This window comes from Polypterus senegalus, chromosome 11 (assembly GCF_016835505.1).
Source record: "Polypterus senegalus isolate Bchr_013 chromosome 11, ASM1683550v1, whole genome shotgun sequence".
In the NCBI taxonomy this organism is placed as follows: domain Eukaryota; kingdom Metazoa; phylum Chordata; class Cladistia; order Polypteriformes; family Polypteridae; genus Polypterus; species Polypterus senegalus.
Window position 1 is genome coordinate 47582295 of NC_053164.1, and position 144179 is coordinate 47726473.

The 144179-nt window shown below is 38.3% G+C and overlaps 1 protein-coding gene across 3 annotated transcripts; it reads left to right on the forward strand.

Annotated features, from left to right (window-relative positions):
* Positions 1-7152: 7152 nt before the first annotated feature.
* On the forward strand, positions 7153-107166 carry tcf7l1a (transcription factor 7 like 1a). Of its 3 annotated transcripts, none has more exons than XM_039768541.1 (12): positions 7153-8248; positions 8397-8466; positions 8612-8739; positions 51932-52015; positions 91681-91813; positions 92383-92485; positions 94900-94983; positions 97690-97833; positions 100969-101128; positions 101722-101829; positions 102104-102158; positions 106565-107166. In XM_039768541.1, the coding sequence occupies exons 1-12, from the start codon at positions 8063-8065 to the stop codon at positions 107056-107058; spliced, it is 1749 nt and encodes a 582-aa protein (XP_039624475.1). In that variant the 5' UTR covers positions 7153-8062; the 3' UTR covers positions 107059-107166. The 3 variants fall into 3 exon arrangements, with proteins under 3 accessions (XP_039624475.1, XP_039624477.1, XP_039624476.1); XM_039768543.1 differs by lacking the exon at positions 106565-107166 and adding an exon at positions 104506-104540; XM_039768542.1 differs by lacking the exon at positions 51932-52015.
* Positions 107167-144179: the final 37013 nt, after the last annotated feature.

Genomic DNA, 144179 nt, shown 5'->3' on the forward strand with positions numbered 1-144179 from the left:
GGCTCAAGTATTCTCACTTTCTTGTTTTCCTTTAATGATTCATTAAATATTCTTTGGAAAATGTCATTACTGATCATGTTTTGTTTTCTTTTTCATGTATTTCTTTGTGAATATCATTTTGTTTATTCATTTTATATTATCGCATTATGCTGATTATGTAGGTTTAAAGTTTTGTGCATTTGTGGGTTACGCCAAATTGGAGGGCCCACCTGATGTTGCAGCTGGGGGCCGCTTCAAGTGTTATTTAAGATTTCAGCAGATAACATGATGGCTGCTGTGGCATTAGTGTCTACTTCTGTCTTTAGGCACCATTTGTAGGTATTTGGATTTTAGATTACAGCTATTGGAAGTACTAAGATTTAACTTTTATGGTTAAATAGTCTTTCTTTGTTTAAAGATTTGGAGTTTTGAAATAGTGGACTAATTTTGTTTACTTCTAGGCAAACCTTTTTTGAAATCCAAATATTACCAATGTTGTTTTTGTTATTTGGGCCAGAGGTTTGACAGTTCTTGTGTGGGCTTATAAAAGTAGTAAGAAGAAAAGAAGTATAAATATGATTTTGACGCATAAATAGGCAAATATCATGGAATGTATGCAAGATTTGTATATGGATATGATGACTGTAAGTTTTAAAAACATATTTGAGTAAATACTATGTACAATATTTTATATCATCTGCATCATCTCTAGGAATTATTCATTTTCTAATATAACTAAAAAAAGTACCCGATTCTAAAGTTTGAATAATATTTATCCATTCATTTCGTTTTATGCCCACACCCACACTCAAATACCATAATGACTGTTTCTACTCATGTGTATTCATTAACATGAGCACAGGTAGATAAATGACTTTGTCAATCAAAAACAACAGACTGACCTAAAGGCAGGTTTAGCTAAAATTATACTTATTTTAATTTTGAGTGACAGAGGATGGGATCCTCAAAAAACAAAAGTTTCATACCTCCTGAAGAGATGGTTAACACTTTAGAGACTTTCATGCATGACCACATATAACAAAAGGATACTTTATAAGAGTAGGGTCATTACAGACGTAGACTAGTAAAAATGTCCAAACTTAGAAAACTCCCACTAGTAAAGAACAGATTGTGAGGCGGCAGCTTTGCGAACAGAGACAGCACCTACCTGTTTTCTCTGACTTCTTAATTGCTTTCCCTTCATATTTCAGTAGTCCCTTCTATTTATTGACATGGTACTATACTAACTTGGTCTGCTAGCTTTGAAAGCTCAACCCATAAATGATCAAATCAGCCTGTAATCTAACTTTATGTGTCACTTTTTTCAGGATATTTCCTATTTTTGATGTTATTGTATTATAAACATGTTATAAAATGGGTAGATGAATGAGTTGGTCTTTTTGTTTTTGCTCTGCAGAGCATCTGATGGTAACACATGTTTTAATACTGTTAATTAAAGATAAACTGACAGCATGCTGGTGTGAGCATCAGTAGACTGTCTTGCTATATAACCAAAATATTTAATGAGTATTTAATGAAAAAGTCTCATCTAAATGTGTACAAATCATGCACAATTATTTTAGCCTACATTTTCATTGCTCTTGAGTCTGGATTCATTATAGAAGTCAGTCTTTTTACTTCTAATGTGACCTTCTATAGTTTCTGCTGGCTAATAAGACAAAGTCTCATTATTGTCAAACTACATGCTTCTCTAAGAATTCAGTTAGAGATCATATATATTCTTTCTCATGGGTGATTTTTAGACTATAACACCTGACTTATTAATTAAAATTAAATGCAAGATGTGCATTACCTTCTAGATAATGCTTGTGTTATGTTAAATATTTTCCTAATGCTGAATTGCACTAAGAGATTGAATTATCACTCCACTTTTGACCCTTAGCTATTTGAAATGCTGAGACATTCAGCTGATACAGCTGCAGATTTCCCTCTGCCCAATACCAGGCCAAGTATGCAGCCAATTGGCAAGTTTCCCCTCCCCAGCCAGGTGGCAAAGAGTAACATGGGGGTTGGAGGGGGAGGATTTTGATTTCAGACCTCATGAGGCATACCCCCACTGTGACTTAACAGTTGAGAGGAACCAAAAGAGGTGTGGAGAGAAAAGGATTCAACATCTGGAGAGAATGGCAACACTCCCAGTTCTATCTGATTTCCTCACCAGTTTCCAATTTTTTTTCCCTTAATTTGCTATATTTTCTAGGAAGCTTTAATATAAAAAAATGCAATAATACTACCTTATCTTTTCATTTTGCAGTGTTAACAAACAGCCAGTTCTGCCTTCTTATGTCTTGTGCAGTAACTGTCAGATGAGTTAAGAGAAGTGGAAGACTTTTTTAAATGACGTCATCAGTACAACTGCCATATGGTAAACAGATCTTGTGAGTGATGCATTTTAACAGTAAACCTCTTAAAAAATGTTCTTAGAATGTGGTATTGAAAAAAAACACCACATTCATACCCCCATCCTAAATTGGCCTATATAAATATCTGAACGTACTGATTCATTTTTTATACAAGAAATGCATCTGATTAATATTTTACACAAAAAATGCAAAGTTCTCCGTACAGGAAAAAGAGATATTAATTTATTTTGTACTAAATGTGCTCTGTGTTCTTTTTGGAATTTGATCTTCTGCAACTTGGAAGGCCATGTAGTCAAAATCAATGTGTGGTTTTCTTTAAAAGCAAAATGTAAAAGCCAAATCTAATTAGGTGAGTGGGCCATCACTTCGCTTGTTTATACTATGCTGTGAAAGCTCAAGCTGTCCTCAGGGTGCCACCAGTGGCAGACAGACTCAACTTGGTTTATCAATAATTGAAGAGTCAACTGTCCAATACATTGTGGCCATAAACATAACATTTGAAAAACTTTATATTCTAAGTTTTTGTTCTTGTAGAGTGTGGAGTACACTAAACAGGTCTTATTATTACAATTAACAATTACATTCTCCTGAGCAGGCATTCTTCACTGTCTTGTGAAAATCTTCACATCTTTGTATGTTTTTCATATTCTGCTGCCTACAATATAAAATATTTAAATTAAAATTGCATTCACTTATCAACACAACATACAATCCAATAAGAATGGGACAACTGTTTACAAATAGATCTTACATTTGGAGTAGAGTCACACAATGGGTCGAATGTGAGAACTGAACTGGCAGCCTTGGGGATTAAAGTGCAATGCCTTAGCAATACACCATAGCTTATTTCGGAAGAACATTAAGTTTGGAAAACAAGAGGAGTCCATTCAGTTCATTGACTTTCATAAAGATTCCCTGATCTGCATAAAATTATCCATAATTTTCATTTGAAAGAAGAGTTCCTGCCTATCTGTTTTAATGAAATCTTTAACTTGATTCAAGCTACAGGCAAATCATCTATGGACTGCACTCTTCAATCATGTCTGTTACACTGAATGTTTCTTTTATTCCTTGCCTGTCGACAAGGCAGAGGTGTGAAATACTAAATAAAATTAAATGACACATATAGTATATGATGGTTGAATTGAGCTAAACTGGATAGTACTGCTGTTTTCTCCTAATAATCTTGTTTCCACCTGCATTACAAAAGTAGCCAAGTTTGGATAACTGTGAATGTGTTCACAAGTTTGCCCTACATTGAACAGACATCCAATTCAGAGATAACTGCTTCTGCCTTGTGCTCAATATAACTGAGACAGTCCGCATGTCTCCGAGAACATGATGTGGAAAAAGCTTATTCAGAAAATGGGTGGATGGATGACTAATGTATAAATTAGGGTAGGTTAACTGTATAGTAGTTAGCAGCTACTGCCTCGCTGCCCAGATTAAACTTAGAATTTTTTTTAAGAAAAATTGAAGTTATATATTTTATCACAGTTATATCATGGTGCCAGAGAATGGCACATTGCATGTTGGTTTGGCATGCAAGAAGGAATCTCACTGTGCTCTAAACACATGACAATGCTATTATTACTACTGCAGCTATTGGGACCTGTGTCCTCTTTCTAGCTTGGCCACTGTCTCAGTGGAATTTGCATGCTCTCTCAAAACTCTGCAGTGGTTTTCTCTGGAGCCTTGCGTTTATTTCCACATGCCAAATATTTGCATGCTGGGATAACTAAGGAATCTAAACTGCTTCTATTTTAGCTAAAGTGAACATGCTTGTAGGCATGTGTCCTGTGGAGAAACTGGGTTAAAGAAATGTTTTTGAATCACATATAATATAGATGATTGCATTGGACTCCAGTTATATTCCTATCTGTGGTGCCTTCTGAATGGATTTCTCCATGTTTTCATGTTGTTCACATGAGTATTTACTATGGACTCAGATTTTTTCCACAATGAGCAAGTCTGTGTATGCGGCGACTTCTTGTAATGTCTTTTGCACCCAAATGTTGTGAGAAAGGCTTTGGGCAATCTGGTACTACAATTAAAAAAACAAAATTTCAGAAAACAGAGAGGTTATTTATGACACTACCTCAGAGTACTAGGAGCCCACTTTGAATCCTAGATGAGGATGTTTTCTTTATGGAGTTTTTTGTGTTATTTCTGTGTCTGCAACAGTATTCTTCATGAACACAGTTTAAAAATGTTTTGTTAAAGAAATGATTTAAAATTTTTAAACAAACAGGAAATAGTATGTTTAGTTAGGTCCCCACCACTCAGATTGTCTCTGTATCTGCACAGGTTCTGCTCAAGGCTGTGTACTTTTCCTGTCTACTCTGTTCCCTGTACACCAATGACTGCAGGTCCACTGATCCAACAGTAAAAAAGAAAAAAAAAATCACTATGTTCGCTGATGACCCAACCATGATTGGAGTGTTTACTAGTTTACCAGCTTATAGAAAAGAGGTGACACGTATTTGTCTTGGTCTGGAATGCAATACCACCAAGACAGTGGAAACGGTAATTGACTTTTGCAAAAAGCAGTTCCAACTTCTCCCTTTAGGAATTAATGATTCTACAGTCAATATGGTTTAATCCCTTAAATTTTTGAGCACAACTATCACAAACACTCAGATGGAACATTAACACCCCTTCCATCACTAAGAAGGCTGACAGTGGATTTAATTTTGTTACAGCAACTACAGAAAATGAACATTTACAGTCTGCCCTAGTACAAGGCCTAATTGAAAATGCGATCCCATTCTCCATTGCTGTCTGGTTTGGTTCAGTAATGGTCCATTCCGAAAATAAATTACAGCATGTTGTGAGGTCTGCTAAGAAAATAATGGGTTGTTCTCTTCCATCTGCTGCAGACCTGTATGCATCTAGTCACTAACCATGTCAAAAGGTTCACAACTGACTCATCTCACCGAGGTCATCACTCTTCTACAAACTCCCCTCTTGTAAATGCTTCTGGTCAATTCAAATTAAAACTAAAAGACACCTAAATAGTTTCTTTGTCAAAGCCAAAGTCTTCACAACCCATTAATTCCACCCATTTCCTAGCTTATGTATTTATGTGTTCTTTCATATATGAAAGTGAGTGTATGTGTACATGCATATATATACACAAGTGTGTGCATACTATAAACACATACTTTCATGTACATATCTAATTCAGCTCAAGGTAGAATCCGGCCCTGGACAAGAGGCCAATCCAACACCCAGGGTCGATTTAAATAAGCACTTAATGTAACCTGCATATCTTTAGAGACATTGTCTACTCCACACAGATATGGAAAGAAAATACAACCTCCACTTAGTCAACCAACAGACACAGGACTGTAACTCAGAACAACAGGCCTGCACTATTTTGCTGCTTGGTTAAAAACGTATATATAGACTAGTGAAACACACAAACCTATGACCTAAAATAAATGCTACAAAAGGCTAGATATAAATAACAGTAAATTCTCTGCCCATTGGTTACAAAAGTAACAACTTACACATCATTATAAATTTAAAACACGATTGTTCCATGTCTTAGGAGATTATTGAAAGATGGATTTACAGGGAAGATACTTTAATTACATGGTCTATCTGCCTACAAGTAAAGTGTCCACCTTGTTGCTACTACCTAATATTTTTAAACCATCCAGTTACCAGCAAGATTGTGGTTCTAGCATCATTAGTTTGCATGACAGATGGACAGACATTATCATTTTATATATCGTGAAAAGCACTTTACACAGACAGTGGGGAGTATCTTTAGCCACCACCAATATGTAGCATTCACCTGGAAGATGCAAATGCTGTCATTTGTGTGCCAGGACACTCATCAGACATTAGCTATTAAGTGGTGAGAGACACAGGCAGTTAGAGATAGGGGGTGATTATGCCTTGATGGGCAACTTAGCTAGGGTAATCCATCCTCATTATGAAGGATACTCCAGAATCTGTTACAACTACTGAAAGTCAAGGCTTTGCTTTTGCATCTCATCCGAAAGACAATACCAATTTTTACAGCACATTCTCCAGGTCAGTGATCTCAGTGCCACAGCGCATCGACAGGCATCACCTTTTGGATGAGACATAAAAGTTACAGCTTCCTGTTAGGCTCACCAACACTTTGTGCAGCAGCAACCAAAGCTTTTCCTGGTTGGGTATTTTTCTGAGACCCATCCAAATACTGGCCTGGGACAACCACGCTTGGGTTCAGGAGGATTACTTTTCCTGAAGTTGCTGGTGGTATGGCTGTAGTTTGCTAAATGAAAGCTTGTGGTCTGAACTAACATGACAGAGAGTGATACTATATGATTTTGCCATGGTAAACTATTCCTTGCATCCAGTGTTACTGAATTACACACAGTAATTAATGATGCAATTTCGTAAAATTAAATGTATTGATGGTTTTTTGTGCTCCGTCCAATACGGATTCCGATCTGGGAAAGATCCATTGTCCAAGAAAGAAAAAAAAATCATAAAATAAATGGACGATCTATGTAAAATACAATCTCAGTTGCAACAAAATGCAACAAAACTAGTTAGTTCAGGCACCCCCAGCAATACATTCCGTAAATGAGTGTGGACAGTTGCGTTTATCTTTGATTTCCTCCCCGGTGTCAAGGCAGACGCGAGCAGTCTGTTGACTATTTCCAGCCCGCTGTGAAAGTGCTCCAGGCCCCTTTAAGGATACCCCCCGTGGCGCCCTGTTGAAAAGGGTGTCGGTTTTCATGGTAAAACTCCTCCTTCTGTGTTCTAATCAAGCTAGCCCTCTCTCTGCTCAGACTCATGTCTCCGCACATTCCTCGGCGACTCTGAATGCATTCGGATCCGCGACTGCCCTTGTTTTCGCTTCGCTGCCATGCGGGTGCTGGGCTCTCGGTAGCAGCAGCAGCAGCCCCACATACCTGAACTGGACAGGTAGCTCCTGCAGGAAGAAACGCAACGAAACACAGGGTGGACAAAACTCCAAACCGGACGGGGCAAAAAGTACACGCTTGCATCCCAACACTGTTCCGTCCGCTTGTACATCGAGGAAGGAAGCGTAAGGCCACCCGAGGGATCAGTAAAGAAAAAAAAAAGAAAGAAGGAAAAAAAAAGTTTGTCGGAGAAGCTCCTCGTTTGTCTTGTCAGTCGCCTCCATGAGGACTCCGGATTAGACGCCGTATCTGTTGCTGCGGTCGCCTTAACTTTTCACGGCGTAGCTCTGTCGAGTGCAAGGAATGGTTTTAACGACTTTGCCAGCTTTAAAGGGCTCATTTTTTCCAAGTCTACCTCTTAATAAGCGACACCAGCGGAGTCCGGGAGAGGTGTTCACAGTTCAGCCAATGGAATAGAAGAACCGAGTTTGCACTGATGTCGCGTGTTCGTGCGGCTTTTTAACTTTTATACCGAGCAGATTCCACGCCTGCCTTCTTTTGGAATACTTTTATTTTAATATTTGCTACTAGGCTTTAATTTTGTTTTTATCTGGCAAGAAAACGAAAATGTCCCTCCGCGACAACAATTAACCCATCGGGAGCGGCGGCTCTGAGCGCAAGAGAACAGCTGCGAAAATCTTGCGGGGTGAAAGTTTGCACAGGACCGTCAGTCTCAGGATTGAAATCCAGTGTATATTTTTCGTGCTTTGGTGGGAATTTAACCCTTTTTTCGCCTCTTTTGGCGTTTCCTGGTGTTTCTACGGTGCTACAATGCCACAATTAAATGGAGGTGGGGGCGATGACTTGGGAGCCAACGACGAAATGATTTCCTTCAAGGATGAAGGAGAACAGGAGGACAAGATATCTGAAAATGTTTCGGCCGAACGAGACCTGGACGACGTGAAGTCGTCTTTGGTGAACGAATCGGAGAATAACAGCAGTTCGTCCGATTCAGAGGTAAAAACAAAATGAAAAAAGTGTTCTAAAGTTTGTGTTCTCATACTACATAGCAACTTTAATGATCGGAACTGTTACATGCCTCGGAGATCGTCGCACAAGATGGTGTTTTTTACCTGCTTTTCTGTGTGTTTTGTTGCTTTAACAGGTAGAGCGGAGACCCCGAGCGAGGCAAGACCCCGAAAGTTATGAAAAACCTAGGGACTACTTTAGCGAAGGTAAACAACCCGCACGTTGCGCTTCTAAATATGTGCATTTTACTTGGTGGATGTAGAGTGTTAATTGCTGCTGTTGCGTAATTTTGTCGCCTCTTTGTAAAGCATAATCTTTTTTTTTTCTTGTCCCATACCCTTCTTCCTAAAGCTTTACGAAGACAGCAAGATGGAGGTTTTTTTAAGAACCCCCCTTATCCTGGATATCCCTTCCTAATGATCCCGGATCTCTCAAACCCGTACCTTTCTAATGGGTCTCTGTCCCCAGGCGCCAGAACGGTAAGAAGTTGAACGATCGTATCCATACCACCGCCGCTGTTCCTCCACTACCACTACAGTGTTTGTATATACGGAGTACGCCAGTTCCCATGGAAAGTTCCCAGTAGTAAGACGCGCTTCTCTTGACAGAGCAAAAGCGCCATGTTCCCTTGAAGTGGCCTCTCGAGGTGAGTTCTTTGTTCACTTTGGGAAGTTACAGCCCCCTCCTTCTACCCCTGAGCTTCAACCCCGGGTATTTTTTTTACACTCCTTCAGCTTTTCCTTTCACACGCCCGCCCCGATCACCGTCTATCACGATACGTAAATGCGGACTGTTATGAGGAAAAACACAACAAAAAGTTTCCATATTAAGTTTTGACTCGCCGCCCCCCCTTAAAGATACAAACGTCTTGTTGTCAGCGAAGGATCTTCGGACATGTCAGTAAGAGCTGGCTCAAAATAAGCTGCTTTTAGAGTGCCAAATACTGCACTTTCTTCTTCTAACAAAATTGTACAGTAGATTTAATGCTGGAAGCGCAAGCGCATTGCTCTAGTGACATAATCATAAGACATATTTAACATATTTTGTTCGACTTTTGCACTTAAGATAAATCAGTATTCCTTGTATATAGCGTCAGTAGGCAGCATTACAGGGACCTTTATGGAGGCAACGGGATTGCAATACATTATCAGACAGAGAAGCTCGTGAGTAGAATAAAATTTAAATCTAGCACAAGTTCAAACAAGAAATGCAGTATTGACAGACACTAGGAGGAGCTTGGCAAGGGCATGACACCAAGAATAGAGAATAATGCATTGTGGAAGTGTGTCTCGGAGCACAGTCAGTTAACAGTTGTCATGACCTGATTTCAGGCAAAACTTAAATTCCTGTTGGCATTGTTATCGAGTCTGATACTTGCATTGAAAAGCCTCCACTAAAATAACTGGTTAGGCATGCAAGTCTGCAGTTGATGTTGGTATATTTTGTTGATGTTTGGTACAATTTAAATACCTTAACAGAAGTATCAAAGTACAGTACTGGAAAAGTGGTATTGATCGAGTGTTTAGGCGTTATTCATTTCCATTGGTGAGTCTGTATGTGTTGGCTACTGGGTTGGGGCAGAGGATTTTTCAAAAATTTTTTGAATGCACATGATTCTTGATACCCTTCCATTTTCTTAAATGATATACATCCTTTAATTTTGAATAATCATGTTTTTCATCAGTCTTCTCACACTAAAACTTCAAAACACATAAATAACAGAGTTTCAGTATCATAGGATTCTCTTGCCACTTTTAGCTCCATTTTCTTTTGGGTTGAGAGTTTGTTGCTGGGGTGTCTTTTAGGAGTTTATTTGTAATTTGTTTACAAATACTTGTAAAAATTACATAAGGTGATTGGGGAAATCTTGAGGGTTTTTATTGGAATAGCAATTCCTTTTCTTCCTCTTGGTTTTTCACATTCATACATTTATATGCATTTTTTGTTTGTTTTGGACATTCTTATTTATTTCTATTGTTGGCACAGTGGGTTAGCAGTGCTGCAGCCATATTGATCCAGGTTTGAATTTTGTCCCCAGTCACAGACACTTTGACTTGACTTAATAAAGGTGGATAAGTCTGGATATGTACCGTATGTATTCCCCTACCCTATACTTGATTAAGCAGCCTTCACAAGTATATCTATTCACTTCCAAAAAACTTTATTTTGACATCTCTTTGTATGAGAATAAGAAAGTGGAATAACTGACAAATATGAATCAATGAAATAAGTCTTGTTTAACTGAAGTTTGGTTTTGCATGTGCATTTATCTTAGCAGTGTTTAAAGTTATAACCAGTAATATCTCATTTTGTTTAAAAGTTATTTTCTTTTTAAATAGTCAAATCTGCTTTGTAATTGTAAAAACTCTGCATAATTATCCAAATTACCCTGTTGCTGGTTAAGAAACAGTGAGCATTTTATTTTGTAACTAGTTTTCTTGCCCTGGGCAAAATAAAGCAATTTGGAATCCCATTAGTCTTTGTCAAGCACGTTTTACCTTACCAGGTCAGTCCCACTGTTTAGGGGACATTGACAGACTAAATAATTAAAATTTACACCCCTGCTTCCCAAGAGTGCCTTACAAATTGAATTAGTCTTGTAAAACTCATTGTTAAAAATCAAAGCTGATGTATAGCACAGCATGCACGAAGCTCTTAAACTTTCAGGTTCATGTTATTTCTTAATAGCAGTCAGAATACATAATGTATTTAATATTTGTGCTCTGATAGAATCAGAGTGCTAGTATTTTTTAATGCATGTATTGTGCTTCTCGGGCCAGCATGGCAATTGTGAAGGTGGCTGATGCACAGTATATTAACAGCAAGTTTTGAAAACACGTTTTACTTGCGGAAATGTATCCTTTAAACCAAAAGTAAATGTCTGTTGTGTGTGTTGTCGTCTTTAGGAAAAACTCCTTGAGTTTCAGTGTTTCCTTATCTTAGTCCAAGGTGTTTAGAATTCAACACCAGTTAAGTGCAAATTGAAACATTCCAATATGCTTTTTTGATTGTCATTGTCTTCTCCCTTTTTTCCTTTATTTTATTATGGTTTCATGTATAAAACTAATTGCTTATAGTTAATGTTGGAACTTTCAGTTTTAATTTGAAATTTTATTTTATCGTATGTCTAAATGTTACTTATTATAAGGCAGGCTGTATGGCCTAGCTGCTCATGAGGAACATCGTTGTTGTTGGTTTTTTTTTTTTTTTAACCCCCTACTAGTAATGTACTGAGTGGTGCTTTGATTGTTTTTCCTCCGGTATAGAAAAGTGATCTATAAATCTGCTTATACCGTGTATACTTAACCCCATTGAAAACCATTACTGTGCTGTTCAACAAACCTAGTCCAGTGAAGCTGATAAATATATTTGTAGGTCCAGTGCAATTTTATATAAATTATATTCTGCGTACCCTGCTGAAAAATGTTTTTAAAGGTTGTTTTGCAAATATTTTTAGTTTTTTTACTTCTTAGAATTAAGTATGCAAGATGTACTTTTCATGAAGGCATGTAATAACTATCTTAAGGATAAAACAAGTAATCTCTTAAAATCTTTATTAACTTTGATCTTTAAAAGGATCAATAAAGAGACTATTTGAAATGCAGAGAGGAATTAAGGATAGTCTTCACTTTGCATTATGATGTCTGAGTTTGTCCTTGTGGAGCTGCATATCTTCTTAGTTGTACCACGAGTTGTCTTACAGAATCCACCTATTAAAATACTAGAGCAATTAGTTGACTGTGTGTGTGTTTTGTTTTAAGCTTTCATAGTATTTATTCTGCATGAATTCTTTTTTGGTTTCTTTGTTTTGGTGGTTTAATGGTTTGTGTTTTTTGTTTTGCTCCTCTCAATACCCACATTTTTGTAGGCTTTTAGTATGAACGTGTGCTATTTATTCCATATCCGTGTCCTCCTCAGCTTCCCACACTAGTGTTTCCAGGCAGGACATATGCTGTAACTGTTCAGTTTTGCTTGGCTGTCCTAACACATTTCAGGGATATCATCCAAGCTTTCTGAGCTTGTTTTAATTTGTGCATAGCTTTATTATTTCTGTAGTTTGAAAATCTGTCATGTCAGCAACAGGAGAAGAAATGTTTCATTGAATGTGTTATTTTTTTTTTTGGTTAGATTTGTTAATGGGAGAGTATCTATGACACTTCTGCAACATACGGTAGTCTGTGGACTATAAAACTGACGGGTGTTCTTTGCCTAGGTCCAGTATGAGACAAATCAAATTGCCTCTTGTTTGGTCCAACCATGAATGTGGAAAAAGTGTGCTGATCATAAGACAGTCTACCAATATCAACTGAAGGAAATGTGTCCCATTTACTTAGTAACCATGGTAGCTGTAGGAGGGCATGTGAGAGGATTACCGCTTTGCCACAAGTTTGGCCAGCTTATTTATAGTAGGAAAATGAAGGACCTGCTGTGGCTTAGCTAGCCAGTTCTGAAATATGTTCATTCATCCATGTTGTTTAATAAAAATAGTTGTTTTTTTTTTTCTTTCTTTCCCCGCTCTCCTCCCTTGGTGATTTCTGGAACTTGACTACATGCGAGTGTGTCGCATTTTCCCTGTTCAGTATATTGACAATCAATGCTGAAGGAACATTTAAATACTGTTGGTCGCTGCACAATTTTGGTGAAAATTACGTAGAACTTTGTAATAAGTTAATTTTCAAATCCATGTTACCAGACTTAACTAATAGTTGTTACTTAGTTTGCCACTGACCATTCTAACACAGGCAGCGTTAAAGTATTTCGTTGTTTATTTGCATTAGTTCACTTTGTTTTTGAAGTAAATTTTAAAGCAAAGATAATTTAAAAATAATTTTTTGGACATGTTAGGTCTAGTACGTTATGTTTATGTGGCTTAACAGATTCTCAATGATTTTGCAAGCAATATTTAATCTCCATAGTGGTATTAACAAGCCGCTTCTGTGGTTTTCTTAACACAAGTTTGTGTATTTTTGAGAGATGGTTGCAATGAGGAATTTGTCTTCTGAAGTTCAAGTGCAGAGAGTGGATGGCCATAAGTATTTGTTTGGGCTTGCTTATTCCAGGTATTACATTATTATGAGAATTTCACTACTTTATCAACTATATTGTTGTTTAATTGGTAGGAGCATTGCATTTTAATCTTGTAGCATTTAACATTGAAAGCACCTGACCATGGCATATTTATATCCTGTATGGTTGTATTAATGGACTTGTGTAGCAGTTGAAGAGTTGTGCTCAGTCCAGGGATGCCTGATGAATTACATTAGTTTTCTGTGATGCTGATCACATTTAAAACACTATCTCTAATGTGTTACTGATTTTAGTCTTGAGGTGAATGCTGTATCCAGAAGTTAATCTATTCCTTCTTTCTAATGTAATAAAGTAAAACTTTTTAAAGTATTACACACAGACATTACTGTCAAGTCTATTTTTACTTTGTAAACCATAAGGACATTCCTTCCTTCTATCTGGTACAAAGAGTGACGCATAGCTTAAATGTGTCTTTTTATGCAGTCCTTTGATCACATCTGACATTGAGGATCCCAGTATGGTAAAAAGGATAACTTAATGGTGGTTAGAACAAGACCAAAAGTAGTGGAGCATTTAGTTAAGGTAAAGAGTACCTTGCAGTGGTGCACTCTTTGAAATGTACAATCTGAAATAAAGACTCGCTGCTTACTAGACTGAGGTATAAGATCTACATAAGCTGGACAGCATAAAATTGAAACTGAAAACATTCTTTCATACAAATGTGGTGGGAGAAACAAGGTGGACATGATACTTTTGGATTTTCATCAACTTGTCAGTCCACAGTCATCTCTGGTTTTCCTCTGTTTTTACAAGCTAAATGGCTCGCTAACTTGCCAGTAACTAAATAGATGCAGGTTCTTCTTGCTGTAGCTATTATCTGCAAGTTAGGCAGCATGGACCAGCAACACAGGCTGAGTGAGCGACTTTGCATTACAGTATATGAAGCTGCACAAACAAATTAGTTAAATAATTTGCGCAGTATTAAAGTTGCCTTAGGTTCATTGGACTTGTCTGGAAACAAATACAACGAAAGACTAGCTTCTCAGATACAGGGATCACTTATGAGCAAATATAATAAAATGGTTTCTCTATTCCTCTCTGAGCGCATTCTTTGTGTGAAGCACATCAAGAAAATAGAACTGACATAGCCAATGTATTATTGTGGTGCTTAATATTATACAAATTTATTTCAATTTCACTATGAATTTTTTTTTTCATCGTATATATCGCTGATGCCAATGTAATCTTTAAAGTTTTAATGCTTGGATCATAACCTAGATATATGTCCCACAATATCTTGATGTGCTTAAGCTTTAGGTTGATTTCAGAATTCACAAGTCTTTTCTTCACAGTCCTAATTGCGTATACCAAAATCTTGTGAAGTTTGGAATAGTGGTTTGACTGCTGTTGGCATTAGCTTCAAGCTGTTTAAAAGCTGAATAGCTGGGATTCACGCAAAACCTAGTCAGCTTTTAAGACAATTGCAGCTTGTCCAATAAAATTTCATAAAAATCGGTCCATTTAATATTGAGTTATACATTGTTCTCTAAATGTTTACAAAGCACACATTGTCGAAACCATGGCAAGCAGTGGCAGGCAGAGAGGCAGTGTGGTGTAATGGTTATGGCTTTGGATTTCAAAACCTATGGTTGTGGGTTCAAAACCTGCTACTGATGTTGTGTGACCCTGAGCAAGTCACTTGATCTGCCTGTGCCCCAATTGGGAAAACCAAAAAGAATTCATAAATGTTGCAAGCTGCCTTAAATAAAGGCTTCAGCCAAATAAGTAAATTAAATATACTGTAATGAAATCCCTAAGTCAGTTTTCCTTTCATTAAAAATAATATTCTAGCTATATATGAAACGTGAAGAAAGTAAAAATGTAGTTAAAAATATTGCATATTTTAGTCGCACTAAGTCAAAAGTGCTTTTTTAAATTGAAACAATTTAAAGGAGAAGAAGTCTTTAGTGGTATTTGTATGTTGCATATGTTTTTGTAAATTCATACTGTATAGTGCACTCATTTATTATGTAGAAAGTCACATACTGGCCAATTTATTTTTTAATTTTCTCTTTAGTTGATGTGTCTGTCCTATTAATAAAATCATATTTTGGCCTAAAATAAAATTAGTCTTGCAGAATATTAGTGTTTTGTGACTTTCCCCAAGTCTGTGAAAATTGGACGGTATTAATGTGTGTTTTTTTTTTTTTAGTACTGCTTGCACATTGAGACACTAAAATTAGCTATTACACAAATTTTTGAATTCTCTCTGGAAATGGAAATAGGAATTGCCATTTGCTCATACAAGTTGATAAATGAAAGAAAATGGTTTTTGTAAAGCTGAGGATTTTGTAAATTGTGTATGAAACTTTATTTCTAGTTTAGCTTGTGGCTATAAATCCATACCTAGTGCTATACAAAGCCAGCCATGTTTCTTGGTGCTGGAAACATGGATGTGAGATAGTTGCATACATAACAGTGGCTAGTTCTAAGCTGTTTCTTTAGAAAAAGGATGAGGTACCCTGGTATTACTGTAAGGTCTCTCAGTGTTTTCATAAATTTCTTCTTTTACCCTTAAGAGTTGCTGAATTAATTCAATTTTTATATCATATAGCCAGCATAGTGGTGAAGTAATTTATCTGCCTGTCAAGCTCCTTGAAGGGGTACTAAGACCTGTCTGGTTATTGTTCAAGAAGTGTGTGAGAGCACCCCATGTTCATGAGAATGTTTCTCCCACTTCCCAAAAATGTGCATGACAGTTGTTTTTTTTTTTTTAGTGACTTTGCTGGCCTACTTGTGTGTAAATGTGTATCAGTATTGTGTTCAGTTTGGGTCAGTTTCTGACTTTGACCTTTCATTGTAGAGTGAAACTCTGGCATCTCACAGTGGTGATGAAGGAAGTGATGAATGTGTGTTCTGTTGTTGTGGGCTTCATTATTATTATTCTTATGGTGCCATTAATATCTTCCTGTAACTACTGTTCACTTCTAACAACTCCAATATTAAATCTTTATTGTGGTCAGTGCCTTTCATGATTCTGTTCTGGATTTATTCTGAGATTGAACATATGATGTAACCAATAAGCAACAATGAAATCTAGGCATTTATAAATTTACTTATTTCTAGGTCTGCTACTATCCACTGTTTTGTGCTAATTGATTAGTTGGACAGTTTTGTTTTTTTGGTTTTTCAAGCTTATAAAAAGTTGCCACATTGTGCAAAAGTGTGAGCATTCAAAAAGTGTTATTCCTTGCCCCATGTTCTTTTCTTTATAAGTTATGCAGTATAATTAAATTTGCCAGAAAAGGGTATAGCAACCAGTGTTACTGAGTTTAATGGTCTGGCTTAACTCTTTCAAGACTGTTGTCGAATGTCAAGAGGTAAAAGGCTGAAACTATTTTAAGCATCGATAAAACTTGCCCAGAGTGTATTGTTTGATTTTTATCTGGTAGATGGCAGTGAAAATCTTGAGGTGAACTGAATGTTGTGTATTTCATGCCTCCTTTTCCTGGCATCAAGTACCAACTTTCAAAACAAATACTTGGCCAAATGTTGCATATTGTTAATGAGTCATGATTCTACCCTGTCAGATAAGGACTTTTAGCTGCCAGTAGAAAGTGAAATTAAGAGTGAAGGCATCCCAGTTATGCTTATTGTGAGTTCTTTTGATTTTTCAACCTTTGCCCGTTTCTGCTCAAATCTCAAAATGTGATTAACATTGCCTTTGGTCAATGAAGTGATGTACATAATATATAAAGGGTTTGAATTTCACATATACTTGACAATAAATTTGACACAGATGAGATTACAGTGTGGGGTTTATATAAAAAGATTTGATCCAGTAAATTAAATAATTAAAGCCTCAGTTAATGAAGTTAATATTTTACAGGACTTTATTGTAAGAAGTTTCTTTATTGACTATTAAATGTACCTTAAGAGGAATAAGGGTACTGGTATATTGACCTCTGCTGCTGTGAAGTGGCAATATTGTTTATACTGCAGCCATGCCAAAACTGCTGTCTTCCTCCTCGCTTACCCTAATCTTACATGTTGCCTTCTCATTTACCTCCAGCACTACTTTCCTGCATATTCACACAACTGAATTGCCTCACGCTGATCACATGGGGTCAGAGTCACCACTATCTGCCTTATTTTTACCCAACTCCATGAGTGATCCAAGTCAAGATCCTTAAGGAGATGCGTCTGTGGCCACACACCCAGACCAATAGGTTTTAGCAGAAGGCAAGAATCTTGTGAGTGCTTGCAGATAAGCATTCTCGGTCTATACCAGCATGCTCAGCACTGGCTTCTTTTGTGGCTGGGTGCATACTATTCATCACGCTACGTGGTACAGCTACTCCATGTACAGAAGTTGCACATTGACCTTCAGAGCATTCTAGCTGACATGTACTTGAACTTGTGCATGCACCATAGTATGTTTTATGTCGCCTTTTTGTTATAAAGGAGTTCTGTTCTCTGAGAATTTTATGTGTGATCACCCTGCAGTTTGGCTGTTGAACTGTCTAGGAACTGTTCCAGTTTTGTGCTTTAATGGTTGCTGGGATAGGCTCTAGCATTCCCCCAACACTGCTGCGAGTAAGTTAGTTCAGAAAATGAATGAATGAATGAATAATAATATGGCTAATTCTTATGAAGAGTAATACAGTATTTAATAGAAAGATCAAATCAATTCAAATATCAGAAATCCCTGATTGTAAGGATACCTTTGTGAAATCAAACTTGCCTATTATAATATTTGAGATTGCATTAAAACAGTCTTTGTTTTCTTGTTTTTCAAGCTTCCTCACATTTGTGAACAGACATTGCTATTCGTTATGTCTGTGAAGCATTAAAGAATTGGCTGTTAAATTGGACTAAGTGCAGTAATTATTCTTAACTGGAGATGACATCTCAGTCAAAGCTATACTTTTGAAAAATGTTATATACTGTCAATACCTAATTCACGTTTTAGTAGTTGTGCTAATAAACAATACTGTGTCTTAAATCCCAATGAACACAGAAATTTAATGTTTAGTTTTCAGAAGTGTGCTGTTTTAGCAACTGTTACCTGTACATATCCATATATTATTATTATTATTATTATTTTATTTTTTTACTTTAATTACATCATGTAATGAATTATTACTGCGTTGCCCCTTTAAGCCATTATGAGCTAAGCCACATGAATATCTGGCCAATGTAAAGTTAGATGCAAGTGTGGTACCACATCCAAGGCTGAATATGGGATGGACACTAAATCCCAGTGATGCCAAACTGGATAAGCCAGTTAAAGTGGATGGACATCTATAAACCTGTTCATAACAATCCGGATGAATATAAAGCCTTTGTTTCTTTATCAGGCCTATGTATGATATTTTATTAAACGGTTAATGTTTTCGATTCCCTCAAAAAACAATGTAACACACTGAGGTAACTGATAATTGATTGGTCACATTGTTGATGTTTGAAGCACGTACAAATCATGCATTTTTATTTCTTAGTCAATTCATAATGGTGTAAGACTGGCAATGACAAGTGTTTTTGCTTTGAAAGGACGTCATGTTTTTTCACGTTCCTGAAACTATGCAGGATTTTTAAAAAATTGATGCAATACCCCACAGTTCTGCACTGCAGTTCATGCCCTGGTCTCTCAACTGATAACAAAATTCATTGACCACTATTAACGTTATGGATTATTACTTCTAAAGGCAATTACTTTTTGCAGTCCTGGTTGTTTTCACTTTTGACTGAGAGCATGTAATTTTTAGAAACTGGAGCTAAGATTAAGAAGTAGTAATCAAATATACAAATAAGAGTCCTAAAAATTGAATTCACAATGGGTTTATCTTTATATAGTGCATTTAACAGTACACACCTTTACTTTCATTTCTTTACAGTTCTAACAATAAAACAACATCTAAAGTAACTTTTATATGAAAATGTTGAATGTAAATCAAGTTGCAAGACTGCTTTAAGTAAACAACGGTAGTAGAATATGTCAAGTAGAGCAAGCAAGGACAGCCTTAAATTAAAGGGCATGGTCCTATTTTGGCAATCTAAATAAGCAGAGCATCTTCAGTCTTGAACAAAGAAGGCAATAGTAGATAGGAATCTAATGCAGATATTCATAGTTGACATGATTTTGATTTTAAAGGTAATTTGAGGTGGAATACATCCAGTTAAAATGTACTTTCAAATGAAAGGGAAGTGTATTTAAGATTATTGATTTTGGCAGTTTGGAAGATTCTTACCCTTTCATTCTTTTACCTGATACACCATGGGTCCTCTGAAGTTCTTGGGTAAATTTCTGACGAGTTGTTAAAAAGGGATGTGATTTTTAAACTATTTCATTGAACTTGACTCCTTTGTGTTTGTCTGGGTCAAATCTTGCAAAAATTTTAAACCCACTTTTGGCGAAGTGAATTTCTTCAAATTTTGCATACGTGTTCAGTATCGATGCAATTGCGTAACAAATTTTGCAGTAAATTAATGGTTTTATGCGATTCCAATTAACGCATACAACAATGTCTGAGAGAGAGTATAGTGAGATGCATGATCATACATGTGAGAGACGCATCAGATTGCCCCCACTTGCCTGTTCCAGTGAGTGGAATGGGTAAAATATGCATGCTGACTTGGTTTACTTTTGCAAAGGAGTACCGTTGATGATCACGGTGAAGTATTGCCGTAAGCTTGCCATTTTGTCTGTTTTTTTTTTTTTTTGTTGCAGCGATCGAGCGCTAATCCCATAAGAGCCTGAAGAGAAAAATAGATACCAAAATATAATTCTTTTCAGTTTTTCAACTAATTCTGTAGACAAGAAACATTAATACTTTTGAAGAAGCTTCCCCTTTATGAAAAACGATTAAAGACAAATCATTTGCAAACTACTCGGGACTAAAAAGTAAAAAATAAAATGTATAAAAAAAATGTTTTAAGTAAAATGATTTTATTTACTTTAGTTCTAAACAGGGCTGTGGAGTCAGGGTCGAGAAGTCGGAGACAATTTTGAGTACCTGGAGTCCGGGTCGGAGTCGGCAAAAATGTATCGACTCGGACTCTTAATAAATTTTAAATTGTAATGGGGGGGGGATACAGCAAGTTCAAATGCCCCATTTCACAAAAAGTCATAATTAAGTATTTCTCTGATGTAAGAATAAAGCCCAGTGCATAGTTGTGTTACTACTAGTGTGAAGTTCAGATGAGCTGTTGTACAACCTGACATTCACATATTGTAATCTGGATTATGGTACATTACAAAAAGTGTTATAATTTTATTTCAGATATAATGTGTTTAACAAGTTAATTTGTAGTGTAATGATGTAAGTGGAGGTGTGTGCTATGGCCTGATGTGTGTTCAGGGGTTCTTGTGTTTTGTTTAAACTGGCCAATATGGTAGAGAGTCGGCTTCCTAGCCAGTAGTTCTGTGGTTAAATAACATGTATGTTGCCTTCAGTCAATATGGAAAATGCATTTAACATATTAAATACAGAGGAGTCAGAGTCAGAAGGACCAGAAACTAAGGAGTCGGAAGATTTATCTACCGACTCCACAGCCCTGGTTTTAAATGCACTAAAAAGCAAAAAAAATTTCTTTCACCACAATTTCCATGGTTATATGTGACTAAATAAAATTCTGGGCCGCACGTAAATGAATTAATTTAGTCAATTAATAGAATAGCTATTTTTATCATAAAAATATATAAAAAAACAAAGACCAACATTGTAGATCCCCACCATGCTAAACAAGTTTCAAAAATTGTTTGAATCAATTAAATTATATGTGCACCATAATTTTATTTGGTCACATATAACCACGAAAATTGTGGTTAAAGAAAAAATTATTTTTTTGCTTTTTAGTGCATTTATAACTAAAGTAAATAAAATTGGTTTACTTAAAGTTTTTTTTTTTTCATATATTATAAATTGGCAGGTCATCAGATCTGCCTACGCAAGTGAGTGGATTAAAAATGTAATCTCAAAAATATATTTTAAAATCTTTGATCAGTGTACTGTAAATGTACTTTTAAATGTATGAAAGGTTAAACAAGGAGAATATGTTGAGGTTCATTTCAGGGCAGAAAGTAGCCATTGGTTTTGAAAACATGCCATTGCAGTTAACACATGTCCCAGGTATTAGTAGTTTAATGCAATATTTAAATTATAAATATGCGCACAGTGACTGGGTGGCACACAATTCCATCTACTTTAACTCAATCTGTGTATTATTAATTGGGTTGTTTGCCTATTTTAAAGAGCCTAGAAAGCATTTCTACCTTATCTGGGGCCATCTGTGTGGTCTGAGGTGGATTGCTCAATGAGTAGGAGGAGTTGTTTGGGATTTAAGAAGCTGAGACAATGCTGAAGTAAATAGTTCACTTGTATCCTAGATAAGTAGAGTACCTCCCTATGTAAACAAGGTAACAGTGTGTGAGGCAGACCATTTATTTTTAGATGCACTCTGTATTTATATATTGATAGCTCATTATGTTTGACTCTCTGGCTCCACCCATCTTTATTTATTTATTTGTTTATTTATTTTATTTATTTATTTATTTATTTAAATAAAACTTATTTACTCAGGAGTGTTGCAGGGGGGGGTCAGTCCCTACTGTTACAGTATTGTTATAAACATGGCCCCAGATGAGACTGCTGGGTAGACTTGTGCAATCAGCTCATCATCTTGTCGTTAGACTGTGAAAGGGAGCAAGATAAATTACCAAGAATCCAGATGAAGTTGGGGGAGAAAATGTAAACCTTTCACCAGAAGTCAGAGTAAAATATGCACATTCTGTAACAATTATTTGTAAACACATTTTCTCTCTCTCCCTCTCTCCTTTCCATAATAGTTGGAGGCACCTCTTTTTTTTTTTTTTTTTTCTGTCACCATAAGTAAGACTAGCTGAGTCCAGCACTAGAGAGCTCACCCCACCCCCTATTTGCCTGAATGGGCTGCACATTCTCCAAAGAAAACAAAACGCTCTTGTCTAGTTTCTCCATGTTCTCACATCTGGCTTCAACACAGCACACTTGGCTGAGCGTAAAGAGTTTGTGAGACACGTGCCCCTGTGTCTAAGGCATTGGAAGAGTGTGCACCTTTCAGAAAGATTTGAGTTTCCCTTCATACAGGTGTATGCATGCTTCTAAATAAACAGGGGTGTCCCTTTTGTCTCGGGTTAAGGCTGTAGGTGGAGGACCAAATCGTTTGCCTTCCTGATGAAGTAGCTATTTAAACACAGTGTTGATGATCATTGCTTTCTTTCCCCCACCTTTTTCAGTAGTATTTTTGTCCTTTGTTTAAATCTACCAGGCTTTTAACATGAGCCACCCACCCCTTCCCTTTTTCTGGTACTTTCAGTAGTTGCACATGATTATCCCCATTTCTTACCTTTCTGTATTGCTGTTTCTGGTCAGGGTTGTGGGCCAAACATATAACACTTAAGAGCATTTCCTCATCAACCCCACCCCAGCAACCCTTCCAACTGATGAAGTTAAAGAGAGCTAAAAATTAGCCTTCCACAGGCATCATTACTAGGTGCGTGAACTACCTAAACTGGTTGTTCTTGATCTACAGGCTATGCTTTCACAGAAATCCATTTCTGACCTTTTTGTTTAACAAGACTCCATTCTGAAATTCTAGCATAACAATGAGGATAATGTGTTCTTGGGCAGCATCACTGGTTTAATATTTTGTGACCTTTTTGCTTGCTATATTCGCTAACCTAAGTACTATATAGTACAGTTTCTAGATCTTCAGTCACGCCTAACTTTGTCTCAGATCTGGGTTATTCTGAGCTTGTACTTTTCATCCACATGCAACTTTGTTTTGCTTTGGGTATAAATGACCAAGCGTTCGGTTGTTTCTTTTTCTGAAATTATTCTCTGGACTATTAATGTGAGTGCTTTCAACATTCAAAATGACAATATCTGGAGTGCGTAAAGGATACAACAGACTTGAATAGTTGTAGGTAAGGGGATTGCTGCACAAAGAGGAATAGCTGACTGTATTTCGAGGCTTTTTGTTCATGAGTGAAGATAAAGATGATAGTGGTGGTTTTGCACATTTTATCCCAGACTGTCTTGTTCAAGCGGAAACACAGTCAATATACAGATATTTTGCTGGTTATAAGCTCTGGATAATGCTTGAATGGAGGTTATAGCCTAGGATCTTGGGGCCCACTTTTCTATGTTGTATAAATGCTACTGCTTCTCCAACAATGCCTTACAAGTTGTGAGCAGATGGGGAAAGGGAAACTGTGGATGCTCCCGATTTACCAGGCAAAGCACAATCAGAGAAGACACCTAACCTAGTAGGCTGAGTATGTTTCTTGCCTAGAAATCCCTAACAAGTACCTAGAGAACCTTGTCCATTCAACTTGGCATGTTGCCATCATGAACCTCACCAGATTTTTTTTATTTAATATTCATTGTCATTCAGAAAGTATTCAGACCCCTTTTTTATGTTGCAGACTTGCGTTAAAATCGTTTTAGATTTGTTTTTGATTTCAGCAAGCAACACGTAATTTTAATAAATTTGTACAAATTGCTAAAGTCTTTGTTTTTGTTTTGTTGTTATTAGATTACATCTTGCCTGAAGAAGGGGCCTGAGTTGCCTCGAACCTTGCATGTTGTAATCTTTTTAGTTAGCCAATAAAAGGTGTCATTTTGCTTGTTATTAGATGTTAAAAACTGAAATATCAAATTGACACACATTTTCACACCCTTTACTCTGTACTTAGTTTAATAATAACTTTGACTGCAATTTCAGCCTGGAGTCGTCCTTTGTTATGATGCAACAAGCTTTGCAAACTTAGATTTGGAGATTTTTCTGCTGTTCTTCTCTGCAGATCCTCTAAAGCTCTGTCAGATTTCACTGAGATTTTCCCCAGAGATATATTCAATTTGGATTCAAGTCTGGGTTATAGCTGGGCCGCTCAAGCACATTTTCAGAGTTGTCCCCAGGCCACTCCTGTCTTTCCTTCGATTTGTGCTTAGGATTATTTTCCTGTTTGGAGGTGAGCCTTTGGTCCAGTGTGAGGTCTAACGTACTCTGGAGCTCCAGAGCACATGCTTCTACCACCGTGCTTCACGGTTGGAATGATATTGCACAGGTGATGAATGCTACCTTGGTTTCCTCCAGATATAACACTTAAAGTCAGACAGTTCAGTCTTTACTTCATCAGACCAGAGAATATTATTTCTCAATGACCAACAGTCCCTTAGGTGCCTTTTTGGAAACTCCAATCAGACTTTCATATGTTATTCTTTTACTAGGTTCTGACCACTCTGCTAGAAAGCACATAATCATGCAATGTTACAGTGATGGCTGTTCTTAAGGAGGGTTCTTCCCTCTCCACACAGGTTCACTGGAGCTCAGCCAAAGTGACAATCGTGTTACTCCAAGACTCTTCTCTTTCAGTTGCTCAGTTTGGCTGGGTGGCCAGCTCTGTGAAGTATCATTGTTATACACTTCTTCTGTTTTTAAGAGTTATTGTGGCCACTGTGCTCTTTCACCAGGCCTGTGCATAACACAATCCTGTCCTGAGGCTCTTCAGGCAGTTCCTTCTGCTTCATGGAATACTAGTGTATTCCTTTCCTAATCCTGTCCAGCCAATTGAGTTAACAATATGGTGACTCCAGACAATGTATGGAAACATTTCAGTTTTGATCAGTAGAATGGGATACATCTGAGGTGCATTTCAAGTGTCAAAGCAAAGGGTCTGAATAATTCTCTCAATGCTATATTTGTGGGATTTTTTAAATATTTTTATTATTATTAATATAAAGTTGCAACATTTTTAAAGAACAGTTTTTGCTTTGACACTTTGGAGTGCTGAGTGTTGCTTGATTAGGGAAAATTGATTTTAAATGATTTTAGCATTAGGCCACAACATAACAAAATGTGAAAAAGTGATAGGAGCTGAAAACTTTCTGAATGCACTGTGTAAGTTCATATATGAACAAGCATCTTCAGTTGTGAGTGATAAAGAAGGTATTGTCAGTCTTCTGTTCCCACTTTTTCAATTCCCTATTTAAAAATAGGCTGAGTATTTTTTTTGTTTTTTGTTTTGGTTTTTTTTGTGATTTATGCATCTGGCACTGACTGCATCAATAACACTTATGGGAAAACCCCTCTTTTTACACTTTTCTTGGGGGCTCTTTTTGTTTAAGCTGATTCTATTTGTAGGTAGGGAAAAATAGCAATGTCACATAAGCTACTCATGGGCTCATTGGATGAGCTCACGTTCCATACTTGGCTTTACCAAAATCCCTGTCTTTTGTGCCAGTGTCTCTGCCCTGGCTTGTTCTATGTTTTAACTAGCATATTCTTGAAATAGGTTGCTATGGAAATGGCATGAGAATAACCTGTCCAATGAATAAAGGCAGGATATCTCCTTCTTGGGCCTGTGTGTGTGTGTGCTTATCCAAAAAAGACAGGAGGGGGTGTTGGTACATGGATTTGGGCTATATGTTGTCAGTGGAGTGGAATGTTATTTGTCAAAAAATGAAATTATGCTTTTCACATTTTTGTCCAGGTTTTCTTCGTCTGTGACCTATTAGTTTTCTTAGTTTTGTTTACTTCCTCCATACTTCATTCACAAAGCCTAGAAAAAATGGTGACATATATTTCTTGCCATGAGAGAAGATTCAAAGTTTCTAGGGAGTCTGACTTTTTGTTGTGTTAAAGAGCTAGCGCTTAGATGCTAAAAATATATTCAGTGAAACCTATTTAGTTATGACTTTTGATTTATTCATCTTTATCTTTCTCTGCATTCATGGTCTTAATAATAGAATTGGTAATACTATAGCCGTCGATCTTCTTGATAATATAGAAAATCTCAATAATGAATTTGTGGTGGTTCTTTAGTATCTGCAGGCCTTTAAAGGTCTCGGTGAATCCCACATTTGAGCTAGCTACTGAATCTGTAGTCTCTTGCAAAAGTGAGCATTTAATTCTAATCATTATCTTTACCTTTTTCTCACTTCCCAGAAAAATCTGTTGTTGGTCTTCCAAGCTACCTCTTTAAAAAGATTGTTTACCTCTTTTGTAAGTTGCTTTAAGTGTCTGCCAAGCAAATAAATATAAATGTAAAATATGTGTGTCTTTGCTTAGTTTTATTATTTGTGTGCAGAACTGAATCCTTGCCCAGTCACTGTACTGGACTGTTCATATGGAGTTTGAATGTCCTCCCACTGTCCGTATGATTTTATTTATTTTTTTTCTTTTTCTTTTCTAAAACTCTTTTGGTATTCTCATGACAGGCTGATTGACAATCCTAAATTGGTGTATAACGTGTCTAGGTATCAATTTGCTTCCCTGTGCCCAGTGTTGGCTACTGCCCTGCACCTCTTATTATCAAGAGAGTCCCCGAAATGTTTATGAAATGAAACGAGAAGGTTGGCTGGTTCTGTGAATATTTTTCATATACACTCTACACTCATTTCAGTTCAGCTTATGTAAATGACATCGTACAGGTCTGAATAGAGCTTGTTATATTTAATACATTTAAAAGCTACAGTATCTTGTTGTTCGTACTTTGCATTGGTAATTCATAGCATCATGTTTTAGAACTTCCCAGTAGGTCGTTTTGTTTTGAGATAGACAATCCTGCTAAAGAAAACTGTACAATGAAGAACTTGCTTTATGTGGGGTTGAAAACTATTTATGGAGATATAAAGCACAGCTCAATCAATAAATAAATTGCAAAGAGAAAAGTCATCTGTGGTTTGTGCATTAATCAGCAGAGTGTCTGTGTACCTGTTTAAAACCCTAGGTAGCAGTTCCTAAACCCTGCACCATTCTGTCATGCTAACCAGTTTTTGCTGTCTTTTTAGCAGAGGATCTAATTAAAGTGGATTGAAATAAGAGCTAGCTAAAATGAGAGGACCTCCACTAAGTCAAAAGTTCATGAGTATAAAATGCAAATTTATTTTTATTTTATGAGCATTGATAGAGTAATTCAGTAGTGGCCATCTATCAATGATGACTTTGAAAACTGCACTCCCGTAAATTGCATTCTGTGTATTGTACCTCAGGGTTAATTACAAAGTGTTTTCTATGTTTATAATAGTGACTATGATTTGAAATAGTTGATTGTGAGATTTCTTTAATCAGAAGTCTCGTTTATATGTCCCTCAATAATCCAGTTATACACAGAAACCTGGTTTCTAAAATGCCATGTTATTCCAGTTAGAGAAATCGGGTTATTGACCTCTTTGAAATCTAGTTAAGAGGTAGATTTCTCCATGAATAACCCTATTATGTGGCTGTGTAAACCCTTAACCAGGTTACTGTTGATGATTTTGCAGTCGGTACATTTCAATTGCACTCTGTCAACCTGCACAAGTATTTTTGCTTTGCACATGTCTGCAGTTGTGAGTAGAATTGTCCACCAAACACATTTCCAGAGGCAATGTCCAGGCTATCACATTATTCCTTCTCCTCGCTGAAATAATCTGTTTTTTAGTATATCAGAAATTGGTTAATTTATGTTGATGAGCTGAATGTACAGTGCTAAACTTGGCAACACAATGTCGAACAGTAGGGTAGCGTTTAAAGTAATGTGCGTTTACTTTGTCAGATTACTTTTTAATGTAACAAGTAATCAAACTCCATCATTATTTTAGCCTGCATTATTATTATTCCAGTAGTGCACTGGGTGTAAGAAGCAAAGCCAAGCATACTTATGAAATTCAAGAAAATTATCACTGGCGCCATGATTTACATGTTCACGGTGGCTGATGTTTAACTTTCAGATTTTAAGAAATGCTGTTTCTGTCTAAACTATCTTATTCATCTTATTCCGGTTATGTGTGTGCATGTAAATGCATGGAGTGTACTTGACCTGTCAGTGTATTTTCATCGCACATAGCTTTCAGATAAAGAAAAAGTTCATATGGTTCTTTGTCGTCAGCTACTTTGGAACTATTTTAAAATTAGGTTATTCATGCGAGTGTCCACCTTAGAATGGAAGCACTGCCATGACATACTTTGGTAAATGGTAGTCCGTTTACCATTGGCTGGACTGTTAAAGCTCTCTCACACAAGTGATTAATTATTTAGAAAACCTAGACAGTCATACATGTTCATTAATGACACATGGATAAAAGTCAGCCTGTCATTTTCTATCCCACTTAGCCCTGAACCGGTTCATGTGGGTCTGCTGGAGCCTATTCCAGCTAGCACTGGGCACAAGGTAGGAAAAAAAATCCTGGACAGGGTGGAAGTTTGTTGCAGACACTAGGGCCAATTTAGGATTGCTAGTTCACCTAAACTGCATGTCTTTGGACTTGGGAGGAAAGTGGAGCACCCAGAGAAATCCTGGGATGTGACCCTGATCTCCTTCCTGTGGTGTGGCAGCATTACCCTTTTTTTAAATTTGCAGAGTCCTGTCTGGTTGCTGACCTCCTTTTAGGTGCCTTTTTAAAATTGTGACAAGGATACAAAAATGGGTTATGTATACGAAACAGCCAGAGATTATTTGTAGATGAAGGCCACCTCCAAACCTGAACACACAGACCTTAATACGGCATGTTGTTGGCTTTGGGCAGTTGCTTCACAGAAAGTTCATCAGAACATTCAGATGGCAGTGGCAGTGAAATGGACGCCCAATAGGGGTTTTTTTTTGTTTTTTTTTCTCTCTCTTTTTTTTTGGAAAGGAATTGTAAAACAGTCCCTTAGGTTCAATGAAATTGCTCCTTAAGTAAACGATGATGTTTCTGTGGCAGCATTGTTCTCTTTACTAGGCTGAGCTCATTTTCATTAAGAAGGAAGTTTTGTTAATTAGCCAATTCATGCCAGACGTAGTTGTTGAAGGCCTGGCTAGTGTGTCTGTCGCTGACGTGAATATGTATGTGCAGTTCTATGTATTTTTCTTAACTGTTGTTCCAGCAGTAAAATAAGTGCTCCACTCCAGGCTAATAAAACTTGATTGTGTTTAAGGGCAGTTTGTTTGGGGTGGGGGGGTGGAGAGGTGGTCTTGGGGTTGGAAATCATCAGTCTGGCATTCTGAACAGCTGCTTTTAGTTAGAGTTGCAGAGCTGTGGCTTCCTGCGGCCAGTGAGTGAGCAGTGGGGGAGGGAATCTGGGAGTTATGTGTATGTGGGGGTGGTGGTAGTTAGTTGTGTGTTTTAGACAAATTAGAACAAAAAAAAATCTTCACCCCTGTGTTGTGTTCTGGAGCTTAAAGGCCAGATCCTCACTCCTTTTCCCATTTTTCTGAACTGCCTAAAACAAGCATCATTGCCTATTCCCTTGTCATTCTAGTCTAAGACCCCAGTTTTCTTGACCTGCGCTTTTTCCAAGTGTGAAAAGCGAGGGGTGTATTAAAATCAGAGTTAGCTTATTTTAGTTCCAGTGTTGAATTTTACAGGGCAGTTTGGGGTCTATGTGGAATTGGTGCCAAGTAGGCACAAAGCCCAGTGGAAGAAATCAATTTATAGGTAAGTTAATATAGGTCTTAACTTACTACTTTGGATGTAATGTGGAAAATTACAGTCAGCAGCTGAATTGTTCTCAGCATTGGGGTCATTTCGTTCTACACCCTGGTACATTATAAAACGAGTCAGAGCTTTGCAATATCCTAAACTTCTTATGCAAAAAAAATTGTTGTCAGCCCTGCACTATGGATACTACTCCTCCACATTACTGATACATGGAGAAATGTGTGCAAATTAAACAACTGCCTGGCTCTAGACCTCCGCTAAGAGCACCATTCTTTTCACTTACTACTGAAAAAAGAACAAAGCCTTAAATGTGTATGTGTTTAAGTGCAGTGGGTTGATAGTTGTTGCCCACCTCAAGATTCAGACTTAAATTTTTGGTGTTTTGTTTTCTCCTTAATTAGCACAATTGGAAATCCTTCATGTAGGACTGGGCTGTCCGGTTCTCATGTGAATTGAGTAGAGTGAAGGAGAAGGGGGGGTGCTTTTTATTTTTGCTAAAAGCAACTCTCGGCTAACCGCATTGCGCTTTCTGTGTCTGCGTTGGCAGGGTGCACGTTGGGGATGAATGGGGTCTTTGAGCCCCGGCAGGCGAGACTGAAAGGCAGGACAAAGAGCGAAAGAGCGCGGGATAGAGACTTAGAGTCACACAGCTGGGTGAAAGAATAAATTCAGCCCCATCCTAGACTCCCACTCCCTTCAGCCTCCCTTTTCTTTATTTTAAGTGAAGGAGAAAAACAGGGTGGGGGGGTATAAGGGGGTTGGGCTCATGACCAGAATGAGTTGTCTGAGAGAAGCTCTTTTTTTTTTTTTAAATATTGAAGCATGGAAATACTGGACTGATGTTCGTCAAGTATAAAGCAAAGCCTCTGCAAAGAAAATAGTTATATAGTATAGTATAGGCAGTTGCCCTTTTGGGATATTTTGAGGCACCCAGTTTTTAGCTAAGCAGCTACTCGCCATTAAATTAGATAATGCTGATGTTTCACATTTGTATTAAATTATGCTATATACTAGATACTCCTTTTGGTTTATTTTTCAGGTTACTTTCTTGAGGTTCAGTGGGCACTCGGTAGGGTAGTACTGCACTAGGTCTTACTCATTGAGGGGGGAAAAGAGATAAGAGAAGAAATCTATAATTACCCCATTATAGTCCAGACTCTTTGAGAGAGACCAACTAAAGACTGGGTCTATTCCTATTGTAATGGTTCTGTACTTTTCTACTACTTTTTATTGCTTTTAATGTTCATTGAACTTCTCTTGTATGTCTTACAGGGGATATTTTTCTGTTCAAATTCTTTTAAAGATTAATTCAGTAAGGTACACTTAAAATAGTAAATGTAACATTTCAGTCTGACATTTTAAGTACATTTTTGAGCATGTGTTTATTGGAACACAGCTCTGTTCATTTGCAAAAAAGTAAAGAGAATTTTAAAATAACTTGCCTACATAATGCATGTCTGAGAGGCACTTAGCCCATAATATTGAACTTGTTAACTTTTTTGGGTCTTCAGATATACATTTTTTTTGTTAGGCTCCAGCCCTGTTGGTAATGTCATTGTTTTCTGCTTTTAGGAATCATTGCCATTATTTTATGCAAGACTGAAAGTATCACTGAGAATTCATTATATATTAGTACCTGTTTGCCTTTTCTTTCATTTTAATGAAACTGATCAAGTGGTTTGCTTTTATTTGGAAGTCCTTTCTCGTGAGAGGTGTTTTTTTCCTTAATTTCCTTGTCCAAAACCCATATTGGTTAAAAATTAAAACCCAGTCTGTTTCATGCAGGGAATGAACTGCTGCTTGGGGGTTAATAGTTCTATTCTGTATAATTCTCATTTCTTCTCTCTGGTATCATCTTCCTTTACAGCACTAACTCTTGTTTATCCCACCCTACTCCCCTGGGGTCAGAAGGCTTAGGTCAGGACCTCCAGTGAAGGGATTCCAACTTTTTTTTTAATTTTTTTATTTATTAAAGTGGTGTCACCATGCAGATTTACCAATTCAATCACTTCTACCAATTTGACTGCCCTTAACTAACACTGGCTACTTGAGAACTGTGGAAACTTCTTTAGATTTGTGTGGTGCTGTGTGTAGTTTTTTTTTTTTTTTTTTTTAAATGTGAGGCACCGCCTTCGCCTTCTCTTAAGAATTTTTCACAGTCTCAAAACTAGGCACAGCCTAGCCCAGCTGTATTTCTCTCAATCTGGATCACATTAGTCCAGGCGCTGTGATTTATAAATTGCTTCTCAGGCTGTAAATCCCTGCAGTAATTGTGCACTCCCCCATTTCCCCCCCACAAACACCCACCCGCGCAAAGCTAATTGTTTGCAGGATAGCTAGGATTTGGGGTGTGGCAATGATTGATGGAAAGTTAATGGGGTATACAGGTACCAGTGTATATACACAAAATATATGTGTACCTATGTATTTTTTCTCTCTGTCTAAATCCACTCTTCACCTTAATGTGAAAATGGAAAAAGTATGACAAGAGCCTGCACATTTTGTGCTGGTCCCTGGCTGTCTCGCTTGCTGGCTCCCTGGGTCCAACTCTGCATTCCTCTGTACTCGCAGGGTAATTTTCTGGGGCCTCTATTAAGCTTGTGCTCTGGGAATCTGATATTTAGAGCACAGAACTCTTCGTCAAGTTTTTGTGGTTAGATAAATGCAGAGAAGGCTTTCCAAACTTGGGATAGTTGGGGGCTGGGGGTTTAGAGCAGTTGGAGAAATATCTTTGGTTTATGAGCATGTCTGTGTGTGCATGTGTTTACCGGCACAGTAAGTGACTATCTCTTGTGGACCCTTGTTAACCTAATCAAAAACAATCAGACTTTCTGCAAGTTATACCTTTTGTCCTCCATTTTCTTGGTATTGACATCTTTTGCAGTATGATTTAGCCTTTATATTGAATGCTTATTGATTTATAGTGGTGTTTTAACCATTGATCACAAATTTGTACAGAAAAAGGTGTGCAAAGAACTGGACACAGAAAGACACTCATTCCTGTGAAGAAAAAGTGGAAGGTTAGCACCTTCATTGGGCAAAGTCATGGATGCTGTTATTTTGGGGATGCAGAACAAGTATATGATATAGAGATCTAGATAGAGCTCTCTCTCGATATAGATATATCTATATCATTGAAATCCTCTTTCAAACAATAATACTCAACTTTAAAAACCTAGGAAGCAATAACAACTATTCTCCCCCCTCTGATTTATGGTTTATTCCTTGGTATCTCAGATTTAAATTCTTTGTAACTTTTTAGTCAAATGATCCTAGAAGGAGGATAGGTTTGAGAGCAATAATTAAGGCTGTTGAGGAAATGAAGAAGTAACATTAAGTACAGGATTTGGAAGAGTACAAGAATGGGATACATAAGGTTCTTTGTCTCTGATGCAAGGATGTGGCAGATGATATCAACAAATATAGGAATTATTCTAGGATTATGTTCAGTCAGTTCTGTAATAGTTTAACGGTTGCCTGATATCATTTTTGTAGATATCAGTGCACTAGTTGTTCACTCTCTTACTTTTATTCAGACTTGCCAATTTAAGCATTAAAACACTCTGCTCAGATTTATATGATTATCCTGGAGAAAAATAAATTATAAAAAGAGTTTTGCTTACAGTTGTGCAGTGAAGCAGAGATTATCACAACTAAAGCATGCATCATATGTTGGTGTTTTTAAAGTAACACCCAAAATGGCTACATTTGTACATCTCCAACTGCCTGTTTTGTGATGGACCGGGTTTCAGTGTCATTGTTGAAATAGACAGCTTTTTGTCTAGTGTGAGAGCAGGCAGTACCTTTTTGAATTTCAATAGGACCTGTTTGTAATGTTAACATTGGTAAATAAGACCATTTCATTATGCTGGACGCTGGTTTGTTTATTTTTCCATTAAGAAATGTGCACTGATCCAGTGAAATTGATTTCTGAATTGGAGAGAGAGAGAGAGAGAGAGAGAGAGTTCTTCCCCTGAAGTAGTTATATGCATTTGGACACCTCCAACAAGGTAATATCTTAGATAGCAGGAAGCATGCTCTGCATAAAAAACAAAAAAAGAAGAAAGCGTGTGGTGTTTATTTTGTAACGTGGGAATTGCATGATTTATTATTATTTTTTTTTAAACAATCTGGGCATGTATAGCCAAAATACAACAAATTATGGCATATTTATAAGTCTGAAACAATTGTTTGCAGTACATTTCTCAGATTGTGCCTAAACTTCTCATCTATTATATTATTTCCTGTCACTATACTGATCCATTCAACGGTGATAGTATAACTACAGTACAACAACAGGTTGTAATCTGTGGCAATTTGTGTTTGATATTTATGCTCTGAAAAGACTCATTCACTTTGTTAAAACTAGAGCATAAATGAAAACTCTTGTTTGGCATTTAATGCATGGTTAAGAGTGTTCTGGGAGTTAAACTCCAGTTTTTTATTTATTTATATATATATATATATATATATATAATATATGTGTCTGTCTGTCTGTCTGTCGATTTGGGTTTACAAAGATGTTGGCATGTAGGCTTCAATCGGTGTGTAATGCTTTACTGCATAGGCATTTTACTTTCAATTGCTAAGACTAAGTCTTAAACTTATGATAGTGTTATGACAATCTATTTAAAATAAACTGTACATTTTATCCTTTTTATATTGTCATGTTGCATTGATCAGTCATGAGCAGAGTGATGATGCAGAATCAGGTTTGTTATTGAAAGGGTGACAACTTATGTGTAGACAGATACTGTATTTGAGTGTACATCTGTGGCTCGCCTTTTTTGAATTCATTTGATTTTGAGTTTTACTAAAACATGGGGAAACATTGCATTCATTAATAATACTTCATTAATATTAGTATGGTGCATTTCCTTTGCTCCTGATGCTTATTAAGTATTCTATAGAACTCTCCTCCTGCTTGACTTGTATCATAACCATTAAATATTTTAGGTAAATGCTGGAAAAGATAGGCATTTTCAGGGCTGTACACAGAGCAAATTTGTTATTTTTGCTAACTTCAGACATCTAAAATTACTAGCTGCAATTTTCTGAAAAGATGGAAGCCGTTTAGGGTGATTTATTGACCCTGGAGTTGGGTGTTCTCTGGTGGATTCCTTTTTTATTTTGTGCATTTAATGAAGATTATGAACCATGTATATTAATTTGCGTGTTATGAGTGTGAAATTAATTTGGAAGTAGAGAATTGTTAAAGTTGTGTACATCATCTTTATTCAGATATTTACAGCGAACTGTATGACGATAATACCTGAATCTTAAAATCTGTGTTATTTTGGCAGGTTTGAAAAAATCCTCCCACAACCCCCCCACAAAATGATGTGATGATAAATTGTATAACTGAATAAGGGATACAGTCAGAAATCTTCCAATGAATGTTTCTAATGTCCAATGTATTTGTGTGCAGGTCTTTTTACTTTAGTTTTAGAGAAAAAAAAAGGGACTAGAACTTGTCAATTTGAAGTATTATAGGTTGTGTTAAAACAATTGTTATGATGGTGTTTTATTGTCTCTTTCAAAAAATCATTTACCTTTCTTGGGGAAAGTACTGTTTTTAAATTTAAATTCTCAGGAGAGTTAATTCATTGGACTTCCTCTATTGATGCTCATACAGGTTTCTTTACTTTTACTCTAAAAAGATTTGCCCACTAAAAATGGTATTTTGGATTAGGTGAATTTGATCATATCTGTAGCCCAAAGTTCCTAAAACTGTAATGTTGATTTGTGGCAGTCTGTGTGCATCATCTTCATTATTGGGTCGTTTTAACTTTGTCCACTTACTGGCTGGTTGTCCTGTCACTCTGAAAGCATGATGGACTATGCGAGCACGCTACCATAGCAAAATAGGGGAGTAAGGCAGCTTTGTCCTTTTGGCAATGATTCCTTTCTGCTATTTTTCACTCCTTAGTATTGTAGGATTGGCACTAAAATTTTGACTTTGGTATTGATAAAAGCATTTTCGGACCTCCGTAGCAGTACCAAAATGGTTTAAAAGCAAATAACAGATATCTCCACAACCCCTATCTTACTCCAGCCTCCCTTGTGTGCCACAAAATTATACAATGGGGACAAACTACCCATCACTTCTCTCATGATACACATGAAGTCCTGATAGCATTAGTAGTGGGGGGTAGTTACAGTTGCATCAAAGAGAGTAGTTTTGTGTACAAAAAATTTTTTTTTTTGTTTTACGATTGTAATAGTGAGTACCAAGGGAAGTGAAGGTGTTAGAGAGAGGAAACCTGATGTTTACGTCTAACCCGAAATGCTGGTACTGGACTGTTTAAGGGTTTTTTGGAACTTCTCCAGTACTGGTATACTGCACAACTCTATTCCAAAATATCATCAGAGCAAAACTAGATGCATTTACACTGGTAATTATTTTAATATTTAAATTCGCATAAAGAGATAATGTAGGGACAGAGTCTATTGTTTCTGAGAGCAGCGTTTTATGTCAGTTTTAATGTTGCTTGTATCAATTTCCCTTATTACAATATATTGTCTGTTGTATTTCATGAGGGCGGCACGGTGGCGCAGTGGTAGCACTGCTGCCTCGCAGTTAGGAGAACTGGGTTCGCTTCCCGGGTCCTCCCTGCGTGGAGTTTGCATGTTCTCCCTGTGTCTGTGTGGGTTTCCTCCCACAGTCCAAAGACATGCAGGTTAGGTGCATTGGCGATCTTAAATTGTCCCGTGTGTGTGCGCGCCCTGCCCGCGGTTTGTTTCCTGCTTTGCCCCTTGTGTTGGCTGGGATTGGCTCCAGCAGACCCCCCCGTGACCCTGTAGTTAGGATATAGTGGGTTGGATGATGGATGGATGTATTTCATGAATACATTTTATTTATTTATTTTTGCTTTGCTTTTAGTGAAGATATAAAAGTGGAGAATAAGAAAAAAAATATGTGGTGATAATAATCATTAGTTGACTGTTGACAGTGAAAGTAAGGTTTTGATGAGTGGTTGAGATGTTAACAGTGTACATCCAGATATATTAATGGAGAGTTATTTTAAGCAAACATGTAGGTACTCAAATGGATATTTAGTTGTGTACTAATAACCTTGCCAAACATGTAATTACGACCTGATAATATTTTATTTAACTTTAATTGGTTAGTATTAGGTCCAGGCTTTGGCCTTTTGTGTCCTTAATTTGAAGCAGATATTGTCTTGCTTAGACCAGGAGTGTCAAACTATGATCCTGTAGAGTGGCAGTGTTTACAGGTTTTCATTACAGCCACATTCATGATTATAAACCAATTACTACTGCCAATGGGACCAAATTTTCCTTTCCTTTAGCTGACTTGCTTTTTTAAGACTCCCATATTATTTCTTTATTGTTTTAACTGCTAGTTAATTAATTAAAAATGACATGCAAAGCTAGCCAGTAGATGACTTGCACTAATGTGTGTGTGTGTGTCACAATTTCTGTTGCAGTACAATGTTGGAAAAAGTAAATGTCTGGGAAATAATCATTTTTGATCCTCGGAACTTCTGCTCTCAAAAGGCAAAATCGTTTTGCAAAATGTTTGTGTGGCAGAACGTGAGCACAAAAAAGCCGTAAAATTAAAAAACTTATTCAATTATCTTCTAATTAAGAAATTAGTTGGAATAAAAATGGTGGCTTTCCAGGTGCAAAATTTGAGACCCCCAAGATGCATGTCATCTGTTGACTCATTTTTCATCTCATTATAGTTTTAACAGTAATGATAATGGACATATTATGTTCCATTTATGTTAATCAGTTGGGAACTACATTGTTTAATTTGCCTTTAAACAAATCTGTATCTTTAATTTGTAAAGTTGTAACTGCATTTTACCTGTCAGCTTGTTATAGTGATCTAAGCCTGCATTCAGTGGAGAGTGCTATACTAAAATAAACTTCAATGAAAAATTGAATTATTGCTTAGCTTCTACATAATGAAGAAATAAACAATAAAGGGTTCTGAGTCCCAAAAAGCAAGTCCGTTTCAATCAAGGCAAAGTAGCATCAGTAATTGATTATTAGTTAAGGAATTGGCAGGAATGAAAACTTGCAGCCACTGCGGCCCTCCAGGAATGAAGTGTGACACCCTGATTTTAGGCTATGGAAACCAGGTCGCTATCTATATTTAGTTTGCTTGTTATTCCCTTGACTGCAGAGGATTTTCTCTGAGCACCTCAGTTTTCCTTTTACATCCTAAAATAGTACAGCTCAGGTGATTCAAAACTTGTTCTATTTTGTTTAAACGTCAGGAATTGTGTCTCTCTCTCTTTTTCTATTTGCTACCATACCTGGCATGACTCTGGCCACCTTGAACCTGAAGTGAAGAAAGCAGATACAGACATTGGATAAATAACCTATAAAATAAATTGATAAATGGCTACAAAAAAATCCTTTTTTTTTCGTGAATAAAGCCTATGATGAAAATATAGAATTAGATTTTTTCCTCCATTAAATAATTATTTATACACAAGTTGCATGCATTAATGAACCAATCATAAACTTATGAGCCATGCAATTTCTTTATACTGAAGACCGGAATACAGATTTATATCTAAAAGTTCTTTTTAATGGGATGTAAAATAGGACACAAGCAACCATAAAGAGTTGGGACACCACCTTGGTGACACCATATAATTGAAAGGCTTAAAGGAAAAAAAAAAACACAACAGAACAATTGCAGCATCATCTTCACAGACTCAAGATCTTGACAGAAGTTGCTCAAGATGGCTGATTTCTGGGTTATGAGTTCATGAGGCAGGAAGTGGAGAGTCTAGGTAGATGGATACGGAAGTGACATCAGATCAAGTTGTCAATCTTCCATTCTACAGAAAGAGGAGAAGAGATCACATTAGTATACAGTGCCAGCCACTGGTCCAGAGGGTAATTACCATCACCAGAATCCTTAAGCTGTCTCCCATGCACAGGAGCGCGACAGGATTCATCCTTTGTATTTTGCTGAAATGACATCTGTGACCCATTTTCTGCACTTGCTTGTGACCATTTCCTATATTTTATTAAGGTTTTGTAATCCTATCTCAGTATGCCAAATGTTGGTCTCTTTATCGGTACTTTCTTAGTTTTACAACTAAGCAGATTGAAATGTCTCCATCAGCTTCAAAAATATTTGGAAGGATGGTGTGAAACTGGGGACAGATATTTATAATGTAGAGTGTGAACACATGTAGCAGTGTATGTAATGTGACAGAATCTGATTGCTATGCCAATCTCTTTCTTATTACTTTGTTCATTTTGCTCATTTTTACTTGCTGCTTGGTACAGAGAAGAGAGAGTTAATAGACTCCCTAGCCAAAGGTCCCTTTCAGCTGCATTGTTCTGTATTTGCCAGAAGATGATTTAGAGAACCTTGAGGCAGTGTGGGACGGAGTGGCTACTGACCCTTTCTTCCTGTGTAGATTTGTTCTCCTCCTTGCCGATAAGATTGCACTCTTTTTGTTTTTGGGATTCTTCAAACCAAACCCCCCGCCCCCACCTTTCCGCTGCTGACTACGCAACCAAAATCAATCAAAGTCTGTCTTTTCCTCAAAGTGGATTTTTTGCAAACCCAGAGGCCCCAGAGTATGACATTTTTAATTATTTGTTTATGGTATGAAATGAGTGCTCCTACTTTTGGACCTGTTGCTCTAGTTTCAAACAATGGATATGTATATGTTGATGCATAACAGTGTTAGGATATCCTAGTTTTACTATTTGAACTCCCATGCTTTTCTTAGATGGCCACTGACTAAGTATTAATTGAAAACTTTACTAAGTGCCTTATCAGTGCCCATTTTCATTTAAAAACTCATGATGCAACTTTAGTTGTGTTCTGTTGTGAAGTGCACCCTTCATCTTGTGTGATACAGGAGTTTTCAAAATCTGAATCACTGTGACACCATTAATGCATTTATGATATTTAGGTCATCCTTAGGCTGGAGTAAAACGACTGCTTTTCTTAATTTAACAAAGCAGACATTTTAAGTCTTCCATTCATTTCTGTTTTTATTAGTTACTTTTTTAAAAATCTATTAATTTTGTAGCATGATTTAACAAGAACTTTTTTCATTCTGATTCCTTAAAGTTCTGACTGAATTAATCATTTAAATTTTTTCAGATAGGTAACAGTTTTCATTGTGTAATTATGGACACTTAATGTAAAGTGTTACCCAGATATGTATTCGAATCTATAGTAGCTCCTTTTAAAGAATGGACTTGATCATTTTCTAAGCATGTCTTGAAAGATGTACATTTAAAAAAATAAACAGTTCCATTCTGTCCACCAGTGACCAAAGTGAACTGAAGATTGGAGATGCAGAAATACCTGTGGAAATTGCAAATGCATAACACACAATCCTTGTTTTCCCAAACATGCCCATTGCTGTACTTCCACTTACTATCCAATCATATTGCAGTTGTGGAAAAACAAATCGCACAAGATGGCCAGTTCATCTTTCTCATTTACTTCACAAGTTAGCAACTGAGCAAATTAAGTAATTTATTCAGTTTTGAGTTAAATGTGATGCATTAATTGAGTCTAATTTTCACTTGCATCCAATCTACTCTCCTTATCAGAGTTGTGTACACGTTTTACAACTTTGTTTTATTTCTCTTGCATTTTACTCCCAGCACTGTCCATACTATGCATTTGCATTTCCTTCTCAAAAAATAAAGAAAAAGAAAACTACCCACCATTAACACTGAGATTTCAAGTCTAGCCACTTCCGCTTCCTGAGGTCTGCTGACAATCCAAGCAACACTTTAGGAATGGTGGTAGTCAGGATACAGGCAAACACAATTATACTCCTACATGTATTGTTTTAGGATAACCTTCTGTTGAATTTGGATACTAATGATTGGACTATTTTGTGTTCTCTGAAGTCCATGAATTATTAAACTGAGATTTGTGATCTGCAGTAATTCTTTAATGTAACGTAGCAAACTTGCAGGTACTTTAGAATCCAATAAGGCCTCTTCTTTTTAGGTGAGGATTTTTGGTGTAATTTCAAGCAAATCAGTCGGGTACCCAGAGTTCATTACATTCAAGTGTTTTTAGCATTTCTTTTTAAACTTCTAACTCCCCCCACCCCTCTCTCTCTCTCTCTCTCTCTCTCTCTCTCTCTCTCTGAAACTTTTATAGAAACAAATTAATGCACTAGCTGCTGACCTCTAACCCCTAGGTCTTAAGAATGTTGATCCTCTGATTTCAACCAGGGCACATCAGTACTCCCATCCTAATGAAGTAAAAATGGTTCAGTTTGTCTTAGTTTTTTGGGGGAGTTGCATATTTACAAGGTGGGATGACAGCAATGCAGAGTGGGCTGCCACAGCAAGGAGAGCCAGGCTGCAGCCCTCCATGCAAACACAGGAGGCATCTGTAGGCAGCTGTGAGGAGGGAAAGGAGAATGTGGGGGCGGAGGAGGTGCAGGGTGTGCACAATCGGCTCTCTGTTTTCATATGACTAGTGGTATGTGAGCACTGAAACAAATGTGTTCAATTTGAAATTTTTTTTTCTGGTTTTTAATAGACTTCTGCTGTTCTATGTTTCCTGCCTGGAGCTGTTTCTTAAATAAATTTCATTTTTAAAATCATTTTTAAAACCCTAAATGCCTGGACGTTAAAGGAGACAGGAGTGACTTGTTTGTGCTGTTTTGTGGAAAAAGCTTATGCTTGTTTCATCAATTATTTACCCCAAAATAGCACCTTTTTTTAATTATGTAATTATTGCAGTCTGCTTTAGAGCTGTAAAATCAGGCAGCATTTCATATATACATTTTTAATACCTTTTTGTACATATGTTTGAGTGCTATATGTACTTTCCTGTGTCAAAATGCTGTGCATTAAAATAGGAAGGATTACATTCATGCCCTTTTGAGTAATACAGTATGTTTGTTGGGTTGTACTTGTGTGCAAAACCGGTTATTGTTCATGCTTAATGTGAAGAGAAGTTTTATATTAATTAACCATTGGTGGGGAAAAGACATGGGATGTATTCTTGCATCATTGTTTAAAAGGCATACAAAAAATTGACAATTCAGAAAATTGCTACAATCAACAGTTAAACAACTCTTCACAAACACTACAGTAATCTTGGATTCTTAATGTGTAAAATGGTAAAATCAATGAAAAGGCAGAGAATTCAATAAGCTAAAAAGCTTATGTAACTGCCTGTTTCACTGCTGCTGTAGTTTATGTAAAACAGAGTCTTTGTTTTTAACCAAATTAATTAATTGAATTTATTAGGTTTAATTAACAGTATACAGCAGGTGCATTTATTCAAAGCAAGTAAGTATTGGGATTGTGCTAAGTAGCAAATAATACTGAGCTCATTTGGTGAACAGTTGAATAGATTAGTGGTAGTCATCTTAAAAACACAAGATCCCACCTTATTGTTGTGAAGAGGAGAAGGCAGTCATTGAAATAACCTGTAGCAGAAAAGACTATCTTTAAATTTTATTTTTTTCAGTTACTGTATTAGTTAGTTTTTTTGTTTTAATCAGTTTGACTACATGAAGGTAGCAGGAAACACTTAAGTCATGTTGGAAATAAAAGCAATAGTGTGAAACTGTTATCTGAGGTGGTCTTCTAGGAACTTAAAAAGCTACTGCAGCTATTGTCCCCCTTATTGCCTTATACAGCAGACACTAAACAAATGTATATTTCAGATTGGCAGTAATGCATAAGTGTTTCCAGGAGATTATTGGGAAAATAGACCAGACCATGCCACCCAATAAACGTTGTAATAAAGTTGAATGGAACTCCTCAACATATCCTAACAAAGTTAAACTACTTCCTTATTTTTCCTATAATCCTGGACCATGGCATTCTTGCAAAATGTTTGCCACAATTGCATTTGTCTGGCCAACCTAAGCTTCAATATATGGAGCAGATCACCAGACCTCCAATGATGTGGCCATTAATTTTACAAAAGAGAAAAAAAACAAGGATGTGACACTTTTTATTTATCGTACACGGTGTCTAAATTTTGTAGATATTTGTCAGATCCCCTTCAAAAGACCATCAGTATACCAATAAGGAGTTTGTCTGCAGGCCAAATTGAAAACTCCAGGTTATGGATAGTAACAGGATAGTGTATAAAAGAAAGAATTGCTTTTCTTTGCATGCTGAACAAAGAACCAGTCTTCATCCTCACAGTGTTTAAACTTCTATTGGGGATGTTCTCTCAATTTTTTTTTTTTTTTTTACAGATCAAATGTAGACTTTAAATATGTTGTTGGGTCAGTGTACGAGTTTGTGTTTTTTTTTTGTTTGTTTGTTTTCCTCCCTTTTTGTTTCAGGGTGTAAATTTCATAAATGCATTTAATGGTTCTTTACTATTAAAGCAAAAGCAACATTTGTGGTGTTGAGACATCACAATAGAATTTACATATTCACATAGTTGTATATTACCATTATTAATGAGAAGTAGTAGTGTATGTGTTGTGTTTTTTTTTTTAATATGAGAATTTTGAATTTCTCACATTTTGCAGAAATTCTAATTTTTTTTAAGTTCTGAATTATACCATGGTGCACAGTACTTTCAAAGTGCAAGCACATTTTTGTCTCAAGAATTCTTAAGGTGACGTAACTAACAACACTTTTATTCTCTTCAAGTGTAGTTTTATATCTAGGTGAATTGCTTTTACGCACCAAATGCTCAAGATGAAGACTGTGTTTTTAAATTTTGTTGAAAAGCATGAAACTTTTTTTAAGCAGAATGGAGGAAAAATAGATCTGTGCCACAATGAACCCTCCTCCTCCACCGCCACCCCCACCCCCACCACAACCCTCCTTTCTTCACCAGTCTTTGCTGCTGCTTGCTAATGGCTCTTTTGTATACAAGTAGATGTGAAGAGCCCTGTACGCCTGCTGTAAGTGGTCCATGTTTCCTTGGAGACTGTGGCAGACTGAAGGCGTGCTCTTTGACCTTGTTTCATTACCTGGTTGAGGAGTGTAAATGAAGTTTTGGTTGCAGAGTAAGTTGCCAGATGTGAATGAAAAAAGATGGTTATTGGTTGTTGTAAACCTGCAGTTATTTCATCATCCTGATTAATCATGTTTAAATGGGCACTTTATTTATTTATTTTTTTATTAACCCTGTTTTAAGTGTGTTCTGCAAGTGCGCTGGCAAACACTGGTGGTTCTACCCACCAACCTATCAACCATTGAGGTTTATAAGTAATGCTTAATCTTAGACTGAATTGGGCATCATTAAACATTTCATCTGGAAGTTACATAAACTCTGACCACTTTAATGCATGAGGGGTAAAGGTGGAAATGTCACAAAAATGAGAACTGCAATGATACTTGTAAAGATACCATGAACTTTACAGGTTAATTTGTATGCACTTGTGAGTTGGACATGACTTGCATAGGTACATTTTGATCCTTCTTACTGCATATTTTTCCAAGATGGGCATGAATTTGTGAAAGTTGTTGAACTATAACCTCTTACTCCTGCTACTGACAACAGTATATACAGTATAAAACAAATGCCCATTTAAGATTTATTATTTGGTCAATTAAGAGTGTTTTGCAGGAGAATTGCTCCTGTAAAATCTCTCTGTTGACACAGCACAAGTAGTCAGTGGGGGTTAAATTGGTCTGAGTATTGTGTGTATGTGTTGTATAGGGGTGGTCACATTGTCTTAGTTGGAGTTCTAAAAGTGTAACCTCAAACAAAGACCAACGTGTTAATTGCCTGTAAAATGTGAGGATTAAGTAACACAATACAATGTGATTGAGCAATTCCAAGATTGCCAGGTTCATTGTCTTAATGCTAAAGTAGACTTTTCCTGGAGGAGTGTACTCCAGACTGAGGGTGGGATAAAGCTCAGCCCAGTAGATTTAGTGTGGATGGTAGGGGGAGGTCATTTATGCTAGTTCCCCTCCTGGGGGTGGGGTTGCAGTGGGGATAAGGATGGTCATTTCATGGTATGGGTTTCATGGACACATGCATAGATTTCTGTCAGCCCTGGGGGATGGAACGGAGTTAAATTCATTGACTGGGTTTTCATGTGTAAATCCTCCACTTAAGAATAAGTGAACAAGTGAATGGGGATTAAAGAAATTACTATGGGCCATCGACTGTTTCTTGATGAAGTTGAGGTTCTGAACCATTGATTTCAGTGACACTAATGAGACTGGACTTCAGATGGTGTTAGCCTTTGTGCACAAAATCTCTCTCTCTCATTCATTCTATTTATCTCTCTATCTAAAATATAAAAATGTGTATATTTGTAGACCTTCAAGGACAGTTTTTAGTGACCTTAATTTATGATGCCAGTAGAAGCATTATAAAATATAATTTACAGTTGTCTTTATTAGTTAATCCTTTGACCATGCTTGTTTCAAATTCTGGATTATATATAAGAAATAGAGTTCGGGTGGTGTTGGTACCGTGTTTGTTCAGATATTAGAGAGAGGAATTGTCTGAAAATGTTTCCTTTCTTTTCCTCATCATGAAATGTTTTTGGATATAAAACACCTTTAGCCATATGATTGCATTTGATGTATTAGGTACACACAGTGTCTTTACAGACACGTTTCCTAGTCATGCAACTTTTGGCCCCACCCAATCAATCAATTGGCTAAAGCCACCACTGCATTTATATACATATTTTGATATCATAAAACAGTTTGATACTGCTCCTTTAAATCACGTTAAACACATTCTTCATATGGCTGCTTCTGTGTTTTCTTTTTTTTTTGTTTTCTGTGTGTGAAAAACATCACAGAATACACAGTCTTAAAATATACAGGTATATCCCTGTCTGTCTGTCTGTCTATCTCATATATATCTTATATATCGTTTTATAACTCTTGAATTGAATTGAATTGAATTGAATTGAAATTGAATAAGTCTTCACTTTATCCTGCATTTCCATGCTAGATTTCTTGGATAATTTATGCAGTTGCCCTGACAGACCCTATGGTGCACGAGGCCTTTGAGGATACAAGAATCTCATCACTAATTATGTGGCACAAAATTTAATGCTTAAATGCTGCTTACTTAAATCTGAACAGAAATGAAGAAGAGTCCATGGACGACTTTTCTTAAGAACTTAATGTTGATTTTGCAAAGTAGGAACCTCTAAATATGTGTTATATGAAACAATCAAGTATTTTATTGAAGATGTGTAGTAGAACTCTGTTTATAGACTGCATATGTATAATTTTATAATGCACATGTTTTTCTGTGCCTCATTTATAAATTCCAAAAAACACTAGTTCGCTTGAAGAGTCACCAGAGAGTTGGCTATAGTGGGATAAGAATACATGAAATCATATTTTGGGACTAAGGCAAAGGCAGTGACTGGTCATCCCAATGGTCTACTAAAGTCCGGGACATGGCTTTTGAATGAAATTTGAGAAGGGGCCTGCTTTTCAGATGTTATAGTGCATTCACCCAGCTGTCAGGAAGCAATCCACTTGGACTCTGCAGACTGACAAATTCCTGCATATTTTTTATTTTCTTTTAAGACATAATGTCTTTTCCATTTTTATCCCAAAGCCTTATCCAAACTTCCTTCCCTGTGATAAACTTCAGTCCATTGAATAAATAGATACACTCCACTCCCCGCCCCCAACAAAAAAAGCAAAAAGAAAAACCTGAACAACTTTGACCCTTTTTTTACTGCCAATTTGGTGTTTTGTGTTACAGTGATAAGCATGTATTTCAGTGCTGACATAAAAGAAGAAAAGAATGAAATTGCAAACTATTTCATATGTACTTTTTAACCTGTAGATCAATTAAATTTTGCTAGAATGTTAAAAGGAAAAGTAAGATGACGGATAAAAAAATTGCTGCATATGCCACTTGAACCAGCCTCTTCAGCACACGAAGGTGTTAAAAGCCAGTTAGTAGTAAAATGGTTTATGAAGTGGTTTTTAATGTTAAGTTGTGCATCTTAAAGATAAACAAGACTTTGGAAAGCGCAAATGATATCAACAGTATCTGTACAAGTTACAAATTTTGTACTATGCTATAAATAGCAATATTCACCCACTTATTACATCATTCATGTTTGAGTAGATAGCTTTACCAATGCAAGGTTCTGGTTGATTAAGTAGTGAAGCTGAGTTAAAATACAGTAGGTTTGCTCTTAATATATTGTACAACTCTAATTTTTCCTTTTTACTTAAGCCAGCAACACACTGCATGATTTTGTGTTGTCAAATGCAAGTTAATGGATTACCTTGAGAACGTCAAATTAAATATCTTGGAATCGCAGGGAGAACTGATTACACGACTGTCTGAAAATCTAATGAAAGCAGTAGTTCGAAAGTATTGCAATCTTTCCGCATTCTGCTAGCCAATTAGCATGCTGCCTACAGCACTATTGGCTGTACAAATGTTTTTCCCCTCCTTTAGGGAGTCATTTTCTTTTTTTATATGCTCGATTAACATATCGGCCAAAAAATATAATAGTAACACAAGTAGATGGGTAGCGCCTGGGGGATGAATAACATTCCTAAAGCCACATGATCCAGTTGAAGGTTTCGGGTGACCAGAGCCTATTCCAATAGTATTGGGTGCAAGGCACTACTAATAATAATTCTTTAAATTTATGTAGTGCTTTTCTCACTACTCAAACCCCTTCTGTGAGTGGGGAGCCAATTCCGTTACCCCTAATATGTAGCATCCACTTGGATGATGTGACAGCAGCCAATTTTGCACCAGTAGTTTCACCACACATTAGCTGTTAGGTGCTGAAGTGGTGAGACAGAGAGAGAGCGAGAGAGAGCCAATTCGAGACTGGGGATAATTAGGGGGCCCGAGTGATTAGGCTGTGGGGGCAATTTTACAAAGGATGCTCAGGGATCTTTTATGACCACAGAGTGTCAGGACCTTGGTCTTGTGTCTCATCTGAAGGACCGGCACCATTTTAACTGCAGAGTCTCCATCACTGCACTAGGGATTTGGAATTCATATTTCGACCACAGGGTAAGCGCCCCTTTCTGGTCTCGCCAACACCTCTTCCAGCTGTAAATCAAGCTTTTTCTAGATGGTCTCCCATCCAAGTACACTGCCTGGGCCAAAACATGCTTAGTGTCAGGTGGATGACCTGTTCTGAAGTGGTATGGCTGCAGGAGAAGTTGCCAGTCCATTTCCAATTCCACTTTCACAGTTTGCAATCATCCCTTAATAACCTGACCTGAACATCTTTGGGGATATTTAAGGTAAACTGGAGTTCCCGAAGAATGAGTAGAGTTCACAAAGACCATGACAAAGCACATGATTTAAACATGGGATGTTTGATGTGCAGCAGCACTAACCTCCATGTACCATCACTAGCTGAAGATAACAACCAATTCTAATTTTAACTAGTCAAAATTATTTACAATTCACTCTTGAATACATAAACTTGCATGCTACTAAAATCCAGAGTTCTAACTCTGCATATGCAAGGTTTTATTGGGTAGTGATTTTGGGTAATTTAGGTGTGCCACCTGCACTTACAACTTTCCACTGAAGGATATGGTTCGTTCTTTGCGTCAACTTTTACATAAGGAAAAGGCTTCAGGGTTTTGCCGTTTTAAAAGTGATATAAAAATGATGGATCTGTATATTGTCATGTGAACTTATTCTTCATTTAGGACTTTTTTGTTTTATTTAGTTGTGTTAACCACAGCAATTTCTTAAGATTTTACTTTTCTTCCTCTTATGGCATCATATAAGCAATATATAATATGACTTAGGAATAATGTTTTGACCATTATTTTTGTTTTATGTATCAAAAGGACAAATCACACACATTTTACTTTTTTTTTATGTAGTTGACACCCGTATTTCTTAATATCAATTCTGCAAATTTGTCTGCTTCTCATTCCTTAATGATACTGAGAAGACCAGACATGGTTCTCAAATACAATTCTGGGGACAACTTATTAAAAATTTTGCAGTAAATGGCAATAAAATCCAGTACTGCAAAGTCTCTTCCAACATGGCTTCTTCCTAAAACACCCATTCTCCGTTCCACCATTTTGTGCCCTCTAAAACACCAAGGTTTCAGCGAGAGAGCAAAATAAACTGGACAAAAGGCTTAATGCAGAGAGAGAAAATAAAAAGCTGAAATTGCTGTTCTCAATTCAGGAGCTTAGTAGTACAAGGTAACTGAAGCTTAGTGATTAATTTATACATCGTAATGAATGCTGCCAGACAGACAGACAGACATGTGGATTATTGCTGCTACTTGGCTCCATGCATTTGAGAAGTGCTTCTGTTGGCTATGATCTCGTTATTTTGAGTATCACATCAATATATGGCGTAACAGCCGCATATAAAGTTCAGATAAGCATTATGGTTTGTGTGTATACTAAGTGTTTAAAAACTGTGGCTAAATTCTGTCATTCATGTTTGCATTTCCAATTAGACAGTAACGTTAACTTTTAGTTGTTTGTTTAGACGTGCATTCTGAAGTTGTACAGCCTTGCCTATTCTTTTATTGGTTTCATTAAGCAAAATTGTTGATTCTTTTGAGCAATGAAATGAATCATCTGTGGCTCTTCATTACCAACTTTCTTAACAGTAGTCCATTTGATGGATTGTGACACTTTGTGTACTTTGAACTACTGTTGAACAGATAATTTGAAAACCTGCATTATTTACTTATTTTTATAAAACACATACAGCATAAATAACGACTTATGTCTGCTTGTCGCCAAATGGGCAGGTCGATCTTAGAGTTCCATGTCAATATAAGAGAAGGAGATGCGTGTCCTATGCATGCATAATTAACCATGTGGGAAATGAAAACAAACTTTAAAAGAGCCCGACGTCACCCCTTAAACCCAGGAGACTCCATTAAATAATAATAATAATAATAACAACAATAATGAAAGGTTTATTACTATTTACAAGACGTTTCTACCTTTTTGATAGAAGAAAGTGCAAAGCCTCAAAACAGGCAGTTTGGAGAGACTTCAGCATGACTTTAAAAAAAGTAGAACGAGCCAGCGGCTTGAATCATGACACGCCACTTTGATTTTTTCTGCCTTTTTAATTCTTTTAGGGCTGATTTTATTTATTGTTTCTTTTCTCCCAAGGATGAAAATTAGAGAAAAAAAAACTGTTTTCTGAAAATCAAACAAAGCAATGGTTTCTTCCATAAATCAACATAAAATGACCTATGTATTTTTTTTATGGGTTTTGAATACATTTTTGGCATTAATGCATGTACTTCAACGAAATATGATTTACATGACTCTGTATTCTTTCTTCTTTGATTTCATGGGGGCATGGTGGTGCAGTGGTTGGCACTACTGCCGCACAGCTCATACCGCCTTTTTAGCTACAATAATTGGTCCTGTATAGTTGGCAGATGTTTCCAGGGACACTTTAAAGATGATTGCACCATTATAATATACTCCAATCTAGTTCAGGTAGATCGATTTCAATACATTTCACCAAGTTTGGTGATATTTGCAAACAGTTCTGTAATTTCTCCAAACTCTAAGCGAAAACAGTGGAGTTCACTCATCACTACTTTGAACACACATTTTGCAGTTCATATTTTCAAAAGCATAGCTGCCATTTCTTTCAATCTTACATCTGACACTATCGTCCAAACTAAACACCAGAAAGCACACACAGCACCTGCAACAATGTATCATTCACTTTTACAACTAGTCCATTGATATTTTCGAATACCAATGTATAATCTGATGAAGCAGAAAGGTTTATCAGACAATTTGTTGTAATCTCTGCTTTGAATCCTGCCTTCATGAGCCATTGGATTGGTTTAGAAATGTGACACTCTTTGAGCTATCTAATTTTTCCCACCAAGTTTTAAGCAAAATTCACTCACGGTTGTTATCTAGGCTAAGTTAGCTTTAGTAATCAGTCCAGCAATGCCACTGCTTACATGTTGTAAAACACCCACCACAGTGGTGGAAGTGTATGAATTGAGGTCTATGTGATGGCTTAATAAATGTTTGATTCCTTCAGAGCTGAAAAATGCAGGCTAGTTCCATTCACTTTGATCAGGCCTTACTTTGCCTTTATAGATGATGCAACTTATTTTTAAAGAAGGAACGCCTTGACTAAATTTGTCAAAACATAGAAATAAAAAGATATTTATTGCATACCCAACACATTATTGTTTTTATTTTGGTTTGGATTATACTTTAAGTTACCTAAGTATTTGATGGTGTAAATTAAGTGCTGAATAGATATTAAGTTTTGTTTCTAAAAATTTGTTGAATACTTAGCATTGACATTTACCCTTGTGGATGGTAAGAGCTGATCAATTACATCCCACCCAGCCAGTTTACAATGAATGTGTGATGCATGCTGGGACTTCCTTCCAGCTGTTTTCTTCCCTCTCACCCCCCATTGGTGAGACTAACTCACACAGCTGTGCTCCCTCTGCTCCACATTCCCCGACAATCCCCGATTTCACAGTCCTGCTGTCAGTCATCACTCACACTCTCCAGCATGACTGCAGCCTGCTTCCTTGGCGTCTTATTGCAACAGGGATGTTCTGATGTTGCTGCAGACCAGCATCACCCTCTTTTTACATTTGGCATGTTACTGTTTTCCTGCTTGCCATGTGAATGGTTAACATGTAGCTTTTCTATGCCATTTATGTGTCTTTGTGTTGCATCTCCCTGGCCTTTTTCATCTAGAGTTACCAGACATTGATTCTGGGTACATTATCCCTAATACCATGTTTGTTACCACCCTACCTTTACAGCTTATGTGGACAGGATGCCTTAAAGTAAACCTGCTGGAAATCAGAACTGGTGTTAATGGATTATTAATGTTATTAATAGGCAAATAAATTGCATTTAATTATGCTAAACCTTTAGAATTCTGCCTTTTTATTTTCTTTATTCTGCTCTTGGTCCTATTTTATATTTCTCAGTTATGTGTTCTCTTTCTGGCCCTACTGCTTAGGTATCCCAGTTCCCATCTGTACTCTGATGCACCCCCTTTTGATTAAATATCTCATTCCCTTGTTTGCTCAGTTGTCTGTTTGTCAATTTCTCCCTCTCTTAGTTTGCCATGGTGCTTATTTTTATTTCCGCAATCTCCATTAACAAAGTTAAATCTACTTTCCATCATTTTGCTATAGTTTTGCAAATCTTATGTGTTTTTATTTTCTTTCAATCAGTTATACATTTGTGTTTTTCATTTAAACATTATTTTAATATTCATTCCATTTTTACTTTTACTCCCTCCCTTTTCCGAACACCACAGTATCTGCAGATGAAGTGGCCGCTGCTAGATGTTCCAGGCTCAGCTGGACTTAAAGACTCCCGGGCCTCTACTCCAGGTCATCTAGTAAGTACTTTGTACCATCCATCCTCTGAAGTGCCACTATGAATGTCAAAATTATTTGTGTTCTAATTTAGTTTACAGTTGTGTGGACAAAAGCACAAAGAAATTTACAAAAGTGAGTTGAAGATATGCTACAATTCAACACTAACATATTAAGGGTATACGTGCATGTGAGAGAGAGGTATTCTGTGAATATCCTTAATATATTCAAACTAGTTAGAATGAATTTAAGTTCAACTTTATTTTAACAGTGAATAATAAGTTGGACATAAAAGATTTTAATGGAGACTTTTCTCTTTTTTTAGTTCAGTTGTCTTGTATTTCTGTTGATTACTGCACCTTTTGTAACCCTCTTACCCTTATTTACTGATGTAGAAGCTTCTTTGTTGTATTATATCATTTGTACAAATATTAATTCATGTTGTTCTTTTATTTTTCCTAGTGATCCCATATACTTTCAGGTGTATGTATGGGAAATTTGTACATTCAGTTTATTTTTTTGAAACTCACCTTTACATTTCAAGCTTAGCGTTCTATACACTAATTAGATATGCTATAATTAGTAAAATAAGGTTGAATTGCCTACAAGAACATCATGCAGTATATACAGTAAAACATAGTTTTCCTTCCATTATTCCTTTTTTAGCATAACATTCACAAATTATAATGATGTCCTGTTTTAGCATGTGTGGAAGTTGGATGTATAATTGTGTATGTAATATATTATTTTATCATTTTAATTTGAATATTTGAAATCGGTTACTTGTCTTTCTTTCAATCCTCTATTGACATGTTTAATCATTTGAAGACTTGAGTTCAGGCAAGTAGAGGGCTTTTTATTTTTCCTACCTATTTTTAAATTCTTGACACATGCTGGGATCTGCCACTTTGAGCCACTAGGAGGCTGTTAAAGTGCAGCAGTTTGACATTTGGAAAGTAGCCCACATTTTTGGGAAATGAATGCCCCTGCAAAAAAAAAAAAAAGAAAAATGGAAACAAATAAGATTCAGTTAAATTTCACTGTGGTGTGGAGCACTTCTTTGTCACTGCATAGATCGACTGGCGGAAGCTGCAATAAACCTGTCAACGTCCCACTGTGCACGGTGTCGTTAAACATAGGCTTAAGTTTAATACAAATTAATAAAACAAAAAAGCCTTTAAGAAATAACTGGGCCTCCTGTACTTTGGCTGCAATTTTCATGCCAATAAAGTGGAATATTAGCACCCAGTTCAGTGCTACACATTATAAATCAATATAGAAGGGTAAGCCTGTTGAAAGAAATATTTTTTGACATCTTTTACCTGAAGAAAGGCTGCGGCCATGTCATTCTTCAGCCTCCTATGCGCTTTCTTTTTAACTGTTAAATGCGTTGGGGTTGTACACTCTTTTCTGTGTGCAATTGTATTAGGCATGGCCTGATATTTGAGTTAAATGAGAACACATACATTATTTGATAAAGCAGAGAGAAGTCTCCAGTTCTGTTCGTTTCGCTGCTAATAGGCCTCTTCTCTCAGTTTATTAATCGATAAGCTACATTTGGCTAATTTAGTATAACTATAGTGGAACATATTAAATGTAAAGGTAAACGTGATTCAGTTGGCGATTACAATGATATATCTTTAAAACAAAAAATATACCTGCAAAACTGGCTTTGGTTGTTGTCTTTTCCCAAGTTTAATTTTACAGTAATGTATGTGCAAACCCTGGGAAAACAAAATTGATTTGGCTGACTGGCACAATACCAAGTTGAGCTTTGTCATTGGAGCACAAATGTACAGTGCTTTTGGTTTCTTTTCCCTCTCAATGGTGTTAAAAATAATCTACTAGTATGGCACAATTTCTTGTATGATGAAAATTGCTATAAGAGAAACCAACACTTTCTTTCTTTCTTTCTTCGATAAGTGATTAGTGGACACAGGGTTTCCTTTTTGTATTGAGTGGTCAAGAAGATTACACGCAACCATTTATAGCTAGCAAATACACATTTCTAGGGTACTACCAGAGGCTTGAATTAGTTGGTAGAACATGTCACTAACAATAATTCTTATATAAACTGTAACACTTCATGTATTTTTGTATATACTGTAGTTACTTACAGTAAATGTAAAAAATGGCTTGTATTGATCAGTGTTTGCATTAGAGAGCTGTTCTGCTTATCACTAAGACCCAAATCTCGATTTTTTTCATATTCAGTATGTCCTCCAGTTAATGGCACCCGAGTTTTAAACACTTTTGAGAACACATGATTTCCTTTGCTCAGTCCAGCTGAAGCTTGCCCCTGAGGAATGTTTAAATCCAGTCTTGCATCAAGCACCCTAAGTGATGAAGCCTGCTGTGCACATAGAAAGTTGATTTCTTTAAAGAACTGCATGTACAGATTTAAAAAATATATATTTGGTGTGTTTTAGCATTATTGGCAAATGGTTCCACTCAAATGTATCTATGTTAAAGTAGATTTTGGTGTCCTCTGAAACAACAAACGTCTGAATTAATTGCTGTAGAAGTATGCTATTCCTCACAAAAGTAAAGGTAAAATTAACCTGTGGAGACCATCATACTGGATTTTCATAGCATGCTTTTATCATCTGCACCCACTTTGTCTAATTCTTAAGACCAAAACCTATTGTATTTTAGCAGCACTGCTTCAAGTCTTTAAGAAGTACGCCCTCATTCAAGGACACACCTGAACGTGAACACCCATGTACCCAGCCAATTTAAAGTTTCCAGTTAACCTAATAAGTCCATTTTTTGGGATATGTGTGTAAATCTAGTGTAACCAGAGAATAACCAACACATTCATGATGAGAACATGCAAATTCCAGACAATAACCAGCATTAGATTAAAACTATGGACTATGTGAGGCAGCAGCATAGCCGCATCACCACCTTTAAAATATTTCACAAGTTTGATTCCTTATAAAATTAATGTGATTTATTGTAAAAGCAAGATATTTTTGAGAGCATGCAATGTTGTCAGTTCTCATAGTTATAGTTAAAAATAACCTTTTTAATCAGTCTCATCAAACATCGTGATACACATTGTACAAACTTCCATTACACAAGATTCAGACGTTTACTAGTGCTGTCTCCAAACTGGTACCAACTTTTAAAAAGCACTCTCCTCTAACATATAAAGCTGCATATGTGTGTGTGTGTATGCTTGTCTGGTACGCAAATCCACACCATTTAACCTAGCTTTACCAAGTTTTGTACAGATTCTTCACTTGTACAGAGAATATTGAAGGTTATGCTTTGTTCCAGAGCTTAGTCTGTGCCACCAACCCCAATTAGTGCTGGGTACCCCTACATATAATGCCAAAAAACAGTGTATAGGAAGTCGGTTGGTGTTCTTTCCTTTTACATACAAGTAGTGCTGAGCCAGCTGAGTGTACTGGCTAGAACAGTGAAGCAGTTTCTTGAAAGGTGTAAATAAAAGCATGGGTAAGCGGAGCTATCAGAACACAAAGTCCATAACTTTAATCTGTTTCAGATTATTTTGAACTGTAAATTACAATTTTGGTTTTTCTTAATTTATAATGATTTTCTACCCATTTGCATTTGCTGCAATTCGAAGCAAAGCATGCTGCATGGCAGCAGCGCTTTCCTGTTTTTTTTAATGTAGAGGAAAAGCTACATAAATAGCATGTTGTCCTTTTTTTAACCTCGGCATTAACTTATTTGTGTGTGTTGCTTTTTTTTCTCCCTTCTTGTTCCCACACAACTAAGAATATTCCTCTGAATGGTGTCATTGTGGCTACTTATTTGTTGCAAACATTTTGATTTTATTTGCTTAATGTATTAGATTAATGACCACATGAGGACTCTTTTTATAATGTTGAGTAGGACCATGCTGAGAGTTAGGAGTACCATAAGAAATTGTATTCATGAAAATGTTTAGCATAACAAAATTAACTTTTTTTTTTTGGATAATTTATGACAATATAATTGACCACAGAGATATGTGGATAAAAAACATGCTTTGAGGCATCTAGATAATATTTGGGATGGCTCTAAGATTTCAGGTTAACAGTACTGTATGTACACCAAAAATAATTCATGAAATAGTTTTCTTTAATCCTGTTGTCAACAAAAATAATGCTGTTTTTGCCTGAAATCAAATTTGCCGTAATAACCATTAGAAGCTTATATACTCCCTAAATTCCATTTATGTTAATCTGCAGTAGGGATCCTTTAATTTTTGCCTTTATTTTTTTTACAGTTTAAAAATTTTACTATTTGTCGAGCACCTCAAGCTACAGTTTATGTAGCAAATTTTCATACAAAAGAAATGATGTTGGAAATATGACTGACAGGATTAAAAAAGCATTGCAGTACATTTACAGATGAGAAAGAAAGTGACAAAAATAGAATCTGGACAGTCAAAACGCTGACAATTCAACCAATAAAATTGTGCAATTGTTACATTTCACTAGGATAGAGTTTGTGACCCTGGAATGGTTGTATAGACAAAGAAATGAATGAAAGAGTGGATGGAGTCCTTTCCTGCCTGTGATTAAACACTTTTACATAATTTTGTTCTAAGCACCTAAAATTTTCTTTGTGTTAAAAGAAGGCTGAATTATACGCAGGTGCCTAGGTTTTTGGTTCTGTGTTGGAAAATCTGAATTCTCTATAAACTAGTTACTTTGTTCAGCTTGTGAAAGTATGTTCGTTAAGAATTTATTCCATGTAGTCACTCAAATATATCTGTCTGTCTCGGCAGATATAAGTCAAAACCCAGTTACATGGTGAAATGTGACCCTCATTCCATACTGTGGCACTTGGAGAGTAAACTCCTTTGTACTGCCAAGTGATAGGTTGGTTTAGGAATTGCAATCTGTCTCTTGTAATATCAAAGTGTCAAGGCAGTTTTGGCAGTCCTTATTTCTAATGTATTTATGAAACTCTAAAGTTCCTGCTCTTAAAGCTGTTCTATGCCATAAAGACTTGTCAGAGTAAAGCAAGGCCATGTGGATTAGTTCTGAGGATAGACTATTGCATACCAGCTGTTTTTGATATCTGGTACTTTATTGGATACCAACACCCATTCCCATGTGCCATTGCTGCTGCAGATATGTTTTTTTTTCTGCAGCTTCTTTTTTACGACTTCACAATTCAAGCTTTCAAATATTCTGCCTAAAACTAGAGAAATAAAACTTTGGCTGGTGAGTGGTCATTAAGAAAACAAAGTATCTGCAGCTTTTCATTTTATGCAAGCACCCAATTGTTGCTTATGAATTTGCTACTTTCTTGGGCTCCGCAACTTCAAATTGTTAATCATGCACAGGGGCTTTCAATATATTAATGAAATGGATTTGTAAATTCATCCAGTAGACCAAATAATTGGATTAGGTTATCCCAAAGTTTAAGCTGAAAGAGGAACTCTAAGCTTTGAGAATTCTTATTGATGTATTGCACACCGCCGAACAAATTTGCAGTCTGTGGTGTTTCAACACAAATTCTTGAATTTTACATATATGACTTATTAGAGCATCTTATTGTATGAATGCCTATTAGAATTACTGTCATACTGACAAGGTAACATATTGCATGCATAACGGTTTTGTGAGTACTCAAGATAATAAGAACCCACTTTCATGCAATATTAATACTGCTTGTATGTTGTTTCTTGAAAGCATTAAAATGATTAGAAATAATTCTTGCAAAGAAAGATTTTGAATCTTTTTGGTTTCCTCCGAAGCATGTTGCTGGGATTAAGTGATGTCTGAAGTTGGGCTAGTCTTTGTCCTCCCTTCCTGTCACTTATTTAGGGATGCCTAAATTTTTTTTTTCCTGACCTAATTTATCCCTTCTGATTTAATTCTTAAAATGGTATATATTTTAGAGGACCAAACATTGCACATATTTTTTTTAAATCTCAGTAGCTAGCGCAGTTGCTCACTTTCCTAGTGAAGTCAATGGCAAAGTCTGAGTTGGCAATCACAGGTGAAATTGAGATTTATTTTGATTGGTTGCACTGAAATTGAAAGCTGCTTTGTTCATCTTAAACATGTGTATAACTGACATAGTTTTCATTTACTGAACAGTTTTATGTATTTAAAATCCGGGACTCCCACTCACTCAGAGTGCTGACATTCCTTGGTTACCTTACACTATTGGTTCTGAACTGCAGAAAGCATTTAAAGGCCACGTAATGCAAACTTTCCGTCTTGTGGATTTGAGGTATCAGTTGTACACTTGCAAGAGAACAACAGTAAAACTAACCGTATTAATGAAAAAAAGAGGCCTAGAAATAAAACTGTTGTGCCAGGAGAATTAAAAACCACTATTACACCAATACAAATGAAAACTGGTTTGAGGCTCAGATGCTGGTTTCCTTAGAAGCTGATTAATTGCCTGCTGTTCATTTCATGCAATTATGATACTTCATTTTAAATTTTATATAAAAACTAGCAAAATACCCGCGCTTCTCAACGGAGTAGTGTGTTAAAGTAATGAAAAGGAAACATTTTAAAAATAACGTAACATGATTGTCAATGAAATTGTTTTGTCACTGTTATGAGTGTTGCTGTCATCAAGGATTTGATTATCATTATTTATTTCAATCGGGTTCATATTTGGAGGACGTGTTGTGTTCAAGTTACATTCCGTGTTTGTCAACCGTTGTAAAGATAACAGGTTTCATTCATCGATTCCTTTCTTACTGCATCAATAAACAGCTCGTCGTCTTCTTTATTTGAGACATCACACACTGCATTCACGGGTTTTTTTTACACTGTCTTCCTTTAGCTGGACATTGACTTTTTCCACCGTGTACTTTGTTTCCGCAGTAGCTGCACTTATGAATATGCTTGTATGCGTCACTCGCTTCATATTCTTTTGCTGCCTTCTCAATTGTGTAATGCATTTTTTGTTCAGCTTTCTTTGGAGCTCTTCCTTGTTCTCTGCGTACTGCGTTCACAGTCCGTTCACGTGAGCCGCTCGGAGTGCATGCATCGAAGTTTCTCAGCTGTGCTTGTGCTATCTCGTGGGATGTCCACGGCTTTATTTAATGTTAGCTAACACCCAGCACTTAAAAGTTTCTCTCGCACTTTCGCTGAGTTTGTGCCAAACACCACCCTGACCATCTCATCTTCGTCTGAGTATTTAGCGGCAGAGTGTTTCTATTGGATTGCTGCAGACGGACGGCCTTATATGGGCAGGCACTCAATTACGTGGGAGGTGTGACGATGAGGGACAGAACTCTGCTTCACACGGCGACCGAGCTGCAGGCTATGGCCGGTATATATGTAGATAAGTAGGTTCCAGTTATGACCGTTACGCGTAGAATTTCGAAATGAAACCTGCTTAACTTTTGTAAGTAAGCTGTTAGGAATGAGCTTGCCAAATTTCAGCCTTCTACCTACACGGGAAGTTGGAGAATTAGTGGTCAGTGAGTGAGTCAGTCAGTCGCCTTTCATTAGTATAGATATTGCATGTAGAGGATTGTACATGTCTTTAGTGGATCTCTCTTGCATATTGTGGTCAGTAATGGTGAACGATTAATTGCATTTTTTGACCAGGTTACCTTTTTCTCTAGATCACACTTTTCTTAACTAAATTTCAGTCTTGGTTCTGAATCTATTCCAACAAAATTGACAAAGCATAAAGTTGAGTGTTTAGCCCTCTATTCATAACCTATCTTATGTGTTTGGTATGTTATTAGTGAATTTAGTCATGATCAATTTTATGCAGATTTTCTGTACATGGATTTGGGTACACTTTTAGTGCATATTGTCTACTTGACTCATGTATGATAAACCTTTGTGTTATGATATGATGGTTTGGGCCCAGAGAGAAGGCTTATAAAATATGAAGAAAAATCCACAGATAAATGTGGAACAATATCTGCTTGCCAAATAGAAAATGTCTTTTTCTCTTGAGGCTCTAAATATAAAAAATTGTCTAGGCAGTGTTGTGTAGTGGTTAAGGCTTTGAACTGCAAATCCTAAGGTTGTGGGATGAAATCCTGCTACTGTCACTGTGTTCAAATGTTTCCATTTTTGCTTTCTAACTATGCCAAAAAAGCACACACTACTCTGCCTAAAATGTCGATACCCATCAGGAAAGGTGCATGGACTGGCCTTCCAATACACACGAGTCAGTAGATGAACTAGACCAGACAATGATTTCTAGCAATTTAGTGTTGTGTTGTTTAGCTGCACCTCTTATTATTGTTTCACTTAGACTGCACAGAGGCTAGATTGAATCATTTTCTACCTTCCCTTACTTTGAGAATGTGGATGAGTTGTATGTTGTCAAATGCCTCATTCAGTCCCACTGTTGTACTTTCATTTTATTTGCTTGATTACAATCTCCAATCAATTTGGTTTCTGCTATCCTTCATTAGCCACTTAAGTTTGGATCCACATAGTAGCCATTGTATGGACTTTTTTAGGTGTTGACCCTTTCTTGATACTTCAATGACTTTGCTCTGTGTGAGAAAGTCCAACCATTGTGACTGTTCCTGATGTTCTCAAGCCAATATTTCTGGTTCACACTGCCAAGCTGCATTCAAAGCCACTTGTGTCTTGCCTCATCTGTGATCAATTGATACCTGTCTAACTGATTTAAATAGATTTATGTGTGCAGACAGTGGTATCACAGAGTCAGTTACTTGGGAAAACAAGTTAGTCCTTTAATCTCAACAAATTCCACGCACATTGATGCTGTTTGTTGTCTTGCTTTTTGCAAAAGTCTGTCAAGTGACATGAGGATATAACTTTCTTGGGATGAAAGTCCTAAGATCACCCATTAGTATGATCAGGATAATGTTTCTGACCACCAAGGCAGGGGCTGGTATTAGGAATATCAACGTTCATTCTTTGATTACCAAAAAAAAAAGCCTTTAGTTTCAGGAATACTCATACAGAGCAATTTAGTTTTTTTTTTTTGTCTATAACAGTGATTTGTATTTTTTTTTTTTTTCTGCAGGGCTGTTTTAGAGAGAGGCATTAGAGGCATTGTAGTAAAACACCTCAAACAAAAACCTGATTTTTCAAACACCACTTTCTGCAAGTAAACATTTTAGTGAACTTAATAGTTATGAAATAATATCATTATTGTACATGTAAAATTAAGAAAATGTAAAAAATTGTTAAATTAAGACTTGTCTAAAAGTTGTCAAAGGTGACCAAAGAAGAACAGTTGGGCCCAGAACTTAAGCTTGTGGATGTTTATTAAAGTAAAATGTATTTAGAATGTCAGTGGTTTGGATGAAAGGGTATTTGAACAGGTTGCCATTTATTCTCCACTTAATTTTTTTTTTTCCCTATATAGAAAAAATGTTCTGAGACCCCTTGTGGTCAGGGTTTTAGATTGGAACAACTTTGCTCACAGAGCTCTCATGCCACAGGCGTCACTTGCCCTAACCAAGAGCGACTGTGGGTTTGGCAGGCAAGGGTTTAATGTACATAGAAAGTTAAGAGTAAACAAATCCATTGTGCAAGTTTGGCTTGGGATTAAAAAAGAACTACTACAAGCATCTCTTTTTAGATGTAGAATGTGCATTACCATGTGTTTGTTTTATTACTAAGATATTTATTATGGATCAAGTTGATAGAATTTTTAGCTTTAATTTGGAACAAGGCCGCAAGTGTTGGGTATCAGTTTATTAGATACAAGTGTGGCAACCCTACAAAACGGAGCACATTGATTTTATGCCCGTCTTGCACGCTCCATACCAATTTGGAAGAGACATTTGATAATGCTACTGAAAGAGAGTCATACAACAACATGCCGGCTGGATTTGTCAATAATTCAGGAAGAGTGGTATATTTGGCATTCCGGTAGAGACACCCCCCATCTTGGAGCCTGCTGACTGGACCAGCTCCTGGGGTTTTGGTGAATCTCGCTTGACTGCTGTCAACCTCTTTCTGATGCCTTTGGATGGAGTACTGTGCTATTAATAATAGATTAAAGGAAAGCTTGGGCAGAAGCAGGTGATGATGTGTTGCGTGTGTATCGGGAGAAGAAAAATCTGTTCACTCTGGTTATGAAAATAAAAAGCAAAGGCAGGAAGCTTTTTTAATTTTGTTATTGGCCTTGCTACTGTTGAGAAACATTTGTCTTATATGAAATTTTATTTGGCTAGAGAGATTGAGTGAGATTTCTAACAGGTTAGGGGTCAATTGCTTATGAGATCTCCACTTTAATTCCACTAGTTTCTTCTAGACAGATGCATTTTGGGAATAAGCAAGAGCTGTTTTATGTCCATAGCAGTGTGACTGGAAAATGCTGTTTTTTCAGCTTAATTCTGACACTTTGGATGTTTGCTCCCATTCATCTTTTAATCTTCTTATATTGGGGCATGGCCTCACAGTATTGCCGTTCATTTATGCCTGCATTTTGCCATATTAAATTGATGTTTATAGGTCAATAATGCCTTTGCCTGTAGGTAATCCATTTAGAAAATCCAGATACAGCCAATGTATGTTTCTTTTTTTAATTTAACGCATGTGCCTTCATTAAGAAGTAAGGATTTCTTTAAAGAATCACAAGCCTTGAACTACAATAAATATAAAAGGGAATGTTTAAGTGTCTATAGCTAATTTATTCCCTTTAGCCAGACTGTGTTTGGGTACTGCTTTATGTATACTCTACATTTGATTAGAGTGCCTTTTGTTTCCTGTCCTCCACACTGCACATCTTTTTAAATAATTTCCTGCTCTATTAGAAATAACACATTTTAGGAGTCCACAACAAGTTACCTTACACAGCCATTCTTGGTGAAGTTGTGTATGACAGGTATTGGTTTGTAATGACTATCCATTTATACATTCCCAGTAAATATTTAATTTTAAATGTAAGCAATGCCTTTAAGGTGTCCTCTTCCTTTGGTTTTACGGACTGCATACTTGCTGGATTAGTGCAGCATGTCGGATCAACTTGGTCCTTGGACCACCCGAAGAAAGGGTGTAGCTTAAAAATGTACATGCAAATATCCACAGTGACTAGTAAGTAAATTTAAAGTGCCTGTGTTAACTTGCTCACATATTTGGAGAAACGTGGGTGATATGGCTACTAGCTCACATTGTTAAACTTTTTGTTTAATAGTGCTGGAGTTGGTATGTCTTATTTTACTGTGCTAAAGTGAATGATTTGTTTCGCTTTATTCTTTTTATATTTGCATTACAATGTGTATATTACCATGAAGTAAGGCTTGAACTGCTTCATCTTATCTGATTTATTTCAAATACTCCCTACACTACCCATCAAAGCTAAGAATTTTATATTATCATTTTTCCCACAAGTTTAGCACAATGTATTTGTGCCTTGTGTTATTTGAAGAGGTTGAATTTTATACTACATTTTGGCAATTTTGCTAAATCTAATTTATGTATTTGTATCGGTAGACTAAAGTAAAATGTCTGAAATGGGCTGATCTCCATTAAATTCAAATAGGATGTTAATGAACATGACAGAGTTACAGTGTCACCCCATATTCCAGCTTCAAGATCCTGATTTTTATTCTAATCATGTGTAAAGGTTTTATGTTTTTACTAATACATTTATATAAAAGTTGTCAGATTTCCTGCTGTCATCCAAACATCAAATGTTATGTTTTTGAGAAATGGTTTATTGTCTGCATGTAGATATATATATTCATCTTATGGAGTGAAATATATACTTAGTCTTCCAGGTGGATGTTGAAATGCTGAAGCCCTAGTTATTCATTTCAGTCACACAGCAGCTGCTGGTTTTCTTGTAGACCAGTCTCTTAACTACCTCTTTGTTGTTTTTGAACTACTTTGATAGCTTGACTTGTGTTTTCTTGTTTCAGAAACTAATCTGAGAATTTAGAATATATTACATGGATGAAAAGTAGACAAGTAATCTTTGTGTTTGTGTGCAGCTCATTATTATATATATTTGATTTTGACTGTTCATCCATCTATCCATTAGCTTTGATACCTGTTTAAACCACTTGCAGGCATAAAATTGTTTGGTGCTTCCCTGCTGCATCATCATGCATACTCTTGCACATTCTAAGTCACTAGTTAAACGTGATGCATTTGGAACGTGCGAGGAATGACCTGTGGAGAAAGTTGTAATCTCCATAATCTTTTTGAGCTGTGAGGTATTGGCACTATATGCCATACACTGCTTTGTTTATTACTTGTTGCTGTTCATTTTGATGCAAGATTTGTGAAAAGAATTTATCAGTCACATCAGGGAGGCAAAGTTATGGTTATGAGAATGAAAATTCCCTAACAGAAACTTGTTTTAGTAAGTATTGTGCAAAAAATGCCTCACCTGTTAGTGTATTCAGAATTACAAATGCAAACTAGACGCTTAATTAAAAGTCCTGTAAGAATGGATTGATTGGTCTCAATAAAACCTGCACAGACTGAAGACCACTATAAACTGACGCGAGTAAGCAGGCAGTGAAGGGTGTGCCATGTACTGTAATGTATGCTTATGCTCTGGTAGCAGATTAGCATGAAGGAGATGATTTCCCTTACACATTCTATTAGGGGCAGACTTGGATTTAAACAGCTTTCACCCATTATGCGGGGGACACTATTTACTTTCATAACCAGTTTTTCTAGTGAACAATATACCAAGGTAATTTTATTGTACGCGTGTCACCTTCTGGGCTGGGTACTTTGAGCATTTGTTTAAAACTGATCTTCTGGGTTGGACGTTGGATCCATGGTCCTTGAGGCTGATCCTCCAATTAGCTGTGAGTTATTCAATCTTGCTGAGATTGCACAGGTAGTGAATCAGCTGAAAGTCGGGAAGGCTGCTGGGATCTGTGATATCTGGGATTAACTTCTCCATTCTACGGATAATGCTGTCATCCTGGCATTGCAAGCAATCTTTGCTTCCATTCGAGTGACTGGGGTCATCTCTACTGACTGGGAAATGGGACTTGTCATCCTATCTGGAAAGGGAAGGTTCATCTCCTGGATTGTGGCATGTACCAGGGGATAACCCTACTATCAGTGCCTGGTAAGGTCCTTGCTCGGGTCATCCATAATAGGATCAATGATCACCTGCTCAACTCCAAGCGACCAGAGCAGTCTGGTTTTTATGCCTAAAAAGTCTACCATCGACCGCATCCTTGCACTGAGTGTTCTCGTTGAGTGTAAATGCAAATATTGGCAGATTTTCTTTTTAGCTTTTGTCAGTTTTTGTAAAGCATTTGTATCCGTTGATCAAGCTTACCTGTGGAATTTCCTAAGAATGTGTGGGATCCCCCTTGAAGTTGCTGGATATCATGGCCAGCCAGTACACTGGTCCTGAGAATGCTCTGCAGAGTGGAGGTAGAACCTCTGCATTTTTCCCCAGTTGATTCTGGTGTTCATCAGGGGTGTGTTCTTGCTCCTACTCTGTTTAGTGCTTGCATGGACCAAGTGTTGGGCAGGGCTGTGGGGGTCTAATGGCTGTCGGGTATCTGTTGGTGAAGAAAGATTCACTGATCTTGATTTTGCCAACGATACTGTGATCTTTGTACAGTCAATGGAGGTTCTGATCGGGATGCTCGAAAGACTGAGTGAGGAGTCTGAGTGTCTGGACCCGTGAGTGCCCTGGATAAAAACCAAGATCCAGGCCTTTAATGACCTCTTGGGCATAGTCATCGACAGTGCTTCTCTTTGCAGAGAGAATGTTGACCTCGTCAAGAGTACAATTCATGGCTCAAGTGACTTTTCCTATGAAGTCATGTGGATTAGCAGAGAATGAGGGGGGAGTCATGAGGTCACTGGAAAGGGCTGTGTAGCTCTCCAGATATCTCTTCAAAAGTCCTGGTGCTCACTGTTTTGTTTATATGGTTGAGAGATATGGATGATATCCAGTAACCTGAGACAAACGCCGGACTGCTTCAGTACAGTGTCTCCTTGGAGAATCCATGGGTACTGTTGGTTTAACTTTGTGTCAAACAAGCAGTTGCTTATGGAGACCCGAGTGAGACACATTAACTGTTTAGTGTGGGAGCGTCCGCTATGGCGATGTGCTGCAATTCCCCTAGGGTGATCCACCTCGCAAGATCCTCATTGGTGAGGACTCAAGCAGCTGGACCAGACCAAGGGGGTACCTGTGTAATTCTTGGCTGCAGCAGACAGACGGTTATTTCCAGATGGTGGAATTGGACTACATGTCTGCCTGGGGTATTGCCAACCAGGATCCCGGGCTGTTTTATCATGTGGTGGGTGCAGCTATGCTCTGTACTAGTGCATACTTCCCAGGCTGACCTGACCTCATATTTAGATTAATAATTAGATTAATTGATTTACTTCGTGTCATACAGTAAGTCAGTAGTAGTAGTAACTAAATGTGACATCCTTGTGTTATATAGTTCAGAACCTGGCCATTCTGGCTCCACAGACTGCATTTAAATTACACATATCTACTGTTATTTTGTGGAATTCATGTTCTTTAGTTTCGTTGCAAGTAAAGTCTTAATAAATGAAGTTAACGACAGAAAGCAATAGAAAAGATTTGCTTTCTGCTGACACTGTTGTTCCTACAACAGTTTAAAGTTGGAAAGCCTGGAAGTATTTTATTTTACTTAAAATTAAGGTGTCCTGATGCTTTTGTTCAGACATAAGTGCTTAATGTTTTATTTTCTACTTGTTTTCAATATGGTTTTAGTTTCCAAGCTTTGTTCTGTCACCTTTTCCCGTTTCTCTAACCACTACAAACAATACCATTGAGGCTTCTCAGCTTCTTGTTTAAAATGACTTGTTGTTTAATAACTAGTGTGCACATTATGTAGACAGATATAGCACCTTGTCTTTGGTTTTCCTAGAATACACATCGCAGTTTCTTTTCATACAGAAAACGCTAAACTTCAGGGTTCTGTAGCCATCTTAAGCCAAAGAAGTCAACAGATAGCAAGTGTCAGAAAATCTGACCTGAAAAGGTTTTGTTCTTTTGCTCAGAATGAGATTAACTAGTGGTATTTGTTTTTCAGCAGGGTTGTGAAAATATGCAGCTGCTTAATTTAATTGACTGAGGGGGCTGGGGGAGTCCTGTGATTTTAAAGTGAAGTGTGCTAAAATAAATAGACATGAGAGTAGCCTTGACTAACACCAGCATTTACTAAATGGAACAGTGCTGTTGATCAGGGTGGGTGTTATAATATTTAGAATATTATTCCAAAGTGTGTTGGAATGGTCTACTGAAATGTATGTGTGTGTGGATTTTTTTTTTTTTTTAACTTGGAGATTCCCTGATGCTTTACCGCTTTGACTTTATTTTATTCTGGTGTGTTTAATGTTGAAATTGAAATGCTTACAGGAGAGTCTTTTCTCACTTAGAATAAGTGGAAAAAATGCAAATTACCCATTTTTAATCTTGAAAATTTCCTGAAACTTAGACATTGCATAGGAAAGCCATACTTAAGTATGTATTTAAGTGAGTGATGTGGGAGAGTCCTTTTATGCTTTCTGGACTGCTCAAGTTCTAAGTAATGTTTATTTGCTTTGTGTCTCCATAGAATTAGTTTTGTTTTTAGTTTGCGGGCAGAGCTCTGGTTTCTATATTTCGTTAATGGAACACCATGTTCACTAGAAAAAATGATATAATGACATCTAACTAATGACTTGTCTGTGATATGTGAGCGAGCATCTTTCTTGTCTTTTTGGGAACATGAGGAAATATGGCCAAATGAATTGTGCCCAAAAATTATTTCCAGTATATTGTGAAACACTGGAAGTAGGGGTGGGCGGTATAACTAAAATTCTATATCACGGTATTTTTCTAAATTATCCCGGTTTCACGGTATTCAATGGTATTTTTTCCCCATGCATGAGTGGATGTTAACCACATTTTCCACTGCAATTACTGGCTAAGAATAACCTATTCCACTGTCAAGAGTATTGTACATTGTACAAAAAAAAAAACATTTTAATGTGCACACAAGTATTAATACAGTTTTGCATTGCCCCATAAAGTGATAGTTTTCAAGGGGGTGACACTAATGGAGAAGGTATCACATTGCATAACGGATGCAGTCAAAATATAGAACCTTTTTATTGAACAAATTTTGCAAAAACAAACTAATTTTGACAACATATTTTCAACCATACAAAGAGGCATTTAGATTTAGTAAAATATCCAGAAGTGCTTGTCAAAAATTGTATTGCACCGAATATGTCTTAGAAAAGGAATAAATAGTAAACATTTTTTGTAAACCAGCTACACTTTCTGTTAATGTTAACAATCTCTGTTCACTGACACGTTAAAGTGACTTTTTAAACAACTTTCATCATTAAACTGCATAATATTTAAACTAATAAATAACAATAAAATAAATAATAGTATTATTACTGATAGTTGCACTATTACTTCAAGACTTCAAGCCCAGGGGCATTACACAGTATTCACCAAATAAAATAAAACAACTGCAACTTGGTGATGACATCTTTACCAACTGAACCATCATTTAGGCAAACTGCATTAGTATGGACCTTGCTTCAAGCTAAGCTATACTGGGAAGAAAAACACAAACTATATGTCGAGAACAAAGTCAACATTTCCACTTTATTCTCATAGCTTACTTCATAATTAAAGCAGAATGTTGTAAACTAAACTTCTTCCTAAAATCAATGTTTAATCAATTACTTAATTTACCCCGTCATAAATTAATGCAGCACATTAAATGCTTTGTGTTACGTTCCCCGACCCAGTGGTTAATCACTACCCTTCTTAAACTGACTTCCTCCGCACTAAGAGAAGACAGCAATCACCATACAGAATCCATTCACTTCATGATATTCCTGCTTTCTGAAAATTTAGAATGCTAAGATAAATACTTGATATCATTTTCATGATGAAATGCATTAAAGCAGGTATTACACATGCACGGTTGTGAGGCGGTAGTGCTGCTTCCTCGCAGTAAGGGGTCCCTTTTGCACATACTTGTGCTCCAACCTCAGCACAACTTTTTTTTATAAATATGCTGCTTCTGTTTTGCTGGGCATAATATGTTTGCCTGTAGCAATTGACTGCTAATGTCACAATGTTATGGGGGAGATTATTTTTAAATAATGTAAAATATTGCAGTGATTCTAATGGAACTATATGGAACAGATTGTGATGTTGGTTGATTGCAAAGGAGTTGTTGGGCTTGTAACAAATATACTAACATCACATTATTTAGAGTAGTGGTTCCCAACCTTTTCTATGCCCTGCATCCCAAGAAAATGTTTGAATAGTGTTTGCAATCCCTACAAAAGTAACATCACATTTGAAGATCAAAGAAATAAGCTTTTAACTCTGCATATAATTTGAAAGATAAATTGAGAAATTTACCTTTATAAATCATTAATTTTGTTAATATGTCCCCTGTGAAGCTTAGACACTCAGTTGATGATCAAAGGGGTTTGGGGTATCCTGCGAAGCATCAAGCACTGCAAGAAAATGACACAAGATCAATGGTAGAATTTGGGGTATTGGCCCATGAAGCAGTGGGTGCTGGTGCGCCATTAAAGCAATGTAACACAGCTGATGAGCTTAGTGCCTCAATGATACCTAAAGTGCAGTTCAGTTTTAAAAAATGCTGCTCTCCTGCCCGGACTGCCAGGTACGAGAGGTGGATTGAGTGTAATTGTCTAATTCAGTCCCCCACTTCTCCTGTTCATCAAAAATGTTAATCAAACCTTGAAATCAGTGACATTTTACAATCTGGACTTGCACAGAAATCAGTACAAGACCGCTCTACGGATTATTGCAAGGTTCCAATTCCATTCTCTTGAAAAAAAGTAGTTTGTCTTTACAAACATTCCACCCATAGCAAGGGTGTATGCACATTTTCTGTGGCTCATTTATAGGTGACAATTGTGTTGCGCTTACTTGATTCTTTTCATGTCCATTTATTAGTTAGTGCTCCTGTTCAATGATCTACCAATGATGGCACACTACAAGGCATTGATTGCACCACAATAAATTCAGACAACATACCTCACTTAATTTTGATGAATTGCAACACAGCCTACCTCTTTGTCACAGCCCTTGGGAAGCCTTGCCTTAGGCCAGGGTTATACTTCACGCGACGCCTGCTGCAGCAGACACTTCTGCTACACAAATATTGTACTGTTTATACTTGCACACCTACTTTACATAAATCTGGAAGAATCCACCAGGTGGCAGTGCGAGATATTATCACGTTGAGAACAGGTTCGGCTTTGGTGTGTTGTGAATTGCCTGGAACACCCATTAAATTCCGATGACACTTTACCGCAATATTTCTGACAAGGATGCTTAATGATTAAATCCATCAGTCCAGGGATTTGTCCATTCCAGCTAGCATTGGGCACGAGGCAGAAACAATCCCTGGACGAGGCATCAGCTTGTCGCAAGGTGAATACAAGCACTCACATACATTAGCGTCATTTTAGTGTAACCAAATCTGCATATCTTTGGAAGGAAACCGGAGCAGACTGAGGAAACCCAGCAGGAAAACATGTAAACTCCAGGCATGGAATATTGGTGACGTGACTCCCTGCAAGACAGCAGCGCTAATGCTCCACAACGTTGTCACACTAAAAAAGCCCTAGGAAAAAAAGATGGCACAGAAGATGGTATGTGAGGCTTTTAAAATGTATTGTGTCATTACGATCGGGAATATGCAACGCTTGAATATAAAAGCACCACGAATACATCTGTATCTCAGCATTTTGCTTCACCACATCGAACCATTCATCAAACATCGAAGCGCACACACCGATCTCGAAGGATCCAAAAAGCAGCTTTCTGTCACATGTACTGTAGATAGTAAACAGAGACTCTGATGTCACATTCCAACTTTTAGCACACTGCACTCCCCACCCCCCGACTTTTAGCTGGTACTGCAACTCGCGCATGCGTCGCGTTAATTTCTGAGGACCTGCTCAGAAGATGCATCAAATGAACGCTGGGAACGCGTGGCAGCCATGATGCGTGCTTGTACGCATTCTGAGTGTGAAGTATAAATGAGCCCTTAGAGTGCATTCTGTTTTAAAAGTAAACAGTTTTATCTTCTATATTGTATCTATCTTCTTTTTAAGTTCTGTGTCCATAAACAGTTTCTTTTTACAGCTTTTGTAGAAGACAATTCAGTTCAATTACAGGTTGTGTACATTCAAATCACGTACCCATTTCTGAGGTATGTAGTGGTCAGTAGTGCTACTTAGCAAATCTCTCATCTTTTATAAATATCATGATCCAAGCATGCACTAGGTAAATATTTTGCGATTGACAGACTCAATATAATGAATTAGTTTGATTTAGTAAAATCCACAAGATCTTTAAATTAGGACCACATAAGATGAATAATATGAAACCAAATTTTAATTTATTCTATTTATGAATTTCATTTTGATATTTGCTGTACGGTGGGACATGCTCATCATTTAAAATAGATTTATGAGCAAAACACAACACAAGTGTTTTGTTTTATTTTATTTTTATTTTTTGTTGTAATTTACTCAACTGTATGCCCGTTAAAAGCTATAATCTATACTAATAAAAGGCAAAGCCCTCACTCACTCACTCACTCACTCACTCATCACTAATTCTCCAAGTTCCCGTGTAGGTAGAAGGCTGAAATTTGGCAGGCTCATTCCTTACAGCTTACTTACAAAAGTTGGGCAGGTTTCATTTGAAATTCTCGCCTAATGGTCATAACTGGAAGGTATTTTTCTCCATTAACTGTAATAGAGTTGAGCTGGAAAGACGTGGGGGGTGGAGTTTCGTGTGACATCATCACGCCTCCCACGTAATCACGTGAACTGACTGTCAACGCAGTGCGTAGAAAACCAGGAAGACCTCCAAAAAGCGCTTAAGAAAACATGCATTATATAATTGAGAAGGCAGCGAAACCATAAGAAGCGAGTGAGTGACATATACAGTAATCCCTCGCTATATCGCGCTTCGACTTTCGCGGTTTCACTCTATCGCGGATTTTAAATGTAAGCACATCTAAATATATATCACAGATTTTTCGCTGGTTCGCGGATTTCTGCAGACAGTGGGTCTTTTAATTTATGCTACACGCTTCCTCAGTTTGTTTGCCCAGTTGATTTCATACAAGGGACGCTATTGGCGGATGGCTTAGAAGCTACCCAATCAGAGCATGTATTACATATTAACTAAAACTCCTCAATGCTATAAGATATGCATCCCGCGCGGAGCTTGATTGTTTGCTTGTCTCTGCCTCTATCTCACCCTCTCTGACATTCTCTGCGCCTGACGGAGGGGCTGTTTGCTTAAAAGATACTGACGCTCCTCTAAAAAAATGCTGCTTTATTGCGGTGCTCGGCATATTTAAAAGCACAAAAGATTTTTTGATTGTTGCTTTAATCTCGTTCTCTCTCTCTGACATTCTCTGCGCCTGACGGAGGAGATGTGAGCAGAGGGGCTGTTTGCTTAGAAGATACTAACGCACCTCTAAAAAATGCCGCGGCAAACTTAAAAGCACAAGTATTGATTTTTTGATTGTTTGCTTTTCTTTGCGAGCGCGAGCTCTCTCTCTCCCTCTGAAATTCTCTGCTCCTGAAGAGAAGAAGATTTATTTGCATTCTTTTAATTGTGAGAAAGAACTGTCATCTCTGTCTTGTCATTGAGGACAGTTTAAACTTTTGACTAAAGGGTGTTATTTCATGTCTAGAGGGCTCTAATAATGTTAACAGTGTGGGAGTTTCTAAGGGCTTAAAATATATAAAAATAACCACACAAACATATGGTTTCTACTTCGCGGATTTTCGTCTATCGCGGGGGGTTCTGGAACGCAACCCCCGCGATCAAGGAGGGATTACTGTACTACCATATTCATGAGTGCTGCTACCTCGGAAAGAAAGCAAGGTGTAAACCTAAACTTTAAATTAAGTTCATAGACAGGCTACCGCTGGCGTTTCACATGCCCACAGGTAATGCGGGATACAAGTTTAATGAGAGGCGAGGATATAAACGAGAGTTTTGATCACTTTGTAACTAAGTTAAAATTGTAGGTGAAGGGTTGTGCTTATGCAAATTCCGAGAGACTGTGTTTGTGGGGGATTGACAGTTAAAGGCGGTGGGGAGTCACGTCATCATCTCCCCTCCCATTCATCTTATTTCGCTCTGAGCTGAGCTCCGCGGCTAACGCCGTCTTCCGAAGCAACTTCGTCAGACTGCCACCAAATACTCACAGAAAAATCCACAAGTTAATACACACGCTGTCTCTAGAGTTTCTACACACTGAATCCTCCAGGCACTACTTACAAAAGGTCACATTGACAATCGTGTTACGTTATTTTTAAAATCTTTCCTTTTCTTAGCACAAGCACAGCTGAGAAGCTTGATGCATGTGCTCCATAACGTTAAAAATAATGCATTTAATCACACTTTGCATTACAGGCAAGGGGAGCTTTTGTCAATGCATGATTTCCTGGTACACGGATTACATTGATCAGCGCATCCCGATCCATTTTACCCTCGCACCACCTTAGTTTGAGAAGAAGTATGAAAAATATGAGTTTAACACAGAAAACAGATCACCAATTCAAGCTTTATGAATAATCGATTCGCCATCAATAATTGTTTTGGTAAAGCCATCCTCCTTCCATTTTATAATTTTTCGCCACTAGCCATGATTAAATGAACGGTAAAAAGTAAGAGCAAAGCGAGGGTGACTTATTTAGGCAGGCATATATATGACAGCAACACTCATGACAATGTCAATCATGTTACGTTATTATTAAAATGTTTCCTTTTCTTTCTCTTTCCTTCTTTAACACACTACTTCTCCGCTGCCAAGCGCGGTGTGTATATATATATATATATATATATATATATAATATATATATAATATATATAATAATATAATATATGAGAGAGAGATAGATATATCTATAGATAGATAGATATGAGAACAACACTCATATCAATGACAAAAGAATTACATTAACAACCATGTTACGTTATTTTTAAAATTTTTCCTTTTCTTTTTCGTACCTTCTTTAACACACTACTTCTCCGCTGCGAAGCGCGGGTATTCTGCTAGTGATACATACAGTATACTGAAAACATTGTACCATCATAGGTGTGTTGTAATAAGTTTTGACTTGACATAATTGAAAAATTTTATTTAAGTTGTATAGTAAGAGACATTGTGTCTTAATGAGGCAAGTTTAGGAAATTGCATGCAAAGTACATTAGACTATCCTACAAATTAGTGATGTCGGTGACAGGTTGTACTAATCTCATATTTGTTTGACTGTTTCATAGTGATGTTCTGGCATTGGTTAGCCCATGAGGAGCTTGATATGGACTTTCTGTATAAACCCAGTATGTACCATCTGTGAATTGAGTGGCAAATGATTATTGCATAACACATGCAAGTTTTGACATGGAGTACAAAATAACAGTTTTTCCTGGCATAGCACAAAAGGCCCTATTAACCAAAATACGACTCTTGGAAATTAGTTGCAAAGATGATTGTAACAAATGTAAAAAAATGTGTCAAGTTTTCTTTATCTTTAGGAGACCATGATTAACGGAAGTATTTCATGTGTTTTAGAATGGTAGGCAAAAGGATTCATGAAATATAGAATAATTAATTTGTGTGCTGCTTCCATTTTGGTTTATTCTTGTATAGTACACTTCACTGAGGAGAGAATCTGCTCATACAGTTGAACCGATGTTTACACTATTCACCACACACAGTGAACCATAATCCAGCACAGGATGTTGGTGACTAAAGCCAATCCATTACAGGGCACAGTCGCACATTCCCCACAATTTAGACTAACCTGTTGTGTGCCTTCAGGATATAGGATTAATACTAGACAACTAAGTGATAAATCCCCTGAGACTGAAAGGAATGTGCAGTCTTTGTACAGATAGTGGCTGGCTTCGATATTTGGGCTTTGGACTCTGGAGCTTTGATGCTTCAGACCTACACCATTAATTACATTAGAAATCTCTTTGTTTTAATATAGTCAAATTCATGTTATTGGAGATTTGACAGGCAAGAAAAGAGAGGGAGAGAAACGCGGACAACAAACACTTAGCAACTGTACTTAACTGCAGTCTTTTCACATTGCAAAGGATTTTATCTGTAGTTTAACATGACGGTGTTGTGGCATTTAAGTAACCTTAGAACTTGCAACTTGGATGTTAATTTCCCAAAAAAATTAGTTTGAAGAAGGTAAGTAAGATGGGTCGTTGATTGGGAAAACATGTTACTGTATGTCATTTACAAGCATTCTTTTAAGGACCTATTCCTTGTATGCTCTACACATCAATTAAGCAAATGATTTATACATGTGGCCTCAACAGAACAGAAAGAAAGAAAGATTTTGGCACTATTACTTGTGACACAAGACCAACTGGCACATTTCATTCATCGTATGTGTATTCATAATAGGCAGTCTTAAATAGCATCACTGTAGGGGACATGGAAGATAACCTGAATAAAGTAGAAGAAAGTTTTATATAATAGAATACTAAAGTACAAATTTCAAAGAATGTCAGATCCTCATTTTATGCAGAATAGGTTGGTGTCTTTAGGTAAACCCTAAAATCCAGCATCATGAATGTTGAACAGCTTATTCATTTGTAAACTGAAGGAGACTAGTAAATTCAGATACTAGTAAGTAACAATGTAAGTCAAGGTTTTGTATAGATAGATAATGGGACAAAGGGTGTTTTGTTTTATGACAACATCGTATTCAGTAACAACCCATAAACTGTTAAATGTCTTGTGGCACAAATTCTCATTCCACTGGGTTTGCATGGTTGTATCTTTAAGCAGGTATGAAAAAGAGGAATGTGGGTCATTCAGTTTAGATGATTCGAGCAAGTAAGTTTTGGTCTGAAGCAAATTTTTTGTTTAAAGTTGTATTTTTCTCTGGGTCATGGTAAATTTAATAGAGATTAGTTTATAAATTGTTTCATCTGTCTTACTGAATTCCTCCCAGAGTAATAGAATGGCTGCTTGGCTATAGATAAGACATTACACTAGGTGCTTTCCCATGAGCGTCTTCCACACCCCCGCTGGTGCTTGCTTTATGGCTGGAATGTAGAGTATGTTGGTCATGATCATGGATTTTACATCTTATAGAGACCACTTAGTTGAATTACTCTGAACACCTATTTTACTGAAATACAACATTCATTTTTCATCCTTCAGACTGAAAACATTGAGATTGAATTCTTAAAATCTCAGTAAGCTGACCAAACCTTAGAGCACGAGACTGTGCTCTATACAGAGGGCACTAATGTATCTGAGGTGTGCTAAAAAAGAGTAACTTTAAGTGGGGAAAAAAAAAAAAAAGTAACAAAATGAGTATTATCAACATTGTCATGCAGCACACCCTGTACTGACTTGATATCTCGCGTAAAGGTGTCTCTTGAATGCTGTATTGTCCCTTTCTTCCCATTCAGTAACAGAAAAGGTAAACTATGGGAACCGATTAAAAGATAACTGGTAAAATCAAAGATTACCTTCATCATGCTGGTTGCTTTTATATTTTTAGTTTAGAAGGCACACACATTTATCCAGATTTCAGGGTGTGGTTTTTATTCTTTCACAAAATAGGTCAAGATAAATACATACTGTATAAAGTCTTTTACTGGAGCCTTATATTTTGTTTCAAACAGTAATGTTTTCTTAGAACTGCTAATATATACTAATTACTAATAATGTATATTACAGACCTGGAGAAGTTAACACGTTAATTATTGTGATTAATATGGCCTCTTTAATGCATTAAAAATATTGTCTGATCCAGGGCTGGCAAGAGGTAAAGGCCACAGGCAGTGCTTGGGTCAGGGTGGCATATTCAATGTTCTGCATTGGGGACGGAGAGAGAGAACACTTTTTTTTTCTCTCTCTCTCTCTCTCTCTCTCTCTCTCTCTCTCTCTTCCATCCTCTGGCTTTTGGTTTAGGTTAGTGTTTAGGTAATATTGTTGAAATATACTGTAAAAGAAGTGCTCAAAACTGTTCAAAATTAAATAAACATCACAATGACTTTCTTGCTCGTATTTTTTTCCCAGCACTTTCCAAATCGTTCACCTTCATCAAGCTGCTGTCTACTATACTTCAAAAACATTTTGAAAATGCATTTCAAAATTTAAAATCTAAAAGCACATTTACAGTGTGGACGGCACGTGATGTCAGCAACTAGTAATTCTTGCAGTCTTAAGTATGCCAGAACAATCTTTTTCAAAATAATGTATATATAAAGTGGGCAAAGGGAAATTCTGGGCAGATGAATTATTGCCTACCTGTGCCTGCAGCTCTTAATACTATAACTTCAGTAAGTTTTATATCTACATTATATTTTAACGTTGGCTGACTTGGCTCCAGCCCTTAAAAAATGCTTTTCTTCCATGACATATGAATAAGATCTTGCCAAAGCTTTGTTCAAACATGCTAATGCAAATAGACATTAATCCTAAGTAAATAAAGTAATCTTCTGCTGTCTGCTCTGTAAGAATGATTTTCCTAATCTATGAAAACTTTGCAGCTCATTATACAGTATATAATTATAATGCTTAGTAATAATTTAATACTGTGGCTTACTAATTAAAACCATTTCACCTTGGTTGTTCCTCAAAGCTACAGGTTCATCAATCTTTTTTAAATTGCATTAATTTCCAGAAATCTGTATTATAGTATGACAATTCAATGCATATCAGTAAACAAAAAATTTGAAATACAATCAGCTTTTTTTTTGTGATATGATTAAGGTTTGTAATCTAAAACCCCACTCTGAATTTCATGTGTGTTTTTCCCTTTTTTAACGCACCTTTCCTTTTATTTATATTAAAGTGTGCTTCGTAACAATACATTGAATATAATGCATTCTGGGTTACATGACATCATGTAATCACTGTATTCAAAAAATTAGGGGTGAACGTTTTTAAAACTGTTGAGTAGGTTGATTATGGGACTTGATTATATTTGCACAGTAGTGCTAGTGAGTGGATTTGTAACCTCTTATTGTACGGTTTTAAGTGATAGCAGTCAAGTAAATCTAAATACTTTACATTGTGGTTTTCGCATTACTCAAAATGCTTTACATAGTAAGTGGGGTGCCACTTCAACCACCACTGTTTGGCATCCACCTGGATGATGCCACGACAGCCATTTTTGTGCCAGTACACTCACCACACATTAGTTATCAGGTGGTGAAGTGGTGAGAGAGGAAGCCAATTAGAGACAGGGCACGATTAGGGGTCAGAATGACAGGATGCAATGGGCAATTTATTTTTTTTCTGTCAACTACATGTGCGACATTTGCTTATAATTCCTACCAATGGCTTCCTTCAATCACCAGTATAAAGTTGTAATTTTATTATAATGGTCTTAATATTAAAAGATCACTTGCCTGTTTGATTCATTTATAGAGAAATTCCCTTATTTTAAAATTAGGTTAGGGATAATGAAATTGTAGAACGTGATTCTCTGGATAGATACAGACTTCCTGTAACTGTAAACTTGATTAACAGGTTCAGAAATGCCTGGAGGAGAGACCTATCCATGGTTTAAAAAAGAAAAAAATTCTTATACAGTACGTTTATTTGCAGTTCATGTCACATTTCACTAGTAGTAGTCTAATATAGGTGTGCCATTACTTTGTTGGGGTTCCTCTGGCTGGGAAGTGTTTTGTTGTGTCTTTGCTCTTTATTGGTTATCTGTAGGGCTGCACCTAGCAACTTTTTTTTTTTTTAAATTATATAAACAGTCTGGCGATTTACTTTTTCAGTTAGTCGACTAATCTAATGACTAACTTGTCAATGAACAAAATAAAAATTTTGGATAGCTAAAAATCTAACAAATACCAAAAAGCACACATGAAACAGAATGTATTGTATAATAAAAGTGCAAAAATCAAGGAAACTGAATCAGATGTCACAGGTCAGATCTGCTTAACAGTTCAGAAACATTAAGTTCAAGTAACAATGGAGTCTTTGAATCTGATTCCATTAACACACAAAGACATGATCTGCCCAACATTAGTGCAACAATCGGTCAAAGTAAAACTTGAACACCGCTTAATATCAGCTCAAGTAACACTTCAGATTATAGTACAAAAACTAGAGAAATCTTAATCAGATCAACATTTTTCCATTCTCCACCAGTCTGTCTCTGTATGTGACTTGTTAGGTTGTCCTGAGCCTGGACTAGGGGTTAAGTTAGGCATTCCAGTGCAGGAATGCAAGCATGTCTGCATGCTCTGCAGTCAGATTTGCTCCTTTCTTTGCCACAATATTCCCTGCTGTTGAAAAAGGTGTTCTGAAGGAGGCAATGATGCTGACAGGGTTGGAAACCTTCCTGAGTTTTCCTTCCACCCTTTGAGTGGTCTCTTTTTTCCTTTGGAATCCAAAGTACAGCACTACCTCCTTTATCACCATTTTGCTGTTTACAGCATATAGCACATGGCCATTGCCTTCCTCACTGCTGCGATCATCAGAGTCTGAGCCAAGTAAAATCTGTTAAAGGGACATTGGATTTCCCTTTGAATCTTGTGACTGGTTACTGGCTAAGTCATTTTGTTTCATACTTGTCTGCTGAAAACTGTCTTCCCTCTTTTCCATTTTTGCTTGAGAAACAAGAGTTTGCAAATTAACATGTACTACCTGTGTTGACAAGAACTTAAGTTTCCAGAATCACGGAATGGACTCAAAGGATGCATTTTTTTTGGGGGGGAGACTTCCAGAGGGCCCTTTATCATTGGAGGTCGAACCAAACCAGTGACACAACCCAACCACCCGCGCTCCCACCCATATCCCAAACTGAGGATTAAAATGGCTATTTAAGTCGACTCTATTCATCAAGTTTTAAAATTGCAGTTGTGCTTCCCTCGCTGTGTGATGTCTGGATTGAACAAGGTTTTAATCTCAGGGTATCTCTACTCCATATAGTAAGAACTGTTCCACCTAAATGTTCAGGCACCCTGCTGCTGTTATGCTTTCAGTTTGCTTCTGGTCAGCTGACTCTTCTTAAAATGTTCAAGGCATCTTGAAGCCCTCAGTATACCTCTGAACTAAGAATCCTTCAGAGCATGGTTGACCACTGACTGAAGTGTATGGCCAGTGCAACAGTGAGAAGCAACTTCATGCCTCTCTTCCACGATCCTCAGAGATACTACAGAATTAGCTGCATTATCATGTACAATAGCCTATATTTTTTTTTGAAAGAGAATTCAAACTCCTCTGTTGTCTTCTCCACCCAAGCAGCAATATTTTTCTCCCATGTGTTGTTCCTCAAGTGGCATTGTGGTCAGGCTAAATAGTCTGCTCCCTGTCCTGAATGATGAAGTGGTAGGTGACTCTTAAGTGTGCCTCTCTGGCAATACTTGTCAAGGCATCTATGGTGAGTGTGATCTTTAAATTTGATAGTACATTTGTAAGTGTTGCTTTCACACACTCTAGAGTATCCTGATATATTTTAATTTTTTTATTTTGCTTCAAATTTGTAAAGCAGTGTCTGGAGAGTAGTGTATACCCTGGGTGAAGTGTGTTAATCATACCTGACAGAAACCCTTTCTGCCACAGTAGCAAAGGGTCTTGTGTCCTTAATGATCATCTGAAGAATGCTGTTGGAGAGCACAACAGCCATTTATGGCATGCACATAGTATTTCTTTTTTGGAAAAAGTCAAACCCACTACATTGTCCTTAGAAAGAAACATAAATCATAGTATATTATTCATGTATTTACAGTTTCTGTGACATATCTGTGTCACTAGAGCCATATGTATATAAATGAGATATATTGATAATGGCTAACTAATGCAAACTAAGGGATAACTTATTCTAAACCTCACAAAAGTCACTCACTGACAATTCTTTATCCTTCTTATTATACAGCTACTTCCCAAATAGATTCTTTCACATCGTATATTAATTTTAGATTACTTGAACTAGGTGCTGCCGTTTTGCCCTCTTGAAAGATGGCAGAAGCTTGATGTGCCAGCACATGCCTCACAAACAGTCATATTTGCATACTACTTTGATTATGTCATTGTGCTATAACAGCACTAGTTATCTGTAAAGTAACACCATCAAAAAATCAGATGTAACATATACTCCATATCACAGGTCCGGATTGCATTTCTAATTTAGCATATTTACAAAGACCCACGCTTTATGTTTAACAGTTCAAAAACTGTGGTAGATTTCCCCACCCCCCTTTTTCTAGTTTATCTTTGTTCTGTATATCTCCTTATGTCTTCAGATTGATTAATTGTTTTGTTATCATTCAATAACCTTAGCATGGTACTGTCCACAGAAAGGAAAACATCTGCCCTTGCTGACTTCTCTCTGATGGCTTTCCGGTAAGGAGGTTGCATTTCGTGAAGATTGTGTGTCTGTTTGTTTCCTCTCAAGAGTTAGGCGATTTATCAACCAAGAATACTTATCATTCCTTCATTTTAGACTAGGTTTTAGTCAAAAAAAAAGTATGAATGTTGAGGTCTGTTTGTGAGTTGAACTTTAAATATCAAGTACTGTATTTCACTTATTAATTTAAGTACTGTTATACATACATTTCTTTATGTAATTAGAATTTTTTTTTAATACTGAAAAGGGCTCTTTTGTCGTCTTTTTTTTTTTTTTTACCAAATTGGTCATAAATGCCATTAGTCTAAACCGTTTAATAAATATTCTATTCTATTATGCTACTGCAGTAAACCGCAACAGAAATAAAAATACTGTACTTTTCATAGACTATGCATTAGTTTAGCCATTATTCATAAGGTGTGTTCTACAATGTAAAATTCATTATTTTTGTTTTTTGTTGTGTTGCCAGATAGTGGCAACATTGCAAGTAAAGCAAGATTTTCATGGTACTGTATCCTCATAACAGTGCCACAGCAACAACAAAACATTTGTTTAATCTTGATAATTTCTGTTTGTATAAAAAGGTACATCTATGCTTGTTGTTCCCTTCATTACTAAATTGAAAATTACTGTTTTGAAATTGAATATGTTTTAAAGACATTTTGAAAATTACAGAATATCACCCTTTTTAGTTATATATATTTATGAACATATAAGCATAGAGATTTTGCATTTTACTTGTGCTTTTTCAGACTATTTGTTAGCATTGGGAGGCACCTACTATAAATTTAAATTAAATAAAAATTTCTTTCCAAATAACTGCATCAAGTCTGTGATGCGTTACCATCCTGAAACTCTTGGTTTACTCTTTTTTTTTTTTTTTTTGGCAAAGGACACAAAACATTAGAACAATGAACATCATCATATAACATGCTTGTAACATTCAGGATCAGAGAATAAAGAGCTCCAGGGAGCAAAATTCTTATAAAAATTTTCAGTTGTGATATTGTAAATAATGCACTGAATATACCCATGATTTTTACAAGTGAGTGTTATTTGCTTGAGAATTTTCCTTCTCCAGTGACCAATATGTACAAATAACTTGTTTTAAGTAAAATTGGTATTTTTAAATATGTAAAAAGGATACGTTTACCTACTCTGTGTGTGTTTGAGTGTACTTATTACATTAATACATGTTATGTGTATCTAATATATTACTGTCCTGAAATCGGTCTTCAGTTACTTTGAAATCTGAACTATTATATAAATAATGTTATTGGCATCTTTAACATTTAAAGGTATGCAAAAAACTGAAGTATTTTTGTTACGATATTTTATCCTCAATGTTTCATGTGCTTAAGTTTGATCTGTAACATCTAAAGTGGAAGGTGCCATAAATATGTAATGTATTTACCACTTCAGTACTGTGGTACTGTCAGAAAACCCTTAATTTGTACAGCTTTTTATTTTTTCCTTGTGATGCTGCCATCTCTTCCTTAGCAAGGGAGTGGCAGATACATAAGGGTGCTTGCTCTTAAAACATTGTGCTGTTTTACTAAATGAGCTACATCAGAACAAGTAATACAGAGGACTTTTTGATTGGTCTTGTTTAAGACACATTCTAAATTGTGTGCCTGAAGCTAGTGAGTCTTTGTTTATTCTTTGAAGTAGTAAATGATGGAGCAATTTTTTTAATATGTTGATCATTTATTTGGATCATATGAGTAATTAATTGCAGTCTCCAATCCCATCCAAGTACAGTTATTTGATCGGCGAACTTTGGCAAGCGTTTTTCATAAAGCACATGATAGTGCTGTTATTGAGCATCAACGTAGTCTGTTATTTAACTACATCAGTTGGGGCAGCAAATGTCAATGCATTGCATTTTCACCATCTTTCAAGAGATAAAACAGCAACGCCTAGTTCATCTACAAGTCCTTCATGTAAAAGACTGTGGACTTCTGAAGTATGGGAATACTTTAAGCAAAAGCCAAATACTGTGCTCTGTACATTCTGTAGCATCACAGTAGCTGTTCAGGAGCATTAACACGGAAGACGCCGTTAAGATTGCGTTGTAGTTTCTAATTACTTTTGTTAGTTCTGATTGGTAAATCATTGCATTCTGCAGTCATTTATTTTTCAGATTGCTGGACTTCATAATGGAGCCATCAGCCCAGCAAACAATGCAGTAGTAGGCTAGTGCTGAGTAACAAGACCAACCCCCAACACCCTCCCCCCCAAAAATGGACGAAGCCTTTAATTATTAAAATATGATCTAAAAGTAATGTGTGGTTTGACTGCAATAGTGTATGATAAGCAGGAGAACATATTGCTGGCTAGTGATTATCTTGAGCTTCATGATACTTTGGTTTACACTCACTTAATAGTTAATTAGCCATTATCAGTATATGTCCTACTGATATATATTCTATATGACTCCAGTGTAACAGACGTGCGCAGAAACTGTAAAATATGCCACTAATATACTATATACTGGTTCACAGGTTTATTTTTAAGGAGAAGGCAAAGCGGTATGGTTTGTGTGTTGGTCTGATTCAGATTGTCAAATTTTAGTTATATAATTTGAAGTGTTACTTGAATTAAGATGTGTTCAAATGTTACTTAAGCTGATATTTGCACTAATGTTGGACTGCTAAACAGATTGTGTTATTGAAATCTGATTCAAAGAAACTACACTGTTACTTGATTTTGCGTTTTTTGCACTAATGTTGAGACTGCTAAGCAGATCTGAACTGTAATATCTGATTTAAACTGCACTGCTTTTGTTATCAAACATTTACTTATGAACTAAAATTATTTTGATTTGGGGAAAAAAAAAATATTTTCATTCTTTTCTGCATTTTATTACACAATACAGTGATGATATTCTAATGATGACTTTTCATATTTGCTTTTTCATATTTGTTAGAATTTTTTAAATCCATCCATCCATTTACTAACCCGCTGAATCTGAATACAGGGTTACGGGGGTCTGCTGGAGCCAATCCCAGCCAACACAGGGCACAAGGCAGGAACCAATCCTGGGCAGGGTGCCAACCCACCGCAGAATTTTTTAAATGAGTAATTAGAATTATTACTTTAACCATCAAGTTATATTTTAGATTAATCAACTAAGTGAAAAAAAAACTAATCTCAAGACTTATCAATTTAAAAGTAAATAATAATAATAATAGTTGTTAGGTGCAACCCTAGAGAATGTGGCGTTTGCCAGTGATCTTGTTTTTTTTTTTTTTTCCCCAGTACCCTATGATGCTTTGCAAGGCCACAGTGACATCACAGAGCTGTAGCAGACATGCCTAGAATTTTCTTGCAGACCTATTGTATGGTCATTGCCATCATACACCTAGACGTACTCCAGCTGTAATTTCATTTTTTAAGTAAAAACTTGCATTATTTTAATTTAATTTTATTTTTTTCATTTTTTTTACACCATGGTGCCTCTTCTAAAATAGTCGTCTCCTCTGCTTACCCCACACGGGTTCTTGCAGTGGACGAGATGCCCAGCCGACAGCCAGAGCTAGCATTCTTTCACAGACTCTGGTCCCTTCTGTCCATGACTTCCAGCAGGTCACCGCACTGATCTTTCCTTTGTTTCTTCTGGTGGGAGTGACCCTCTGCAACCCCAAGCATCGACCTCAGGCTTCCACAAGGGGCTCTTCACCCAGCTGTCTGCCTCCTCTCCTTTGCACCAGCTCTCTCCCATTCCTGCCTTTCTATCCTCCTTTTTTTTTTTTCTCCCCTTTGTCCCATACAGACTCCTTTTATCCTCTGCCTTCTTAATTTGCCCACCTTAATTGGGCGCAGGTGTGATTCGTCACTTTCTCCTAGACAATTAATGAGTTGCACCTGACTGACTCTTGCATTTCCACATCCATACGCAATCAGCCAGGCACCCCAACCATCCCAGGAATGAAGCATGTAACCTGTGTCCAACTGGAGCCTGCACCTCATGGTGCAAGTCATCTACACAGATACATGGAAAGCTGCAGCCAGAGCTATAACTTCAAATAGTACAGACAGTTGTGCCCCAAGTCTTGGAGCTCTTTGAGCTTGATAATCTGTTTTATTTACTTACTTCTAGTTTGTAGCAATTTGGTTTTTGTTTGTGGTATTTGTTCTGTTTGCATCTTTTGCTGCTTGAGACCCAGTGGCGCACTGGTTGGCACTGCTGCCTCACAGCTCATATCACATTTTTGGCCTCAATTAGTGCATCATAGTGGCAGATGGTTCCCTATCCCAAAGAGACACTTACAACACAATTTCACCATTATAATCTACTCAAAACTAGTTCATTTCCAACCCCATTGACTTTGTTGCATTTTGTGGAATTCTGCAAAGTTCCTGAACATTTTCATGATTTCACTGGTTTTCTCATCGTTACTTCTCCAAGATGTAAAAAGTAACAAACATTTTATTATTCTTTAATACACCTTTATTAAAATGAGTAATGAGGTGCTAATCCATAAACTGTCCTAAAATTTAATAGGAACTTTTGTTACTGACCATTTGTATATTAAACATTAAACTGCCCATTCTTCTCCCATTCGTTTTATTCCTGGGTTGCATTGTATTATGCTCTTATATACTCGCATACTCAGCCTCCCATCGGTTTTTAAAGGCTCTATGTTCAGAATCACCTTTTCTCTTCGGCATCGTGTGGGCTAGCTTCGCAAAAACTTGCAGCATCATAAGCTAGACTTGATTAACGCGGTGTTCGCAAGGCAGCTGAAGCGCTGCATTATGGGATCTGTAGTTTATTGTGTTACCAGCGCTTCATCTCCCCGGGCCATTAATAACAATAATACAGTATATAAAATGATCTCGCAGGCCGGATTTAATTGCACGCCGGGCCGGATGTGGCCCGTGGGCCTTGAGCTTGACACATATGGACTAAATAGAACTTGAAAAGATATATTTTTTCGAATGTGATCGCGCAATTCAGATCGAGTTGACGCGCACTACAGTACATCGAGCCTGCGTGCTATTGTGGTTTTGCCTGCGTGCCTCAATAAGTTACCATCCCCTCGCTCTTACTTTTTTACCGTTCATCTAATGAATACACTGAGTATGGCTTTACCAAAACAATCATTGATCGCAAATAAAGTTAATAATAAAAGATTATAAATAAATTATAAATAAAAGATTTATTGTATTGTTATTGATTTATTGTTCATGGTGGTGGAGGTACTTTGGGGCACTTTATTGAAGAAAATAATTAAAAAATATTTCTTGGTGCTTTTACCTGGAGTCTTTGATGTTCTGTCTGTGGGTCTGGAGGAGTGACAGCGCTCTCTAGTGTTACAATATCTTGTCTGGCCGGGATGCCCCTTCACTGTATGGACTGGGGGAGCAAGCCTGGTCAGGACAGTACCTCCCCCAGAAAGCTAGATGGCAGCCACCTTGGGTTTGCAACAGGTGCCTAGGACTCCTGCAGGGCTTCATGGGAGTTAGAGTTTGGTGCAGCCCTGTTGGGACCCATGACCGCCACCAGGGGATGATGTGGATGCTGCTGAGCCCTACCTGGAAGTGCTGCCGGAAAATAGGTCCTCAAGCACCTGGAGCACTTCTGGGTTTGTTATAAAAGGAGCCAGCAGCAAATACTCCGGTGAGCCAGAGTCGGGAGGAGGTGGACGATGCTTGCCGGGGGAGAGCGAAGGAGAAAGAAAAGAAAAAGTATTGTTTTGTGCTGGGGACTGTGTGTTATACTTGTGGGAAACGGAGAAGGCGTTTTCTTCTGATCTATAACAATGGGTTCATAGTGTAGTATATGGTCTGTGTTTAAAAAGACTATTAAAATAAAATTTTTATTATTATTTTCTTTGAGTGTTTACTGCAATTTGATGGATCATGTGTCAATGGAATACCCAATTTGAAGTAAAATTCACCAGATGGAACATTCTCACACACCCACCTCTCCAACCCTTATTTGCACAAACATGTTCTAACATGGAAGTGCTCATGAACAGCATCACTGCACTGAAAAAAAACACAACATGCTATTTCATGAATTTCAAGTTTAAAATGATTGTCATTTCTAAATGGTTGCATTGTGTAATTACACAAAAACATGAGTACTTTGTAGATCATAATACTATAATTAACATTGTCAAAACTGGCATCAGTCAAGTTTATAGAACATGCTTAATATTACTATTTCTATATTTATTGCATCTTGTATGTTGGGGCAGCTATTCTTGCACAGGTGCTTATAGGAGTGTGTCCCCCACACTGGTTTCTGTTTTTGCTCTTCACACTTCCCTGTGTGTCTAATTTCTATTGGTTTTGTCCTACAAAATGTACTACTTAAATTGTCATTGCAAATAACATACATGAGAAGTTTAAACATTCTTTTCTACATAGCACTAAACCACAAATGCTCTCTATCCCAGGAATGAATTCGTAATCAGTGAATGAAAGCCAGATTTGGTATGCCAACAAATAACCCTGAAGTTTCTCGGGGTGGGGACATATGATTCCCAGAAACTACTGCCTCAGCCTGTGTGTGACCAAAAGGGGTAGCATTAGGGTTAGGGTTGCAGCATTCAAAATCCTGAAGCGCTGAAAACATAACTGAGGCTGACTAATATTAATGGGAATAAAGTAGTGATAAGGGATTCTAATGGTGATAGATACAAATCTGCAAGTAATATGAACATTTTCAAATAAATGCTGAACTTTTGTTTTGCTAGATTAGTAATTTGTTAAACATACATTTGATGGACTTTGAAATAAGAGACTTGCTGTTCGAGCTAGTGTGTTTAGTATCTTCTAGCGACTTTAAAAAATAAATATATATAATTTTTAACCAGTGTTTTCTCTACCCTGAATCAGTGAAAACCTGGGTCTATCATGTGTTAACACTGTTGACTTATAAAAAATATTGCATCAGTTAAAAGTGTGAACATTTGAATTCCACTAAAGCCCTGCAATATCCAACCCATTAATGTCTCAGACACTTTGTTCTGTTCTGACAAGCCACTTCACACATGTCAGCATGTCCTTTACAAAGATGTGTATATAGTAGGCAGTGTTTAGTATAGCTTAAATAAATTTAGAATACTAAAATTACAGAAGAGAATTTGTTTTTTTTTTTTTTGCTTTTAAAGTTTTGAGGATTTATCAGACAAACATTTTGACTCCAATCAAAAGCAATATGCTGTCTTTTGATACCATTGTGAGACGTGCTGATGTGCTAGATAGCGTTTACTTTTATCGGCGACAAAACTAAATTAAGAGAATTTGACTAGTTTGGTTTACCCATTGATAAAGTGACTGTCGAGAAGCAGGTACTCATTTAAAGGAAACCTATTGTTTTCTACCAGTAACGACACACTGCACGATAACATGTAGTGAATACACTTGACTTGAGCATTCATAGTTTTCAGACTTTCTCTGTATGTTTAGCATTTGTTTGCTCAGAGGTTGATGCGCTTGCTGCTTCCTGAGCAGCTCATCTTTCCTCCACCCTAGCGGCCCACTTCTCCTTTTGACGCCATCTTTTTGCATTAAAACTAATTAAGTCAGTGTTTTTGTTGCAGTTACTTAGTACGTTTTCCTTAAGTGCCAGCTTAATTGAAAAATTAAGTCTTCAATTTGCCTCAAGAATGATTTAAGATAAGAAGAGGTAGGGGAAGTGACGGTGAAGGTGGTAGAGATGAGAACGGCGCCCATACGCATGCGCCGCATCTGCCGAGAGTTATAACCTTTGAGGTCAATCATCACCCCAAAAGCAGATAGTAGACATCACATAGTATATGTTTACCAAACTTAAGGCCAATAGGTCAAATGGTTTCTGAGCTACAGGTGGTTTAAATTCCTGGTCAGATAAATGGACAGCTACTGTAGCGTATTATATATAACGATAGCTCAGTTCACGTTTTAAACGTTTTTGTTTAAAAACACAAACATTAGTCTCTTCTTTCGCCTTTTGTCCACACTTTCGTGACTATTTCAACTCCTGAAAACAAAGACTTTGAAAAACTCTCTCCAGGGCTGTATACTTCTGAAAATATGGCCTCACCATTATAATTTGAACAGGCAAAATGCAACTTTTTAAAAAGTGCAGACTCTAATAGTGCTCTGAATAGTTAATGTTTATTAAATGGCCCTTCCCTAATTGTATATTGCTCATTACAACATCTTATTCCCAGGTTGGCCACCCTTTACCCAAGAACAACATATTCCAACATTGTGAACATGGAAGAGTTTGAAAATGATGTATATTGTGAAATGTGCTTGTTTTGACGATTCTGCTGCACTTTGTAGTGTGTATTGTGTGGAGTTTTTTTTTTTGTGCATTTATTATTTTTGGGGGGATGAGAGAATTATATCAAACATCCTGTTGGAAAGGGAGGAATGGAAATTATTTCCACTGTAAAAGTAGCAAATTTAGTATTTTTGAAAATCAAAATAAGTTTGACTCCACACATGTTTCACAGCTGCATTGGGTTATAGCTAGTCCAAAAACATCAAAACATGAAAGTACTCAAGCTGGCATTGATGCTTAGAATTTTCATGTATAAGTGAAAGATCACTCATCCCCCAAATTTGTTTTGTTTTGTTTTGTTTTTTTTTTAAATTGAGCACCTTAAATAGATTAACCAATATGGCATGGAATCTTTCTGCTCAGACTAAACTCTGACTTACTGGACACGATGACCACACACTTCTGTAGAGCTTTTAGCCCAGCAAATGTACGCAGTTTTAATTCAGTTTCTTTCACTCGTTTGTGCAAATCAGCATTGTATTTTTTTATTTATTTTTTTTTTTTTTAAAGCAATTGAATTGTTTGGCATGTGAAAATTGCATCTGTTTGTCCTTACTACAAGAGGTTTCCCCTAAAAGATGAAAGTGTCATTATCTTAAAATTGGGTGTGCACTTTGTCTACTTTGTTTTATTCATCTAAAAATTCAAACCACATAGTACATTAAAACTGAAAATAAAGTAACTGTTCTTTTCCACAAAGGTTGGCATTTTAAAGTATTCTTTAAAAATGTTGCTTCATACTAGAGCTATTTATGGGCATCCTGCCACTGCAACTGTGACTCAACTCTAGAAAACGAACACCAGCTAGTATTGGATAGGGATTAAATATTCCTGGTGGAGTAACATTAATGTAGATTGCTGTTGAAATGTTTTTTTTCTTTTCCTATATTGTTGGGCAAAAAAAGGAACCTGTATTGGTTATTGTTTTCTAAATGTCATTTTTTTTTTGATTGGATACACTTCTGCGTGCTAGGTTGATAGATTGCTTTTTAATTTGTGCTTTATGAGTGAGTGCGCCATTTGGAAAATAGGGTTAGTTCCTTAATTGTGCTCAGTGCTCCGGTAATACGTTATCATTCCAACAAACCCAAAAACACTGATGTTAAGTAAATTACTTTTAAAAATGGGTGGAGAGAAGGAGAGATGAATCTAATGGTACCATAGGAATGATCATCCGGAATTTTGTCCTTGATAGTAAAACTTTGGAATTCTGTTTGCTTACTTGAGCTACCTGGCATGGCAGTGGAAGTTTTTTGCTTCTTGAGAGAGAGCCAAACCATAATTCACTTGTGAATCAAGTTTTAGATTTGCTAATCATGCAACAAGTGATCTCTTAAGTCCACGTGCAGGGTGGACTGCCTCTCAACTTGTTGTGGTGTGCTTTGTGCTGCTGTGGAAACGGTTTATTTCCAGGCTTTTTGGCAAGTTGCCTGCCTTCTGCATCTCTTGATTTCACTCCAGATTGCATCATGAGTTGATTGTACATGTGCTCACTTGTACCCCCTCCTCTTCTGCACCATGGTTTACTACTAATAGTTTAAGTCTTTGCAATTTTATTTTGGAAATGAGCAGTTTCCATGGGAATATGTGTTTGTTTAGGATGTCTCATCGTTTAAACTTTTCTGGAACTCTTCCTATTTTTATTCTGAAGCTCATTCAACCTAATTAATTAAATGTGTATTGTTGCAAAGTCACTATACCGTTACTTTAAAATGTTGGTGTTTTTCTCCACCCTGATAAGTATTATCCAGTTTTCATTTATTTCCATTCTCTGCTCAGTTGTCTTTTATGGTCTGTTTTAGATTCACAGTGCTGTCTATGTTTTTAAAATTATATACATTACTCTTGTATATTTTACAGTTTACTTGATTTCATAAACATATGAGGCAACACTGATAATGAAAGAAAGGAGCTATAAAAAAAAAAAGGTTGAGTGATAAAAAGTGGCAAATTCAGATGTATTGTCCGAAGTTTATCACTGCAGACTGACTTCACTATAACCAGCCCTCAGATTTAAAGCTAATGATGGCCTTTCTGAAATTAATAAACAGCTGCTGCAAGCATTATATTACTGATACCATATTCAATCCATGTGCTTCTCTACATTTCTTCTTTTGTCTTACAGTCAAACAAAGTCCCAGTGGTGCAGCATCCCCATCACGTCCACCCGCTCACCCCTCTAATCACTTACAGCAATGAGCATTTCTCTCCAGGGACTCCTCCCTCTCATCTTTCTCCAGAGATTGATCCCAAGACAGGTAAGAAAAAGTAGTAAGCATTAACATCAGCCTTTGGCAAAATGGAAAAATGATGATATACACCAATTAATTTAAATAATGAAACTGATTGTACATACAAGTTTAGCTAATAGCTTACCTTCTTTTTACTCCTTTTATTGATATTGCTGCTAATTTTGATCACAAAGCAGAAAGGCAGTAATATGACATACTTGTTAAACATGACGACAGTGGTCATAGTTTTATTTTTCAATAAGTCTTATCTTTCAGCATCTTGGCTACATAATGGCTGTCATTTTAGTTTTTTGGTATACCCTGTATGGCCTGTTAGCTTGATCAACTCCAAAGTATTGATGTGTTTTTATTTGCTTGTACTGTGTAATCTTTATACATGTTTGTTTTTTTAATAATGTGTTTTCATATCCTTCATTCTGTACAACTCCTTAATGTTATATTTTCAGTGAAAGGCCCCAGTGTGGAGATGGGTTTATATAGAATTTCCACACTATTATGTGCATTGTCAGTCTGAACTTATTTCACCGTACAAGTTTAGTGTTTTGATATTTTCTAATTTGCTGTTTTCCTTACAGGCATACCAAGAACTCCTCATCCTTCAGAGCTCTCACCATACTATCCACTGTCACCTGGTGCTGTGGGGCAAATTCCACACCCTCTGGGTTGGTTAGTTCCACAGTAAGTCTCCATTTATTTGCCAGTGCTGAGCTGTAGTGTGCCCACTATGTCTTGGCTTACAGAGTAAACCAAACAAATATGAATCTGTTTTCCCAACTTTGTGCCATTAAATGAATGAAATTGTGCTTTGTACTGTAGAAGGTTCAGTGCTTTGTTTGCAGAGCCCTCTGAACAATGTTTACTTGTCAAATTTTGTGTCTATTATGCTTTCCTTCTATATTGATGACACTGAAAGGAAGTTAGACGTTTTTTTGGATTGTTAACTTGCTTGCTTCCCTACTACTGGGCAATGTTAAATATGATGTATACTGTTTCACTAAGTGAGTTTCTGTGTGAAAATAAGCATTTATTTTGTAGATTCAAAATCCCAGTATAGTACCAATTTAAGTCTATCAGGTTATTTAACCACTTTGGTGTGTTTAAACTCTACAAAATGACCTCCAAAATGCCACTGGTGTGAATGTCTCTGACTAACCAATTAGGAACAGGTCCTGTGCTCACTGTCGGCACCATGGAGCTCGATTGGCATTTGCCATAGAATACCAGAATTGGCAGGTCCCACACTGGCACCCTGTGCTTTTCACAGATGAGAGCAGGGTCACCCAGAGCACATGAACGTTATGCTGCCTGTGACATCGTTCAGCATGACCGGTTTGGTGGTGGGTCAGTGATGGTCTGTGAGGCATATCCATGGAGGAACGCACAGACCTGTACAGGCTAGACAGCGGCACCCTGACTGCCATTAGTTATTGGGATGAAATCCTTGGACCCATTGTCAGACCCTGTACTGGTGCAGCGGGTACTGGGTTTCTCCTGGTGCCCAACAATGCCTGGACTCATGTGGCAATAGCATGTACGCAGTTCCTGGAGGATGAAGGAATTGATACTTTTTGACTGGCCTCCTATTCTCGCCTGACCTAAATCCAATAGAACACATCTGGAACATTATGTTTTGGTCCATCCAACACCACCAGGTTGCACCTCAGACTGTCCAGGAGCTCAGTGATGCCCTGGTCCAGATCTGGGAGATCTGTAATTTCATTAGGAGCATGCCCAACATTGTCAGGCATGTATACAGGCACGTGGGGGCCATACAAACTACTGGATTTGTTGGAATGAAATTTCGGTAAAATGGACTAGCCTGCCACATCATTTTTTAACTTAGATTTTTGGGGTGTCTTTGAATTCAGCCCTCTGTAGGTTGATCATTGTCATTTCCATCAAACGATATGGAATACTTTAGTTCCCAATCCATATCAGTATAGATATCCAGCATGATTTTTTTCCCCATTAAGATCTGTGTTTTCAAAGTGTTCTTTTAATTTTTTAAGGTATGTATGTATGTATTTATAATATAGTGTGTTTATATAATATAAAAAATTGACATAACCCACTGTACTAATTACATATTTGAGCATATGATAAAAAATATGCTTTACAGGAGAAGTATATTAACAGATTTTCATAAACAAAAGGAAGAAATAGTCCAATCAAATACAATAAATCTTATATCACAGAAAGTTATGTTCATTTTAAAGCAGGCAAAAAATTCCAGCTTTAGCTATAATCAATTTCATGTCTTTGTTTTCTAATATACTGTACGTTATATTCCACTAAATAAAGATACGGCAAACCTCATGCTGATTTTGTGGTGGCAAAGTAGCTGTTTACTTCCCCTGTCTCCAGTCCAGCCTGCTTTTAAAAAGTAGCATATGCATGTGTTGTCAGTTGAAGCATATAGTGTGTGTTGTGCGATACCCCTCCATATGCCTTCCTTTTAGATTGAAAATTCGAAATCCAAAATGGGAACGTACATTAAACACACAGTCCCTGAGCTGAAGAAATTGCTTTCAGCTACTATGTTGTTATATGTAATGCTGGCTGCTATGTGTGTACACTGAGCTGGTAAAGCAGACCAGAAAGTCACTTTTTTGGCTAAAGGGTTTGCAGTTGGTTGTTGTGGTGTTGTAATACTTCTAGAAACCTAGTGTCTAGCTGATTGAGTTAAAAAGGGTCAAAATATAATGTTGTTGCATTTTTGGGAAAATATTAAGGATTGAAAAATGTGAACTTCTCCGAAACTAGGTTTGACACTTCGCATCCGTTAGTTTCACATCATTTCATTGAGTCTTAAGGCTTTGTTATAATGTTCTTAAAGAATTTTCTAGATGCAATTAAGAATTATCCTCCTGCATTTCCATGGTGGATATGTGAAAAACATGTGTTTCCTAGAAGTTTGGTTTGCTGAAATTGCTTTTTTTTTTTTTTTTTATCAGATTTATTAATAAAATGCAAATGTTAGGATGTCTGTTCTGAAGTGTGTGCCCATGTGGTGCATGACTGGATTCAAATGCCTCAAACATTTGTCAGTTGAGAGAGCTTAATCAATGGTGTTTTTTTCTTCTGTTTTTAAGGCAGGGCCAGCCAATGTACTCCCTACCTCCAGGTGGATTCAGACACCCCTATCCTGCACTTGCAATGAACCCCTCCATGTCCAGGTAAGAGACATCCTTTGGACTATAGGAAGCTAAATCCTGTGAATCTGCTAAGGGGAGATTATAGAGATGCAGAAAACGTGATCATAATGCACAGCAGGATGTGCTATCCATATTCAGTATAGACATTAATGATTAGTTTACATTGGACTTGGCGTATTTCTACAAACCTACAACGTTGTTCACTTTTGCATAATTTTGTTTGTGTTAAAAATGTGTTAAGCAAATTTAGTAATGTAATTATCTTTACTGCCTTGAGTAATTAATAAAATCTGTAGTACAATTTGACAACATCTTTCATTTAACACGTATGAACCTCCCAAAAGATATCTGTTTATGGGGGTATTCATGCATCTGCTTTGTGTGGAGCCTAGCGCTTGCAACATCAATTGAGTTGCATGGTTTATTATGAAGGACATCACGTTTTAAAATGTGTATGCTCTCACTGAATGGGAATGTTGCAGAAAGTATTCGACTTGAGACTAACATGATCTCCTATCCCTTTGAATCTGTTTCTTGCCAGCTTCAAAACAAATCATTTTTTTAAAACCCTAATTAATGATTGCATTTTTTAAGCTTAAAATATGTAATTCTAGAACTGTTCAGACTGGAGGTATACCATTCATTTTAATGAAAGTAGGTTTATTATAAAAACTAGAAACGCTTAGTACGACCCTGCCACTGACTTTAGTGGGTATTGCATGCCTTGTGTCTGTCTACGCCAGGGGTGGGCAAAGTCATTCCTGAAGGGCCGCAGTGGCTGCAGGTTTTTGTTCTAACCCAGTTACTTAATCAGAAGCACTTATTGCTCAAGTAACACTTCTTCATTTTAGTTGTCTCGCTCATTATGATTTTGAACCCTTATTGCCTATTTTAGTCTTAAACAGCTGTAATTCTTGGTTTTTAATTGCTCCTTATTAGCAATAAGATGCAAATGACAAAAGAAACTAGCATTTCTCCATTTAACTTGTTTCCTTTTACACCTGTGTGTATTTAATTTGCACTATTGGGTTTAATTAAATACTTAGAAGGAAAGTGAAGAGAAAAAAGTAAAGGGCTAAAAATTACTCCTCAATTTTAGACTACTAATTTGGACAATATCCTTAGAAAGGAAAAAAAATCTAGTGTATGAGAATGACCTGACGTGTCAGATTTAAAGCATTAACAAGTCATGAAATTAAATTATTGACAAGGATTATTTTCTAATTAAGCAACTGGGTTGAAACAAAAACCTGCAGCCACTGCGGCCCTCCAGGACTGACTTTGTCCACCCCTGGTCTAGGCAGTGCATTGTGATAGTTTAATATTAATATTATTATTAATGTGCTAAAGGAGGAAGTGCAGAGAAAAGATAAGACCTTGAAATTACAGGCATGTAGGAGTGAATTTCACTGATGAGAAATGCCAAACTCTATCCTAGAGGCATGTCTACCTGCTTCACTTTGAATAGCTGAATGTACTGCGCATCCATTATTGCCTGTTGAATCAGTCCTGTTAATAAAATCATGTATTTGAACTCAGAAATAAACAAAAGGACATTTGGCAGAAATAACTGCAAGAAGAAAAAATGTTATTGTGTTCTGTCAGGATCCAGCACACCAAGGACTGTGTGCAGATTTCCACAGAAAATGTATCTTTAGGGCTAAACTTTACTCGCATTAGAAACCCAATGTAGACCTACAGTGTCACACCTGTAAGCACACACGTTTCTTAACTTAGAGCAGCACTTCAAAACTTTATTCACGTATCGAATAAACAGGCTACCCATGTCTTGCATGTTTTGGGGAACATTCAAATGTAATTGGGTGATGTTAGCAGGCAGCAGGAGATTCTGACATCCCATTTCCTTGTTTGCCCAGTTCCACCAGTCCTTCCACTTTCTAGTCCACACACATGACTTTGTCTTTAACCGCTTCCCAAATTCAATGGTCAAACTGCAATAATTCTGTTACTATTGAATGTATATGCTAGCTACTGAGTGAATAAATTTAATTCACAAGCCAAAAAATAGATGTTTATAAAGAAATCAGAGCTGTCATGTGTGACATTTCTAGAGTAATGCTTAGTTTAACAAAGCTAGTAAGTGTATATAGCCAACAGTTCTTCACATTTGCTGGACCATGGAAGCGTTTCTGAGTACATAATTAGAAATTGAAACCTGCTGGTACTCCAGGTACAAAAAACTTGAAAATGGTTGTAATTTTGCAATTTACAAATCAGTTCGTATAAATGCTTAAGCTTAATAATTGTAAAGACTTGCATTTGGGTCCAGGGAAGCCGTTTCAGTCAAACCTACAAAGCTCATTGTATACTTGATTATTATGACTTAAATCTGTTCATTTATGGTTTGTTGTAAGAACAAACTGAAAGGCCAACATAAGCAATGCTGCTTAAACTTGATTCACACATTTCCCCAAGGCCTGAATAATTGACGAACATTTTAACCTCATCTCATATATTCTTGTTTCCTGATTTGCCCATCTCTTTTTTCGGTTTTCCCTTTTAATTGACTGCACACATTGTTGATGAAGACTCAGTAATTGGAATATAATAGCTTTCTTTAGGTGGAAATAAATTTCACCTAATTTTTGTTTTTAAAAATTACAAACTTTTGGTTGCAGCTTCCCACATCCAGATGTACAGATTTTCTTGAATTTCATCTTTTCTTTTTTTTTTTTTTCTTTCTTTCTTTGTTTTTCCTCCCCACAGTTTGGTGTCCAGTCGATTTTCACCACATATGGTACCTCACCATGCACATAGTATTCACCAGACGGGTATACCCCATCCCGCAATAGTGTCTCCAGCAATTAAACAGGAGCCTGTCCAAGACAATATCAGTCCTACTGTCCATTCGTGAGTAACTGTTTTTTATTTATTTTTTTTTAACATTTCACAGAATGCTTGTAATCACTATTGAAAAAAGTTAAATAAGTGAAACACAATTTCCACATTGGGAGGGCTACAAAACTTATTTCTTAACCTTTTTGCTGATATTTTTGTAACTTCTGTAGCAGAAGTATGCAGCTTCATCCCAGACTAAAAGGTCCAAGACGTCGGGTTGAGTTGTGATATCTGGGTAGGAGTTAAATTTGCAAGAATTGGCCACAAAACTCTTGTCCAAAGTCTTTTTAACCCATTTGCCTGCTTTGATCAGAAATTTTTAATTATAGCTATTAGTATTTTACATTTTTACATTAGGTTAATTGTTTTAGTCAACTTGCTTAAAAAGTTAACTTCTTTTTTTAATTTATTAAAAAAGTATTTACTAATTAGAAATATCTTCTAGGCCCATATTTGGAATTTTATAAATGAAGTTCCTTTGAACCAAGTTTGTAAGAATCTGATGACAGAACATTTTTTTTAACCCATTATTGTTTATAGTCTTTGACCCTCTGTAAAATGATACATTAACTTGTGATTTTAGACAAGTACACCTACAGCTATAGCACATTAAATGAATAGCTGAATATTACATTTTTTTAGGCAGCTCAAAAAAAAAAATATAACACTGGCTTAAAAGATAAGCTTGGAATTATTTGAACCTAGTAAACGTTTATTTATCAGGTAATTTTCCATAAAAACAAATTCATTGGTGTGTCCATACAAATGTAAGAGAGTTTATAAACCAAATTCTTAAACACGGGTATACAATTAAGCCAAATGGAATGAGGGACATGCATCCCAAATATATTTTTTTTCTTGCAGTGAATTAGCCTGGCATTCTATTGGACACACTGCAAACTTCACAGATTAATATTGTAGCTAGCCTTTTTCCAAAAGTGAAAATGCCTGAATTCTGAGAAACTCTGAACTCTGAAACTCCCTTGATTGTGGTGTTGCAGTTCAATTTTTTTAATCAAAAAACACTTCCCCTCCCAACACCGACTACAACCCCAACACGGCGTAAAGAGCACAAGGGCCCCCAAAAGATATTTGCCTACTTTTTGTTTCCCCGATAAACAAACTACTATCAAATTTAGACATGTAGGTTACTGAAATCTGTTTTTTCTGTATATCAAAGCCCAACATTTCAAGTAGTGTAGCCTTGGAAATACCACTCCTACCCACATTGCATGAATAAGCCTTCTCTCATTCGTTGAGTAGCAACAAGGTGGGTGTCAAAATAAATCCATGTTGCTGCTTCAACACACTCAAAACCCAAGGGCACATTGTGCTTATTCGTCAGCAGCCAAATGTAGGCTGACCCAGTATCTCTGAAGACCACATCTTGAAGAAATGGTATTCTATGAAATCCGTTCCTATCTTTGTGCTGTCAACAGAGTACCACATTTAGTTATGTGCCTCTGCCATAATTGAGATTAACAGGCAGGGGAGCTGGCAGCTGCCACTACACACTGCATTGCCAATAGGACTGGAGTTCCCTTTCACCAAGATAAGTTTATTTCCTTTTTGTGTAAGCTGGAGTGCAGCTTGATCTACACTTTTGTCTTTAGACCTCATATCACCTAAAAATCACATAGAAGTAGAAAGAGAAGTTGTCTACTAAGGTGAGAGCTAGGAATTTGAGCAGCGTGAAGGACATTCTTCAGGGTTCATCCTTACTCTGCCTTACAATAATGGCACATAAATGTATTAGAGGACCGTATACTAACAGTGTTGGGCTTTGCAGTGGTTGTATTTAGCAAATAGCTCTTTAGTAAAAGTAAAATGATTAAGACTTCTTAATATTCAAATGTTTCATGCAAATACTAACAATTTTATAAATGCTAAATGTTTTAAGTGGAAAAAATCCATTTAATATAGGGGGTTAAATAGGAGTCTAAAGTTGTGATATCAGTTACAGTTTTCTAGTCGGCACCTTAAGCCACAGGTACTGTAATAAAAACTCTTAACTCCTATGTTGGTGTTTACATTCATAGTTGACTCCACATTAACCAAGATTGTCAGCAAACACATCCATGGTCAGTTAGGACTGATAGAAACTTAGTTACTGTTACCATTTGTTATACTGTATGTAGCGAAATGTTGAAGGCCTAAGCTTTAGTAAATCTTTTTAAGGCCATAAAAACAATTCACACATAATTACAGTCATTAATATTTTGATGCTGCTTCTACTACCCTCAATAAAGAAAGTCGCTATATGATACACTATCTTTATGCAGCTTCAAGGAAAAATAAGGACACATTTTGTGTTTCTTCTTATCAATTCATAAATCCATCCATCACATTTTTGAACCCAGCCTTTCCCAGCAGCATATATCTTCTCATTTCCTACAAATATAAAATCATCTCCAATTTAAATTTCTTAATATTTCATTCTCATAGGAATTTTTAATATTTTGTTTCATTGTGCTAAATATCAGTTTTATAAAATATGGTGGGAATATTTTATTTTGGAACTCTTAAGGGATTATCGTAATAAACATAAGTTTAATGGACTGCTTCTAGTTCTTGGTGATTTAAATATTCCTCTTGGTTGAGATGGAGATCAGTTTTTAGTACTGTCTTTTCATAAGCTTTAATAAATCTAATGATTTTAAAATGAATTCATTCAAATGTCAAGAATTTCAAGAATATTTAATAACTTAGTTTAAGTATTGAATGCAGATATTTTTTAAGAAGTTTATATATTAAAATGTAATTGAGGGCTTTTTTGCTGTTCAAGATCATTTTACAGTTTGTTCCATTTTATAATAACTTTCTGTAGTTGTACAGCCCTGGTCAAATGCGTTTGTTAATGTAGTCATATGTATCTTAAAACTTCCCCAGTGTTTTCCCCGTACATATTTATGAAGTATTTTGAACATTGGGGAATGCTTTCATGACCAGGGAGAGCTTAGAAGGCTCTAGTCCCCTAAAGTTGGATGCAAATGCCAGTAACTGGTTGTGAATTGAGCTCTTTGCCATTCTTTAGATTTGTCTTAGGTAGCTGTAGCCCTGTTTAACATTGATGGGTGGGGTTTCTGAATGAGCCATTTTTGCAAAGCTGCAGCTCATTTAGGATGCATCTTCAATTGTTTCCTATAGGAAATCTCCTGTGCCAGTAAAGAAGGAAGAAGAAAAGAAACCACATATAAAAAAGCCCCTCAATGCCTTCATGCTCTATATGAAAGAGATGCGGGCAAAAGTGGTGGCTGAGTGCACACTGAAAGAGAGTGCGGCCATCAACCAAATACTAGGAAGACGGGTAAGAGAAGAAGTTCAGCAGTGGGGTCGTGATACACTTAGAGTCTTCATTTGGGCACAATGGGCATGAGCTCAGAATGAGATTTTCTGGTAGGGCCACTACTCATAATTGCAGAGTAGAATAGGGAAGAAGCTAAATAAGATGTTAGGCTTAAATTGGGGTTCAGTAAATAAAATATTGTATATCAAGGTTTGAAGATGAATATAGTATAATGGGACTGCTAATGCAACACATTAAGGTTCTTTTTGTAGTTTGTGTTACATAGTGTAACCGAAGTTCTGGAATTGGGAGTTGTCAACAAGAATATAGAAAGTGTAACAAAGTAACACAAAAAGCATTAGTGGAATAAAAAAAAAGAAAAAGCATTTAGATATTAATGAAGTCCAGTGTGAGAGAACAATGTTTGATATAAAAACTTGGTCATTGAGACCATGATGCTGCAAGTAAGAAATCAGGCTTAGTGACTTGAGTATTTAGTGAAAAGAGTTGGATCTTGAGTCTCTAGTTAGCCTTATTTGAACACTTTAAAAGTTATATATGTATATTGCAGAAACACTTGCTAATTTATCCTTGGGGGCATTTTCTCATTGCAGTGGCACTCCTTGTCACGAGAAGAACAAGCCAAGTATTATGAACTTGCCCGTAAAGAACGACAACTGCACTCTCAACTCTATCCTGGCTGGTCCGCTCGTGATAATTACGTGAGTATCATTTGCCTTTGTTTCAATTCTCCAGTGTTAGCTGATTTTCACTCTTCTTAATTAGTAATCACGCTGCATACCATTACTAACTGAATAACTATTTCTGCTCTGCCTTTCTCATTAACTACATAACGTATTTTTTCAAAAAAAAAAAATAAAATATATATATATATATATATATATATATATATATATATATATATATATATATATATATATATATATATATATATATATATAGTGAAACTATTTGGTGTCTACATCTTCTTTTCAGGGCAAGAGGAAAAAGAGAAAGAGAGAATCAAAACAATCCAGCTCTGAACCAGAAGGTAAGAAAACAACTTTTGTATTTTTATTCAGTTGTCTCTGTGTGTGACCGATGTATGTGTTTTGCTTTTTTTTTATTTTTATTTATGTAATTTTTTTAATATCCTCCTTCTTATACTTTTTGCTTAATTAAGAGAAATACCTGCTGAATTTCTAGTTTATTATAATGAATATGTTGGTGAATACAATCCTTTGTGGTGTTCTGAAGTGCAAAAGACAAGGACATATCAGCATGAGGGAAACCATTTGTTTACAATGGGTTTCAGATATTCCGACCCCTATTCAAACCCCTTCACCCTTTCACACTTTATTATGTTATAGATTTAATTACACAATTTTGCCACTTTTTCCCATCCATCTACACTTGATAAACCATAATAACAAAGTGAAGACATGATTTCAGAAAGGTTTGCAAATTTATTAGAAATCAAAAACTGCAATCTGTCTTTTTATATCAGTATTCAGACCCTACTTCAGCACTTTGTAGAAGTTCATTTGTCAGCAATTACAGCTTTGAGTCTTCTTGGTTAAGTCTCTACACCTGGATTTGAGCTGTGTATCCCATCCTTCCCAGCATATCATCTCAAGCTTGATTAGATTGGATGGGAAACTTCTGTAAAAGGCCATCTTCAGGTCTATCCACAGATGTTCCATGGGATTGAAGTCTGGGCTTTGGCTGGGCCACTGAAGGGCAGTTAGACTTGTCCTGAAGCCATTCCAGTGTTGCCTTGGTTGTATGCTTTGGATCATTGTCGTGCTAACAGGTAAACCTTTGTTTGTACTCTGGAGCAGGTTTTCTTCATGGACCTCTCTGTATTCGGCTGCATTCATCCTTCCAGTCTAATTCTGGTGAGTTGTTCCTGTCCTTGCTGCTGAGAAGTACCTCCATAGCATGACACTGCCATCACCATACTTCACTATATGTAGATGGTATTAGGCATGTGATGAGCAGTGCCTGGTCTTCACCGGACATTGTATCTGAATTTGTGTCCAAACAGTTCCATTCTTATCTCCTTAGACCAGAGTGTGTTTTTTTGTTTCCTCATCATACTGTCTGAGATTTTTAAACTATCATTTTCATTTTACTCAAGAGTGGTTTCCATCTAGCCACTCTACCATAAACACCTGATTTATTGAGTATTGCTGAGATCGTCATCTTTCCAATAATTTCTGCCATCTCAGCAGACGACTTCTGAAGCTCTGTTAGAGTAACCATTGGATTCTTGGTCACCACCCTAGGACCCTTCTTGCCTGGTTACATAGTTTGGCCAGATGCCCAATTCTAGGAGGAGTACAGGTGGCTCCAAACTTATTCCATTTTACAATTATTGAGGCCAATGTGCTCCTAGAAACACGGGAAGCTTTACAAATGGTTTTATCCCTTGCCCCTGGTCTATGCATCAGCACAAGTTGATTGCAATTTATTATTATTATCATCATTATTGCAGAGGTCTATAGACTTGGACTTCATGGCTTGGTTTTTGTCCTTACTTGCAGTCTGAATTGTGGGACCTTAAATACACAGTTATCTGCCTTTAGAAACGATATCCAATCAATTCTATTTGCGACTGGTGCACTACCAAGTTCTAGACACATCTCAAGGAGAATTAAAGCAAACTGGAGGCACCTGACCACAATTTGGAGTGTCACAAAAAAGTCTGAATACTTGTACAAATAAGATTTCAGGTTTTGAATTTTCAAAGATTTGCAAGCCTTTCAGAAAATGTTTTCATTATTATTGAGTGTAGACTGATGGGCAAAACTGGCAAATTTAACCATTTATAATTTGATATACAACACAAAGGACATAGAAAGTGACAGTCTAAATTCTTTCTGAATTCACTGTATTGTATGGCTTTCATTCCAGTTAGCTAGAAAAGTGTTATTGGCATAATTTGGGGTTAAGAAGAACAAGGAACTTGAAAAGGCTCCAGTATTAATCTGTGAATGATCCTTTTCAAATTCCTTGTTCTTTTTTTTTATGATTTGTCTTTTGGAGGCTTCACATTGTGCTTGAGCAAGAGTCTCAACCTACTTTTGTGAAATGAAGTATGAAGTGAATCCAATTTAGATGAACAGAGTAAAGCATGTTGTTAGTGTCTACTAAACATGCAGGCTTTCCAGACCTCTACAGTTGGTAGAGGTTGGTAGACGTTTTATGTTGATTTTTTCCTCCCCCAGGCCCTTATCCTGCTGTCTAATGCGTGTCTGTGTTGCTAGAAATATTTCTTATGTTTAGTGCTCCCTCCGTCTCTCTTTCTCTTTCTCTAGTTTTCATATTTACTAACCCTTGTCTACCTGTGTGCCTTTCTCTTTCTCTCCCCTTCCTTGCTTTGTCTACACACCCAGCCTATGAGATTCCCTGCTAGCATTGACAGGTATGACGTTTACTTTGCTGACCCTATCCTGCTGTGTTTGTATGCATCTGTGTACCTCTCCCCAAAAATCTCTTTCCAAGTACATTTTTGTTGTTTAAAAAATGTTCACTTGGACACAGTATTTGACCAACACATTTATTTAGTATTTATTTAGCCAAACCCTTTACCCAGAGTTATTGTGTAATTCTGTACTGCACAATTTGAGTATTGGCAAATGAAGAGATTTGCTCAGGGTCACACAGCAAGTCAGCAGTGGAAACTGGAATAAAAGAAATTGTTTGGTTTTAAGGGTCCTTCTTGATACTTTGTTTACACTGCCTTTTTAAAAACAAATGTTAACTTAGTTAGCAGGGAGCTTAACCTGACATGAAGTTGTAGGATGAGATCCGAATCACTACTACACCCACAAAGATAACCCAGAAAAAGTGCTTGAACAGTTTTTATTGTGCATTTAAGTCTAAATATCTGTTGTTGCCTGGCCAGATTATTATTATATCAGTGGTCTAACACTGATGCCAGGGTAATGAAAGAAAAGGATTTGCAAACTGAAATTTAAGCAATGTATTTTAGGTTAGAGGTTTAGAGAGTAGTCTGGATGTTTTAAACCACAGGATGTCAGTTCACTCCCAGAGGAAGTCACTTTTCCTGTGCTCCAGCTGTAAAAATGTGTAGATATATGCACTGTGAAATTGTAACTTGCATTCCTTTCAATTATCAATTAAATGATACAATATCAGTATGGTATAATTGGTATATAGTCTGTGTTGATAAATGGTCTGTTATCTGCACATTTGGTATATACAGTATGTAGCTGTGACAAAAATATACATTTGTGGAATGTTTTGTGTCTGTAATTTGTTGGGAATGAATAGCTGGGTAAGTAGTACTGAAGTACAGGTGGTTAGGAGAAGAGCATACGATTTGTATATGTTTTCTGTTATGGTGATAATGGTGATGCTGGATGTCTGTGGTATTTATAAGTTCAACTTGTCTGAATCATCTATTTGTGTAATTTTTAAGTTCAAAAACGATGAGAGCAATATGCTGCCTTTCACTATATGCTTCATATATTGCAATTGTATGCAGTTTATCTCATTATACTATCTGATAAGGATGTGAGAGGGGGGAAAAAATGTGGTTTACTAATCTAGATGTAGGATAAACACCAGCTGTCAGAGTGGAACTCAGGGATCCCCGGGTAATGCGTGTGTTTAATGATCAGCTGTATTGACACTTGATTAGGGCCATGTCACATTTGACCTTTTCTAGTGATTTTCACTTGTAGCCTTTATTTATATAATTTTCGCAGCTCTGAGGCAGTTGTCAGCACAGTTTCATCAAACCAGTCATGTAACATGACATGCCCAGCGACTCACTCTGACAAAATCAAACAAGTCTGATGTGGTCTTAAGTTTTAGGGGTTGGCTCTATGTGCATGAGAGCTGACAACCAATGAATGCTCATCGAAAGAATAAGGAATGCACATGTTCTAGACCTCACAAACAGTAGAGAGGCTTGTCTGTCTGATGTCATGCATTTCATGTACCATGACAGAATGGGGAAAGAAAAAAGGGCAGAGACTGCAGCTGAACTAGCTGTACCTTTTTAATTCTCCATACAACACCTGCTCTGTCAGGTAGCTGCCAGGGAAAGGGACAAGCAAGACTGTTGGGATGATGGCATGCAGTCACAAAATGTGACATGGTACATGATTCTCCAGCCATGTGAATTGATAAGTTTTGGCAATAACGTCAGCAATGCAGACAGCAAGTTTGACAAACCCAATGACTAGAAGCTGCTTAACATGACATTGGCATTATTGGAACCTGTTTGCAGACTTCCTCCATTTGACAGCTTCTGATTTAAATATTAACTCATTGTATTTAAACCATTGTTCTTTTTTTCCCTTTTGCATGCAGTACATTTAGAATATTTTATTTTAGTTTTGTTTTCAGAATTTTGACTATTTTTTTTTTATTATCAATTATGGCATTTTGTAACTATACATTTTTATTTATTTTTGAATTTAGATAATTTCTCCTCACGGAACAAGAAGCAGTGTGTTCAGTATCTGCCTCCAGAAAAGATGTGCGACAGTCCTGCCTCTTCTCATGGGAGCATGCTAGACTCACCAGCCACTCCATCTGCCGCATTGGCATCACCAGCTGCTCCGGCACCTACTCACTCCGAGCAAGCACAACCGCTGTCGCTAACCACCAAACCTGAGGGAAGACCACAACATCACTTTCCGTTACCTGGCAAGCTGTCAGCGGCTTCCTCCTCTTCTTCTTCTTCTTCCTCCTCCTCCTCCTCTTCCTCCACTGCTTCTGTCCAGCCCAGTCTGACCCTCCCAATAGGATCTCCTGGCTCCCAGTCTTCGCCTCTTCTGTCCCGACCAATACCATTCTCCTCCCTGCCACCTTCAATGTTAACAGCTTCACACTTTCACCAGGCAGCTCTACATTCCCACCATGCATTGCTGCAGTCCCAGCCTCTTTCCTTGGTAACCAAATCAAATGACTAAATATCTGAAAAATGAATATTTTTCTCTTTTTTAAATGCTGTATATTGCTTTTTACCTTTAATAGATATTGAAATAATACAAAAAACCCAAAAAGTAAAAAAATATATATATATATATATATTATTGGTCAATATTTGACCTCTTCTTTTTAATTTTTTTTTCCAAGTTTTATTTCTTTTAAATATTTTTTGTAAAGTTTTACTGCATTTTTTTTTTTCTTAAAAGCATTTATTCAACAAGCGTACATGTATAAAATTCAACAAACTGTTTAAAAAATTTTTTTTTGTTTTTTTTTTTTTTTTTAAAAAAACACTTGTAGTTAATCGTTTTGTAAACTGGAAAGTTAAGTTCCAGAGTCGGTCGTCTCCTGACCCTTTATCGTTCCCCGAGTGTGTGTGTGGACAGTACTTTGAGTCACATGTTAATAAACCATGGAAATGTTGTTTCTTACCCTGCTGGCTTTTCTTGCTTTTTGTCTTCCTGTAAACAAACACGATGCTGTACTTCTGGTTCTAGGTTTTATGACTTAATGATAGTCAGATTGAATACTCCTTTGAGTCCTTGTTACATGCAGATACAAACCCGGTGATAAGGTGCGTAACCTGGTTAAGAGAGAACCCCTTTTTTTATATAAACTCCCCCATCAACATGCGAGTCCACTTGTAGAGTTCTCCTTAGGCAGAATGCTCTGATGTCACGAAAATGTGGCTTAAAAAAATAATTTAAGTCTAGTCTGTGCTGTGAATCTGAAAACAGGGGCATAGAGCTTGTCTAAAAAATGCACTGTTTGTTCAGCTAATGAACTTAAATGTTGTGATTTCTAAAATATTAAGACCAATTATTTCAACCAGGATAAGAAACAAAATGATTGCCAGAGTGTTTGCCTCAGGAAAATGTAAATTTGTGAACACTTCCACTGTTTTCTACTCTTAGCTGATGGATATGTCTGCAGAGCAAAGATAAACACCAGCTAGCAGAGTGCAACAAACATGCCCAGACTATGAAAACCTTAACTGCAACCCAGTTAAGAGTTTACATGGCCTCATAACTGGGTTATTCATGGAGAACTCTACTTGTGTTAACCCGGTCTCTGAGACCAATTTCCCAGTTTCTCTTACTAGAATTAAAATATACAAGGTATTTTTGAAACCGGGTTTCTTTTTATACCTTGGTTATTAAAGGGCACGTAAACAAGCTCATGCATCTCTGTCTACACAACTGGTTAAGTGGCAACCTTCTGTTAGTCGTTTACATCATTATCATTGTCGTCACGTTCTTACCTTTGTGACCTGGAAAAGAATACAACAACACTTTTAGTGCAATGTGATCTACTAACAAAACTCATTTTGGAGTTGGTTTCGGTGACTTAACTGAGACGCATTTATCTTGATATTACTTATTTAATGTAAGACCTGTGAATCTTTTTCATATTAGCAAGTAATTTTACCATTATGTCACTATGCCTTTGCATGGATATGAATAACCTACTTTATCTACAGATGTTTTATAAAATGAAGACAAAAAGAAGCCTCTGTTAAGGTCATGTTACATAAGAGTAAATGAGTTTGCTGTACCTAAACTAAAGTGTTGCCAAGAATAGAAAGAGCATCTTGTACTGGCCAGGCCTCCAGCTTGTAGTTGTACAACATCCATTATTGGCTCTACTTTGTAAAAGCAGGGATCATTCTTTGATTATATGCTTAAACCCGCCTTGCGCCTGTAGTGTTCTGCAAGTGTACTTTAGCATGGAGCCCAACCAATGTTGAGAGCACAAAAGTACAGTGTGACAAATGATGAGGCAACCAGAAAGTGGCCGCTGCATGGGTTAGTAAGAAAAAGGAATAATGTGGACAGAGCCACATGAGTAATACAAAAGAAAACCTATGGGATGAAATTTCTGTGGCATGTTACAGATTGTGTCCTCTCTGCAGTGCTGGGGAGGACATGTTAAAAGTAATATGTGTTAAATTGTCGGATTACTTTTTAAAGAAACAAGTAATGTAGTATCAGTATTACATAAGAAAAAAAAAAGTGTGTTACTGTGGAAGCCAGTTCCGGACACTCCTAAAAAAGGGGAAAAAGCACCGTGTATTGCATTGCCTGCTGCAGTTCGGGACATCATGCACGCGTCCGCACCAGCCATCTACTGACAGCCAGTGAGAAAGATGTTAAGCACATGCATAGCATACAATAGGGTGACAAGGATTAAATAAAAGTAATGGATAAACATTTAAATCTGCATGTTCTGTGGGGTGGTCAAGTTAATCTGACCAGTTTAGAGTCACTTTGTATATAAGACAAGAACAAACATGGTGGATAATATGCCACTCATTTTCAAGGCTAAATGGCATAGTCAAGCAGAAAAGCGTGTGCTGCCTGTAATCCAGTAAGAGAAACTTACTACTAAGTGTCCGTTTAGTCTTCAGCCAGCTATTTGCTATAGGTTCTGTGAAACAGTGTGACTGGGTGGTGCAGCAGGTAGTGTTTATATTTCGAATCTTTGGGAAGTTAGAGTGGCAATGGATGTTATTTACTTCAGAGCACATGAAAATGATGACATTTGGCTGTGGTTTTGGTCCGTTTCATGAAGGTTCATTTATAGGTTTAGATTCCTTCTATATAAAAGCGGTCGGGTTGTCCTTCCGTCCCGTGAGTGCTACGCAGGCGCAGAGTTTCACACACGCCCCGTCCATATTGTAATGCACGATGGGATTTGTAGTTTCGTTTTCTCCAGGTAAAAGATGATTTTCTACTCCAGACTGTGCGATATCTTCTTCTTAATTACTATATAAAAGCGGTCGGGATTGTCCTTCCGTCCCGTGAGTGGAAAGCGTAGCGGTATTCCGCTTATCACAGACTTACTACTTGCAGCTTGCGGTACGAAGCGACATGATGTGAGCAGAGTTCTGGTGCTCCCATCATTCCCTTGCTTTTGTGCGCGATGCGCTGGAAAACTAGACAAAAGTATGTCACTGGAAATAATTAATGTTGATGGAGTACGAATGCCTCACCGCGTAGTAAATATCAGGGGGGTTCAAAAGGGTGACATCAATATAGAAAAAAAGTTTAAATTTCATCACAAAAATAACAGAAACTACGAGTATTAAAGTAATACCGCTCAAATGCAATATAACCAAATTAATGAGTTTGTATAAAATATCAAATTGATCTACATATTGAATTGCCTTAAGAAGTGGTCAACTTAAAAGGCGGGTCAGCCTAGTATTATAATAAATACTGACCAGGCAGTTGTGATGGTTTTCATACTAAAGAAGAAAAAGTAAGTTTTTGTAGCACATTATATTTTTTGATAAATAACGATAGAACATATTTAGTTACTTTGTTTCGTTATCGATAAGTAATGTAACTAAATTACTTTTAAATGAAACGCTTCCCCAACACCGCCTCTCTGTTTGTATGCTTGTCACCTGTGGTCCATTCATTTTTTGCAAAGAGAGGACCACAAAGCACCAGAACAAGCGTATGTTGTACTGATGTGAATGTTTAAAAATGGGTGCCATTCTAGTACTAAGCTGACCTTGCCTTCAGTACTGAGCTCCTATGGAAGCCAGTAAAATGGAGTGCAGTGAGGCAGCACTGCACATCAATGCTCGCTGATGCAGGTCACCCAGCGTCAAGGTTTCCTTTTTCAAATAATAAGCATAAGGAAAGCAAAGGCGAGTTAAGGGGTCACTTCCCAATGCCATGCTCTGAGCTGTTTTTTGTTCTTGGGACAATCCGTGAAATCTAAATTTGCATTTAAGCACAGGGCAAACATTGTGCAATGGTGTGTTTAAACAGTAACATAGGCTGGTGTGAAAATGATAAACTGCGCAAGCTATTTGTGTTGGAAATCGATTTCATATTTTTACAGGGTCAGCCTCTCTGACTAGTCTTGGGATTTGTTTGCTAATCTGTATGGTGAATTCGGAATGTTGCTTCTTTTGAGTAAACCTCTGGTCTTCACACAGGAGTATAAATGTTCATGAATTCTGCACTGAAAAACCTTTTGTAAAAATGTGAAGTGTTTTGATGAAAAGCAATGTACTTAGCGTTGCAGACACAGTAAAATTTCCTGTCACCATCATCTGCTGCTTAATGGTCAGGGTAGGTGTTGTGTGGTTTATTTCTGTCAAGATAGGAATTTCATTGCAAAATATTTACTTCATCTTTTCTGTTAAGACATTGCTTGCCTTTGTATTTATATACTGTATATTGATAGTAATTAGAGCATTTTTTTTTTTTTTTGAAGTTAATATCATACTGCCACAGAATAGTTGTCATCCTTTAGTATTGTAGGCTTGTCATGGTGGCATAAAGGGCAACGATATGGCCTTAGATGAAGTCCAGGTCAGTGTTTGTGGCTCCCACTTCTCCTCAGCAGGCCCAAACCCCCTTGAAGTTGTACAAGGTAGGTTTCATCTGTTTATCTAATTACTTGCCTTATTCACAGCACACAGGATGCTGCTGTGTCTTTGAATTTCGTGCTTGATATTTTGGTCAGCCAAGGCTGAAGTGTAGATATGAACTCTTCAGTTGCCAAAAGTCTTGCATTACGTGTCCTGTTAGTGCAAACACATGAAATTCGACCTTGAGCCAGGAGCGCTTTGACCACAAACCTTCACCGCGATTTAATTTCAGTGTGCGCTGCCTACTCCCCTGCGCTGATAGCCTGTGTTCTTGTTTGAAGGCAAAAAGAGTTCTTGAGAGCAGCGTTTCATGCCTTTACACTTTCAATGGTGAGGTATCTAACCAAAGGACCATCCCTACTTTGTAAATTATGAAGTAACAAAGGGGCTCTGTGCATTTAGATTATTAGTTGAAGAAGAGCTGTTTTTTACACAACACATAAATAACTACAGAGGTAAACTTCTGCTGCCTTTGGCATTTTCTCTTATTTACAAATGTACAGTATATATTGGTAATTTGAACTGTTCATGTTATTGTACAGTAAAGCATTTAATATGAGCAGTCTTATGTTATTTGGTGCTTACTTCACTTAAATTTTAAAGGTGAATGATCAAAGAATTTCTTTTGTGACTCTAAAAGCTGTGTAGTTGAGTAGCAATTGAAAGCTCCCCTCACATTGCTGCCGTCTCCACACAGCGGGGTTCGCAAGATCCGTAAGCAAGTCTAGAGAATGAGAAATGGAGAATTTTACAATGTCCTCCTCGTCGTCTTGGACATAGCAAAGAAAATGCAGTTTAAAGAAAGCTGTGTTTGTCTTGAGACATTGCCAATGTTTTACCAGATTACTAGGGCTAGCTGCATGCTGCTTTGAGATGGTTCGAGCCAAGAGGTTCAGGTTTCCTGCCAATTTTGATTTAAAATTCTCAAAAATATGAATTGTTACCTTCTGGTGGTAGTATATGTTCATGATCTAACAGCCATTGCATTGTAGGTTTTTATTTGGGAACATTCTAGCTGCAGACCTTCAGATTTATGTTGAACTGCTAATCAAATTGCATGTTTGCCACGTGATTTACACAACAGAAACCTCAAGAAGGGTCTTGGTGCAACCCACAGCACCATACGACGGGTGTCAATATCCGAGACCAGGGCCCACCATGCGCGCACTGCAAGACGCGCTTACTTAATAGTTGCCGTTACTCATGAGTAAGCTAACCCACAGTATAAAGGTGTTTAAAAAAAAAAAAGTTATTGAAAACATTCCATACAAATAGATCAATTTTTACAAAAATAAGACTGAAAACAAATCAAAACCCACCACTGAGAGAGCATGGGCAGCAGGATAAAACTTAAAGCTTGTAAAAATAAGTACATGGATGAATTAATAAGTGAATACAGTAATCCCTCGCTATATCGCTTCGACTTTCGCGGCTTCACTCAATCGCGGATTTTAAATGTAAGCACATCTAAATATATATCACGGATTTTTCACTGGTTTGCACTGGTTTTCAATGGGTCTTTTAATTTATGCTACACGCTTCCTCAGTTTGTTTGCCCTGTTGATTTCATACAAGGGACGCTATTGGCGGATGGCTTAGAAGCTACCCAATCAGAGCATGTATTACATATTAACTAAAACTCCTCAATGCTATAAGATATGCATCCCGCGCGGAGCTTGTTTGCTTGTCTCTTTGTCTCTCTCTCTCTCTCTCTCTGCCAGACGGAGGGGGTGTGAGCAGAGGGGCTGTTTGCCTAGAAGATACGGACGCTCCTCTACAAAATGCCGCTTTATGACGGTACTTCTGTATACTTAAAAGCACGTATTGATTTTTTTGATTGTTTGCTTTTCTTAGCGAGCGCTCTCTCTGACATTATCTGCTCTTCACGGTGCTCCTTTGAAGAGAAGATATGTTTGCATTCTTTTAATTGTGAGAAAGAACTGCCATCTCTGTCTTGTAATGAAGCACAGTTTAAACGTTTGACTAAAGGGTGTTATTTCATGTCTAGAGGGCTCTAATAATGTTAACAGTGTGGGAGAGTTTATAAGGGCTTAAAATATATAAAAATAACTACACAAACATGGTTTCTACTTCGCGGATTTTCATCTATCGCGGGGGGTTCTGGAACGCAACGCCCCGTGATCGAGGAGGGATTATTGTATTTAGAAGGTTGTAAACAGGTTTTCTATGCTCTAACTGCGAAAATATTCGATTTATAAATAAAGAATCCTACTTCGCGGAAATTCATTTATCGCGGCTTAGTCTGGAACGGATTAACCGCGATAAACGAGGGTTGACTGTAAAGATAAATGGAGAAGAAAAAAATGGGGATAGAATCTGCTTCCTCGGTGCTTTAAAAGCTTATTCTAAAATATTATTGATTAGAACCTGCCAGGTTTTGAAAAAGTTTTGCACAGATCCTCTAAGTGAGAATTTGACGTTTTCCAATTTCAAATAATATAAAACATCAGTTACCCACTGACTTAGAAGAGGAGAGTTAGGATTTTTTCCAGTTTAGCAAGATAAGTCTGCGTGCCAATAGTGTAGTGAAGGCAATCAGTTTGTTTGTCCTTCACCACTTTAAGCCCCTCTGTGAGCCCACCAAACACGGCTGTTAAAGGGTTAGGAGGGATTGTGACACCAGGCCTGTCTGGTAGGCACTTAAAGATTTTGGTCCAGAATGATGTTAATTTGGTGCAGGCCCAAAACATGTGACCCAGTGAGGCTGGGACTTGATTGCAGCGTTCGCAGGTTGGATCCTGCCCTGGAAACATTTTGGACAGTTTTAAATAAGACAGATGTACTCGATATATAATTTTGAGTTGAATAATTATATGCTTTGCACATATGGAGCTCGAGTGAAAGGTGTGTTTTGTTTTTGAGAATAAAGAGCAAGGTCCACCTTGGGGGTTATAAAATAATACACTCATGACCAAGTGTATCCTGTAACATGACTTTTGTATAATTCAAAGGCCGCTGAATGTCATCCAATGTGTACATTTTGATTGGCTCCTAAACAGAGAGGAGGTCTGCAGTTAGACTAAAAAAAAAAAATTGTTAATGAAGTTTGGCAAGAGAAGATGAAGATGAAGAAGTAACTGTTCATGAAAAATAAGGATGGGGTGGGGGGGTCCTTCTCTGACAAACCACCAGCTTTTGCTTCATTTATTAATCTGTTGATTTTCAAAGACTTGTTAGAAAGTCAAGTTACTTTGACAGAGTGCAGGCTAATTTTATTAAAAGCACAAGTGGTTTAAGTGGGTGGACTTCATTTTCTAGCTCGGCTACCAGAGTTAAGTAGAAACTGGGTGGCTATATTTGATACCAGAGAAATAAAAACACAAATTCACAAATTGTGCATTATGGAAGCAAAGTTATAAACCATTGGCATTAGCACATCGCATCCATGTGTTACATGGCATACAAGAACAGAGCATTTGTACAGCAGTGAACCGCTGGATGAGCACCCAGGCAGACAGAGTTGTTTTATTTCAGTGCGAAACACAGAAACTGTGTCCTCCAGACTATGTAGAAGGATTTGCCCTTATTTACTGCTGTTAAGATCTTGATATTCTTTGGTTTTCCTGCAATCTCTGACAGCCACGGAAAATAATTAACAATATGCCTGTATGTGATATGTGGCCTTTCTTGTTAATCGTTTTTTTTTTTTTCAGCTAAATCACGTTTAGGAATATTAGGCCATTTGATACTCGGTTGCTGCTCATGCCTTAACCATATCTGCTTTGTTAATATCGTCGTTCAAAGCCAAAGCATGTGGAGGCATTTCTCAGGTAAGATGGAGGTTGTGCCTATCATGGGGTCTTACATACTAATAAAGAACTTTTGTTTTAATAATCATAGTTCAGGCTACATGATGTTATGTCATCATCTGAAACAACATGCTGCTCATAACTTCTTATCCAGATGAATTGTTTTCCTTTAAGGAAAGGGCAGAAAAAGTAATTTTAAAATGTTGTAAATATACAGTATTAACACACGAGATGGGAGGATGTGGTGTAGTTGGTTGAATGCGTTTCGTTGACAGTAAATGTAAAGCACAACGTGTGTTAGGGATGCTGTTATGAGTCCTGCTTCCTTAACAGTTTGGCCTGTTGATCACAAAGATCATTTATTTTTCTGTCATGTTCTGTTTTATTGTGATTCCCTATATTTGCCATAATCAATACAACTACTCGACAACAGGAGGGACCATCTTTGGTAACCTGAAAGTCGTGGTTCTCCTACCCGGAGTGCTACTCGGGTACACAGCGAGTTCTGCGAATGGCACAGACGAGTTGAAGAGTCTCACAACATTAAAAGAACTGGCCTCTGGCTGTGGGAATTTTTATTTCCGGGGCGGAAAAGTGACAGCAAAACAAAAGTACGAGGGATGTTCAAAAGGTTTCCACACTTTTATATTTTCGTTGGAAACGATGAAGGCGAGAGGAGTAGTAAGTAATCGGGCATTAAAATGTTGGTGCGACACATTGCAAATGAAGGAGACTAATGTAGAAAAGTGATGTAATTTGTTTTTGAAATTCTTAATAAACAGAGCTGAATCTTTTTGAACGTCCCTTGTATTTTGCCTCCTTTTTATATACTTCTACTAATGAAAAGTTTCATGAAAGTAGTGAAGGTTAAGGATTTTGAAATTTGCGACAAATATTTCCACAAACTGCTGCCAAGAAGGGCGTTTTTTTTTTTTTTGGTCCACAAATCAGAATTATCATCTGCTGTATGACATGTGGTTTGAAGATCTACCTATGAAAATTGCAGGGAAGGCATTCAGGAATATTGAGAATTTTCTTGCCAGCTACAGAGTCCCAAACTACACCCAGCTGGTTGACACCATGCTTCAAGCATACAACTTCATGTCAATAAAAATTCCTTCGCACTTGGACTTCTTCCCTGCTGGTCTTGGTGCACTCATTGATGAACATGGTGAATGGTTACACCAAGAGATTGAAGCAATGGAAAAGGTATCGGGGCAAGTGGAGTCCATCGATGTTGGCCGACTATTGCAGGACACTGAAAGGAGAAGCGTCAGATAAGGAGTACAAATGAAAACCAACAGCAAAATATCAAGTCAGTGAAACTAATCCAACATGGCAGCAACATTAAGTGATTAAACACACTAAATTTAATAAAAGTTTATTTCAACTTTCTCCAAATTCTGATGTGTTTGTGCTCAGCTTGAAGCCGTCAACCATATTCACCTAAAATTGTTCAATAAGAAAAACTTAGTTGGTTCAGTGTGTTTATTCCTTTTTTACTTGCTTTTCCTATACTTTGGATATGAGAATTATAATCGTCCACTAATTTGAGGTTGAGATTTTGATGAATCTTGATATTTTAGACCTCCCAGAGTCTGAAAATACCATTTTTGGAATTTATGTCTGTACATAAACACGATCATTTTGAATGAGCTTTCACTTAGGTCAACCAAATTTTGCATGCAAATATTTGGTACAAAATGTAGATTTCTGTCAAATTTTGAGCTATTTCTGCTAACCAGAAGTGGTACTTTTTCTCCATGCAGCAGCTGCTGAGTCCGATTTATTCAACTTTTATAACAACTTCAATATATTATTAATTTCATTTGTTGTTAATGGCTCTTTAATGTACATAAATTAAAAATATAGTCATTGTCTTGCAGTTTACTCCTCAAATATCCATCCCCATATCTGAGTATACGAGAAAGTCTAGGGAAGACCACTCCCGATTTTTATTTAAGTGAAACAAGTATGAAAATAAGTTACTTTTTTTTTTTTACACCAAAAGAATAATTGATTTAGTTTTTCTTACTTAAATCTTTTGGTTGTAGGAGCAGATTTTAAGAAACGCCGTAGTAGCCGCAGCAAGACTGGCAATACTCTTCACCTAATGGCTACAGACCAGTGGCACGTCTCACATCATGAAGACCTTTGAGAGGCTTGTCCTGGACTGTATGAGTCCTCTTGGTGTGTCGAACACCAGGACCCACTGCAGTTTCCCTATTGGACAAAGACGAGTTCTATAAGGCTTATTCTCACTCGGACAAAATTCTGACGATTATGTTTGTTTGATTTCCCCAGTGCCTTCAGTGGCATCCAGCCATTCGTGCTAAAGGCTAAACTCTGAGATATTCATGTGGAGTCCTGGGTAATTGACTATCTGTCAGGCACACTATAGTGTGTGAGACTCAAGGACTGTGACTCTGATACGAATGTGAGAAACACTGGAGCACCACAAGGAACAGTCCTGTCTCCCTTTCTCTTCACTCTGTACACCTCAGACTATAAATATAACAGCAGGTCAGGTCACTTGCAGCAATTCGAAGATGATTAACATCAGCAAAACCAAGGAACTGGCTACTGACGTTCTCCACACTAAAGAACCTCTATGTATGGTCACTCTTCAATGAGTGAATATAGAGGTGGTCCACTCTTGCAGATACTTGGGGGTCCACATTAATGACAAGTTAGACTGGGTAAGAAATGGCAGAGCAGGCTCTTTTTCGTTTGGAGACTGCATTCCTTTAATTCTTTGAATCCTTCACATCTTCTACAATGTGGTCAAGGTCAGTGTGATTTTTTATTTTTTTTATTGTTTTATTATACATATAAATATATATCCTATATCATATATATATATCTCCGGGGTCCCCAACTCTGGTTCTGGAGGGCGGCAGTGGCTACAGGTTTTCATTCTAACCCTTTTCTTAATTAGTGACCTGTTTTAGTTCCTAATTAACTTCTTTTGAGTTCATTTTAATTGACTTGCTCTTGAAGACTCAAGCCCCTTAATTGTTTCCTATTTTTCCTTAAACAGCCAAACAATAATGAGATACAAAATGAACCAAAACATGACTAGCTAACTGTGTCCATCATACACATATCTGAAAATAAAGATGAAGGTCATAGGAAAGGCTCGGTTATAGGACACACTGTAGACCTAATGGAGGTCATAGCAAAGAAGAGAATGCCATTATGAACAATGCTGCAAACCCACTCTCTCTGACACACTACCACTGAGGACTTTCAGCCAACAAATCATTCAGTAGAAGTGTGTCAAGAAACACGACCGGAGCTCCTTTATGCCAGCAGCAATACGTCTGCATAATTGCTCACTAGGACTGGGGCTGCCAAGTCAGAAGTTTTCTTTCTTTTGAATTTTCTTGCTTTACAGTCATTCCAGGGTGTGTGAATATTTATTTACTTACTTATCTATTTCTGTATGTGTTTATTTGTCTCCAGGGGGACATTTGGTATTTTACAGAAGCTCCTTTAAATAAAGATCGATCTATCTATCAATCCATCTAATTCTCCACAGGGATACGTAACACACGTCTTCACATTGTCCCACTTTGGCTCAGGATGCTGTCTTGTGATGTAAACACTTAAGTATGCTGAGAGGCTGTCACCTCAATCAATAAGTGATTTGTATGCTTTCTGTTTGAAATGTTTGTTAAATAAACTGCATTGGATGGACCGAAGCATAATGTCCCAGAGGTGTTCTATTGGATTTAGGTCAGGTGAGCATGGGGGCCAGTCAATGATATAAGTTCCTTCATCCTCCAGGAACTGTCTGTATATTCTCGCCACATTGTCATGCACCAGGAGAAACCCAGGACCCACTGCACCAGTATAGGGTCTGACAATGGGTCCAAGGATTTCATCCCAATACCTAATGGCAGTCAAGGTGCCGTTGTCTAGCCTGTAGAGGTCTGTGCGTCCCTGCTTGGATATGCCTTCCCAGATATACCACCACTGACCCACCACCAAACTGTTCATGCTGAACGAAGTTACAGGCAGCATAATGTTCTCCACGGCTTCTCCAGACCCTTTCACGTCTGTCGCATGTGCTCAGGGTGAACCTGCTCTCATCTGTGAAAAGCATAGGGTGCCGGTGGTGGACCTGCCAATTCTGGTATTCTATGGCAAATGCCAGTCGAGCTCCACTGTGCTGGGCAGTGAGCATAGGGCCCACTAGAGGACGTCAGGCCCTCAGGTCACCCTAATGAAGTCTGTTTCTGGTTGTTTGGTTAGAGATATTCACACCAGTGGCCTGCTGGAGGTCATTTTGTAGGGCTCTGGCAGTGCTCATCTTGTTCCTCTTCGCCCAAAGGAGCAGATACCAGTCCTGCTGATGGATTAAGGACCTTCTACTGCCCTGTCCAGCTCTCCTAGAGTAACTGTCTGTCTCCTGGAATCTCCTCCATGCCCTTGAGACTGTACTGGGAGACACAGCAAATCTTCTGGCAATGACACGTATTGATGTGCCATCCTAGAGAAGTTGGACTACCTGTGCAACCTCTGTAGGGTCCAGGTATCGCCTCATGCTACCAGTAGTGACACTGACTGTAGCCAAATGCAAAACTAGTGAAGAAACAGTCAGAAAAGATGAGGAGGAAAAAATGTCAGTGGCCTCCACCTGTTAAACCATTCCTGTTTTGGGGGTCGCCTCATTGTTGCCCCTCCAGTGCATCTGTTGTTCATTTCATTAACACCACAGCAGCTGAAACTGATTAACAACCCCCTCTGCTACTTAACTGACCAGATTAATATCCCATAAGTCTCATTGACTTGATGCTATACTCTGATTAACAAGTGTTCCTTTAATTTTTTAAGCAGTATATATTCAAGTATGGGTTTAAAATTCTACATGTGTGTACATTCCCATATATCGGTAGGAGGCCATTAATCTACGGTTCTGACAATATATTAAAATATTCATTAAACATTCACACATTCATCAGGTTGTGACACTGATGTTGAGTAATCCATGTTGAACACTGTTTAGTTATGAAATATTAATGAATGTTTGTTAATTGATCCTCTGGGAGGAAAGCGTCCTATGATAGCTCAACCCAACACCACATTCTGCTTGCTTTTAACGTGAGGACAGCTTTTCATTTCATGTGATGTCAATAAATAAATAAAATATAGTGTAAAGTCTGTGAATCTGTACTAACCCTTTGGTTATTTCAAAGTAAAATGTGAATCTGCATGAATTAAAATGGATTCCTTAAGCCAGCTGTTGAAAACTAAAAGGCTGCTGTTTAATAATGGACAAAAAAACGGTCCATTCCTTTAATGACTGTGGAACCAACCAACCGAGCAATCAACCATGGAAGGTCACTTTTAGAAGTGATGAATGAATCGGAAGATCCCTCTAATATTGCATGTGGAGTAAAAAACGTTGAAAATCAACAATCGACTTGTTCTCAATTCTACTTTTTGTAAAAATTGATTTGATTTGTATGGAATGATTGCAATAAAATTAATAAAATTTCAAATACAGAAAAGAAAATCAACAATCGAATTAAAACTTTAATTTTCAAACAATTATAGAAATTTTAATATGCAAGAAATGTGGATTGGGCTGTAATGGGCCTAGTGGGTTAGTGAATCCTTATCCACGCCATTGTTCTTGTCTTAGATTAAGCCCTATCTTCACTTCAAAATAAATCCAAACACTCACGAACAAAAAGAATAAAATAAAGTCGATAGAGCAGGTTAATGGTCGTGGTCGCCATTGCACATCTTACTCACAGATAATTCCCAATGTGTCGGAAGAGCAAAGTGTAATAAGGCGGCGGATCCCAAATTCGGTTCTGGATGTAGGTTTTTGTTCCAGCCATCTTCTGTTTTTACTTGGAGTCCTAGTCTAATTAAGTGAGCTGTTTCTGTGTTTTTGAAATGAATGATTATAAGGAGACTGGGACTTCAGTGTATTAAAAAAATCAGGAGTGGTCTCCCCCAGGGCCGTCTTAACAGCATTATAAGCCCCCAGGCAAAGCAGTGCACTGGGGCTCCTACCTACTCAACCACTCAGCAAGTGATAACATACATAGATCAGCATGGGGCTCCCAGATAACTGCCCAGCGTGCCCATGCGTCTCCCAAGACTTTCTCATGTACTCAGATATGGGTATGGATATCTGAGGAGTAAACTGCAAGACAATGATTATGTTTTTATATTATGTACATTAAACAACCATCAACAGCAAATCGAATTAACTAGCCAACCCGCGGCGTACCATACGCCGCATAATCAGGCCGGTTTTTTAATGATTTTTAAGCACAGGCAGAAAATTAACATTTGAAAAATCGGTAATGTAATAAATCAGCAAGAAAAGCAACATTGTAACAATGCACGGAACGAATCAACACACAATCGTCAGTGACTGAAAACTGGCGCACCGCCATCGCTCATGTGCCTACCTCCAACTCATCACTTGAGTTGTTGTCATCTTTGCACAATCCAGATGCACCTGTGACTCACGTAGACTTTCCGTGTTCCTGCAGGAGCATCTAAGAAGACGCATGTTTGTCGCGGATGCGAATTGCTGTATGTAGCGTGTAAAACAGTTTGCTATGGTGCCTTGCGTTGTGCGCCGTAACCGAAAACTCGGTTTTAAAGACTGCTTAGTTCATTGTGTTTTAACCTCAGTTGTAAAGGATTGTTTTAAGGATCTCAAGGGATACCCCTCGCAAACCGTTTTACACGCTGCATATGGCGATTCACCTCCGGCGTGGCTCCTTCCTGCGTGCGCCATAGGTGTCTTACTTGTCGGCGGCTTAGTGAATCCACGCCCCTTCCGGCATGCTTTTCATGGTTGTCTTGCCTTAGTGAATTATTTATATAGATAATATAATGAAAAGTGTGGAGCTCGGCCCGGACACAGACAGGTAGACATCTTTGGTTCCAACCCACACACGTTTATTTACAATAATATTTACAAAAGTGAAGCACACAACCCCAAAACTCCCCCAAACTCCAGGCCTCTTTCCTTGATGCCTTTGCCTCTCAGGTGTGCCCCTACTCCTTTCCTCTCCTCTCCTCTCCTCTCCTCTCCTCCCAAGCTCTGTCCTTCTTCCACCCAACTCCAGCCATCGAATGGAGGAAGGCGGCCCCTTTTATCTCCACCCGGACGTGCTGCAGGTGCCTCCTGATAATCTTCCGCCGACACTCCCCAGTGTGACGGAAGTACCGGCTGCTCACCCAGAAGCACTCCGGGTCTTCTTCTGGTCCTCTTCTCCCCAGCACTTCCGGGTGTGGCGGAAGTGCTGAGGGCCAGGGCTCTTCAGGCATTGGGGCTCCCCCTGGTGGTAACTACGGGCCCCTTTAGGGTTGAGCTTCTAAGCTCTGTTCCTGTGGTCCCCAAAGCCACCAGGGCGGTCGCCCCCCTCCCCCAGCCACTCGCTACAACAGTTATTATAAAAGTAAAATTTAAAAAATTGGACTTTGCAGCTGCATGAATAAATAAGTATAACTTCCGGTTAGCACAAAAGTTGATAGAAATCTATGTTTTATACCTCGTAAATGTATGCAAAACTTGGTAGACCTAAGTGAAAGTTTTCAAGTTTACATACACACACACAGAAACACAGATATAATTTCAAAAATGGTATTTTCAGGCTCACTGTGGTCTAAAACGTCAAGATTCATTAAAATCTAGGTCAAATTTTTGGACGATTACAATACTTTTCCTATACTTTACTAAAAAATGACAGAGAAATCCTTCTATATAAAAGCGGTCGGGATTGTCCTTCTGCCCCGTGAGTGCTACGCAGGCGCGGAGTTTCACACGCCCGTCCATTTTGCAATGCACGATGGGATTTGTAGTTTCATTTTTCCAGGTAAAAGATGATTTTCTACTCCAGACTGTGCGATATCTTCTTCTTCTTTCTTACTATATAAAAGCGGTCAGGATTGTCCTTCCATCCCGTGAGTGGAAAGCGTAGCGGTATTCTGCTTATCACAGACTTACTACTTGCAGCTTGCGGTACAAAGCGACATGATGTGAGCAGAGTTCTGGTGCTCCCATCGTTCCCTTGCTTTTGTGCGCAATGCTCTGGAAAAATAGACAAAATTATGTCTCCGGAAATAATTAATGTTGATGGAGTACAAATGCCTCACCGCGTAGTAAATATCAGGGGGGTTCAAAAGGGCGACCTCAATATAGAAAAGTTTAAATTTCATCACAAAAATAACAGAAACTACGAGTATTAAAGTAATACCGCTCAAATACAATATAACCAAAATAATGAGTTTGTATAAAATATCAAATTGATCTACATATTGAATTGCCTTAAGAAGTGGTCAACTTAAAAGTCGGTCGCCTTAAAGGCGGGTCAGCCTAGTACCATCATATAGCGTGTTATTTCCTTCCAACCACAACAATCTGCACATAATGGATATTCACAATCTGCTTTCAACTGGAACCTGGTAGGAAGCTTTCCAGCTTGAGTTCCAGGTGAGGTCTTCTATGTCAATGTTTTCTGGGATGTCTTCTTAGTCTAAAGGATTGGTTTTTAGGTTGACAACGGACTGTAATTCCTTCTCATTGCAGCTTGATTAGGATGAAACTGACTTCTCTGCAGGCTGGGAAGGGATTCTTCCTGACTTGCATCTGATGTTTGCTAGGATTGGCTTTGGCTTCTTTGCAAACCCAATTCTGGATAAGTGGGTTTAGAATATAGATCGATGGATGAAGGTAAAATGGATAAAAGGAACTAATATGCAAAAAAAAATATGTAAATGTTTAAGATGCAACAGGTTATAAGAAAGGCAAATGCAGTGATCTGAATTCAGTGAAATGAAAGTTTCGGCAACACAACTTAAATGAGTCAAACATTTAGTTGACGAAAAGAAAACCAAGTGTTAAAATACGTAAAAACTTGAAGATCCAGTGCAGGACAGACTTGTATATTAATTTTGCTATGCCCGGAACACAAGTCCTGGCAACAAATACTGCTGTCAGACACCCTTAATGTCAGCTTCATCTTCACTGGGCCTCTGTTTGGAATGCAGCCTCTGAGCCTTATCTGAAATGATCAAGTGCCATCCCGGAGATGGCTCTTCGAGGTGCCATCTAAATATCTAAGCTCAGACAAAGAGCCATGACTGAATGCTTAGCAGGGTTGATGGACAAAACTTCACTCCAGTAGTCAACCAAAAAGGATGGACTTATGTGCCTCCAGGAATCCAGTAGCAAGACGTCCACTACTTCCTTTATAAACCCACACACACCCCAAATCTGAACTATTAAGCTCAATGTTTTCTTACTAAGTTCTTTGTAACGGACACCCATACCCTACAGGATGTGGCCATAACTAAGGTTGGAGCAATCCATTTTACTTTGAAATGTAGTCTGGCGTGGGACTGGAAGGCTGGAAGACTTGTCTGTATTGGACTCAGATGAAGGGGTGCCACAAGTTCAAACCTTCAAAGCCAATGTATGAGGAAGAGTGAGACCATACATAAAAGCCACACGCTCCTCTTGCTAACAACCTGAGCTGACTGATCACCAGCTGCCAAGCAGGTATAACTTTGCTAGCAACCAAACACATTGTTTGTAGAAACCTCAAAGAGAAAGCTACAGTGCCGTCCGCAACCACAAGGTGTAGCCAAGGCCAAGAAAAAAACAGCTCTTGAACAAAGAAAGAAAATCGCCCTTAAACTTCCTTCACAGGTTCCAGAGAAAGCAAACCAGGAAAGGAACAAAGCATCACCTACAGCAAACAGTAAGTACACCTACTTTGATTCTGAGAAATATTAACCATAACTTAGTAGTAAGGATAAAGTCAGCCAATGTATTCTACTATTTGTGGCACTGTAACTGAAGTATGATAACCACCTCTGAAGGATAAATCGTTAGCTGATATAAGTTTCTTCTTAAATCCAGTAGGAAATTTCAGAGTAGCATGTCACACGAATGTACAGATACTGCTGTGGCTGGGGGAAAGCAAGTGCAGGCTAGCTGTGAGTAAATGGTGGATAGTGAACAGTGAGCACTGTTGGGCTAAATGGCCTTTTCTCATCTAGACTGTTCTAATGATCTAAAAAATCAGCGCTATAGTGCAGGCTCTGCAAACTTAATAACTGACTAAATAACTCCTTTATATTGGCTACATGAATTAACAGATCAGAATTCATAAGTTGTCTGCCCTTTTCTTTAGAAGAGAAAAAATTAATCTAAGCTATCATAATTTAAGTGTATGTTTTATGTTGTTTGTTATGGTCCTTTGTGTGTGTGTGAATGTGTTTGTGTATTTATGTGTATTTATATATATACAACTGTGTAAGCCCGTACTGTTAAAACTCCGGGCACCTAAAAACTATTGAAATGCAGAGTCGGCGGTTTCATTTTGTGGACATGCTCGCCCCCTCCTTGTCTATCAGCAGGTAAGTGAGTTTGTCTCCAACTCGTTAACTTGGGGCCACCTTGCCGGCTCTTTCAGCTTCATGCTGTAGCCTCGCATCTCTTTCTTCTTCCAACTTGTTAACTTGGGGCCACTTTGCTGGTTCTTTGAATATCACTGTTGTAGCCTCGCACTACCAGGACATCTCTCACTTCTGGGCAGGACAGACACACACACTTCCACATGTAGACTTTTATTATATATATATATATATATGTGTGTATGTCCCGGCCGGGTGCCACCCCCAGCCACTTGCCACTATATATGTGTATATATATATATATATATATTTATTTATATATATATATATATATATATATATATATATATATATATATATATATATATATATATATATATATACTGCTCAAAACAATTAAAGGAACACTTTTTAATCAGATTATAGCATAAAGTCAATGAAACTTATGGGATATTAATCTGGTCAGTTAAGTAGCAGAGGGGGTTGTTAATCTGTTTCAGCTGCTGTGGTGTTAATGAAATTAACAACAGATGCACTAGAGGGGCAACAATGAGATGACCCCCAAAACAGGAATGGTTTAACAGGTGGAGGCCACTGACATTTTTTCCTCCTCATCTTTTCTGACTGTTTCTTCACTAGTTTTGCATTTGGGTACAGTCAGTGTCACTACTGGTAGCATGAGGCGATACCTGGACCCTACAGAGGTTGCACAGGTAGTCCAACTTCTCCAGGATGGCACATCAATACGTGTCATTGCCAGAAGGTTTGCTGTGTCTCCCTGCACAGTCTCAAGGGCATGGAGGAGATTCTAGGAGACAAGCAGTTACTCTAGGAGAGCTGGAGAGGGCCATAGAAGGTCCATAACCCATCAGCAGGACCAGTATCTCCTCCTTTGGGCAAGGAGGAACAGGATGAGCACTGCCAGAGCCCTACAAAATGACCTCCAGCAGGCCACTGGTGTGAATGTCTCTGACCAAACAACCAGAAAGACTTCATGAGGGTGACCCAAGGGCCCCATGTCCTCTAATGGGCCCTGAGCTCACTGCCCAGCAGCATGCAGCTCGATTGGCATTCACCATAGAATACCAGAATTGGCAGATGCACCACTGGTGCCCTGTGCTTTTTACAGATGAGAGCAGGTTCACCCTGAGCACATGACAGAAGTGAAAGGGTCTGGAGAAGCCATGGAGAACATTATGCTGCCTGTAACATCATTCAGCATGAGCAGTTTGGTGGTGGGTTAATGATTGTCTGGGGAGGCATATCCATGGAGGGTCACACAGACCGCTACAGGCTTGACAAAGGCACCTTGGCTGCCATTAGGTATCAGGATGAAATCCTTGGACCCATTGTCAGACCCTATTCTGGTACAGTGGCTCCTGGTGCACGACAATTCCTGGCCTCATGTGGTGAGAGTATGCAGGCAGTTCCTGGAGGATGAAGGAATTGATACCATTGACTGGCCACCACACTTTCCTGACCTAAATCCAATAGAACACCTCTGGGACATTATGTTTTGGTCCATCCAATGCCACCAGGTTGCACCTCACACTGTCCAGGAGCTCAGTGATGCCCTGGTCCAGATCTGGGAGGAGATCCCCCACAACACCATCTGTCATCTCATCAGAAGCATGCACCGATGTTGTCAGGCATGTATACAAGAACACAGGGGCCATACAAAGTGCTGCGTACAATTTTGAGTTGCTGCAATTAAATTTTGGCAAAATGGACTAGCCTGCCACATCATTTTTTCACTCTGATTTTTGGGGCGTCTTGAATTCAGGGCTCTGTAGGTTGATCATTTTCATTTCCATCAAACGGTGTGGCATCCTTTCGTTCCTAACACATTACCCAGTCTATATCAGTATAGATATCCAGGAGGATTTCTTTTTCCCATTGAGATCTGATGTGTTTTCAAAGTGTTCCTTTAATTTTTTTGAGCAGTTTATATATATATATATATATACATATATATATATATATATATATATATATATATATATATATATATATATATATATATATATATATATATATATATATATATATATATTGTGAAACCTGGCCCGCACAGACAGACGGACATCATTTTGCACCCACACACCGTTTATTTACACTATTTACAATCATATAAAATGTCACGTGCTCTCACGAACCCCAGTGCCTCTTGCACTGATTTCCCCAAAGTCCAGGGCCCACAGTCTCTGTGCCTTTGTCCTGGCCGCCTCCTGTCCGCTCTCCAGCTCAGTCCTTCTGCCTCCCGACTTCCACCAATGACTGGAGGGAGGGGCCCCTTAAATAAGGCTCCCGGATGAGCCCCAGGTGCTTCCGCCATCTGCTCCTTGGCCACGCCCCAGCGTGGCGGAAGTGTCGGCTGCCTTCCTGGCAGCTCTCCGGCGCCACAAAGTCTTCCCCGGCACTTCCTGGTGTGGCGGAAGTGCCGGGCTCCCGGATAATTAGGCACCGGGGCGCCGCCTGGCGGTGGCCATGGGTCCCTACAGGGCTGGGCTTCAAAGCCCTGTACCCGAGGCCCCTTGCCTAACCAGGACGGACGGCCCCACTCTGTCTGGAGGAGGCACTCGCCCTCCTCCGGTCCTCCAAGGCGTCCCGGCCGGGCTCCTGCCCGACCGGCAACCGCCGGGATAAACCGGCATCGGGCGCCGCCTGGCGGTGACCACGGGCCCCTACAGGAAGGGCTTCCATGCCCTCAACCCGTGGCCCCCAACAGAACCAGGACGGACGCCCCCTCGCGGTCTGGAGGAGGCACTATATATATATATATATATATATAGTGGCAAGTGGCTGGGGTGGCACCCGGCCGGGACATCCAGATTGACCGGAAGAGGGACTATGTCTCCTCCGGAAAACAACAGGGCGGCCACCCTGGATGGTATGGGGACCACAGGAACAGAGCTTAGAAGCTCAACCCTATAGGGGCCCGTGGTCACCACCAGGAGGCGCCCCAATGCCTGAACAGCCCTGGCCCTCAGCACTTCCACCACACCCGGAAGTGCTGGGGGGAAGAATATCAGGGACACCCGGAGTGCTTCCAGGTGCACAGCTGGCAGTTCCGCCACACCTGGGAGGGCCGGCGGAAGGTTATCCAGGTGAGCATAAAAGGGGCCACCTCCCTCCATTCGATTGCTGGAGTTGGGTGAAAGTGGACAGAGTTTTGAAGGAAAGGAGAGGCGGCAGACTTGAAGAGGCAAAGGCATTTTGAAGAGGCCTGGACTTTGTGGTGATTGGTGCTGTGGCACTGGGTTGTGTGCATGTCACCTGTGTAAATATTGTAAATAAACATGTGTTGGGTGCTTAAACAATGTCTACCTGTCTGTGTCCGGGCTGCTTCCCACTATATATATATATATATATATATATATATTGTGATGACCGGTCGACTCATCCAAGACGCTAGATGGCGTCTTCCCTGCAGCATGGAGATGCCCCGGATTCCCGCAGGGCACCATGGGAGATGGAGTTCGGCTTCACAGCCCTGATAGATGCTGTGGGTGCCATCGTGGGATGCTGCAGGGAGACATGGGGATTTTTATTTTCCCTGTTGCCCAAAAGTACTCCCAAGTCACGAGGATGGAGAAACAGAAGTACTTCTGGGCTGAAAAAAATATAAGTCTGACCCAGAAATGCTATGGAATCATATGGACAGAAGGACAGGAGTGCTTCCGGGTCAAGGACTATATAGAGGACTATGAGAGACCCAGCAAGCAGAGCCGGAATTGGGAGGGAGTGTGATGGAGCTGCTTGGAGTGGAGGATTGGTTTATTGTAGTGCATTGAATTGTGTTATTTATTATTTGTGTATTGTGGTGGATGTGGTGCTTTAGAGGCACTATATTGAAGAAAATTAAAATACTTCTTGGTGCTTTTAAAACAGTGTCTGCATCTGTCCGTTGGGTTTCACGGGGAAACAGCGACCCCTAGCGTCCACTCATTGACTATATATATATATATATATATACACACTGTATATATAGACATTATATTTGACATTAGTAAAAATTCAAAGAAAACCCATTCACAAAAAAAATCCTGTATGACATTTACGACACAGTTTTAGGCTTCTGTATCTGTGATACACACAGATATTTGCATTACTTACATTATATTACACTAGCTGTGTTACTTGGCAAAGACAGTTAATAGAATCATTTTAAAAAATATTTGGCAGCTCTTGCTCCATGTGAATCTCTCTTGACCAGTGCTTCTCTCTCAAGCACATTCCCGTAATGCTTACTTCTCAGACTCCATCATTATTTTCAAGGCACATTTCTTGCCTTGTGTCCACTTCTATACTTATCGTCTTTGAAGGTGACTCTCTCACCATGCCTCCTATGCCTTTTCACATGTGTTTCACACTCACACTTCCTCTTTCGATCACATCAATAAAGCCAAACTGACCAATGGAAGTGCCAGGCAGGATTATCCAGCATCCTACCTGGGAGAAAACAGGAACCCTTGCCAAGATGGGAAGCCAGAATAGAAGGAGAATGAAGGACTGGCATCTCATCCAGGATGAGCAGTGGACCCTTACCTGGACAGGAGGACAAAAAAGGGAGTAGAATATGTTTTTCCTCCATCAACTAGGTGGCAGCATCCCAGGACATCAGTAACTATGTGGACACCTGTAGGGCATGATGGAAATTGCAGTACAGTGAGCAGCCCTGCTAGGTCCTATGGTTGCTGCTAGGTGGTGATGATGTGGGGATTCATGATTCCTGTTTATTGGGGCTTCCATTTGACCTGGCAGTGCTTCCATCAGGCTATACCCTGGCATCAGAATTATGCCTAGGTCCAACATAAAAGGAAGCCATCCAGCCTCCTTCAGGTGAGTTAGAGTCTGAAACAAGGATGGCAACACTTGCTGGAGGGAGGGAGGTGGACAAAGAGAGAGGAGAAGGAATGAAGGAAGAATTTGGTAGTAATTATGCATGTGCATCCTTTATGAGGCATTTTGATCATAAAAACCTCTGTTTTGAAGTCGTTACTGTATTTGTGTTGGTTGTGTCCAGGGTTGGGGGCTCAGTGGCCCCCGGTATCTATCACACCAATCACGCCAAAGACAAACTGACCAATCAGATTGCTCTGAGGGTCTGGACACACAAACCTTAGTGTTTTATTATTGTATTTAGTACATTCTATTTTTTTAGCCACATGTCCGTTTCCATCAGAAAGCTAAATGCCCTCATACCAAATTAAATCTGAATCTGCTTTGCTAAGCAGAAGAAAATAGACGTTCGATTTATACAGAATGTTAGCTTAGATTCTGAGGTGGATTTACAGACCGGAGGCCTAAAACGCAGACTTTGTTGGCGTCCTTTTCTTTTACAAAAAAAATAAATAAGGGCAGTGTAACCTAACAATATTATGTTACATTTCAAGTGTGACCATAATTTGAGTAAAATATATTAAAAGCTAAGCTTCAAAAAAGGATAAAGGTATAAAAGATTTAGCTGTTTATATTAGTGAAAATAATGCAGTTAACAATTAAACTCCGGTCATCATCGTCATTGTTATTAGATTAAACAATTTCAATGGATGACCTGTACTTGGTTAAGCTGCTTATTTTGACTTTGCAGTGATTAGAATTAACTTCATATAAAACGTTAAACAATTTCTTTTTTATTTATAGACTCGTTCATTAAAATATAGCTAAATGTTTAGTAGTAGAATTTTGTATTTTTTATTTAATATGAGAAAAGCTAAACAAAGGACATTAGAAATATTGGGGAAGAGTATGTACTGCAATATCTTCATATTATATTACTTTACAAATGTGCAGTGTTTTAATACAGAATCATTCTGAGTCTCTAATGCCAATGCAAAAATATTCTTACACATGAATACAATTAATATTGTCAGCTAAAACACTGCTATAAATATAGTTATACATGCATTTATCAGTTTTAAAACATTTCACTTATAAATAGTGTGACGGTTTCACTTTTAAAATATGCAGTTTATTTAATGTATTTTTATAAGTTTTTTTTACAGTGTACTAACAAGTCATTTCTGATACTTGATGTAATTAGAAATTAAAATGAGTTGCCCTTATGCATGGCTTATTTATTACTCATCTTAAACTCCATGAGCCACACATTGAAATAATAAAAGCTGCACATACCCCATTTATTTCAACCACATTGCAGTTATATTTTCCAGCGCAGAGCTCTTGGGTGCTACACTCGCTGAACCTGATACGTAAATATTTGTGAGTTATGGAGCATCAGAAGTTGTTTTTGACTGTCTAAATGAAAGTGTGCTGTTCATACTGGTAATGGAGTGTCTTGTGTTGTTTTTATACCACAACTACTACACTACTTTTTTCTGTCTGCAAAAAGAGGCACAGACAATCCCACGCATACAAGTCACCCAAAATAAAATCTAATAAGCAAGAATGCTTGGGACAGAGCGACAATAATCAGAAAATGCAACTACAACAAAGAGCAAAGCCCACGAGAAATGAATGATCTCCTGCTCCTGAGCCTTCTCGTGCTACTGATATAGCCAGAGGGTGGGCTTAGGAGCAGTGATGTCAGGATGGCCCCGCCTTCTGGGGCTCCACCTACAAAGCACTGCAGAACATTTAAAGTGATGGAACATAATTATAGAAATAGAAATAAAACCAAGAGAAATAACATAAAAATGTGTAAAAAAAAAATTAACAAAAATAATAGAATATATAATACACATAAATTCTAACTGATACTTTTTATAGAAAGTGTATAAATGTTAGGTGCACCACAGAGAAAACCGCCAGGTTGACGTACAGCACGGTATTCTTGTGTTGCTCCCCTAAACAGACATGGGCTGACCTGGAATTCCTCCGACAGAAGTAGCTGATCAGCCCAAATATTATGTGAAAGCCAATAAGGCTGAAAACTTGAAAGTTTTTAAAAGTCACAGTTACTACAGACTTGTTAGGTACAGAACAAGCTTCTTATTGTTCACAGCGTGTTTTTCATTTTTGAATTTTTATATTTTTTTATTTGGTGTAGGGGCTTGCCATTGTAAGAGTGAGCGGGGCTCTACTTCTGCATACGCTACACATATCTGTAAATACACCTGTGCTTGAAGGTGAGTTACACTAAGCTGTGATAATATCAGCTTCCATCCATTCATTAGTCAACCCGCTAAATCCTAACTAAAGGGTCACGGGGGTCTGCTGGAGACAATCCCAGCCGGCACAAGGCGCAAGGCAGGAAACAAACCCCGAGCAGGGCACCAGCCCACCGCAGGGCACACACACACACCCGGGGCGGTCCTAGCCTGTTAGGTGCTCCGGGCGAACACCCCCTCTGGTGCCATGGTGCCACCCAAGCACCCCCCCCAGCGTTCTAATAAACACTGAACAAATTCAGTGCAATAAAACAAACTATTGGAAATGTAATATCTAACAGAGACAAAATCTAATTTTACATTTATACAGCGCCAAAATATTTCATTATAGTGTAAAGAATTTTCATTTTAGTACCATCTCCAGTCATCACTTCACCAGGTCACTAACAACTACATAAACCTTTTCTATCAGAGCTACAGTCAGTTTATTATTTCGGGTTAACTTTCCCCACCTACCACTCTCCACTAAGCGAGTCATTTGCATTAGTAAGTTAACATGCAAACATATATATATCAATACAAAAAAACTCTTACTAACTCAAATTATTTTATCAACATGTTCAAAATCTCATCAATGATATTTTACCGTTTTAAAGCCTATGATGTGAACTCCAATTATGGCGAATTTACTAACCTGTGATAAAGAATAGAGAGAGCGCACTCATTGAGCTGGCGTCAGCTTCACGCAGGACGATTTATTCTTCCTGTTTGCTGTACTCTGCTCTATGCTGCTCGCGCAAGGAGCGCCCGTCTAACAATTTCTGCGATTTCGCACATCCCAGGAAAAATTAATTGTGACATAATGGGTTTGGACTGACAATATTATGAATGAAATGTGCTCCTGTGGAAGGCACCCGCCACCCTCCCCTTTCAACAGGTTGTGTGTGAGACTTCAGCACAGCAGCAGCAGCAAGCAGGCGCACTGAGGGCCCTCGCGCTCACTTCCCACATATATGGGTGTGATTGAATTTAGAAAACACATCGGTGCAAATAATAAGTCTATATCATAATGTCTGGTGCTTTTGTGTTTGTTTGTTTGTTATAATTTTTTTTTATTTTGTGAGCTGGCTATTAGATGCCGCCCCACCCCTCTCCTCCCTGGAGGGCACAAATGGAGGGCACCCTTACTTCCCACAAATGGGCAATAGAAAACTGATCGGTGCCCATGCAATCCCAAAAATGCACTGGCATGATGTCGGGTCAGCATGGGCGCGCGAAAAAAAAAAAAATTTTGCCGATGCCCAAGATGTCGCCCCCACCACGATCCCACCCTGGGCAACGGCCCATGTCGCCCATATCAAAAACCGCCACTGCACACACCCACACACCAAGCACACACTAGGGACAATTTAAAATCGCCAATGCACCTAACCTGCATGTCTTTGGACTGTGAGAGGAAACCCACGCAGACACGGGGAGAACAGGCAAACTGGGAAGCAAACCCAGGTCTACTTACTGCGAGGCAGCAGTGCTACCCACTGCACCACCGTACCACTTGTAATATCAGCTTGTACTTATTTAATTTGTATATATTATAAGTCAAACATTTCTATCAGAATTATATACTTATGTTTAAATAGCATGAACGTTAGCTTGATAAGAATGGCTCTTACAGTGAAGTAAGTTCATGGGTCGATACAAGAGAAGAAGAGATCATCCACTAACAGAGAAAGAGCAGCCTCCATTTATGTGAAGGAGACTTAAAGTGAGCCAAAGTGAATCGAAAGAGTGGGTGCGCAATACTTGATGTCGCTACACCCCCACCCAACACTCCCAAAGTGTCACTCACACAACGGCCACTGCAAGCATGAAATTAATTTACTGTACATGTGGCAAACCTCCAAACTTATTGACATCAAGTTTGAACCTTTACTTAGGCCAATGACATGTTAAATGACTACAATTGCTGATTTCTTCACCTGAAAATGTCAATTTGCACGACTAGACTTTGCTGGAGATCTCAAATTACATGACTACTTGATGAATTTCCTGCACATTTCCACATCCCAAAGTATCTCAAGCTCATTGCTTTTCCAGACTGCCAGTTTCGGGCTACCTGATACAGCTGGTGGCTGTGTGAAGGGTTTACAGGTTCGGCGATTTCTGCCTTTTTGTTCCCCGTATTATTGTGGTACGTTAAAATACAAGACGTCAGACAGATGAGTCTTTCTTCTGTTTGCTCAGGTCCGAAACAGCCATGTTCCTTATCCCTTATCACACTTTAAATTACACTTCTGAGTGAGCGCTCATTGAGCTGCTGGGTATGTCAGCCTACACGGCTGCTGGCCATGGGAGCGCATTGTGACTACCGTGATTTGCAGAGTCGCTGGAAAAGCCAGGTAATGTGACATGGCCTTTAATCTGCTGATCTTTATTCCTTATTCAATAAATTTATTGTCATTAATTCAATTTCTGGTAATGATGGTGCTGTGTCATTGGTCACCACAGGCTGCAGTTAGACAAGGAGAGTGAAACTCCGATCCTAGAGGACCACACTCACGACTTTGTTAATTAGTAACCAAATTACTACAGCTAATGGAACTTGTTTCTTAGGTCTTCATTTTAAACAAGTCACTACTCCAAGTTGGTTAGTTTTTACACAACTAAAACAATAATGAGATACAAAGCAAGCCAGCAGGTGAGCAGCTACCTCAATCCCATTTTTACCTCTGCTTCCAACATTTGAAGAGAAAATGGTGAAGATCTGGTCCACAAAACATTTTGATGGTGATCTGAAAAAAAACGTTTTGGAAGCAACTAGCAAGAACAGGGGCCACGATTAAAGAATGAGTTTCATTAATGGTGAGATTAGGCTTCCAATTAAGAAACTGGTTGGCCTGAAAATGGGGGTCAATCAGGAACTGAATTTAAAACCATTGAGATAGCTGGTTACCTCTTTTTGTATCTGATCAATATTAAACATCAAGTCGCTTAGAAGATGTCTGCTCCATTAGCAGCAGTAACTGGATGCCATTCAGAAAAACAGCAGGAATGAAAACCTGCAGCCACTGAGGCCCTCCGAGTTAAACGCCCCCGAGGCTTTGTCCACGCTAAAACATTTTCATTTAAAAATGCAGACAGTGGTCTCTGTTTCTGTCTTTAATTCACACTTCTCTGGTGTTCTTTACCTCAGAAAATGGAGACTTTTGAAAACCCCAGCTTTAGTATTTCAGTGCAAGTTCACACCTCACAAGAACTACCGTAGCTCAAAGTTCAGTTCAGACAGATTAAAACGAATAAATTCACATTCATAGTTCACCATTTCAGTTCTGAACTCGTTCATGTTCAGTTCATTTTGTATTTTTTAAGGAGTGAGAATAAATGATCTATGAGATTACATTTTTCAATTTTGCATGCCTTATATTAGGCTATTACGGTGTTCTTGAATAACATACAATAATTATGAAGACTATTTTATTTTAATACACTTTATTGAGTTATACCAGGGCAGCATGGTGGCGCAGTGGTAGCGCTGCTGCCTCACAGTTAGGAGACCTGGATTCGCGTCCCAGGTCCTCCCTGCCCGGAGTTTGCATGTTCTCCCCGTGTCTGCGTGGGTTTCCTCCCACAGTCCAAAGACATGCAGGTTAGGTACCTTGGCAATCCTAAATTGTCCCTAGTGTGTGCTTGATGTGTGGGTGTCAGTGGTTCCCCCCTTTTCTACCTGGGATAATTCTGTGCCCCCTGCATAATATAAGATAGATGAGAATAACCCATGATCAGTGGCGGTTCCAGACCAAATTTACCAGGGTGGGGCCAGTGTTTTTTCATGGGGGCACAGAAAAAAAGTATTTAATTGGTTAATATATTAAGTCAATTTATTTGTAGCACAAACAAAATGAATTGAACAATAAAACATACAAATGAATTTCAAACAAAAGATTTCACATACTGTACATAGGCACCTTAGAACAAATTTTACTTTTTGTACAGTAACATTTCTCTTTTTTGTATGCAAGATATTTTTCTTTTTATGTAAGTATGTATTAATTTTGTTATAAAGTGACTTTTCTACAGCATGAAACTTAAATGTACACTCACATTTTCTGTTCATCCATCCATCCATCCATCCATCCATCCATCCTCTTCCGCTTATCCGAGGTCGGGTCACGGGGGCAGCAGCTTAAGCAGAGAGGCCCAGACTTCCCTCTCCCGGCCACTTCTTCCAGCTCTTCCGGAGAATCCCAAAGGCGTTCCCAGGCCAGCCGGAGACATAGTCCCTCCAGCGTGTCCTGGGTCTTCCCGGGGCCTCCTCCCGGTTGGGCGTGCCCGGAACACCTCACCAGGGAGGCGTCCAGGAGGCATCCTGATCAGATGCCCGAGCCACCTCATCTGACTCCTCTCGATGCGGAGGAGCAGCGGCTCTACTCTGAGCCCCTCCCGGATGACTGAGCTTCTCACCCTATCTTTAAGGGAAAGCCCAGACACCCTGCGGAGGAAACTCATTTCAGCCGCTTGTATTCACAATCTCGTTCTTTCGGTCACTACCCATAGCTCATGACCATAGGTGAGGGTAGGAGCGTAGATCGACTGGTAAATTGAGAGCTTTGCCTTACGGCTCAGCTCCTTTTTCACCACGACAGACCGATGCAGAGCCCGCATCACTGCGGATGCCGCACCGATCCGCCTGTCGATCTCACGCTCCATTCTTCCCTCACTCGTGAACAAGACCCCGAGATACTTGAACTCCTCCACTTGGGGCAGGATCTCTCCCCCAACCCTGAGAGGGCACTCCACCCTTTTCCGGCTGAGGACCATGCTCTCGGATTTGGAGGTGCTGATTCTCATCCCAGCCGCTTCACACTCAGCTGCGAACCGATCCAGAGAGAGCTGAAGATCACGGCCTGATGAAGCAAACAGGACAACATCATCTGCAAAAGCAGTGACCCCATCCTGAGTCCACCAAACCGGACCCCTTCAACACCCTGGTTGCGCCTAGAAATTCTGTCCATAAAAGTTATGAACAGAATCGGTGACAAAGGGCAGCCCTGGCGGAGTCCAACTCTCACTGGAAGCGGGCTCGACTTACTGCCGGCAATGCGGACCAAGCTCTGACACGGTTGTACAGAGACCAAACAGCTCTTATCAGGGGTCCGGTACCCCATACTCCCGAGCACCCCCACAGGATTCCCGAGGGACACGGTCAATGCCTTTTCCAAGTCCACAAAACACATGTAGACCGGTCGGGCAAACTCCCATGCACCCTCCAGGACTCTGCTAAGGGTGAAGAGCTGGTCCACTGTTCAGCGACCAGGATAAAACCACACTGTTCCTCCTGAATCCGAGGTTCACTATCCGACGGACCCTCCTCTCCAGAACCCCGAATAGACTTTTCCAGGGAGGCTGAGGAGTGTGATCCCTCTATAGTTGGAACACACCCTCCGGTCCCCCTTTTTAAAGAGGGGGACCACCACCCCGGTCTGCCAATCCAGAGGCACTGTCCCGATGTCCATGCGATGTTGCAGAGGCGTGTCAACCAAGACAGTCCTACAACATCCAGAGCCTTAAGGAACTCGGCGTATCTCATCCACCCCGGGCCCTGCCACCAAGGAGTTTTTGACCACCTCGGTGACTTCAGTCCCAGAGATGGGAGAGCCCACCTCAGAGTCCCCAGGCTCTGCTTCCTCGTGGAAGGCATGTTAGTGGGATTGAGGAGGTCTTGAAGTACTCCTCCCACCGACCCACAACGTCCAGGTTGAGGTCAGCAGGCACCATCCCCACCATATACGGTGTTGACACTGCACTGCTTCCCCCTCCTGAGACGCCGGACGGTGGACCAGAATCTCCTCGAAGCCGTCCGAAAGTCGTTCTCCATGGCCTCTCAAACTCCTCCCATGCCCGAGTTTTGCCTCAGCAACAACCGAAGCAGCGTTCCGCTTGGCCTGCGGTACCTATCAGCTGCCTCCAGAGACCCACAGGACAAAAAGTCCTATAGGACTCCTTCTTCAGCTTGACGGCATCCCTCACGCGGTGTCCACCAACGGGTTCGGGATTGCCGCCACGACAGGCACCGACCACCTTGCCCACAGCTCCGGTCAGCCGCCTCAACAATAGAGGCACGGAACATGGCCCATTCGGACTCAATGTCTCCCACCTCCCTCGGGGCGTGGTTGAAGTTCTGCGGAGGTGGGAGTTGAAGCTACTTCTGACAGGGGACTCTGCCAGCCGTTCCCAGCAGACCCTCACAACACGTTTGGGCCTACCAGGTCTGACCGGCATCTTCCCCACCATCGGCCAACTCACCACCAGGTGGTGATCAGTTGACAGCTCCGCCCCTCTCTTCACCCGAGTGTCCAAGACATATGGCGCAAGTCCGGCGACACGACCACAAAGTCATCATCGACCTGAGGCCTAGGGTGTCCTGGTGCCAAGTGCACATATGAACACCCTTATGCTTGAACATGGTGTTCGTTATGGACAATCCGTGACGAGCACAGAAGTCCAATAACAAAACACCGCTCGGGTTCAGATCGGGGGGGCCATTCCTCCCAATCACGCCCTTCCAGGTCTCACTGTCATTGCCCACGTGAGCATTGAAGTCTCCCAGCAAAACGAGGGAATCCCCAGAAGGTATGCCCTCTAGCAACCTACAGAGACTCCAAAAGGGTGGATACTCCAAACTGCTGTTCGGCATACGCACAAACAACAGTCAGGACCCTTCCCCCCACCCAAAGGCGGAGGGAGGCCACCCTCTCGTCCACCGGGGTAAACCCCAATGCACAGGCTCCAGTGTCGGGGCAATAAGTATGCCCACACCTGCTCGGCGCCTCTCACCGGGGCAACTCCAGAGTGGAGAGAGTCCAGCCCCTCTCAAGGAGATTGGTTCCAGAGTCCAAGCTGTGCGTCGAGGTGAGTCCGACTATATCTAGCCGGAACCTCTCACCTCGCGCACTAGCTCAGGCTCCTTCCCTTCAGAGAGGTGACATTCCACGTCCCAAGAGCCAGTTTCTGTAGCCGAGGATCAGACCGCCAAGGTCCCCGCCTTCGGCCACCACCCAACTCACACTGCACCCAACCTCCTTGGCCCCTCCCATAGGTGGTGAGCCCATGGGGAGGAGGACCCACGTTACCTCTTCGGGCTGTGCCCGGCTGAGCCCCATGGGTGCAGGCCCGGCCACCAGGCGCTCACCATCGAGCCCCACCTCCAGGCCTGACTCCAGAGGGGGCCCCGGTGACCCGCGTCCGGGCAAGGGAAAACGTTGTCCAAGGTTTTTATTCTTCATCAGAGGTTTGTTGAACCGCTCTTTGTCTCATCCCTCACCTAGGACCAGTTTGCCTTGGGTGGCCCTACCAGGGGCATAAAGCCCCGGACAACATAGCTCCTAGGATCATTGGGACACGCAAACCCCTCCACCACGATAAGGTGACGGTTCAAGGTTTCGGTTCAGTAATCTCTCATCCTCTTGCACTGGAAACACAGTAGCCTGTAACATTATAATAACAGTATTCTGCGTTTGTGATTTCTTGCAAAACGGTCCACAAATACATCAAGGTTCAAAGCCTTCTGGATTCAGTGCTTAGCACCCCAGATTGCTAAGACGCTCATCAGTAATGGTGGACCGGAGGTAGGTTTTTACAGATTTTAATGTGGAGAAACTCCGCTCATATCACTGTAAGTAATTATTTAAAATGTTATCTCTTCAGTACAGGGGCCAGGGCCAGTTCTACAGGGACACTGGCCCCAGTTGGCCCCCGTCTAAAACCGCCTATGCCCATGAGACAACTAACAAAGCTATGATACTCGTGCGGTGTCGCGGTATCATATTACTTTTACTTCCGTAAGATTCGCATGTGTTCCGCTAACTTCATTGAAATATTTTCAATTTTTTTTTAAAAGTGCTTTAATAACTGTTAAAATGACTTGTGTGGTTTTTGGTAGTAATTCTAAGACCCAAAAACAAAGAATAAATTATTTATTTTTTTATGTAAAGAAACGATTAAATATGTTTTAATTTTCAAAAATCTCGTAATCGAGGACACCGATGAAGTCAATCCACGCAAGACAAACGTATTTTCGTCCGGCAAATATTATACTGCTGTTAGTTGTATCATGAAAATAACCCAATACACAGTAAATTATTTAACTCAATTTGACAACAATTTTGCACCACATTATCACCTGATCGACTGATACTGATACGTCTCAAACTTTCTGGATTGAAAATACACGACTATAAAAGCAGCAGCAGCGACGCCACCCGTCTTAGAAATAAACTTCAAATAGAAAAGGAGCTCAGAGTGTCCATCTCGAATATCAAACCAAACCTGGACAGGCTGTGTACTTTAAAGCAGGCACATATTTGTCATTCGATCTATGCCTTAGAGATGTTTAATTATAATTTTAGTTATAATGCATTCATTGTGATCATATGCTTGCAAATTAAAATTTGAAATAAAAATGTAAAAAATTAATTTTGATATCTTGTTTATTTATTTGACGCCCCCCTTGTACAACCCCACAGTTTGAGAACCGCTGTGTTAGGATATAGCGGGTTGGATAATGGATGGATGGATGGAGTTGTACCCAGCAACAAACACGTATAATCATACATGCTAATATCCTCCCAGTCAAAAAAGAAATTAAATAGATGCAAGTAAATATATAAAAATGACCGCTTTACTTCCAATCGTGTGGCACAAATGGTGACTGTGGAGCCAGTGTGTAGGTAAACTAACGTATTGCGCTGCTGGTCAAAATTTGCGTCACATATTGCATGTCCAATGGGGAAAAATATAAAATGGCCTCGCAAAGTACAACATTTTCCTAAAAGCGAAAGTGAAGCTTCCTCTCTTCCTCAAGTCGACAGGGGTACAGCTTAAGCACAAGCAGGCAGACACAGACAGATGTTAGTTTTTCTGAATACAAATAAATGGCAAAAAATGTGTACAAAATAAATATTCGTAAAATTGTGCTTCTTATTCTGCTTCGGCTCCACCCCTACATTACAGGGTAAGGCAAAACGTTTAATCAGGACCTAAACCAGACCCAGAATGTCACATAATAAAACTGAACTAGCTCATGTTCAAGTTCTTCGCTTGCAAATATGTTACGTTAAGTTCACCGTTCTTACAAATATGAGCTTGTTCAATGAACGTGCTCTTCTGAACTAGTTCATGCACAACACTGCCCGGCTTACTGTAATGCTGCAGTATGGCTGTGTTGAAAAGAGACTTTTGAAAATGCTGACTCTAACCTCTAATTGCATTGGTTCGTGCTTATTACATAGCCCTTGATTGGTTTCAGCATAATACAAGGTCTCATCTCCTGATTGGTCACCTTTTATGGAAGAAAGACACATTCCAACATAGCAGACACAGAGGAGTTGCTTTCCATGGCGCTGCTTGTGTTGCTTACCTGTATGCATCTAAATTGCGTTTTGTACAGTTTGAATGCTAACTAAATGCTTAAAGGAGAAATAATTTACTAGTTGCTACAATTTTGCGATAAATCCCATAGCTGGCAGCGTTACTGTCCCTTCATGGATTTTTTCAGTCAATGATTGCACACCCAGTGTAGGTGAACATCTACATCTTATGTGTTTTCAGTAGTTTTAGTGTGGATGGAGGAAAATGTGAGTGCTGCGCAGCATGGAGGCCGAACCTCTGTGATTTTCCTAATTGATTTTGTGGTTAGTCGGGGTGTGTTCTTACTCCTGCACTGTTCAATGCTTGCGTGGACTGGGTATTGGGCAAGGTCATAGGGTGCAGAGGCTGTGGGGCACCTGGTCGTGAAGAAAGATTCACTGGAGTTAATGGAGCTTCTGATTGAGACACTTAGTGAGGAGTTTGAGTATCTGGACTTATGAGAGTCCTGGATAAAAACCAAGTTACAGGCCTTTAATGACCTCTTGGGCACAGCCAGATCTGGGGTGGGTTTTGCGTAGAGTACTTGGATAGCACTACAGACTTGTCTCCTGGCTAGTAGAGTCCATCAGCCCTGATGCATAGCCACCAGTGAGTATTGAATGTGGACAATGGCTTTGGATTGGCTTACTGGTGGCATACGGGTTGTCTCTTACCCTGGGTGGGTGGAGAGTGGCAGTTCCAGCTAGCATTCATGAGCATGCAAAAGGAGGAGGCAGGGTTAGAAGTGGCCACTGAAGATACCAAAAAGTCCTGTTTAGTGCCTCCTCACCAGCAGTTGCTTTCATTCCTCTGTCTCTTGCACCCCACCAGCTCATTACAATATTTTCTCTCACTGAAGTACATGTGCATTATCATTCCAGTGGCAGCAGGGAATATCTTTGCAAAATAATGAAATAAGCTTCTGTATAGTGAAACAATACAAAGTGATCATAAGTGTGACTTTCAGTTATTGTTGTCCGCTTGTCTACAGAACAAATATAGCAATTAACATCCTTCACAATAATGTCAATAATGGCATTTGGTGATGACTTCCCAAGATAAATCCACACCCCTGGAGCTTAAGGTCACCATGGAGGAAGATGAGTGAAGGAGTAAAGTGTTCAGCTGGGGCCTCATGTATAAAACAATACTTAGATTCCATACTAAAATTTTGCTTACATGAGAAATTCAAATATGGAGTATGCACAAAAAAAATTGGAGTTATAAAATCAGGTGGATGCCAAATCCCACGCCAAGTTTGTTTATAAATCTCAAACGAACTTTAAGTCTGCACTGGTGCATTTGCATTTAGCTACTCCCCATCACCTATCGTCAGTAACCAAGTATGGCTTAAAAAACTGCCATTTTGAATATTCATGACCTCATCACTATATAAAGTTAGCCATGTTTCTGAATGACGTCTTTGCTTTCAAACGTGGCAGAACAGAGGTAGCGAAACTTCAATCAATGTGAACTCGAGGTATTACTGACATTTGGTGGAGTTTAAGAAGTGGCCAGGCAAACCCCTGCAGACGCATTATGTTACTAGAAAAAAAATCTCAAAGAAAGAATATTAATTTGGTTAATTTTTAATTCAAACATGTTTATGAAAGCAGGATTGGAGCTGTTGCCTCATTGTAAGAATTCTGAGGGTGTCACGTCCCGGGTGTTCCCTGTGTGGAGTTCGAATGTGGGTCCCCGTGAGTTTGCTCCAATTTCTTCTCACAGTCCGAAGCCATACAGAGTAGGTAGATTGATGACGCTAAGGAATAACTGCTAAGGATGCAAATATCCATCTCCTCCTAAAGGCTTATTATCACTTGGACAAAGCTGGCAGCACTGTAAGAATTATGTTGTTTGATTTCTTCAGTGCCATCAATACCATCCAGCCATCCCTGTTATGGGGTAAACTCAGAGATATCCAGGTGGATGAGCCTGTGGTACCTCGGATAATGGCTGTGTGAAACTCAAGGACTGTATCTCTAATATGAATGATGATACCAAGATAGGTGGATTAGCAGATAATTTGGAATCCGTTATATCATTACAGAAGGACTTGGATAGCA

Excerpts from the sequence above, each read along its gene's own strand:
- tcf7l1a (XM_039768541.1), top strand. The coding sequence starts at position 8,063 with ATGCCACAATTAAATGGAGGTGGGGGCGATGACTTGGGAGCCAACGAC. Across the intron at positions 91,814-92,382 it reads AGAGATTGATCCCAAGACAG|GCATACCAAGAACTCCTCAT; the intron begins GTAAGAAAAAGT and ends TTTTCCTTACAG. Across the intron at positions 101,129-101,721 it reads ACCAAATACTAGGAAGACGG|TGGCACTCCTTGTCACGAGA; the intron begins GTAAGAGAAGAA and ends TTCTCATTGCAG.